Source organism: Tympanuchus pallidicinctus, unplaced genomic scaffold (genome assembly GCF_026119805.1).
Source record: "Tympanuchus pallidicinctus isolate F22 unplaced genomic scaffold, pur_lepc_1.0 scaffold24, whole genome shotgun sequence".
Taxonomy (NCBI): domain Eukaryota; kingdom Metazoa; phylum Chordata; class Aves; order Galliformes; family Phasianidae; genus Tympanuchus; species Tympanuchus pallidicinctus.
In genome coordinates, this window is record NW_026294741.1 from 5,593,731 (window position 1) to 5,709,012 (window position 115,282).

The 115,282-nt window shown below is 50.3% G+C and overlaps 8 protein-coding genes across 10 annotated transcripts; 5 read left to right on the top strand and 3 right to left on the bottom strand.

Annotated features, from left to right (window-relative positions):
• Positions 1 to 414: 414 nt before the first annotated feature.
• Positions 415 to 19,628, bottom strand: TAF15 (TATA-box binding protein associated factor 15). Its single transcript, XM_052688727.1, has 16 exons — positions 19,487 to 19,628; positions 15,427 to 15,463; positions 14,625 to 14,673; positions 14,351 to 14,441; positions 14,155 to 14,272; positions 11,574 to 11,857; positions 10,632 to 10,746; positions 5,441 to 5,475; positions 4,788 to 4,820; positions 4,181 to 4,290; positions 3,542 to 3,671; positions 2,801 to 2,890; positions 1,405 to 1,489; positions 1,226 to 1,314; positions 1,007 to 1,109; positions 415 to 784 (listed from the first exon to the last, which is right to left on the bottom strand). Exons 1-16 carry the CDS (start codon positions 19,494 to 19,496, stop codon positions 745 to 747), a joined length of 1,419 nt encoding a protein of 472 aa, XP_052544687.1. The 5' UTR covers positions 19,497 to 19,628; the 3' UTR covers positions 415 to 744.
• A 139-nt stretch (positions 19,629 to 19,767) lies between these two features.
• Positions 19,768 to 28,366, top strand: RHBDD2 (rhomboid domain containing 2). 2 transcript variants are annotated; one of them, XM_052688435.1, is made up of 6 exons: positions 19,768 to 20,946; positions 21,804 to 22,205; positions 22,556 to 22,706; positions 24,717 to 25,236; positions 26,619 to 26,686; positions 27,456 to 28,366. In XM_052688435.1, exons 1-4 carry the CDS (start codon positions 20,712 to 20,714, stop codon positions 25,144 to 25,146), a joined length of 1,218 nt encoding a protein of 405 aa, XP_052544395.1. In that variant the 5' UTR covers positions 19,768 to 20,711; the 3' UTR covers positions 25,147 to 25,236; positions 26,619 to 26,686; positions 27,456 to 28,366. The 2 variants fall into 2 exon arrangements, with proteins under 2 accessions (XP_052544395.1, XP_052544394.1); XM_052688434.1 differs by having other exon boundaries at positions 26,619 to 28,366.
• Positions 28,367 to 29,752: 1,386 nt separating this feature from the next.
• LOC128083334 (NADPH--cytochrome P450 reductase) lies at positions 29,753 to 55,949 on the top strand. Of its 2 annotated transcripts, XM_052688432.1 has the most exons (17): positions 29,753 to 29,856; positions 31,399 to 31,528; positions 39,887 to 40,076; positions 47,115 to 47,163; positions 47,976 to 48,104; positions 48,664 to 48,813; positions 49,426 to 49,550; positions 50,411 to 50,500; positions 50,849 to 50,947; positions 51,590 to 51,706; positions 51,967 to 52,085; positions 52,872 to 53,053; positions 53,202 to 53,351; positions 53,552 to 53,819; positions 54,193 to 54,338; positions 54,638 to 54,723; positions 54,944 to 55,949. In XM_052688432.1, exons 3-17 carry the CDS (start codon positions 39,901 to 39,903, stop codon positions 55,086 to 55,088), a joined length of 2,031 nt encoding a protein of 676 aa, XP_052544392.1. In that variant the 5' UTR covers positions 29,753 to 29,856; positions 31,399 to 31,528; positions 39,887 to 39,900; the 3' UTR covers positions 55,089 to 55,949. The 2 variants fall into 2 exon arrangements, with proteins under 2 accessions (XP_052544392.1, XP_052544393.1); XM_052688433.1 differs by lacking the exons at positions 29,753 to 29,856; positions 31,399 to 31,528; positions 39,887 to 40,076 and adding an exon at positions 41,029 to 44,149.
• A 405-nt stretch (positions 55,950 to 56,354) lies between these two features.
• Positions 56,355 to 63,257, bottom strand: TMEM120A (transmembrane protein 120A). The gene is made up of 12 exons (XM_052688437.1): positions 63,116 to 63,257; positions 61,440 to 61,558; positions 60,939 to 61,055; positions 60,515 to 60,574; positions 59,746 to 59,841; positions 59,409 to 59,498; positions 58,927 to 58,992; positions 58,382 to 58,443; positions 58,050 to 58,142; positions 57,535 to 57,599; positions 57,033 to 57,101; positions 56,355 to 56,956 (listed from the first exon to the last, which is right to left on the bottom strand). Exons 1-12 carry the CDS (start codon positions 63,179 to 63,181, stop codon positions 56,843 to 56,845), a joined length of 1,017 nt encoding a protein of 338 aa, XP_052544397.1. The 5' UTR covers positions 63,182 to 63,257; the 3' UTR covers positions 56,355 to 56,842.
• Positions 63,258 to 64,181: 924 nt separating this feature from the next.
• Positions 64,182 to 74,177, bottom strand: STYXL1 (serine/threonine/tyrosine interacting like 1). Its single transcript, XM_052688438.1, has 6 exons — positions 74,061 to 74,177; positions 73,290 to 73,351; positions 70,318 to 70,463; positions 69,543 to 69,637; positions 67,144 to 67,253; positions 64,182 to 64,943 (listed from the first exon to the last, which is right to left on the bottom strand). The coding sequence occupies exons 1-6, from the start codon at positions 74,161 to 74,163 to the stop codon at positions 64,812 to 64,814; spliced, it is 648 nt and encodes a 215-aa protein (XP_052544398.1). The 5' UTR covers positions 74,164 to 74,177; the 3' UTR covers positions 64,182 to 64,811.
• A 138-nt stretch (positions 74,178 to 74,315) lies between these two features.
• Positions 74,316 to 81,982, top strand: MDH2 (malate dehydrogenase 2). The gene is made up of 9 exons (XM_052688436.1): positions 74,316 to 74,457; positions 76,171 to 76,339; positions 77,110 to 77,193; positions 77,849 to 77,958; positions 78,406 to 78,531; positions 79,152 to 79,229; positions 80,357 to 80,456; positions 80,857 to 81,008; positions 81,680 to 81,982. The coding sequence occupies exons 1-9, from the start codon at positions 74,353 to 74,355 to the stop codon at positions 81,809 to 81,811; spliced, it is 1,056 nt and encodes a 351-aa protein (XP_052544396.1). The 5' UTR covers positions 74,316 to 74,352; the 3' UTR covers positions 81,812 to 81,982.
• A 4,472-nt stretch (positions 81,983 to 86,454) lies between these two features.
• On the top strand, positions 86,455 to 109,729 carry SRRM3 (serine/arginine repetitive matrix 3). Its single transcript, XM_052689097.1, has 15 exons — positions 86,455 to 86,593; positions 92,225 to 92,472; positions 94,594 to 94,695; positions 98,322 to 98,456; positions 98,674 to 98,754; positions 99,067 to 99,096; positions 99,404 to 99,472; positions 99,758 to 99,793; positions 100,008 to 100,058; positions 100,168 to 100,272; positions 100,552 to 100,723; positions 105,573 to 105,859; positions 106,475 to 106,705; positions 106,981 to 107,118; positions 109,380 to 109,729. The coding sequence occupies exons 2-15, from the start codon at positions 92,249 to 92,251 to the stop codon at positions 109,597 to 109,599; spliced, it is 1,881 nt and encodes a 626-aa protein (XP_052545057.1). The 5' UTR covers positions 86,455 to 86,593; positions 92,225 to 92,248; the 3' UTR covers positions 109,600 to 109,729.
• A 2,575-nt stretch (positions 109,730 to 112,304) lies between these two features.
• Positions 112,305 to 114,350, top strand: HSPB1 (heat shock protein family B (small) member 1). The gene is made up of 3 exons (XM_052689096.1): positions 112,305 to 112,792; positions 113,835 to 113,898; positions 114,028 to 114,350. Exons 1-3 carry the CDS (start codon positions 112,432 to 112,434, stop codon positions 114,185 to 114,187), a joined length of 585 nt encoding a protein of 194 aa, XP_052545056.1. The 5' UTR covers positions 112,305 to 112,431; the 3' UTR covers positions 114,188 to 114,350.
• Positions 114,351 to 115,282: the final 932 nt, after the last annotated feature.

Sequence of the window (115,282 nt, forward strand, 5' to 3'; positions counted from 1 at the left end):
GTAGAGTGATCCACAGCAAGTTACCTTTTCTGTTTGTTTTTTGAAGCTGTTCCACCTTGTTTTTGGAGCTGTTGCTTGGATGTGACGAGCTCCTGGAGGCACGAGAGCACACTGCCATCTGCCTGCTCCTCGGGAAAGCTGCAGGGCACACCACAGCAGGCATCACAGCTCAAGCAGAGCAGGACTTCAGTCTCAGGGCAAAATGGGAACAGAGCAGGGCACAGGTCTGTAAATCTGGGACAAAGGGTGTAAAGCAAACAAGCGTGCGACTGACTTAACTGCAGGTTTTCAAGCGAAAGCAGCACTTCGTTAATGACACTTCATTAAAAACAAGATCCTAATTAGGTCCCACCACTGGAAGACAGGGAGTGTGTGAAGGAGGACATACAACTGAAGGCACTGGGAAACGTAAGATCTCACAAATAAAACAATCAGCATTTATTGTTGTATTACAAAACACTTTGTATTTTGGCAATATTTTACAGTTTATCCTTTTCCTTCTTAGGGCCTGTTGAAGAGGTATGGAAGGGAAGAAAAGAGGAGAAAGTTGAAATTAGGATTAAATTTCCATGTCTCGCATAAAAAAAATCCTCCCAAACTGCCCCAGTCCCTCCCACCAAAATAAAAATCTAGTTTCACTCAGTTCAACTATCTGAAGAGGCCATGGGTGAAGCGGCAGGCAAAACTCTGGCAATTTCACTATCCAACGGGTCAAGAAGACAAACAAAACATTCACAGTGGTCTTCAGTATGGTCTGTTACGTTGATCGTTTCTGAAATCGTTCCTGAAAGGGAAAGAAAAAGTCACCAGGAATCTCTGAAGTGCATCAAAATAGTCCTCTCAGTCAGGCAGCTCTACAGCTACTTCTGTGTCTCTTCTGCTTATGGACACCTTTAACCAACAGTGCTCCCAAACACACCCAGTAGGCAAACTGACTTACTCACTTCTGAAGCTCTTATCTCTAGTCGGCATTGCACAACTAAGCAGGGGTGAAGAGACTGCTTACCTTCCTCCCATTTTACCCCCATAGCCTCCTCCTCGATCACCACCTCTGCCACCACGCCCTCGATACCCCCTTTCTCCTCCATATCCACCTCTGCCACGGAAATCTGGAGGAAGATGCACAGCGACACATCCGTCAGGTCCTTCAGAAAGCTGAGCACGTCATGAACAGCTCTTACACCTCAGAGGAGAGGCAGCAGCTCGCAGGGATCTTTTTACACACCTCCTCCTGATGGACGTGAATCCTCCGGTCTGGGCTCACCACATTGGTTGCAGGAGTTCCTGCGAGCGAAGTTCATGTTACCACAGGACCTGGGAAGGACAAGGATTTCCCAGACTTAGCTGCTAAGAAACTCAGAGGGCTCACGTGAAACACCACTGCCCGATCAGAATGACACTTACGGGTTAGGACAAACCCAATCACCATTTTTGGGTTCCCCACTTCTACCCTGGAAGCCCCCACCTCTTCCATATCCACCTCGTGAACCTGTAGACAAAATTATAATCAGAATAAAGGAGGAGAAGTGTCTAAGATTGATACATGAGAAGCATTTATTAAGGACTGCCACTGGCTTCAAAAATCAAGGGACAGACAGACCTTCCACGTGGAAGAAAGAGTAGGTAGGCAATCTCTGTATTGATATTAATCACTAGGAAAGGGACAGTAGGAACTGTGAAGGAAGAGCAGCAGGCAAACAACTGCACCCTCTAACATTCAGCCTTCAAGAATTACTTTTCTGATGCTGCATTTACTACCAAATACAAGATAACTGAAGATTTGAGCAAAATGGCAACAGAAACTTCAGTCACTACCAAATCTCAGCACAGGTTAATGTATGTGCAGAGCTGAAGTACACGTGCTCACATGGACAGATTTAGAACTTAGGGGAGATGGACAAAAAAGCAAGAATAGTGTGTTTTGGCTAGAAGAATTTGCCCCAACACATATTTATTATAAATTCTCTTTCAGCAATAAAAGGAAACCTGATTACCTTGAGTGGCCAATGGTGATTATATAAACCACTGTGTGCATTAATGAATTTCCATAAAAATGTAACAGTGTATGATTGTATCACCTATAGGGCCTGACTCAGTCACAGAACAAAGTCCCTGTGTGGATTAATGCCAGCATCTGACACAGCCACAGGGACAACACAGCCACAGGGACAACACAGCCACAGGGACAACACAGCCACAGGGACAACACAGCTCGTGCTGCATCAAAAAGACCAAGAACTTTTTTCCCAACTGAGCATTTTTCATCAGGTTCAAAATTTAAGAATGCAAATTTGTTGGCAGCCACTAAACAAAACATGCTCCTAGTCAAATGGCAATTTATGTCCAGTAGGCTACTGACAAAACTGTGTTATACAGAGAGCCAGGGAAATTAACATCTGTTTAATTAAAGCTTCTCTAAGTCAGCAGCAGATGAATAACTTCCCTTGCTTAATACTATCTGGAAACATCAGAGTATCTGAAGCCTTTGCAGTTAAAAGCCACATCTGTCTGTGTGGAACCTGCAGATCCTCAAAGTCATCATCATTTCTTTGTAAGGAATAGTGAGACACAATGGAGATTTTCCAGTTGAAAAGGAAAGCACAAGTTCTGTGCAGTGCATAAAAGCTTACAGGTCTCAGTTTTACTTAAGTTGGTTCAATACTTCTTACTTACTGCCAGAATTCCAAAGGCTCAAACGCTTTGAGAAATCACTGCTACAAAGTCAATTCTCTTCATAAATACTGGCAGTAAAAAGCACCTCACTACACACAACAAAGGATTTTACAGATTTGAGTCCCACCTCGACGTCCACCACCTCCACCTCCTCTCATGAATTCAGGTCTTCTAGTTGCAAAAGAAACTTTGATAACATTGCCATTGAATTCTTTTCCTGTGTTAAAACAGAGAGAAAAATTAATAGAGCTCCCAACAACACAGCAGCAAGTTCAAGAGAACAGAAGTGATGTGCAAATGCAGGCTGACTAAAAAGCCTTTAAGCAGCAGGCAGCATGGAGTGAATGCCTTAGTTCAGAATGCTCTGTTCAAAATGTGAGATGACAAACTCTTTCCTAATAATTTTTATGTAAACCAGAAGATAAGGCTTTTGTACAATGCAAGAGCCAGTGCAAAAATGAAACACTGCCAAGTAAGGGAAGACATGACATTTTAAATACAAGGTCTCTGTTCTTCATGGATGCAAGGTTTACCAGATAGCAAGCAGGGCTATATGGGCACCTAATATAGTTATATTTGCTTTACCCTCCGAAACAAAAGTAAAATCTGATTTTATCAGCAAAATAGTGTGCCATGAAAGACCTCCACATACTACAATTCAAGTCCAGAAACTGAACTTTAAATCAGTGCATTGCTGGGATCTGCTCTTTTCCACTGTTGAGCCCATGGTTTAAAAACAATATGCACTGTAATTCTCCACAACATACGTGCAAAGCAGTTGGCACAACGTTGCCATCGCCCTTGCCAAAACCTGAAAGTGCCACCCACAACACTAAGAACAAAAGAAGAGGTAATTAATCTCACGCACCATCAAACCAGTCAATGGCTGCTTTGGCAGAAGGAGGGTCATCAAAAGATACCGTTGCTTCTCCTTTTGGTTTGCCAGTATCCTTATCTGTGTACAGATTTATCATAGGCTTGCCAGTCTTTTTGTTGGTCTGGAAAGAGAGGTTGTGTACTTAGCAAAGGACAAATACTGGTAGAGTCAGAGCATAAGCTGTAGCAGAGAAGTGTCAGTAAAAAAACTGACAGCTCTTTGAGCTAGCTTGCAGAAAGGTGCTTGTGATGGAAAGACACTTAATGGCTGCTCTCCAGGAAGTGATGAGGGGCCTGGTTTTCACAAACACTGATGTTAAGAGCAGGAGGCCCTAATTCAGAACTGCAGAAGCAGAAGTAACAGCCATAGGAACACAGAAGCATACTTGCTGAAACATCAAGATGGTATAACAGATATGGAGTTAGTGACAAGAGTTTAAAAAACTGAAAGAGACACAGAGCAACTTGAATGTCACCACCAAGCTGGCTGATTTTCAAATAAGCTGTCACTACCCAGACAGAACTATTATCTCTAACTTCTGGGGAGCCACAGCAAGCAGCTGCCTCAGACAACATCCATCACAACTGCACGTCCTCTTCCTCCCTACTAGAGATTTCTCACTTCACATACCTTTATAATGCCTATTTGTTTGAAGTAGTCTGCCACTTGATCTGTTGAAACATCCTCTCCAAGTCCTTGCACAAAGATGGTGTTGTTGTCAGAGTTGTCAGACTCTGAATCTATTAAAAATAAGCTACAGTTACCATACATCTTCATGGTAGCAACAAAAGAAATAAGTGGAGCTGAAGTCCACTTTTCCCAGTAGCAGACACTCATAGCCCAAGGATAACTTGTGTGAGACAAAAGATGAGAGCACGATACTGAAGTCAATGCTGCCAACTGCAGCAGTGCAGGCCCAGCTGTTTGCCATGCAGCCAGACATCACACCCTCCCAAAAAATGCATGTTTTAAATGACACAAATTTACAGCAGCAAGATCAGTCGCTCGGCTCAACCTGATTCATGCCTCATCTGCAAGTTCTTATTTGGGGCAACAAAAATCCACCCCAAAATTCACATGCTCTAAAGGAGAAGACGTTTCCCTCAATGAAGACAAGCTGCAGCTAAGTCACCTTTGAGCCATGGGAACTGCAGCCACATCCATGTTTGCAGACATACTTTTTAAAAGCAATGACCTATGAGCAAAATCCACTCCCACCCACTGCTTGTTTTCTTACCAGCGTCTGATCTCTGCCCATAATCTCTCTGACCTATGAAAGAGGTTCAAAAAAAGAAGAAAAAAAAAATAAAAAAAGAGAAAGACTATATTTAGCAAAACATTTTCAAGTAACTTTTTTTAATTTATTTATTTTTATTTTTAGAGACAAGAAAATATTTAAAGCATGTGTGCAATGCATCTAAGATCTAAAGCATTAACCAGAGGTTTACAGGCCTTTACATTAAAACGTTCAACAGAAGGCGTCTGGATGTTACTGTGCTCTTTAACTTGCAGTGTGTGGCAGTTGCCACACTGATGCTATGCTGGTGTTAGCTTGCAAATGCTGGTTGTCAGATCACCAAGCACTTTACTGAGCTGTTTTTTCCCTTCTGGTACCTTTCTAGAAGTATTTGTAAGAAACAAAAATAATTTAAAAAAAAATAATATAGAAAAATAAAAATCTAGCGAACATCACTGTCTCCACAAATTCTTTCATGCAATTTGACAAAGCAGAAATCTAGCTTACTGCCAAATGGTTGGCTATTAAAACTGACCAACACACCAGCCTCACCAAAACACTACAATGCTTCTACGAGACAGTAACAAGAGATTGGTGGCTTTTAGATTTATAAAGAATTTCCACTGAAACATTTTTGGATACTCGGCACTTACCACCATAATTTTTGAAGCCACCACGGTCACCACCACTGCAGAGGAAAAATTGAAGAAATGATTTCTTCCTTAAGTCTCTACGTGCTGAGCCCAAGGCTCCATCTACAGTTCATGAGAGTTACTGTCTAGCAGCTACAGCACCATCTCTACGTTCTGCTCTCTGACCATTCACGTTCAAAGACTTTAACACATGAAAGTGAATCACCTTCCAGGGTGACGCACTGGAGAAGAGGAATCCTAAGCAGTCATTTAAAAGTAGCCCACAGACACAGCTTTGTTTCAATCCTTCCTCCCATCCCACAAGCCAAAATGACTGCTGTTACAAACCGGGTTTTAAAACAGAACCGTTATTTTCATGAAGGTTAATGGGGTTTAATTGCAGATGTAATTGCTGCTTTGGAATAATTGGTACTTCAGTACTTTCCTATGAATAAGAAGAGCTAAAGGCGATTAACCTGTTGTTATGCATTTATATTTTTATATATATTTAAGGTCCCCTCCAGCCTAAGCTGTTTGATGATTCTGCACTGGGGGCAAACAGCAGTAGCAGCCTGAGAAGGCTGAGCAGGGAGCTGCTGCACTGCTAGACCTTGGCACTACAGAGGGTGTGTGCATGTGAGCTTCAAAAGCAGAGCCTGGCAACTTTTCGTTCATCCATTCTGAAACCTGTGGCACAAAACGCAGACCACTTTAAAAGATGACACACAGCAATGTTCAAAGGTTAGAAGGGAGATCTGGAACAGAGTTTTTAAAATGTGTCCGTGCTTGTAGGAACTGGAGATGCAGGATCTTAATACTAATCCAACAATCTAAACCCATGCAGAAAATAAGTCCACGCCCAGTACAGCCAATATCAGACATGAGGACTTCACTTGAGATGTCAGGGGAAAAAGGTGTGCACTGTGATTCTGAGAAGTGATGGAGCTGGGTACACAAAAAGCACTGGAAGACACCTAGCTTTGTCATGCACTAACTCTGCACCTTGGGCTGAGCGTTAGGGCAATTCAGAACTCCCCAGTCACTGTTAACTGATGTCTGTGTGCTTTTGCCCACATATGCTTTATGTGCCCATTATCTTCTGCTTAGTCCCACCTGCCTGACCCAAACCACACCCCCATCTGTTCAGTGGCAGATACCTTTGATGACAGATGAATGCTTCCCCTCATTTTCCCCCATTTATAAGTCCCCAGTTTAAAAAGCTGCAGTGTGTTACACGCCTGGGACTGGCAGGCAGAGCTACCCAAGGTGTTCAGGAGTTAAACATGGGAGCTGGCTGTGAGGAGCTACTTCCAGTCTCACATTTACCCCTCACTGAGACCGGAAAGCAACTGAGCTAGCTCCCAAACTGACATCAGAGAACACGTGGAATATTTCATTTTAGCATTTCAGTCTATTGCTTCCTCAGCCTTGCACACAGACCAAAGAGATGCGTGGCCAGATGCAGTTTGAGGTGTGACCATCCTACATTAAGGTCACCAACAGGTTGCCAAGATTCAGCAATGCCACCAACATACATAACAAAATAAAAGAGACTGAGACTAAACTGCAAGCAGCCAGAAAGCACACATTACATCTGCACAGTGATCAAACTCACTGCTAGCAAAAACGCATTGTCCTCTCCTTCTGCACTGGGTCACATTTAGACATCGCCTGCTCGAGTGGGAATGAGGTTCCTCCGAGCACTGTTTGCTTCAGCTGGGAATCCCTTCACATTATAGGCTCAGTTACATGGAGAGCACAATGCCATGCAGACAAGAAATACACTCAAAACATGCTAAGATATTGGCAGAAGTGAAACTAAATTCAGGAACCCAATTTCAGCCCCCAGCACGCACCTGTGTCTCATCAACAGAGTGGGAGTTACACGTAAGAATGCGTTTTTCCACACACGAGGTAAATGCCTGCTGCACCCATGATGTCACTGATGGCTTTTCTGCTGCCCATATTTACTGACTCTGCTCATGTTTCTCCAAATTCCACATAAAGCTAAGCTCAGGCATATACATTACAAGGCAAATATTAATCTGAACACAAACCACTCTGTTCCAAGAACCATCCGCATCACGCTGTAGTTTCCTGATATCCCAACAAGCCAATTCCTACTCACACTAACTAGCACAGCAATTCAGTTGTGTAATTAACTTTTTGCTTATAGTGCAGCAACTTTCAATCTCCAAGAGAAAAAAAATCTATGCTGAACAGAGTTCTACCCTGCACCTGTTTAATTTCACCAACACAGTGCATGAGCACAGGCAGAGCTTCTCCCATTCAGTGCAGAGTCTAAAAAAGAGGGGCAGTGTGGGTATGGCCACTCAAGTGAGTGAAATTCTTCATTCTCAAGACCTGCTGTACCTGCTCTCTGGCCACAGGAGCTCGAAGATGAGCCTCTATTACTACTACAGGTTAAAAAAAAGGCTCTGCTATTAGCCAAAATATCATTTATTGATTATCAGTAATGTAGCACTGTACAACTCTGTGCTGTACAGCTCTGCACAAGCACAAAAGAAAAATGAACATTCTCTACAGTACATATTTGCATCATCCTAGTTTTCAGAATAATGATTCATACCTGAATGTCACCATTTATGTTTTAGAACACTTTATAAAGGACACTCGTGGAAATCAAAGCTCTCAGAATTTCCCAATGCTAATTTGGTTTTACCCCAAATACTCCAGAATTACCTTCTGCACTGCCAGACTGCTGCAGGATGCCCTGCATGCAGGTAACAGGTCATGGGGCCAGCAATAATCCTGCTAGAAAATAAGACTGCAGTCGAAAACACTATTATCACTGTACAGGACAGCACCGTGTCAGCAAGGACACTGAGCAGGAGCCTTCATCACCCACCACCACGGAACAGATGAGGCAAAGCAGCTGTAAGAACACCAAGCACTGGGCAGTGCTGACTGATGAACAACAAGCTGCAATGAGATCTCCCTGCTTTGCACTGCCAGGAAAGATGGAAGGGTTTTTTTTATTAACATCTAACCCAAAAGGGATTTATTTGCTACCATCCCAAATTAGTAACGATATGTTTTTCCTCACGGTGTCATGAAACAAGAACTAGATGCTGCTAAAACTCCTTTACACATCATTTTCTAATCATTATAGCCTGCATTATTACAGCAGTACAAATATGTCTGCAGACAAGATTGTTAGATTGGTATTTCCTGATGGCTCTGGAATTTAAGCATTAAAACGTGATCAGAGGAAAAACTTGAAGTATTACCCAGTTGTAGGAGATGGACACGATGCTCCTACACAAGCTGCTTTTAGGTAAAATATAGAAACCCAAGGAAACAAAACCAAAAACTACCCTGACACCCCACATTTCAACAGGATTAAACATGGCTTCTTACCTGAACTTCTTTCCCCCCACTGATCATATGGCTTGCTATTTCATTTGACCTTTTATGCTTTTCCAACAAGCACGTGGCTTTGCTAAAACGTGTCAGAAGGAGAATCCCCAGCTATAATTAGGCAGAAAGACTGAGGGAGTATTTATGGCACTGCAGTTTCAGAAGAATCTTCACTGCAAAAGGCATTTCAGTCTGCATCACTGAACGGAAGCAGGCAGACTTCACAACACACATCCTAACGCCTTCCCACCTCAACACAATTTCCCCCTCCCTTCATTCTTTCCCCTTTTTGGGCTCTGAAATGCAGTGATGTATCATTGTCCACATGGATGCGCACAGAAAATTTTTCTTACAGTTTGGAAAACCATGGCATGGGGCTTCATCTTCACTGACATCCATTGCTCTTATCTCACAAAGACAGGAGTTTGTTTCAAAGTGATGAAGTGTACCAAACGAGTGTTTTTTGAAGCTCACATTCATTTCCCACATTGGAAAGGGCTCAAGTAATTATTTGATTTGATTTTAAACAGATTATATCAAAGGAGTATGAAAAGCCCTCATTTACATATAAGAGTAGGTTTTTAAAAAGTTCACTTTCAGCTATGGATGAACTCAGACATTATTTAGCTGGTTATGTTCATGTTATATAAAAACCCAGCACATTTTAATATTAAGAAACAACTACGATGTTCCTAGCTGTGTTACCATGACTGATTAGGAGAGGTCCATCTATATCAAAACAGCCATAAAATATAACCTGGGACCACCTCGGAATCAGGAAAACTTTAAATATGGCTTAAAAAGAGATACTTCAAAAAATAACCAAGTCTTACCACGTTGTTGAATTTCTTTCTTTGAACTTTATCAGCTCAAATGAACAGCAGTGCATTACTGAAGTTCTTTATGTGGAGTTTATGCAATAACCCAGAATTCTGCAGACTATTTAAGGGTAAGTGATGTTGGCAAGCAATGCTTCCAAGCTCACTGGAAGCCTCTCTATTCTTACTCTGCAACAGCAAGCGTTCCAAATACCCCAACCATCAAGAAGGTACATAAAACACAGCCACTCGTGACTGTTCAGTAAGAAACAGCAATGCTATTTGGCCTAATTCAATGAGATCTAAAGCAAAGGTCCCAGTCTCTCAGACCCATGAATGAAATCATCCACAAGCACAAAATTAAGCATGTGCATATATTTTCTTGACAGAAACAAGGTCAAAGGCAATGGAAAGCTACCTTCTCTGTGGGTATTTAGAATTTACCTAAAGCAAATGGATTTAGACTGACAGCTAAACCAATAATAAAAACTATTTCAATGGAAGTTTAAAACTGCAAAAAAAAAAAAAAAAAGTTAAACTTTTGATTAAAACTATATTTAGGAAGCTGAAAGATAATTAGCCAACTCTAATATAATGATTTGTCATCAAAGTCACAATACTTCCTTGCCAAAGGCTTAGCTACCTTAGCTGTGAAATTTATAGAACCGTCTCAGACCTTGGCTGTTGGTTTTCTCATTCAGCAAGGATTTTCACAGGTTTTAAGTATCTTATTTCAAGTGATGGGTTCTGGCAGTTCTTTCAGTGCAGCTAATGTAAATAAGATGCAGCTATGTGTCATAACAATCAAACACTTCAGTCTCAATCTGTCTGAACGTGTAAACTTTACCCGAGCAAAATGCATCTCTTTGCAGTGCAGAAGGGATTTTAGAAACCAACTACCTTTCCCTTTTTGAAATCTGAAATCTATAGGGAAACGATAAAGAAATTTTAAAGCAGCTGAATAATAAGGCCAAAGGGGAAAGAACTGCAGGCACTGGAATGAGATCACTTACCTATATCCAGACATATGACCTCTTCCATCCATGTCATATCCCCCTCTACCTCCTCCCTGTGACCCGCCATATCCTCTATTATCTTCTCCATACCTGCTCTTTTCCCGACGATCATCTGAAGGAAACAAAACAGACAAAAGATGAGCAAACTGCAGTTCAAACTGGGGTGCCGTGAAAATTCCCGCTCCACATTTTCTTTCTCTTCAAGTCTGCTTTCCAGACATGAATGGCAACTCCTAAATATCCCGCTTCCATTATCTACTCCAGGAAATAGCAGAGCAAAGTTTGATTTTGCTCCTCTTATCTCCCTCAGCCTCCAGTGCTGTGTGGTATCTTGGAAAGTAAGCACTCTGTACTTCAATTTTAAAATCAACACTACATTTCTCTAACATTAATGGCATATCATCTAAGATACACTTTTCATTCTCCTTCCCACACAGCCTTCTCATTTTGCAAAAGAAATCACAGAAGACAGAGCAAGGATAACGAGTGTGGGCCCTGCTGCTTGAGCCAAGATTTTGCAGAAAATGGTCTGTCTCAAACTCCTCATTTCCATCTACCTCAAAATTTACAGACGCAGCATGAAGTTGGAATGCAAAGTACAAAAGTTCCTCATGACTCATCCAGACTTTCATACAGGAAAAAAGGTGCAAAACAGCTTGGAAGAAAATCCCATCCAGACCTCGTAGGACTCAGTGGTCCCAAACTCTGCAAGGCTGTCTCCCAACAGGTACAACCACAACAATTTGAGGGCCCCATTTTTTCATTCCTGCGTAATGCACTGGAAGTCTTAACATGTAAAACATTCCCCCTTAATATCAACATGGAAGAAGAGCTTTAAGCATTCATCAAATCAACCGTCCGTGGAAGGAAATCCATCTATTTCACACTGCTTCCGTTCAATGTTACTAACCAATGCTTAATTCAATCTGTTAATTTTACCTTGGCTGTTGTGGCTATAGCTTCCCTTCTGAGACTGGTAGGATTGCTGAGAATGGCCATATGAGCTTTGGTGCTGGTTATAGCCTGACTTTTGGTCATATGAGCTCTGGTGGCCATAGCCCGACTGCTGGTCATATGAGCCCTGGTGGCCATAGCCCGACTGCTGGTCATATGAGCTTGACTGCTGGTCATAAGAGTCTTGGTTTTGTCCATAGCTTGACTGCTGGTCATAAGAACTTTGGTGCTGACCATAGTTTGACTTTTGTTCATAAGAGCCTCTTCCACTTAAAATAAACAGAATTTGTATTAATAGCTACACGTTCACAGAATAGAGAGCAAATAATTGAGGAAAATACATGACATTGCTGAAATTCCCTGGTCACAGTCACCTCCCAGTCATTACTGTTATACTGATATGAAAACACTGTGTGTCCCATCTAGTCTCTGCTGGGATATATCTGTCTTTAAAGAAAACCGAGGCAGAAAAATGTACATTGCCATCACCTCCAAGACATCCTCAACTTCCTCCCAAAGAGTAATTATCAGCAGTGCTCCCCTTACATATCTCAGAATAAGGCTTGCTTTCTCCCCAGTAGCATGACAATAGCTGATACTTAACCCACGACCACTAAATGCCAAATCCATCTCTGTACAACACAGTGAGAAGATACTCCCTGCTCATGCTGAATTGTGCAGCTGATATTTCCAGCACACACAAAACCCCAAAGCTTTGCACTCACTGAACTGCACCCTGCGTATTTCTGGATGTTCTGCCATTTTGCCAAGCACTTTTCCAACTCTTGTGATGTCCTCAAACATTCCTGTAATCCTTCCCACTCAAATGTCGTCTACCTATAGTACCTCACTGACTTTGATCAGGATCATCATCTCTTTGATATTATAACTGTCCCTACATTCTGAGCAGGAATCATCCATTACTCTTCTCCAACTCCATCATTTAATCAGATCTATAACAACCACAATGAAACTTCACCTCTACCATATAACCCAAGGCTACTTACTAATTCACACAAGGTAGAAGCAAAAGCATTTCAAAAAAGTAGGTATGCAAGAGAACTATTGTTCCAGTGGGGTTACCTGTCATAGCAAGAAATTACGTACATTTATGAGAAATAAATTGCATCCAGGAAACACTGACTGTTACTCATCCTTTTGTCTTCCCCCTAGGTACTTAGTTGTGGCTTAAATGCATTGTCTTTTGAGTAATTAAGATTAATCACTTTGTCACCCTTTCTTCTCTTCCTCATACTTCTCACACCCTTTTTCAAAAGATGAGGCACTATATTTGCCACTCTCCAGTCCTTCTCAATCTTACTTACTCCCCAAAAAGCAAACAAACCAAATCCACAGGAAACAGAAACTTCTACAAGAAGTTTCCACTAGATTTTCAAAACATCTGCCCATCAATCTCAAACTATCCCATCCAACTAAGTACTTCATTATGTCATCATCCACCCCAGAATTATCATCATTTTTAATATCCCAGTTTCTCCTTATTTGTTACAACCGTACAGACAACGAAAACTGAACCATGTACCTGCCTTCCTTTCAGTGACACTCTGAGTGACAGCACCTGAAGTTCAGACAGCTTCAAACCTTACTTGTCTACATTAAGATGTTTTGCAATAATAACTACAAAAACAGAAACCAAGTACAGGTTTGCTGAAGCCTAAATAGTTTTACAAGCTTGCAAAACAAAGTCAGAATTCTTGGACTCTGAACACAAGAATGAGGCTTATTATGTACAGTGCATTTTTAACAGATAACATGACTCTCGTTAAAGACTGGCTGTAAGAAGTAACCTTGGAGTAAATGCACAGAGTTTGCAAATAAGACAATAAAGTATTTTAGCACCAAGCTGCTTTTCAAGTTCTTACGGGGTTGGGCTGAAAGAATACTTTCAAAGTTGTATTATTAACCCTCCTGCAACTGAGTACAACTACATCTAACAAATGACATACATTTATGACAGTGTGAAGCACTGAATCTATGACTGCAGAGTGCATATAGATATTTAAATTGATTGAAGAGAATATAAAAGCATGTTTTGAGAATCCAATTTGGTTGGAAAAATAGATATCTCTTAAATGGTATTTCTGAATCCTTTCCTCTTCTTTCCAGCAAGAAAAGACATTCCAAGCCATAGAAGACATCTGCAAATCTAAGAACTGTAAGGTTACTGTAACTTCATGTAAAAAACAAACAAACAAACATGAATAGACAGATAACTGACCCAACTTTTTCTTAATCAAAACACTCTCTACCAAATCCGTTATTTATTGAGGTCACTATCCAAAGACTTTCTACAATTTCTCTTCCCCTATACTGTGGCTTCAGGACAACTACACTCATCCTTCTTATCTAAAGAAATATGCTTTCCCTACTTGCTATTCTTTGAGGCATTGAAAAGGTCTTAAAGCTGTGAATTATTAGATGTTTGTCATTTGTTTTCTTGTTTTTTATTTTAACAACTATAGCACAAAACTTGTTATAGTTCTAGTTAAGAATACACGACTACCAGACAGACTTTAAACAGGCAATGTAATCTCAGCTTTCTTACCCTCTAGACGACCCTTTCTGCTGCCCCTGGTTGCTGTAGGACTGCTGGTTGTATGAGCTCTGATTCTGATTATCATAACTGGACTCGTCATCATAGCCATGGGAATCTTGTCCATAACCTTGAAATTGAGGAAGAAATCTTTTAGTAAACATTCACCTTTTAGTTACTGCCAATGAACGTGACAAGACACCCAAACCTGTTTGATTTTGTCCATAGCTCCCATGATAGTTTCCATAGCTCTGTCCGTAGGAGGAATTGTCTCCACTCTGCCCATAACCAGAATATCCCTGTAATTTGGAGCACACGTTTAAATGAAGCGTAAACCCCACAGCAGGGAAGCACAGCTTTCCTCTGCCAGACACAACTGCAAACACCAAGGACAGCTGAGAAGAGATTCCTGCCCAGCCCAGACAGCACAACCCAGGAAGAATCTTTTTACACCAACTTAGAAACGCGTTTTTTAAGCTTACCTGTGTTTGTCCATAACTCTGATTGCCCTGGTTGCCATAGGATGAATAGCTGTAAGAGAAAAAATGCAGTTAGAAAATATTTATAGCGCCGTCCATGTGGGCTGGAAAGCATTTTGGGTGCTGTTGTGAAAACCCTCCAGTTGTAGGCATGTTAGAAACACGTCAATAAACGAATGGTTACCATGGTCAGATGGCAGAGCCATAAGAGCTTATTTTAACGTCTGCTCTGTTTCAAGTGTGAATTTAAAGCACGTGGGCTCATTGCTGTTTGATAAACTACCAAGAAACTCAGATAAATGCAGTGCTATCCATGGATTTTACAACTTCATTTTGCTGATTAAAGTACACCACGTACCCCAAACATACAGTTTTTAAATCATAAAACTATTAACAGATTTCTGTGGTTTTTTTGCCTTTTTAAAAAATCCCTGTTCTGGGAAAACCAAACAGTTCTACGGCCATCACCTGCGTGTCTATGAACTTTGATTAACATTTCAGGGAACAGCTTAAGGCAGTCTTATGAAAAACGTATCTCTATATTTGTGACATTTCAGATTACATCCCCTTATTGTCTTCCCTGGGTGAATATCAGCTTTTTGTCCTAGTTTTAAAGACTTCTTAATGAAGGCCCATGGCTCCATGGCTTCCTGCAACTGTAGGGTGCAGAACGTATCAACACTATGCAGTGTTGAAGCAAAGATCGCAGAATCTTGCTGGGAATCCCAAATGGCCTTTTATTTTGCATATTTATTTGCTAACAGGAAAAAAAAAAAAGAAAAACAAGAAAGAAAAACATCCATACCTCTGCTGGCCTCCAGACTGACCGTAACTTCCAGAATCTAGAAAAGAAGGAAGTCATATTGAGAATTGCTAATGGGTGTCTTGTTCCTCTCGACCTGATATCAAAGGCAGAAGTGTGGGGAGAGGGAGGAAGGTGCAGTGAACAGGGGGACCACTCTCCCAGTAGAACCAGGCAGCTCCTTCCTCATCCTCAGACAAGAGGCCAGGCGCACACAAGCACGGCGTGTGGAGGACACCTGGCTTCACTTTTGGAAGTGCCTGGTTCCATCTTCACGTTTCCACATTCCTCCTCAACAGCCAGGACTGTACAACCCTTGCTAATGGCTATCGAGTGCAGTGCCATCATCAATGAACAGAAAGCAGCTGCTTAATTAATCCAGCAAAGCTAAGGAGGTCGGAGCTACTGAACCCCACTTTAAGGTACCACACAAAGCAAGGAAGTGGAACTTGGAGATGTAAATCAGGGATGAAGAAGCACAATATTTCCCTTATTGATGGCTCCAACCACGCGAGAACAAATCCATTATACAAGCTGCCCAGATAAATTTAATGAAGATTATTTCCCAGTAATGGGAAACATCAGTTATCGTGGAAATTGACTCCTGAAGGACAATTACATTGGATGGGTATTTCAGAATACAACTTCAAGGAAAACAAACAAAACAAAAAAGGAAAATTACACCATCAACAGCATCACTGAAATTGTTTGACTTGTATTAAAGCAGAGCATCTAGTTTATAAAAGCTATGAGTGCTACAACAAGGCTTACTAACTCTAAGAAACCCTACTAAGCTGGAATTCAGTGCTTAAACAGGATGTTCTGTCTTGACATTAATTTAGCTCACCACGTTATATGTCTCGTTAATTGCAGAAAGATGGCTCTCCCTGGCTAAGAGGGAGGGGAAAGCCCTGTTCCTACAGGCACAAACACAGCACAGCATACCTTGCTCCATCAGCTTCAAACCTTTCCAACGCCACCCCAACTCCTGCCACTGCCACTTGACATTTCTATCTTCCACCTTGCTCCAAACCCCAAACCCTGGTCTCCCTACAGCCTCAGCAGTGCCGTCCCTCTGCGGAATGCCTTGCAGTTCTTCTAAGTTACCCCAAGAACTTGTACAAACATCGCAGCACCGTGGCCTGAAACCAGCTATCAGAATTTCTGCTTTCATCCCCGATTTCTGTTTTCTCCATCTGTTTCTATGTACATAACCTCTACTCCAAGAACTGACTAAAAAAAGCTGAAACTGAGAGTGGGTTACAGCGCAGAGCAAATGCCATAAACTATAAACGAACAGCAAACACACAGCAAATCGCTCCAAATCTGCTCGTCACACCTCCCTCATCTGGCTATAAATCTGTTCCTGCCAGTACTTACACTTAAACTCAGGCACTCAGCCAAGACCAGGATGTCACCTCAGCTATTCAGACCCAAAGCATCTCCACAAGGCACCAGAAAGCATCACACTGCAAGAGCAATGCTCAGCAGAACCTAACAAGAGCTGCAACATCTGATCTCACATCTCACAGTGTTTTCACCCAGATGTGACACATTCTCATCATTTTCCACCCCTACACAAATATTTTGTTGCTTTTTCTTTATAAAAAGCAAATGTTTACCGTTTTTAACAAGGCAAAGGTCACATCTTTTACATTATTTCCATTTGAATGATAACAAAGCTTATTGTTTAATAGGCTACAGCGCTTTAAAATGATTGCTTCGCTACAAGTTTGGCATATGGTTTGTCTTAGTTTCAGCTGGGATGGAACTGTTTTCTTCAGAGTTCCTACTATGATGCTATGTTTTGGTTTTAGGAGAAAAATGATGCTGATAACACACCAATGTTCATAGCTGCTGCTAAGCAGGGCTGTACAGAGCAACGGCCATTGGAAGCAAAGGGCCCAAAGAGCTGGGAGAAGGGGAAAAAATTGGGAGAGCTGACTGAAACTGGCCAAAGGTGTATTCCATCCCATGACATCAAGGAGAAGGAGTTCTGAAAGGGGTGGGAGTTCATCTCACTTTCTTCTGCTGATGGGGGACCAGCTGGGCACAACTGCTTGCATATCACTTGTTATATACATTTAAATCTATTTGTCATAATTATCATCCTTTTCTTTATCTTAGTAAATAGCTTTATCTCAATCCACAAATTCTATTTTGCTGTTCTCCATTCTCTCCCCATCCCATGGGGAAAAGGGGGGAGTGAGCAAATGATCACACGGCGCTCAGTCACCTGTCAGGTGACACCACAACAACGTGAATTCTGTCAATTAAATAAAAGAATATCAATGGTTGTTACAGAAAGAATTCTTGGGCGAGGATGTAATTACCTATAAGCACAAGAACTACAATTGACCTCCATTTCTCCCTCCCTCAGAAACTTCCGCCAAGCCACAACAATTTGGGAAGAGACTAAAAGCAACCAGATAAGGAGCCTGTAAAATACGAACATCTCAAATCAGAGGAATTTCCTTTATTTATACATTTTTTCTCTGTGCTGCTTATCCCTTCTTGGGCTGCTTAGTCTACAGCCTTCTGATTGATTTCCTTTGGTGGGCTCAGCAGGGATGTGAGTTTTTGGAAACAACAGAGTTAACTCTGGAAAGTCCTGGATGTGCAGTGACTTCTGAATGTAGAAACAGCTAATGGAAAAATTCCCTGTGAGTGAAGTGGGATGCAGCTTACAGTAGTGCTCTGGAGCCATATTCCTCTTAAAAAAGAATATGCAATGCATGCCTCAGAACTGAAGTTGTTCTATGAGGTGATTTCATATAAAGAAGTGGCAGCTTGCACAGCATCCTCAAGAGAAAAAGAATCTCACCACAGAGTAACGAGGAGACAGGTCTGGTGCTTGGTTGGTTCCTACCTGAGGTCTGGAAGAAAGTGTGTTTAGTTCACTTCCAAACTTCATTCATTTGGCAGAAGAATCTGTGGTCTGATTTCACACTGCAGTACCTTTGAATGTGTTTTCTTCTCATTGCAAAGCACTGCTCCTTGCACTAGGAGCCCTCTGGCACACCTTGCTTGGTTTTCTCTTACATTCACATATTCACATTCCAGCAGACCACACTACAACAGGTCAACCCTGATAACTGAGGGCTAGGGGCATTCCACACCTGTGCAGGAGAGACAGAAAGGAATGCTCCCTCGCCAGGGCTTCTGCTGCTGGAATCAAAATGGGACCTCACATCCAACAAGGTGAAGAAGTGGCACCACAGCCTGATGGCAGAAGCCCCAGGGAAAGCTAGGGGGCATGGGCAGCAATTATGGGGCACAAACTGGGAGAGGGCAGGAAGGCACAGCCCATGCAGGTGGGGACACAGCCCCAGGGGAGGGTTGCACCCCATGCTGCACGATGCTCAGAAGAGGTGGAGCAAATCCCATTCTGTGGAGTGCACAATCCAAAGGGGAGAGGGGGAGGAGAGGATATCCCACGGGTGGAAGGGCCAAGACCCAAAGGGAGAGGAAGTCACATCCTATGCTGGAGGTGCATGATTCAAGGGGGGGTTCACATTCCATGTTCAGAAGGGGCAAGATCCAAAACAAGAGCAATCACATCCCATGCCGGGGGTTCACAATCTGGAGTTATGGGGATCACATCCCATGCAGGGGGTGCACAATTTAGGGTTGGGGGATCACATCCCATGCTGGGGGTAACGATACAAGGGGGATAGCTCACATCCCAGCGTGGAGGTGGGCTGTACAAACCAGAGCGGGGCCCCACACCGAGCGCAGACCCCTGCCCAGGAGGCGTGGTCGCACAGACCCCGCCTCCAAAGGAAAAAGGGGCGTGGCCCAACCTGCCCGCAACTGGGGTCTCTCGGGAGGGGGCGTGGCCTCCGCGGAGAGGGCGTGGCCTCGGCCGCCATTAGGGGGGCGTGGTCCCCTCCCCCTCCTCGCCGGCGGAGGCGCGCGCGGCGGGCGGTGCGTGCGGAGAGGGGGGGGCGGCGCCCCGTTCCCTGCCCCCGACGCGGCCTCCTCCCCCAGCGCCCGCCCGCGCCGCCTCAACGCGGGAAAAGCCGCCGTCCCCTCCCCGCGCCGCGCCCTCGGGAGCACCTACCCGACGCCATGGCCGCTGCCGGGCGTTGCGCTGCTGGACGGGAGCGAGCGGCGGGAGCGAGCAACGAAGTTAGCCGGGACCGAGCGCAGCGCCGGCCGCGCGCACAGTGAGGCACCCGCAGCTCGCGCAGACTGCGGGGCCTGGCAGCCAATCAGCGAGCGCGGCGCGTTCCATTCGCGCGGCGGTGCGGGGGGGGAGCGGGGAGCGGGGCGGGGGCGGTACCAACGTCTGGGGGGTGCAGGGGGAGCCGCGCTGGGATCCGTGAGCGGCGGGGGGAGCAGGGCGCGCTTGGACGGCACCACTTCGTGGCGGCGGGGGGAGACCGAGGGACTTTGGGAGCGGCCGGATCCCAGCCGAAGAGGCAGGGCTGTCGGTGTGTTTCAGGTAATAGGGTTTCCTAAAGGAAAGCCATATGGGCGGAGCGCACAGTGTTCTAGAAAGCCACGTGTTGATTCGGGGAGCAGCTTTCTGAGAGAAGAGATTGTGATCTGGGGGCTTATCAGGCAGGAGAGAAAATGAGGCTTCAGAAATGAGGTTTCATCAGGGATGAACAGAAATTAAAGCAATTTGATTGCAGCAGAATGGGTTGATGGCTGAGTTGGGCTGTTTCTAAATCCCACTGTCGTGGCCTGAAGTTTCTGCAAAGCGAATTGTGACTGGAATTATTAATTGAAAAAAAAGAGTTGCTCTATGTAGAGCCTTTGAATCTCCAGTTCCAAAGCAATTGAAGTATTTGTATTGTTGGATGCCTGAAGGCGTTCAAGAGCAGCTTGGATGGAGCCCTGGGCACCCTGGGCTAATAGCAGATCTGGCTCCGTGATGGTGGCTCTGCCTGTGGCAGGGGGTTAGAATTGATGATCCTTGGTGTCCCTTCCAACCCAAGCCATCCTATCATTCTATGATCAGTGGAAAATGGCACTGAGACAATAAGTTACTGTTTTTATTGCCTAGTGGGAGGTCGGGGGTTCCTGATAGCTCACAGCAGGCTCAGAGGGAAAGCTCCTGCACTGTGCTCTTTCTTTGCTCCCCCCAAAATGCTGGAGTTGGGAAAAGAAATTGGCCCTTGGTCCCTGAGCATTCCCCTCATCCGACAGCTCCCAACAGTATGAAACTTTATGAGATGGCAATGTCCCCTGCAGACCAAAATAGAAAAGGAAAAAAAAAAAAAAAGAAAAAAAAGAAAAAAAAAAAAAGTATGAAAGGTTAAAAAAAAAAGACAGTCGCCATGGTAACGGGGTACCGCAGCGGCTCGCGTCGCCATGGCAACGGAGAAGGCCTTCCGGCGGCGACCGGAGGTAGGGCGGCACGCGGCAGCATGGCGGCGAGGTGCGGCCGCCCTTTGGCTGGCTGCGCTCTCACGCTGCTGCTGTCGCTTGGCGCCTCCGGGCCCAGCCTGCTGCGGGGTTCCCTCGCCTCCCACCCCGGTGCCTTGCGGCCCGCCGCCCTGCGAGCCGGGGAAGGTGAGCGGTGCCTACGCCCAGCCCGTGTGCCCTTCCTCCGCGGTGCCTTTTGCCGTGCCCTGCCGCCGGGCCCTCACAGCACCCCAGGGCTCCTCTCCCAGTTCCCTGTGCTTCCCTATGTCTGTGTTCGTAGTGCATAGTGGGGGCACGCTGCTAAGAGCTTGGCTGGTTGCTCTCTTCTCACCCTGTGCTATTTCCTGAAGGAGCTGATCATTAATTCCTCATCTTGCTGCAGTGTTCAAGCGGTGTGGTGTGCTGAATTGATGGTGAAATCACTGCCTGTCTGGGGCTGTCAGGTTATGCTAAATGATTCTCTCTCCTGTATTTATCCTGTAGTTGGAAGGAGGGCTTTGGGAGCTTCTTGGCATGCCCAGAACTGCTAACCAGAGGGCCTCAGGGTGTTGCTACTAGCTGATAATCTCCAAATGTTTTCACTTATGAGAGAAATCTCTCTGCTGGCTGTTTAATTAGTATTTTTTTTTTATTTTTACTGCAGTAGCTAAAGCAAGAGAGCAAAGTCAGAGTTAAACTGTAGCAGTCATTTTTATGCCTTCTGCCTTCTAACGAGGCTGATATTTACTATAGAAGCTATTGCTTTTTTCCAGGCACCATCCCAGCAAGCAGCAAGTCAGTCCATCTGCCTACAGTACCCAAGATAGCTCTTGTTTTAGCCGTCTTTGATTCCTTACTCGTAGTTTTAAAGGCCTCAAGTTCCCTCTCTTCTGCAACAGGATAGATTAAAAAAAAAAAGGTTGATTAATCTTGTAATCTGTCTCCCTCTGCTTAAACTTGTAATTGTAGCGGGTTAGGACAAATTCATTGCTGTCTCTGCCTTTCTGACACACTGGCATGCTCAGTTCACAGGCTGGTTACCTACATCTTTGTCTATGAAGACCTGATATCCTTGACCTGTGGTGCCATTGTCATCTGGTATTTTGCTGGCAGCTTTGAGAAGAACGTTGGCACTGTGAAGCACTGCTTCCTCACCATTGTGTTTGCCATCCTGACCGGCCTCCTGTACCTCTTACTTGAAACTGTCATCTCGAGCGTGTCAGAAGTGGAAGATGCCAAAGGATTCATGCCTTTAGCTTTTGCTACACTGAGTGTCTCCACCACCCGCTCGCGAATGAAGCGGACTCTCTTCTTTGGATTTAGAGTTCCAGTGATGCTGGTGCCGTGGTTTCTGCTCTTTGTGGTGTGGTTTATCCCCCACTCTTCTCTCCTGAGCAACCTGTGTGGGCTCCTGGTTGGGAAAGCCTGTATCCTTTCTGAACATGTAGCCCTAAATCAGTGTAAGATTGTTGCTTCATGAGGAGAGAGGGTGGTGCAGTTCTTGTGGTCAAGATGCATCACTTTATGATATTTCCTGGGCTCTTTTTCTCATCACACCCAGTTCTGCATTTCTTTCTCATCCCATGCTTCTGCTGTGGCTTTAAGGTATGCAGAGAAGATGGAGATGAGAAGGCTGATGGTCTGAAAGGGCGACACTAACTAGAACCGAAGAATTCTCCAGGGAAACTAGTTTGTGGAGTGGAAGAGATGGTGTGTTGCAGTGCAAGAAATGAGAGCATTTTGTCAGTGATCCTCCTTAACGTGCTGCTGACTTCAGATGGTCTTGGTTACTGTTTCTGCTTGGATATTCCAGAGTCGGTGGCCTCTAAGCTGGATCAGAGATTCCCTTTCAGTGTGCTAAAGAGAATACCAGGGCTAAAATACATCCCGGGGTCCTCAGCTGAGAGAAGAGCCACTGAGAACAGCAAGTAAGTACTGGAGCTCCTATGAAATATCTTGTGGGAGATTTTTGAGGCATTAAATCACCTTTAAAATCTTTATTGTGCTGGTCATGTTCCCATATGGGATGTTAAGAACAGGAATGTGGGACATCGGTGTTGCCGTGGTATTGCTGTGATACATCATCACACATGAACTCAGTTTGCTCTTTCACTGGAAACTGAGTTGAGGTGAAACTCATTTGCTGCAAGGCTGCTGTGTACACATGTTAAATGTATTGCAGCTCCACTGACATGAAAGTAACAGGAATTCTGGTGCTTGTTTCTGGCTGAATTGCTCTCTGGGATGTGATCTTTGTCAGTCTTTGCACAGCTTCACCTCCCAGGAATGTTGGGATGTTTGTCATATCCAAACCTGTGTAGGAGCAGCACATTATAAATTGAAGATATCACACAGGAGACCTTTCAATGCATGTTTTCTGTATTGGGGCAAAGTTGATTTAATGAAAAGGAACCGTGGCACTGGAGTTGACATTCAGGAATGATTATGCCACAAGCAATGAGAACTCATGCAAACTCTAAAACAACTCAGAAGTTGAGGTCAAATTTTTCCCTACCCTGAGATGTCATTTCAGATGGTTTTCTGCTACAGGTTAAGTTGCACGTTTTGTTGAAGCCATCAGCTTATTGTAAAGCATTCTTTGAACTGGAAGCATTTCCAGGTGTTTACATTTCCCCTCACCTGAGGGGAAGCCATGAAACAAAACCTTGCTGGTAGGAAGAATGTGCCCAGATGCAACCAAACTCTGCAGGAGTGCTTGCAGGGGAAGCCAGGCAAATCTGGGAACATGGTGACTCTCCCTGTTTTAGTACTGCTTTAGGGAGGAGGGAATTTCTCACCATATGCTGAGCCTGTGTCTACCTCAGCCTAAAGCTTCTGCTGTTGTGCACAGCACTGCCTTAACTTGCTTTCTTTAGGTGAGATGACACAGACTGTTCTGGCTCAAAGGTATTTGCATAAACGTTTGATTATCAAGCAGGGTGTGGGAAGGTGTTTCTAGGATGTTTCCATTTCTGCAGCTAAATGTGTATGTCTTTGTGTCTGAAGCACAAGTTCTATACTTGTTTCTGGGGCTTAATTAGTTACTATTTTGATTCTTATACCTAAATATGAGTTCTATATGTGTGTAGGTTTGGTTTTCTTCTTTTTTTGTTTGTTTGTTTGTTTTTGTTTTTTTAATTAATAAGACTTCAGACACCAACTTCCCATCAGACAGGAGGCATTTCTGGGACGTTTGCTCTTTTCCATCAGGCTTATGGCCACAAATGAGGTACAGGGGAAATAAACTCAAGTCCCCAAACCCCAGCATGAGCCAGTTTCTCATTTTTCCTGGTACTCCCGTGATGTTTGTGAATATTGTCTTGATTCTCTGCACTCATTTAGTGATGTACATGGGCTGAGCAGTGCTCTGGAAGTTACCAAGACTTTGGCTTCTGGGTGAGGTTTTCACTTGGTGTGTTTTGGTGGGATGACACATGCCTTCTGCTGGCAAGGGCTGTTTATGGACCTTGCTTCTGAATGATTCATTTTATTTGCAACTCTCTCTCCTCCTTCTCTTTTGCTCTCTACCCTGAGCTGCTACTTCTACTAAAGGCCTTCTTGATAACTAACACTTGGCAGCTGTGACTTCTCCTGATTAATAACTTAGGTTCAATGGAAGGCAGAGAGGATGTCTATGGAAATTGTAAAAGCATTCTGTGGTTTGGCTGGCAAGTTTCTCACATGAAGAGACTCCAGGCTAAAACCCTCCTCGTTCTGTGGATGTAGAATTAGGGTGGGTCTGGTGTAAGCATATCTGTCCTGGGTAATTAGTAAACCTATTTTTACTCAAATGCTACTTGTAATAGAGAATCTCTGATGAATTGCTGTGACCTTTCTGAGCACCGGTCAGGAGGAAATCAACACCCAGGGCACTTCCAGCACTAATTAGGCAGTGACAGTTTTGAACACAGTATAGCCTTCTGTTTTCTTCTGTCCAGGATTACCCCGCTGCCTGGCACCTATCCCACTCAAAGCTACTACTGCTCTTCACCTTCGACTCTTCCAGCCTCCCAGATGCAGCACCCTGGTGTTCAGAGCCAGGGCTTTCAGGACAGCTGCACACCAGGATTTGGCCATGCTTTGGGACACGTGGGACCTCAGCACAGCTATGCAAGATGCAGCCTTGTTTCTTCCCCCTACCAAGCCAGAGGTGCCTCTGCTGAGGGCTACATTCAGTCCCACACTGGATCCTCGCCTGGACAGTGCTGCCAGACAAGCAAGTTCTCTGTGCCACAGCGCGTGTGTCTGACTGGTCCACAGTCACCTGTTGGCCTGGACCTCCTGGCTGGGGTTCAGCAAGCATCAGGGGATCCAGCAGCCTCAGCAGCTCCTGTTCCAGCTGAATTTTCCAAAGTTCAGGTGTACTGATCCTCCAGAAAGCAGCAGGACTTGCAGCAGCAGGGAAGACGGTGTGATGCTCACGGAGCAGCAATTGCTGGCACTGTTGCTGTCTCTGAGGTGACTACCTAAATGGATTACTTTAATTCTATTTCCTTTTAATTTTGATACTACTTTTAGCATTGTGGAGGGAAGGAGACTGGATTGCCTCTCCACATTTCTAATTCTATTGAATACTTTTCTCATTGTAGTGTTTAGCAGCCTTCTTCCTCCACACAATACCTACAGTTTCAGAGCCTCTGTCCTCCAGTTCAAGGTAAGATGGAAGCTAATAGTCAAAACACTGGACTAATCTGGGATTGAGCCATGCTGCAGAGATAAGGATACATCCCATCTACATCAAGGCTCTTAGCTTCCTATCTTGTTTACATGTGTGATGTAGTTAGGGCACAGAAGAAGGTGGAAGCATGGAAGCCTTCGTTTATAAGTTAGCATCTGAGTGAAGAAGTCTTTCAGTAGTGATTTCTCCACTGAGGGTACGCATTGAAGGGGGCTTATTAAGGCAGGGCTGGGACAAGGAGAACAGAATAAAGAGCACCTTTTTCTGTCCCCCAAAACCCTCAAAAAACATCTCTTAAATACTGAGGTGCAGTCTGTGCACTCAACAACACGCTGTTATTTCTGATAGCTCCGCACTAGCTCAGCCTTCATAGCACTAATAATCATTTGAGTTGGAAGGGATCCTAAAAGGTCATGCAGTGCAACTCCCCTGCAATGAACAGGGTCATATACAGGTAGGTCACCCCTGCACTTGTCAGCAAGGCAGCCTTGAATGCATAAGAAGCAGTGGAAGAGTCTTTAGTAAGGGATTGTGGCCATTTGTGCAGCAAATATGCATAAAGCTGAGAGGGACATTAAAACTGGGTTATAAGAATTACCTGGAACGTAGCTTTCCCATTGGGGATGTTCACATTTTTATCTTTCAGTGTGTCACCCACCAATATTGGCACAATCACTCTGTGTTTTCTTTAGAGATGGTAGAAAGGTATATGGGAAAGAGGAGTTTTCAGCATGGGATTCAGAGCAGAGTGTACCTTTTGGTGGCTGTGGTAGTAGCACAAGTGTTTATTTTAGGTGGTAGCACTTGGAGAGCCAGAGCTTTATTTCCCACTTTGTGGTGGCTTTACTGTGCCATGCCTAGGAGGAATCTCTTGTTTCTGTGATTGTGAATCAAGCAGGATCTCAGCTACTGCAGTTGATTCATTACTTAAAGTTTTCTTCCCTTCCTCCCCCCTTTCCCCCCCCCCCCAAAAAAAAAAAAAGTTATATGTAACACAGAGAGACATTTCTGCCCTTGGAAATGTTTTGAACATGCCTAGCCTGTCCCCTACAATAGCCACAGGGCTCTTCCTGTGTATCAGGGAGCCAGGGTTGGAAACAGCATTGCTGATGCATGAGCCAAAGCATGTGCATGCCTCTCTATCACCTTTCCCCCTCTTCAGTGTCTGAAGAAGCCACGTGTTGCTGTACAGCCACTTCTCCAGCAGCTCTTCTGGGAAAACTGCCACAGGTATGTGTGGCTTCACAGGGACTTGCTTTGGGGGAAGGCCAAGGTGAAGGGAGAGGGCTTGAACCTCAGATTCACGACAGTAAGAAGCTCCTTGAAAAGACAGAGGTGGGGCAGAGGCTTTCGGAAGGAAGATGCAATAATTTGGGAACAGGCTTGTGGTGGGATGCCTGGAGTTGGTGGCCAGCTCCATCCCACTCCTGATTGTTTCACCCCTCCCTGGGTCTACAAATGGTTTCACAGTCTCATTTTTCCTGAGCTGCTAACAAGAATTTCATTGTTAAGTTTTGTGTGCAGCACAAACAGGATGAGGCTCTTGTTTGGAAGTTAAAAGGATGTCTTCAATACCAGGAAAGGACTGCTAGAGATAATCATTGAAATGTTGATGTTCCACTCTGGTGCCTTGATTTTCCTCCTCGTGAGATCTACATAAGATGAGATCTTGTGAATTTTATCACTGTGCAGAAAATACACTAGAGTGATGAGGACTGTTTGCAATGGTAAATGTTGTGTATGATCAAACTGAAAGCTTGAAATACAGTCTAGAAGACAAACTGCCACATGTCCTGGTTTGCTGTCAAGTGGGGAGAGCCTCTGGATGGTGGTCTCAGTCCCATGGGGACAGCTGGGTGCAGTCTGCATGATAGGCTGGTGGCAGAGGACACACGTTGGAGAAGAGTAGCACTGCACATTGGAAAATGCTTGCGGGCATGGAAGCTGGTTATTTTTATTTGCTGACTTTTAACAGTTGATCTGTTTCAACTCTTACCAGTTGCAGAACCATCAAAAGGATGGCATGGTTTCCAGTGAGTAGTTTCATGGCATGCATTAAGTGGTAAGAAGTAAATGTTGGCTTCCGAGAGTCGCTGCTTTGTCACTGCAAGCAGCAGGAACAGCCCTGACTGATAGGTGAGGGGAGAAGGCAGAGGGTCTCCTTACAGGAATGAAGGTGGGCTCCTGCCCATGCAGGAGGCAGCAGGGACCAGCCCTTAACCCCTCTGTGCTGGGTGCAGGTGCCCACTGCAGCTCTGTGGGAGGGACATCCTAGAAGAATGGGGGCAAAACCACAATTTGAGTTTTTTTTTCTTCTGGCTCCAGCTCTGCTGTCAGCTTCCTGAAGATCTTGGCATGTCACTTGGTCTCTGATCACTGCAACTACCACTGTGACCCTGGGGCTGCTCTGAGTCCAACTGTGCAACTGCCCTGTGCCCACATGGCACTTGAAATGTTCAGTGGCCTTCAGACAGACATTTTGAACGACACAGATGATTTCTAACAGTCTGTTACCTGCCTTTCCTGAGGGCAGTTGTGACAGTTAAACATTGTTGTATAAATCAGAGGAGGACCTGCTGCTTTTCCAGCAGTGGAGTTCAACCAAGTCCCATTTCCTTAGGGCTGGCAGTGGGTTCAAAGGGGAATGGAGAGAGGGACAGGATGGGATGTGCAATTGTGGCTGAAGGCTGAAAGAAGGAATTGAAACTCGGGAGAGGGACGCAGAAATCATCTGTTCATCCGGCCTTGGCATGTGTCTGAGCTCACAGCAATGCTATGGATCACAAATTGCAGTACCAGCTCCCTTCCTTGGAGGGGAGATAAAGAATTGAAGTTATTCTTAAAAAAGAAAGGGGAGAAAAAATAGTGACAAAAAAAAATCAATACAACTCCAGGCTGTCCTAGAGAACATACTGTCTCCAAAGGTTTGTTCTTCTGGACCTCCAGTGCATTCCCAGTACAGCTGGCACTTCTTCAAAGATCAGGATTGATTCTCTCCTGGAAGCAGGGCACAAAGTGACTCCGGGCTGAAAGGGCACAAGCCAGCTAAGCTGGTGATATCACAGTCACCGTGCTAATGGGTCAATATTCCTCTTATTTCTGTGCTTCCCAGTTGCTTATTTCTCTCTGGCAAAGCCAACGTGCGCAGTTATCCAGGCCTGGGTGACCACGCTCGCTGTGCCCACGTACGCTCTCTGCTCAGCTGGAAACAGGCTTGTCAGGTCAGTGCCTCTCCCTGCACCTCTTCTGACCCCTCGGGTGCCCCCTGCTCACCCACATGGACTTTGTGCCTTCTCTGTGGGTGTTATTGACTCTGGTGTGAGTGTCAACGTGGTGATAGCAGCGGGACCATGGACTCGATGTGCCTGCACTGTGCTGCCCGCACCTCTTGCAACCAGGAGGAGGTGGGCAGTGCCAGCTGGGCTTTGCAGAGGAGAGAGGCTGAACGTCATGCCCTAACCTTTGGCTGGTTCATGGGTGCTATGGGGTGTGAAAGGCACCACCGTGACCGCTGTTGTCATGCTCCAGTGGGGGTTCTTTGTGCATTGCAGAAGCAAAGTCCCCCCCAGGACTCCTCTGTGCCTCTCATGCATCCTTGCATTGGGGCCTTCAGCCCAGCAGTGTTTGTGGCTGTGGTGCAGCTTTACAAAAAGAGCAGAGCTGCAGAGCCAGGTCTTGGGAGTCAGGTTGTGAAATCTCTCCTGCCAGGGACGTTTCTTGTGCAATGCTGCTGCCAGCAGCATGGGCTTTAACAGAGGGCTAAAAGCATGGTTTGAGGTTAAATTGCACGTTAAATCTGTGCACCCATATCTGCTTGTCTATGCATCTGTGTGTCTGCCTGTACGCCTGCTTATATGCCTGTGTATGTCTGCGTATCTCTGTATGTCTATATATCTGCCCGTGCGTCCGTGTATCTATATGCCTGTTTATGTGCCTGTATGCATCTCTGTATCCCCATCCCTTTGTATGTCTATCTGTGTCTCTATAACCGTGTGTCAGCGTCCCTATATCCATGGCTTTATGGCAGTATACCTGCATGTCCATCTGTCTGTATGTCTGTACCTCTGTCGCTGAGCAGCGTAGCGTGGCTGCCGCGCCCATCGTCATCCTTCCTGCGACCTCGGACCACCCCGTGACCTTTGCGCCGCGCACCCTCCCCGCTGCTCTGTCCCTTTAAGGCTTCCCCAGCAAGAGGCGCGCTGGGGCCGTACCAACCTCGGGGGGAGGCGGGGGGAGGCGGTGAGGGGTGTCCGCGCAGCCCGCTCGCAGCCCATTGGCGGGAGGCGGGGGCGGCTCACGGCTCTCCCCGCTCTGTGCGCACAGTGGTGCGCGCCGCCCTACGTGCCGGCCGCGCCGGGCTGCGGGCACCGCCAGCGTCAGACGGCACGGGAACTGGGCGGGTGAGGGCACGGTGGAGCGGGTGGCGTGCCGAGATTGGGGAGAGAGAAGGGGGCTGTTTGGGCGTGAGGGGTCGGAGGTGAGCGGGGCCCGGTTACGGGATGGCTGAGGTGAACGGGGCCATGGTGCGGGGGGGCCGGGGGAAGTGAGGCCCTGCGATGGGGGGCTGCGTTGTGATCCTGGGTCCCGCCGAGAGCGCTGCTGCTTTTCTGTCTATGGCTGCCGTAGGGCCATATGGGATGGCTGTAAACTAAACGAGGGGGGTTAGGTTGGGCGCTGAGGGGCGTTCTTTGCTCAGATGGCGGTGAGGCAGCACAGAGAGCTGCGCCCAGCCCGGTCCGATGGGGACACCCAGAACACAGCAGGGCTGCGAGGGCCGTGACAATCCAACCGGTGCCAGGCTGCTGAACTGTGCTGGGGGTGAAGTTATCCCCTAGGGAACGTGCTGACAGAAGGAAATAATGGGAAGTCTCGTGTCTGGGGTTGTTAAAGCAGGAGGGGGTGAAGACGCCTGGTTCTGGTGTTCGTTGGGCATCAACCATCAAGCTGGAGGTGGTTCTTAGCAGGTCTCCTTGCTTGTTGGAGTGTGCTTTGGTCCCTGGGTTTGGTGTGGGTTAACCTTCAGGACATAAAGGCAAATGATAACACTTGGTGGAATGCATGAAGAAGGGTTACTTAGTTCTGCTTAGTCTGAATGAATCTGGGAAACTGAAATGGGTTTTGGCTTTTACAGCTGTTTCTAAGAAGCAGTAGCATCCTGTTGAGAAATCAGAAGAGCACAAAGGTGGATCAGGTCTCTGCTTCTAAATTTGGAAAGTAAAACGGTGCTCATATCGATGAAGGCATCTCCCCTTTGCAGTGCTTTAGGCTTTGTGTGGCCTACAGTGAGGAGCAGCGCGTGCATCTTTTGCTAATTAGAAAGGAGGGTGCTGTCATTTACTTTTCCTGTAGATCTTTCATCTACTCATCAACTTTAATGAGCTGTGCACACACAAACACGCTTGTGGGTGAGTCTGCTGCAAGTGAGGAAACTGGTGTTTGCTGGGCAAGGGCTGGTGAGTTGGGCTGCTCCTGGAGAACCTAGTGTTGTCTCAGTGCCTGTTCTGTTGGGTTGATTGCTCTGAATCCAGGTGTGCACAGCGTAGAGCCCCCAGGTTTGGGGCTGTGCTGAAGGAGTCCTGTGTGTTGCACGTGGATGTGAAAGTGCAGAAAGAGGTGTTTGCAAAACGCTTTCCCGTGATGGTGGGGAAGACAGGGAGGAAACCAACACTGCAGGAAAAATGGTGGCAACTGAACACTTTCACTTACTCTCCAAGACTTTTACATTGAACGAGTAAGGAGAAGAGTGGGCAGAAAGGAGGAGCTAGTGCCACACATCTGGCTTAACACTGTTAATTAGAGTCCTGCCCTAACTGACAGGAAAATCTCTTGTTATGTCATCACTTTGCAGTTGCCTCCTTTTCAATCAATAATTGCTGGGGTGGTGCCTAGTCTGAGTTGAGCAAGGAGGTGGTTTCTACAACTTTTATTTTTCTTTCTTGCAGGCAGCTCGACAGGATTGTGTGACCACACTCCTCATCTTGTCTTGAGGGAAGTGTTCAGGGCTTCTTGCTGCCCTTCGTGTTGGAGCTTGTGGGTCCCATCAGTATTTGCTTGCAGAACAGCAGGTGCAAGGTAATCTGTTCCTTTTGAGCGTCACAGGTGGAGTATCTGTGGATGCACTGGGTTTGGAACGGATGGCTGGCAGCAGGAGCTGACAGGCTGGGAGCTGGGGAGTGATGATTTCTTTACGCAGTTCACCTGCAATAAAAGCAACACGTGGAGCCGCACGTGGACTGAAATCCCCTTTGATCTTTACTCTCATGTTTAGCTGTTGAGACACAGCAAAGATAATGTTTGCTCTGTCCTGAAGGACTGGGCAAGATTTCCCTGCTCAGATCTGTGCTCTGACCATCTCCTCCCCATCTCTTCTCTCTTACATAAAAGAAAACCATTTGGCAGTTACCTCTGCTAACACTGAACTTTGTTCTGTTGCCCGACATGAGCTCTCCTACCTTTAAAAATGCAATTCTTAGAACTTACATAAGTTGCTTTCCCAGTGTGATCATTTGATCCGAGTGTCTGTATACATGCTATTGTTGAGTGAGTCATGAGCACCATAGAGGCTGGTGCACGCCTGCCAAGATTGTTTTTTGTGGAGTTTGAAATTTCATATAACAGGACAAATAATTACAGGCTGCTCATAATCTCTTGCTGCTTCTCTCCAATTACAAGCTGTTTGTTATCTCTTTCTGCAGTTCAAGTCAATTACGTGCTACTTGTCATTTACAGAGTCCATAAAGTGTGGAAGAGGAGTGCTCCTATCTCTGGCTTTTGTAAGGCCACAAGTCCAAAGGGTAGCTGAATGTGATACACTGTGGCAGACTATTGTAGCATTCCTGCTTGCTATTGGCTGCTTCTGTGCCTCTAGTTATTGCTTTGCAAAGAGTAAAGTAGAATTACTGATTAATTTTCCTTTCCATTCTTCCTGAACTAGGAGTTGAGTAGGTTCAGAGTTCAAGCTCGGGTTGGATTTTTCTCCTTGGAAAATCTGGCTCTGTCAATACATGTGCAGATCTTCTGTGGAAGTTACCTGCTTGGGGTGTTTTTAGATCAATCTTGTGGCACTGGCAAGTACACTGGATGTTGCTGCACAGTTATTTGTGGAATGTATCTACTGACTTGCTTTCGCAGGTCATTGCTAGCATCTCTTGATTCTAACTAACTTGAAGCTTTGGAGGAGCAAGCTGATAAAATGCCTGCAAGGATTGTGCAAGCTGTGGTTGTGTAACAGGGCTGTGTGCATACATACTTGAGGTAAGAGGAGCAGCTATTCTGACAAAGGGAAAGAAAAACTGCGTGTCAAGTATCTTCTGTTTATGTTGACCATACTAGAATGGGAGTGTGGAGTTGGAATGTTGTGAGTTTTATAACTTGAGTTCAGTCATTCAGCCAGTGGCCCTACTTACTCCCGGCCTGTCTTGTCTGCTGTTCTGTGGTCTGATGTCCCTTTCTGGCATGAGGATGTCAGCTTTGGGTTACAGAGCTGATGTTCTGGGGTCTGCTGGCACTGCCTGCCTGCACGTGGTCGTGTGTGTCTGCAGGGAACAGAGCTCAGGAGTTGCCTGTGTTTCTCAGGTGTTCAATTGGAGTGCCTCACCCACAGAGACAAAGATGTTCACTGGGGGACTGTGCACCCTCCTGGATCAGCCAGATGTGCAGTCTGCTTCTGGGGCCTGGGGGACAGCTTTCACAGAGAGTTTCCACGTGGTTGACAGCAACGTGGCCACGTGCAAGGATCGTGTGGTAACACCTCCTGCCCTTACATCAATACAGAACGCAGGTGCAAAATATTTGAAATGCTTCCACATCCTCTGGGGAAAGCTACCTTACAAGTACAAGATGTTCTGGTTCTGCACAAATACCACAGGGTTTTCTTTAAGTAAATGAGTAACTCCCCCCAAAATGTATTGTTCCAAACAGAGGTTGTTCACAGCTCTTAAGCTTGTGCTGGATCTCTGACTCTCTTCCAGCTGCTAGCTTCAAAGGAAGACTTTTGAATGAGAAAAGTGTTAGAGACTTTTGCCATCTAAACTCTTCTTGGTGGAAGAGATGAAAGTCTGCAGCTACCAGCCCTGTGATGCTCTGCTCCCTGTAAGTGCCTGCAGGTAAAATCACAGATGCCCTTATCGAATGCAGGCACAGGGTCAGCAAGTGGCCAGTTCTGAGGAGGAGTTTTCACTGCAGCTTTAGCAGCTCTGGGTGCAGCAGCTGCAGAAGGGAATATGGTGTTTATTAGCAACCTCCTGAGTATGAAAATATCTTCAGCAGTCAGGACCTGAACAGTGCAAGATAGGTGCGTGAAAGGCTCACTCCTGAGATTTCGCAGCACAACCCTCTGAGCAGCTGTTCTGAGTGAGAAGAGCCTATGGCAATTGGCAGAAGGGTGATCTGCAGCTCCTGTGGTCTTTCCCCAACTTCTAAATGTTGGTGGCGTTGAGACCTTTGTTCTCCTTCCATGGTACGCATGCGTGGCATGGTGCTCTGAATTTGTCCCTCTGTAGGAAGGAAAGCTGGGGAACAGCACTAATTAGCAGAGGGGTTCAGTTTACACACACTTCTCAGATTCTGTTTGTCCTGCAATCCTGAATGCTTGTTTTTCTCTGCTGGCTCATGTTAATCTGTGCAAAAGTGGATGTTTGAGTGTTTGAGCCAGTGAAATGCCTGGTGTTTAAAGGCTGAGAGACAGGCTATTTCCTGGTGAAGGGAAGTGTGCAAACTCAGTAATACTAGGTTGTATTGTTAAGACAAGTTTGATTTCATTCTTGTGCTGGATAATGCCTTAAATCCTCTGGTTCAGTGTCCTGGACTCATTGCATAGCCACACCTTGGCATACCCCTAGGGTAGAGTTGCTTTCTGCCTCAGTAAACCCTCTCCTGTTGTTCTCCATGCTTTTACAGCTGCTCTGCTGTCCTTGAATAAGAGCTATTGGCCAGAAAAATCCCAGTGTAACAGTGAAAGCTCAAATATGCAGTGTTTCAAGCTCCAGTTTGACTGATGCACATTCTGCATCTGTCCCATTCCGAAAATAGAAATTCTGATGCCTGAGCTGGTATGTCAAGGCCTGGTTGGATGCGACCTTGCACAGCGAAAGTAATTTGTTCTGTTTCACACACACAAGCTTTGATCTGTGTACGTTTCTTACTCTCCTCAAGGTCCTCTCTAGCTTGGGGCTAATGCCTTGCACCCTTGAACTGATGGTGGGTAATGGCATGTTGCAGGATGTGATGGGGTTTGGAAGCGATATGGAAGTGATAGACATAATGAGCCTTGGTGCATAGGGAGCCTTGGTTTCTCAGGCAGCGGTGAGAATCAGCCCCGCATAGCTGACCAAACTGTTGCAGTGAGGGAAGCAGTTTGCCCCAACGGTCTCCTGGCCTAATACTATGCACCAGCACACAGGGAAGTTGTCTCTGCAGCTGGACTCAGTCATGGGCAGCAGAACCATCTCCACCACAAACCTGCTCTGTTCCTGTTGCTGCTGGCATTCCTTTCTTGTGGGCTTAAGTCTGGGATTTCTTCCTGGCACTTCAGTAACCTGCTAATCTTGTTATCTTTAGTGGGTGAAAACAGACAACCCTTTCCCTACCACAGGACTTCATTCCTGCTTATAAGCAAGTTCCTTCCTTCTCCATCCAACTGTGTGCAGAGGCTCATGGCTTCCTTATCTCGTGATGACACTGACACCCCCCCTTCCCCCCATTCAGACCTTCCAATGCTAGTAATCGTGACAGCTGTATTTCTGCTTTTTCTAATAATGCAAAGTATGTGCTGAGTCAATGGCACGAGGGTCGTCATGTGGCTGCAGGAAGCAGGAGTGCTCTGCCAGGCTGTTTCCACCAGCACACTCCTTTGTTCTCTTCCCTGGCACAGCTGCACAGGGCTTTTGCTGGGAGCCTGACATGGAGAAAGACAGTTTGAAAGAACTGGGAGATCTTTGAGTGTGTGTTGCAGTTCGTTTTGGTGCTGACTTGGAGAGATTTCCAGTGATAAGAAACAGAAAAAGAGTCCAGTAAGCGTCCTTGCTTGATGGGAGTATTTCAGTGAACAGAGAAGGACATAGTGCTCTGGTTCATGCTGGCCACATGGCTGTACAGCTGCAAGGCATACAGCTTGCTCCTGCAGGCCATGGTTTGGCTTTAGACCAGTTCTTTGGTCCCCTGGCCAGCAGCTGAGATGTCCTGGACCCGGAAGGCTGAGCTGTCTGGTCTGCCTCTGCATGGTGCCTGGCACCAGGAGCACCATTGTGAGCCTTAGGTGTTTATTGCCCAGTGACACCGCATGCATTTGTTGCTTGGTGACTCCTCTGGTTCAGTCATTGCAGATTTAGAGTGCACATATTATGAGATAGAGCTTCTGCCTGCAGCTCCTATGTTTGTTTTATCTCCAAGTGTCCAGAGTGCACTGCTGCTGCTCTGTTTGGTTTGAAAAGCTCTTTAAGAAGTTCAGCTGGCTGCCTCAATAGGCTCAACGATGTGGGAGATGTGCTTATCGTTGCATGAGTGTACGGATCAGGAAGAGCCTTTCTCTGTGTCAGGCTGAACTTTTGGGCTTGCTGATGCTACAGGCTGTAATCAGCTGTCTGGTGGAATCTTGGCCTTGGGCAGGGGGGTGGCTGTGGGAGCTGAGGTGGAGAGCAGCCTGGGGCTGTGCCTTGTCAGCAGTCTGCTTCTTCCCATCTCAGGCCAGTGGAGCTGATGTGAGTTTGTCATATCCTGCTTCTGACAGCACAGGTCAGAGGAGGGTTGAGCTCAGAGCTTGGATGCACAGGCTGCAGCAGTGGGCCAAGAAAGCAAATCATCCTGGGATGCTTGAAAAAACACCAACATCTTATAGATAAAAGGTTACTTTTGTGAAGAGCCAACTTCCTGCACAAGTCATGAACTTAACTTCAGAGCCAAGGGTTATTGGTCACTATATTGTACTACAAGCAATCTGTAACTCTCAGAAACTTCCTTGTATTTTGGGAAAGGGAGACCTTCTAGCCACCTGCTATATGAACGTGATGTTCTGCCTGCCAGTTGGAGCTGAGGGCTGCAGCATGCTTTTGGGTGCATCTGTAGCACCACTTAATACTGCCACCAGCTGTGAACAATAGAGGGAGAGCAACAGATCTGCTTGGGTTGCTGACCACATAGAATTAGAAATAAAACTCTTTAACATGAAAAAGAGATGCATCACTTTGCCAGCAGGGGGATGTGCAGAGATGCCCCCAGTGATTGGAATGACTGCGAGCTGCTGTACTGTGCGCAGTCCCAGGTTTAGAAGCTGCACCGAGAGGCTGAAAAGCTGTGCTGAAATAGTGCTGCTTGACTGTAGTCTTTCAAAATGCTGTGGCTTTTCTATGTAGATACCTTATATGTGGCTGAGACTGATTGCTTTTCACCAGATACTGCATGCATAGATGAGGAGCAAGAAATGTAGGCATGACTGATATTAAAAAGCAGGGGGAGATGGGGAGTTGGATGTCTGCCTTATCTTGATTGTTATCTTGACTGAAGGTACAGTAAACACTGAGGATAAAATAGCTACCCTTGAAGCTGATATAAGGGGGACTTTTACTTCTGCATCATAAATTTTGTTCTCCCTTGTAGAGAATTGATTTGATTCTAGTAGGATCTTCCGAGAGATTGGGATTTCCAGGACAGCTAAAATCCCAAGTGAGAGTCAGTTTTCCCTTCACTGGAGGTTTGAGAAGGATGTGTATTAGCTGGTGAATTGCTGTCACCTTCTGGAAGGTAATTGCAACCTAGCCAGCTAGGTTGAGTCTGAGATAAATTGAGAATAATCTTCCTGTGTCAGGTGAACGAGTTAAATCAGTAATTCTGAGTTATGACAGGCTTTCTAAAAAAGAAATGTAAAGTTTAATCCCACATCCTTTGTGTTTCTTTTGTTACGTCTGGTTCCTAGGGATAGGAATGGGAAAGGGAGAGAAAAAAGAAAAATCTGCAGCTGACTTGAATCAATGGTAATATCCAGGGCCAAATGGAACCAAGCATCAGAATTAGTGTTTCTTGTGTCTTTGGTTCCATCACTAGAGGACAGCGCTGTTTCTTTCCAGGGTCAGAGCTCAGTACAGAGCCTTTTTGCCATGGGGGCTTGTGAATGGTGAGATGAGAGCAGACCAGACTCTAGCTCCTGTGCCCTGAGCTTCTAGAACTGATGCTGTTCCCTTGGGCTGTGAGTGAGCAGGGGGTGGCCCAGCTGTTGCTGCAGCTGTGGGGTTCACCTTTGAAGTGCTGGAGAGCTGCAGCACGGTGAAGGCCAGAAGATGGTCTGGCTTCCTCCCCCTCCTGTCCACACTGCATTCCTGAAAGCTTCACTCCTGAGGATGCCTTCCAAGGCACTGCGCTTCTAGCTGTTGAAAGCAAAGCCCAGGGAAGCTGGTGGATATCTGTGCTGAGTTATCTGAGCTGGAGGGTGGGGTTGCTGGGGGCCAGGCATGCACAGGGTCTGTATGCTTCCCACCCCGTGCTTGCTGGAGGTGTCTGGCTAGAAGCTTTCCTCCATGTGCAGCTGGTTGGTGGGCAGTTACATGGCTGCTGTGCTTGCTGCAAGAAAATTTGCAAGGACTTTGCTGCTGCAAGTGCTGGATTTGGTGCTTAGGAGGAAAGGGTTGCCTGCCCCAAGCCAGCATAGCGTGGTCTCCATCAGGCCTCATTTTTTCCAATAGCTTCCTCTGAGGTTTCATCAGGAGTGGAAGCAATAAGCTAGCAGTGCTTTTCCTCACATCAGTGCCTTCTCTCAGACCATCTCCTACAGTAAATCCTCATCAGGGATTTACTGGAGCCAACAGAGACGAGAGGAAGGACTCTGCTGGGAGCTGTGTATTGTTGGCAGCAGAGATCTGGTTGCGGAGGCTTTCCTCACAGTTTAGTCTACAGTTACACAGAAATAACACCCATCTCCTGCTTGGCTCTGAGATTTGGAGATGGAAGGCCTCTCTATGAGGGAGGGAGGACAGGGTGACCTGATGAGAGGAGCAAGCACTTTGCTTGTCTGCACTGCATTGCTAATGTTTTTCTTCCTACTCCCTGCTTAGTGTCATCTCTGAGAGCCAGCAGCAAATGTGGGTTCTGCGGTGGTTTTGGTGCCTTTTGTTGCAGTCACTTGCCAAGCTCTTCACTAAATGAAGCCTCCTGTGGAGCTGAGAGCGTGCTGATCTGCAGAAATGCCCAGCAGCCCACCTGTGATGGCTGCTGGGTGGCTGTGACTTCTCCCTGTGCTGTACTCCGTGATCTCTGGAGCTGCATGCTCCTTCAGTAGGCTCGTGACAAGCAGCAGTGTGGATAGGAGAATGAAGCGAACCCTAGCTGTTACATGAGTGCTGTCAGGTGAAAAGGATGAGCTGTTGTGAAAACCTGGACTTAGGTTTGAATAAACCGTGAACAGAGTTTAAACTTAAGTCAACTTCTCATCCCAGGCACAGCTTGCTGTTTCTCTTCCAGCTTTGCCACAGGACATGGCCTCAACATGTCCTCATTCCAGTGACAACCCTGCAGCTCCGAGTCACTCTTCTGTGTGCAGGTTCAAATGTCCATGGCCTCCTGGACTGGCATGGTGCCTAAGTGCAAGAAGAGTCACTTTGCCCTTATGAATCAGGTTCTGAGTTAATTATCTGTTTGCCTGGACAGAGAGTGCCCTTGTGCATTGGGCAGGTAATCTTTCAATCTGAATTGCGGCCAGGAGAGTTCAGAGTTTGGCAGAGTTTGGGAGGGAGGGAGCAATGGGTGGCTCCTGCAAAATGGACAGAGGCCATTGGGCAGTCAGGGACTTGAAGGCTGGGTACATGTCCTTGTTCTACCTCAGACCTTGAGTATGGCCATGGCCAAATCACTTAAACTTTGCTCAATTTCCTACTGGTGAACTTGTAATTCAAGGAAACAGAAGTTAAACAAAGGAAGGGAGTGGAGTTGATGAAGATGAACGAGGTACGAAAGGATGGGGTCTATGTGGGGATAGTAAAGAAGAAGTACTCACCATTTTGCTGCTGTAATGGCATGGTGTGGGGATGCTTGCAGAAGTCCTGCTTTGCGGTGTGTGAGTGCTGCAGTAAATCAGGAGCATTGCATCTCCTTGGAGGGAGAGACAGATTTGGATGTGTGTGTGAAAGAGTGGTGTCTTCCCCCACCAGCAAGCACCCTTGGGCTGTGTGATGGGTAAAGGTCTGCTGAAGGCTGGCCATGCATCCCTGCTGAGCCTTGCTGGGCTGTTAGCAGCCTGTCTGGGCTCCCTGGCTGGAACATGGGGCTGCTCCAATGTTGCTGGCTGAGGATGAGCAGAAGTTACTGCCAGTAGATCATTGGGCTACCATGTGTTCCTAGGATTAAGTGTATAATGGAAAACCATGTTCTGAGTGGTCCTTAATGCTCTTCTGTTTTTCTGTGGTTGCGTGTGATTGCTGATGTTCATCTGTTTTTCTTTCCTTCCAGTATCTCTGACCGTCATGGGGGATGCAGGCGTGGAGTCAACAGTCTCCCCCCCTGAAAGCACTGCACAGGACTCTTTCTTCAGCATGACTGATGTGTTTCTCATCTCACTCATCACTGGGCTTTTTACTTACTGGTTCTTCTTCCGCAAGAAAAAGGAGGAAGTTCCTGATCTCCCCAAAATCCAAACAGTGTAAGTACCAGCTCAGGTGGTGTGGGGTGAGGGTGACTTTCATTCTTCCTTATGATTTTCTGACCACAAAGACACTCTTGCTTTTCCTTCCCTGTTTGGTTTTCCTTGAGCATTTGCAACCGGCTGGGTCTTCCCTGGAGGTTACAGTCACAGACTTCTAGAGCAGGAAGACTGATTTCTATGTATGAGAACATTTAGATTGGGGTTTCCACCACCAGCCTTTCACTCAATGCAAGTTGCTGCATTTCTCATTGTGCCCTGACCTCATAGAGTTGCCACCAAGGCTTGCAACCTACTGTAGGAACTGGTGGAGAAGGCAGAAGGGAAAAACCTCCTGTTAGCAGTTCTCTTGCATTGCCATCCAACAAATTGCTTTGACCCTTGCCAGAGGACAGGTGATTTTTCCCAAGTGATGGCATGGGATTCCTCCTGTCAGAAGGGTGGGAAGATTTTGTGCTGCCAGTGGGTCCTTGAAAGCTCCCTGAAGGGGTTCCTTTGAGGTCCCCAGATGCAGAGCCTTGGTCCTGACGTGCCCTTCTGTCCCCTCATGTTTCTTTAAGATATGTTTGCCTCACCATGCAGAAATCCCTGTGGAAGAGCCAGGCTGCAGTTCTCTTATGCTGTGCTGTGGCCTGTATCAATAACTTGTCTTGCCAAGCAAGGCAAGAAAAGACTTTAAAAGCCCTTGGCTGTACTTCAAAATGCTTAGGGATTGCTTTGGCTATTCTCTACATTTTAAGATAAGTCATAGATAAGTCTGGAGAAAGAGAAAATGAAAAGAGGAAATCTTTTCATAGTTATAAAGTGAAGAAACAGGGCCTTGGGAGCTGGAAGGTAGTTCCTAGACATGAGCTGCTTGGCAGCTCTCGTGAAATGTGTTGGCTTTGATACCTGGTCTCTGCAGCAGGAGACTGGATTTCGAGAGGGGTCTTTGTTCCTCCCTTTCTTCTAGGACCAGGAGTGAGCTGCTCTGGTGGAGGTGTTTAGTTCCTTGTCTGTCCCATCAGCTTTCTTCTGGGCTTTTGATCCTGATCCTGCTATTTCTTCCTGGTGCAGTGGGCCTTGTGTGATGAGAGCAGTAAGTACAGGTGTGAAACTCTGCAGCAGAGACCTAGGAGCTGGAGCTGTGCAATACCTTTCTTACCTGGGATCTGTTCTCTGCGTGGATGCATTTGCAGATAGAAAGCCAACTCTATGCTTTTACAGTAGTAGGCCATCACAGAAGGTAACCTCGTGACCAAGGTGAATCTTCTGTGTTTGTAATGCTGGGTACACTGCAGGTTGTGCTACAGGGCTGGCGAGAGGGACGAAGTGGATCATGCTTGGATGTTCACACCAGGCTCAAGACTTTTGCATGTAGTTGCAGTGGTGAGATGCCCTTCATGAAGTGTTTTTCTCCATGAGGCACTTAAAGGGTGCTGCTCTGGTATGAAATTCTTCTTAGTCCTTCATTTGAAAGTACTCACTTGGAGCAACAGAGTAGCACTTGCAGTCAGTTGTGGAAAGAGGCAGCAGCTCTCCACAGGCTGGTCAGGAGAGGGCATTTGGTGATAGGCCAAGGCATTTCAGCATGGGGTACATGCTTCTAGTACCCTGTGTGTAAATGTAAGCTAAGTCAAGCACAGCAAGTGATTGTGGGCCTTGTATCTTTTCTATACCTCCGTATTTACCTTACTGAGTTGTGCTGCTTCCAGTTCTCAAGGCTTGTCTTTCAGTGTTTGTGTTGGAATTCAGTTTGTAGTTGAAAAGGAACAGGTTTGGTCTCCCCTCTGGCCAGATCATAAGCTTTCTAGCTGCAAGGCAGAGCTCTTTGAACGGTCTGGGACACCTGATTTTGTTGAATCAGTCAAATAGTTCCCTCTTGTGCCTGAGAGCTACTTGTTTGTGTGTGTGGATATCCTCTGGAGATTGTAGTGAGCGTGGCTGTGTTGTGATAAGCTGTGGTCATTGTGGTAAGCTGAGGGGAGCTTGGACCCTTAAGCCCAGGCTGTGGCTCATGGCACATTTATTCTCTGGTCGGAGACGGTGACTTCCTGCTGCTGTTGCAGTGTTATTTTATGGGATGCCTGGAAATATGAGGGAAACAAGTGGGGAAAAATAACCTTGCTCAGCCTTGGATTTCCTTCCCTCTGTCATCTTAGAGCCTGGGGTGGAGTTTCCTTGCTGTTGAACAAGCAAATCAGCAATATAGAAGATCATGCTGTCCACTATTGCCCTGGGCTGGCTGTATACAAGCATGAGGGAAACTGGCCCTGGAGGCAGAGCCCTTTGCAGCTGCAGTGGAGATCCTTGGCCTTAAGAGATGTTGCTTTTCTTCAGCACTTTCCTTGCAGCTGTACCTTGACTTGCCAGGCTGTCCTGAACTGCTTTATCTGGCAGTATTTGCTGGTGTTTTTTGTTGTGCTCCTTTAGCTCCTAGCTTCAACTGTGAAAGACTGGAGAGCAGAAGGTTTGAAAAGCATTTCATGTGGCTGTGAAGGCTGATGCTGGGTTTCCTTCCAAAGTATGAGAGTTCAAACATAGTTTCCAACCTGAGATCAGCTCTGAGACCTCGGTGCCCTCCTGGAGTTGCTGCTGAGCAGCACACCTCTGTCAAGTAAAGTCAGCACAGCTGTGTCTCCAAGAAAGATGCTGGAATTGCTGCTAATTGTTGAAGCTGATGTCCGCAGTCAAAGTACTCTCTTCTGGATGTCATCTCGTCTGGCCTCGCTTTTTGTGGCCCTGCCTGCCCCCTTGTGCTGGGAGCAGTCCTGCTCTCACCCTGTCAGTGTGTCTGTGGGTTGAGCTGCAGCATTCACTGGTCACTTCTATGCATGGTGGAGCAGAGCTCTTCTCCTGCCTGAAGCCCCCAGAGAAGGGATTCAGCGTATGTAGATGCTTCTGCATGTAAGACTTCATCTGCTTGTGCTGTGAAATACCCACAGGGCAGCCCGGGATGCTGCCATCTGAGCATTTTTTGCATTTTGACTGTTTTCAGTTTTAATTAAAACCACTGGAGTGTTCCTGGCCGCCTGCTCTGCAGATGTCATTAAAGAGAGCAGCCCTCGATCTCCACGCAGCCATGGCGAGGGCAACTGTACTCAGTGACATTACTGAGGAGTGCCCTCGTTTACTTTTTCTCACCCAGGCCATCTCTGTGTGTTTCTCAATCACAGATTTCTGCCCTCCCTTGTGTCCCTGCTCCAGAGTTGCACAGGGAGACACAGGGTGAGACACTGATAGCTATGCTTGGTGTCAGCTCACCCTTCTCCTCCCCCTCCTCGTCTTTAACATTGTTTGGGGCACAAATAGGCTTATCTCTATTCCGCAGCTAGAGAGAGACTCATTCTCTGGTGCTTGTAGGGCTTCCTGTCACAGGAATTGCTCCAACTTCTCAGCCTGATTAGCTCTCAGCTGCCTGCGTGTGTGTTAGAGAGACCATCTCTAATTTAATTTAATAGGATCCTGATGAGAACTCCTTTGAGCTGCCTCCATAATGGCACTGCCATAATTACCCGTGATGTTACTCACACAGTGTCTGGAACCGTTTCATTCAGCTACAGCACTGACTTTTTTTTTTTTTCTTTTAAAGAATATATATAAAAACAACTGTGATATAAACAGTTTCCAGGGTAACAAGGCTGGGGGAGGGCTTTGCATCCAGCTCCACGCGGATGGGAGAGGGACGTGTGCTGCGGAGAATCCTGGGAGGTTTCATTCTTGACTCCTAATTCCTTTCTGCCACTGCTGCCAGATGTTGCAGTGTCTCAGCACTGTGTGGATTTGCTGTGTAACTTCCAAAGCCTCGCGACCGGGAGCTGAGCGCGCTGCACCACTTCTGCTATGACCCTGACTGGGACCTTTTGTGCCGGCTCTCTTCTATTTAACAAAAGGCTGACGCTTGGCTTCAATGCCCAGAAGGAGCAGAATGGAAAGGCCTGTGTGCATGTTTCTCCAGAGCTAAGTTAGATCCTTCCCCCACACCTCCCCTTGCAGACAGAGAGAGCTGCCCTGGGACTCTTTGTTTGCCTTCTCCCTGCCCTGACCATGGGCTGTGTGTACTCGGTGCCAGGAGAAGAGGCGGCTGTGTCCAGGTGAGTGAACTGCCCAGCGGGCAAAGGGAAGGACTTGGAGCAGGAGGAGAAGGCAGGGAGAGACTGGAGGCAGGCTGCTGCGAAGGAGGTCCTCAGCGTGGGTGCTTGGGTGAGAGCAGTTTCTGTGCAGCAACCAAGCTGCGTTCTTGCTTCTGGATGTGCATTTGTTTTCGGTAGGCGAGGCAGGTGTGGGAGCTTTCTGTTTCACCTTTTCTTCAGACTTTGATAACTTTGAGCTGCCTGTGATTTCCTCTACTCCTCCCTTTTTCCTTCTGAAATCAAAGTGAGAGCGCCTTGGGACTTGTTTGTGCTCTGGGCTCTCAGCAAGGGAGGGTGATCTGTACACTTGCTTCAACAAAGGAGTTAATCTCCTTTCTTCCACCCATCACTTTTTCTATTATAAACACAACCATGAGCTACGTTGAACTGTAGGAGTGGTCTGCCGAAAATGTGCTTTCTCTCCTAACTTTTCCTGGCTGAACAATGAAAATCAATGCCATTTCTGTCTTCAGTATTTCTGCATTTTACAGCTCAGATTTCCAAGCCATCCTGATGAAACAGTTTCAGGGAATTCTGTGGCTTTGTTTTTTTTTGTTTTTCTTTTTTTAACGGAAGCCAGACTCATTTCTTCTATGTCTGAGCCACAGTCTGCTCTCCACCACAGCTCTTCAATGTGAGGTTGCCTCCTTTGAAAGTGGACTAGCTCCATGTGTGCCCTTTTCTCCTTTAAAGGGAGCTTACTGAAAGGATTTAAAACTTATTTTTTCTTCCTTCAAAAGCATTCTGGTTAGCAGTTGACCCAACAGCTATTTTAATTGGATCTCATTTCCAGAGGGCAGTAAACGAAAGAGATTCACAGGGGAGCCAAAAGTGAAGTGAGAGTCCTGTGGGCTTTGGGACACGCGGGGGCAGCTCTGCAGAACTTGGGTTCTGGCAGAGGCAGGGTTGGGATTGCTTTGTGAAAGGTGCTTGCAGTGCCCCTGCTCCCAGCAGGGTACAAATGAAGACACAGAGAGGCTGTTAGCCACGGAGGGGGCAAACAGGGGCACAAGGCAGCACTCTCTTGTGAGCACAGCCTCTGTCAGTACCTTTTTTGGATAGGGTTTGCTCCGTCTTTCATACATGGTGCTTGGGAATATCACTGCTCAGAGCTACCAGGCCTGGTTGTGGAGCTCCTTATGAAGTTTGGGTAGAAAGGGGTGCTTGGATTGGGTGCCCCCACCCTGCTGCTCTGTGTTGCGCTCTGCAAATGTCTCCGCACGTCCGCACAGATCCCTCCCTCTGGGCTGCAGGGTTTAGGAAACTGTTAGTGAGCTCTGCACATTCTCACATGGGCTGGAGCCAAAACCATTTGTTTTTTGCCTGGAGGCTTCTCTCTTCCCACAGGAGACCCAGCCTTGCATTCTTCCATTGTGAAAGAGGAATGGGAACTGGTCCCACGTTCCTCTCTTCCCTGCTACCAAAGCTTCAGCAGGGAAGACAGCAAGTGAGCTCCTGGCACTTGTTTGCCTTGCCTTGAAGAGACCCCAGTGTCTAATCTGACCATTGCTGGAACTATGTCTGCTTGTGGGGTTCCCAGAGGTCCCACTTGTCAGCAGGGTTACATTGCTTTCACGGTGTGACACTAAAAGCCCACGAGTGCATTTAGAATAGTTAAGCTCTCTTGGCTTCCTAAATAATAGGGTATCCATAGTGCTGTGAATCTCTGCCTGCATGTTTCTGACTGCCATGGTTTTTCCCACTTTCAAGCATGAGAAAGCCGCTTACTTGCAACAGAGCAAATACCTCTGTGCTGGAGACAGAAACCCCAGTGTGGAAATTAACACTGTGGGACCTAAAGGGCAGCATTCATGTTGCCAGAGACTGATCCACCACTGAGCCTCTGTGTGCCCATCTGCTCTGCGGGGTCTGTTTTGAGGTCAGAACAGTTGGTTTTTAGCCTTGTCTTACTTCACGCTTGGGGAATCCTCCCTGGGGCATGGCTCAGAACCAAAGCCTGCCTGCCACAGAGAATCATCATAGAATCATAGAATCACCAAGGTTGGAAAAGACCTAAAAGATCACCCAGTCCAACCATTCACCTATTCCCAATAGCTCCCACTAAACCATGTCCCTCAACACAACATCCAGCCTTTCCTTGAACACCCCCAGGGTCGGTGACTCCACCACCTCCCTGGGCATCCATTGCAGTGCCTGACCACCCTTTCTGAAAAGTAATTCTTCCTCATGTCCAGCCTGAATCTCCCCTGCCGTAGCTTGAAGCCATTCCCCCTGGTCCTATCACTAATGACACGAGAGAAGAGGCCGACCCCCAGCTCACTACAACCTCCCTTCAGGAAGTTATAGAGTGCAGTGAGGTCTCCCCTGAGCCTCCTCTTCTCCAGGCTGAACATTCCCAGCTCCTTCAGCCTCTCCTCATCAGCCCTGTGTTCCAGACCCCTCACCAGCTTTGTTGCTCTCCTTTGAACACGTTCCAGGGCCTCAATGTCTTTCTTGCAGTGAGGGGCCCAAAACTGGACACAGTACTCGAGAGGAGCAGAGGCAGGGTGTTCTCCACATCTCACACCATGGCCTGGCTTCTGAGATTTATCTGAAAGCATGCTCTTGCATCCTAGTTCTGCGAGGTCCTCATAACCAGCAGTTTTTCAGTTTTCAGAGTGAAAGTTTCCTGCTGCCCAGGGCTGAGTTCCTGGTCTTTGCCTGCAGCATGCCTTCCTGAAGGAGGTAAGGCTGGCGGCTGGCTTTTCCCCTGCTCTGTAGCTGTCCTTGGAGAAGTCACCCTGCAGCTGAGCACTGGATATCCCTAGGATGGGCTAAATATCAGTGGCTGATGGGGAATCTCACCACTTTGGTAGCCCTGCTGAGATGTGACACAGCCCAGGGGCTGGTTTTACCTCCATTTGTTTATCTCTGACCTTAAAGAACCATTGTACTCATCTGAAAGGAGGTTTCTTCTATCTTTCAGATCAACCCCAGCAAGAGATAGCAGCTTCATTGAGAAGATGAAGAAGACGGTAAGCTGCCTGCTCTAGGTGCTGAGAAGGTGACAGAGCTCATGTCATTCCCTTTATCCTCTGGAGACTGTTAGCTGTCAGTAGTGGGACTGACTTGGATCCAGAGGCATTCTGCTGCAGTGTCCAAAGGCAGTCTGTGTGGGAGGCAGGAGTAGCTCACAGCAGTCTCTGCCTGAACATTGTTCTTAGAGAGAAGAAACTAAACTGACAGTTTGATGCAAGAATGTAAGAGGGGATCAGAGTCAGGATGAAAAGGGCAGAGACTTTGAAATCATTGGCTGGCAGTTGTTCATCTTTGTGGTTGATTCCCAAACCAGGCTCACTCTGGAATGGGAATTGCACACAGATCTGGCAGATTGGACTCTGCTGGACTGGGTGCAAGAGGAAGCAGGAGAAAATGTAAGGGCTGGATATATTTTCCATTTTACTTCAAAGGAACTGACTTGCTGTGGAGCAGGAGCTCCTGCACTCGGACGCTCTCCCAAAGCTTTGGCAAGTCTTTCTTGTCCAGGGAGTTTCCTGCCTTCTGGAGTCACTTTGTAGCTTTGTGGCTGAGAATAAACCTTGGAAGTTTATTCTTTGCTGTAATTTTAGATTGACCTGAGTCGCCTCCCTGAGACTGGCATGGATCATATTCCTGGTAACAGCTTAGCCTGGTGTGAAGTCCTGTACAAATTCATGCTCCTAGGTGCCTTTAAGCTTCGGTCCAGGACTCCTGATCCCAGGCTTTTCCATTTTGATGAGATGTGCTTGCTGTGTGCATTTGCCAAATGAGTAATTGCCATTTAGCAGTTTATTTTTCTTCTCTCCAGGGGCGAAACATCGTGGTTTTCTATGGTTCCCAAACGGGTACAGCAGAGGAATTTGCCAATCGCCTCTCCAAAGACGCTCACCGCTATGGTCTCCGTGGCATGGCTGCAGACCCAGAGGAGTATGACTTGGTAATTTAGCCATGAACACAGCCTCAGGGTATGGCCAAGGGACTGTTGCTCTTTTAGTAGTCTCACCTTAGAGAAGGAAATGAAATTAGCTCATGTTCAGAGGTGCAGAGGTGGGTCCTTGTCAGTCTGTGGGTTTAGGGGGTGCCACTCTGCAACGTGGCTGAAAAAGGAATGTAGCCTGGAGTGCTTGGGGCTTACAAGTCAGCTGCTGGCAGCATGAAACTTTCTCTATGTTGCTTCTGCAGTTAGCATTGGTACCGTGCTGCTGCAGTCTTGCACAGAGGAGTTGACATTGTATTATTCTTCAGCCTGGATGGAAAATCCCATCACTTTTCTGGTGGAGCAGAAGTACTGACTTGCAATCCAGTGGTACAGTTAGCTTTATTTTCCTTACCATTTCAGATGGGCTTGGCCTTTCCCCAACCCCTTTTGTAAGCAGTTGTTTGACATGATGTGGTGCTGTTCTGTGCAGCAGGGGTGTAGCTGCAGTGCAGGTGTAGGCTTGCTCAATGATCACATTGCACGATCGTGGAGGATTTATTCTTTGCTTTGGTTGTAGTCGGACCTGAGTCGCCTCTCTGAGATTGACAAGTCCTTGGCTGTGTTCTGTATGGCCACGTATGGTGAGGGTGATCCTACAGACAATGCCCAAGACTTCTACGACTGGCTGCAGGAGGCTGATGCTGACCTGTCAGGTCTCCGCTTTGCAGTAAGTGGTTTGGTTCCAGTTTATGCTGTGTTTGGGCAGGAAAGTCAAAAACCATCCACTGTGCTTGCACATGGCTTGGGTAAAAACACAACATGATGTCTGTGCCTTCTATTGTCTTCCTCTCCAAGCTGCACAGATATTTGCAAACATATATCTAAGAGTTTTAAATGTAGCTGTCAGGGAGCTCTCTCCACTGCCTAAATCACAAGGGTTTGCTGGCGATGTCTTGCCCAAACAGCCCAGCAGACATTGAGTATAAGGTCTGTAAATGAGTTACGGGCTGCTGCTGTTGTTCAGGAGCTGATTGAACAGCCCTTGGCTAGATTCTCTCACAAATTAAATCACTTGGAGGAGTGTGTGGCTCTTTTTCTGTGCTGAGCTGAATAATTGGCTGAGATACAGCCACCTCACCTAAACGCCAGCCAGATTCTTTAAGCAGCATCACGATTGCAAATGAAAGGAAAATGCACTGCTGGAGATGTTAAGCTGCTCTGTAAGAAGCAGTTTGTAAGCACTTGCTGGGCATTTTGTGGGAGGGGAAGGACAGAGGATGCTGTCTGATGGAGGAAATCCAGTCCCTGCTTCTCCATGATTATCAGTGTTCTCTTCCAGGTCTTTGGGCTGGGGAACAAGACTTACGAGCACTTCAATGCCATGGGGAAATATGTGGACAAGAGATTGGAGGAGCTGGGAGCCCAGCGCATCTTCGAGCTTGGACTGGGAGATGATGATGGCAAGTGAGTAGCTCGACTTGCAGGGTTGCTGTGAGCTGGCTGTAGCAACGTGGAAGGGTCCCTGGCAAGGTGTTGGCTCTACTGCTAAGACAGAGGTAAACTCCTTATGGCCATTTATGGTGGTTGCCATGTCCCTGAGTGCATCTGCAATCTCTCACATAAATCAGTCATGTATACCCTGTGTACCTTGCTGAAATCCGACATCAGCTGTAAATGACCATAACTGTATATTTATTGAGGCTTCACAGCCTCTTCTGCAGCTCTACTGATATCCCTGCCTGGATGGAGAAGCCCTCTCATCCCTGCAGATGAGATAAGATCCATCTCCTTGTGAGCTGTTTATTTTATGGTAGAATGCAGCAGTGTTCCAAAATCACAGTCCAAGAGCCATTGTTTGTACTTAGCTGAACAACATCTTGGCAGAAGCTGAACTTCAGGAATTACATTAACCTGTGGTTTTGCCTCCAAGGATGGCAAGATCTAATTAGAGGGATCTGCCTTCTGTGTGAGGCTCTGAATTTAGGAAAGTAAACTTTTCAAAATTGGAATCTGGAAGGTGACCTAATGCCAGGAATGGGCAAAGGGTGGCTGAGATGGGCAAAGACAGCAGGCCTGAGTTACAGCCTTGTGTGGCTGTGAAAGGAGGTGTGTGAGGAAGGGAATTCCTGCTACTCAATGCTCTGAAGATGCTCTTCTGGTGACGTGTGAGCATGAAGAGGTAACAAAACTTAGTAGGTCCATGGGCAGATGCCTTTTCCCATGGTGAAGGAGGAAGTCTATAGGGATCTCAGTTGGCTCTTCTGGCAACATCCCTCTGCTTCCTCTTGAGCAGGAATATTGAAACTCCCTTTCTCCTCATCTAGCCTGGAAGAAGACTTCATCACTTGGAGAGAGCAGTTCTGGCCAGCAGTGTGTGAGCATTTTGGGGTGGAGGCTACAGGAGAGGAATCCAGGTGAGTATGGGAGCATTTTCTTCTGGGTGCCAGAAAGATTGGCCACGTGTGAGCGTCAGCTGTGCCATCAGGCCTGAGCTGCTGTCCTCTTTCCTGCAAGCTGTTGCCTCTTCCAAGCTTGAGTGCACACGCAGATTTGCAGTGCTCCCAGCAGTTGATAATTCTTCTTGCTTTGGGCACTGAGCATTACTGCCCTGCTTCCTGCTGTGTTGAGAGGGGTGAAGGGCAGAAGTGTCTTTTGTCCTAACTGCAGCAAACCCAGTAAAGCAGATGATGGTTCCAACTGTACATTTGTTATTTCTAATCTGACTTTTTTTTCCCTCTCTTCTGTCCCCTTTCCTCTTCCAGCATCCGCCAGTACGAGCTGGTGGTGCACACGGATGTGAACATGAGCAAGGTGTACACTGGGGAGATGGGCCGTCTCAAGAGCTACGAGAACCAGAAGCCGTAAGTGCCAGGCTGTCCCTGAGCCAGGCTTTGGCCGATGGCATTCTTAATGTTTCTAACTACACAAGCCATGCAGGCAGTGTCATCTTGGTGACGCAGCCACGTGGCAGACATCAGCCCAAGAGAAATGGGTTCAGATGTGCTCTGAAGCTCTCAGGGGTTCCGCAGTTAATGAGTCATTAGTGTTTGAGGGGTTGGCTGTGTTCACCTACACTGTTTGGCTGGTAGGTGTGCAGCATTTGTCCTGAGGTCAGTCAGAACCTTTCCTCCCCTGGAGTGGTTAACGTGTGATGGTTGCTTGCGGTTTTGCTGCGGGGAGATTAATTGTGTAAATGAATTGCAACCTGAAATACCATTTTGAGAGGTGACGCTCCCTCTAATCCGCTGTTGCATCACTTGTTCTTAATGGGGCAGGAGCTGTTGGCTGCTGGGCTGTACTGAGAAGGAAAATGATTGTTTTCTCTGTCAAGTGTGGGCAGCAGCAGCGTAAGTTGTGTGCTGTGGTGTTTTGAAACATCAGCCAGGGTGGCCCTGTGCTCTAATAGTGGGACCCTGCTCTGGAGACAGAGGGAACGTACCTAGATGAAAGCAGTACTGTGAGCCTGCAGGAGAGTAACCCAGGGGGGCCTTCTTTCCTTCCAGGCCATTTGATGCCAAGAATCCCTTCCTGGCTGTGGTTAGAGAGAACCGTAAGCTGAACGAGGGTGGGGAACGACACCTTATGCACCTGGAGCTGGATATCTCCAATTCCAAAATCAGGTAGGCTCTGGGAAAAACTGCTGCTATTTTGGGGGCTCCCATGTAGAAAAGGGAGGGGGGGGGGGGAAAAAGCATCTGATGGTTCCTTATTACCATGACTGCTGTCTCTTTGGGGTCCCTGATCCTGCAGGTGCAGCTCAGGTTTCAGTGTTGTCTTACAAACCAGCAGCCTGCTGGTCCTCCAGCTGGGCAGCTCAGGCGTGGCATGGACAAGAAGTAGTGCCTGTATTTCATCTCTTCTGCTCCTGTTCTTGTACCAGGTATGAGTCTGGGGACCACGTGGCTGTTTATCCGGCCAATGACGCATCTCTGGTGAATCAGTTTGGTGAGATTCTGGGCACGGATCTGGATACAGTCATGTCACTAAACAATTTGGATGGTGAGTATGGATCACCCATGCACATCAGCAGCTCTCCTGCTATGGTCTCTGTCCTTCCCACTGCAGCAAGAGTCAGATCACCCTCAGGTCCTGTAGCACCCATCCAGGCAGACACATCCCATGGCCACTCTAGATGTGTTTTGCAGTAGTGGCATAGAGCCTGTTTGCTGCAAGCCAGCTGAAGTGGATCAGTTGTGAAATGTTTGGTGTGCCCATTCAATACCAAATTATGTAACAGCATTCTCCTAATTACAGAGCACCAGCCCACCAGAGCATCCCTCTGCTACAGCAGCCCCAGAGCTCAATAGGAGCTTTTGAGTCTGAAACACTGTTTTTCAGTCCCTGGAGAATGCACAGACTTGGGGGCTGAGATGCCAGAAGAGAGCACTTTTCAATGCTGATACAAAGAGCTCTTCTTGGGCAGTGTTCCCAGCAGAGCTGGCCTGTGGCAGGAGGGAGGCTGCAGCTGCTGCTTGTGTTACTCCTGAGACAGCAACGCCTGACCTGAGGCATCATAGCTGCTGGCCCAGAAGTCCAAGAGCTGGCTTCTCATTTCCAAACAGTAAATGACTGTAATTCTCTGCTAGAGGCTGTAGACTCCTGTGTGGTGTCCTGGGCTGCCTGGCCTCACGCAATCATTCCTGCCCCTTACTTGCTCTTAGTTTGTAAACTGAATGTATCCAGCTTTGACTGACGGTACTTTGCTTTCCCAAATGTCCATGGCTGCAATCTACCATAATAGCAAGCGGTTGCTGACATCCTTCTTTCTTTTCTCTTCTCCTCCAGAGGAATCCAACAAGAAACACCCATTCCCCTGCCCCACCTCCTACCGTACAGCCCTGACCTACTACCTGGACATCACCAACCCGCCCCGCACCAACGTGCTCTATGAGCTGGCCCAGTATGCCACGGACGCTGGGGAGCAGGAGCAGCTCCGAAAGATGGCATCATCCACTGCTGAGGGGAAGGTGTGAGCTGCAGCCTTCCCAGCTAAGCTGCGGGTTGAGCTGGGTCTGGGGGATGCTTTCAGGGGAGGCGTTGTGCCGTGGTCAGAGAGCTGTGGGCTGTGTTTGTGGCTTTGTGGAGAAGTCATGGCTGTGCCTTCCTTGTCCGCAGGCTCTCTACCTCAGCTGGGTGGTGGAGGCCCGGAGGAACATCCTGGCCATCCTGCAGGACATGCCCTCGCTGCATCCCCCCATCGACCACTTGTGTGAGCTCCTGCCCCGTCTGCAGGCCCGCTACTACTCCATTGCCTCCTCCTCCAAGGTGAGCAGGCAGCACGAGGGATGCTAAGAAAGCCATTTAGCTCCACAGTGCCATGGTCCCCTTGCTCTGACACGGACAAGACTTTGGGAATTTGCTCTGGGTTATCCCAACTTCTGGAGAGGGGATTTTTTTGTCCTGCGTAGCAGCCAGGCTGAGGAGCTGGGCTCCCTCTGCCTCGCACCGACGTCCCCTTCCTGCAGGTCCACCCCAACTCCATCCACATCTGCGCTGTGACGGTGGAGTACGAGACCAAGACGGGAAGGGTGAACAAAGGGGTGGCCACCAACTGGCTGAAGAACAAGGTGCCCAACGAGAATGGGAGGAACTCCCTGGTGCCCATGTATGTCCGGAAGTCGCAGTTCCGCCTGCCCTTCAAACCCAGCACACCTGTCATCATGATTGGACCGGGCACAGGCATAGCCCCCTTCATGGGCTTCATCCAGGAGCGGGCCTGGCTGAAGGAGCAAGGTGAGAACCCCAAAACTCCCCTGGGCGCTGAGGGGTGCCCTGCTGGGCTGGTCGGTGCCTCCATTGCCACATCCAGTGGGTTGGGGAGATGACTGCAGGTGAAGGGCAGCGTATCTTGACCCAGCACAAGGAGACTTTGTTCTTGGTTGCTGGCCACAGGGGGGCACTTTGAGGGCGGGTAGATCGAAGCTATTTCTCTGACTTCTGCCACCTCTCCAGAAAAGCGCAGGCAGGTCACCTTGACTCATTTCGAAAGCACGTAGCTATCTTGGGATCAGCCTCGAGATAAACAGAAGCAACAGCTCTGCCAGCCCTGGGCTGAGTGAGCAGGACAGGGGGCTGCAAGGGGCTGATGGGTGCTTTGTGACCGCAGGCAAAGAGGTGGGTGAGACGGTGCTGTACTACGGCTGTCGCCATGAGCAGGAGGACTACCTGTACCGCCAGGAGCTGGCCCGCTTCAAGCAGGAGGGCGTCCTCACCCAGCTCAACGTCGCCTTCTCCAGGGACCAGGCTGAGAAGGTACCTCTCTTGTCCATCACACAGTTGTTCCCATTGCCCAGCATCGCTCCCCTAAAATCACAGAGTATCCTGAGTTGGAAAGGAAACACAAGGATCAAGCTGTGATGGTGGGGGGTCAATGAGGCTTTGAGGACTGGGGAAGGGCCAGCCCTGCTGTTTGAGGAGGCCCAGGGCAGCCCAAGGAGCACCCAGCTCCTCTGCTGCTGTGTGGTTCTGCGTGAGATGGGAGGGGGGAGGTCTATGGGCATGGGCTTGGCATCCCCCCCCGGCCTGTGACACAGCCCATTGTTTCTTGCCAGGTTTATGTCCAGCACTTAATAAAGAAGAACAAGGAACACATCTGGAAGCTGGTGAATGATGGAAACGCTCACATCTATGTGTGTGGGTAAGTCTTGGGACGAGGAAGGGACTTTGGGACGAATGTTCCTATATTTTGGAAAATGAGTGTGGCCCCCATTTACACGCTTGCTCACTTTTTTTCAGTAGGAAAGGGAGCAGCCAGGTAAATGGGCTGGGCAGGGCAAACTGCCCCCATCCACACGTTTAGGGACAGCCAGCTTTTATTTGCTGTGTTGTCACCTCACTCACGGTCCTCTTCTTTCCAGGGATGCCCGCAACATGGCCCGGGACGTGCAGAACACTTTCTATGAGATTGTGGCTGAGTATGGGAACATGAATCAGTCTCAGGCTGTGGACTATGTAAAGAAACTGATGACTAAGGGCCGGTACTCTTTGGATGTATGGAGCTAAGAGAGAGGATGGTGGGGCCAGGGAGAGAAGGCAGGAGGTGCCCTCCCACCCGCTGTTCCTATGGGTGACCGTGTTATCCCCAGCCTCCAGCTGCCCCACTGTCACCCCAACCCCTCTTCTGCACCCAGGGTGGGCTGTGGCTGTGCACCCTGGGTGGTTGAAGGGGGCAGGTGGAGGGACAGGGGGTGGCCGAGGCTTTGTCCACGGTGTTTGCCCTGGGGATGTGGGGCAGGAGGGATGGATGGCCCTGGGGGAGCTCTCGGGTCTTTTCTGAACACGGGGTGTTGCCTTATTTCCTGGCACCTCGTTCTGGAACTGCAGACCACCCTTGTGCCCTGCAGGCTGGGGATGGCAGCGGGGGTGGAGGAACCTGGCAGGTTTGGTGCGAGGGCAGCGTGGGGCAGCGATCTGCTCTCATCCCTCTCCTACTGTTCGACCCTCCCTAGGGCTAGCTCCTACCATGCTGTCCTTAAATGACCACAAGCTGCTTTGTGAGGAAAAGGCACAGCCTGCACCCAGCCTGGACCTGCAGGCACCCCCCCTCTTCCCCTACAGCCCTCCTGGGTTCCAGCACTCAGCAGGGCAGGGGGCAGCTCCTCTCCCCTCCCCACAGCCCGGTCTGGGGTCACAGCTGCAGGATCCTGCTGGCTCCCTTGGGCCCTTCAGCTGGCAGCTCCCCTGTTCCCAGTCCCTCTGTCATGCTGTGTACGCTCATTTTTTTTTTTTTAAATACTGTTTTTGTTTCAATATCTTTGTGATTTTAATCATGGAAGAAAAAAAGAAAAACAACCTTTCAGGCTGTTCAATGACTGTAAATTATTTAAATATTCTTGCCCTTGGAATAAAAACACTGTTTCTGTAGTTTGCTGCTTGCTCTTCTGTTTTCCCCCTGGCCCACTGAAGGAAAGGAGAAGCAATAGCTGCCCCCTCCAACCTTCCCCCCGCCAAGGAGATGGGGGGAGCACACAGGGACTGCTGAGTGAGGTGACACAACGCTGCTTGTTTCAGGAGTTCCCTGCAGTAGCAGAGGGCTTCAGGGACGCTGCACTGGGCTGTGTGCTGCTGTTTGTTCTGCAGCATCAGCCAGCAGCGTGGCTTTGCTCAGCCCTCCCGTTTCTGTCATACTGCAATCAACTGTGCTTCACCCCAGGCAGGTGTGGAGCAGCTGGAAACGACTTTCATCCCTCCCCCCTGCAATGACAGCCCACTGCCACACTGCCTGAGTGCAAAACGATGCCTGTGCTCGGTTCCAAGACCCCAGCAAAGCAAGGAAGTACCTTCCCTTTATTATTTTTGCATATGCATCCTCCAGAGATGCAAGGCCAGGGAGCTGTGAAGCCTGGTTCTCAGGTTCGCAGTGCTCCCCCTCTTCCTGTACCCACAGCTCTGCCTGCTCAGCCCCTCTTCACATTGAAGGGTGAGGAAGAACTCGGGGTGCTCCATCCCAAAGAGCAGCACGTGTGTGCAGCCTTCGGCCTCCCTGCTATGGGGGGGCTGCAGGGGCAGCATTCCTGCACGTGGCTTCAGGACCCGGTGTTGCAGGGTGCTCCTGCTGCCCGCTGAGTGACACAGGCACAGATTCAGCACCACAGAGAACACGTTCTCTATTCACAAGCAAGCCCCCAGCTCTGTCCTGCATCCAGGCTTGCACAGAATGGGTGAGACACCAGAGTCTGGACGGCATCAAGGCAAGGAGATGGGAATGGGATGGAGCCAGCGGGGAGAAACAGTCCTGGCCCCCGTGCTGCTCCTCTTCAGTTCCGCTTTGTGTCTTTGCTCTGGTTCTGAAACTTCTGGTGCACAACACGAAGGGTGGTGAAGAAGTTCCCCAGGAAGAGGACGAAGAAGGGGAGGCCGCACATGAGAACCTGGGGGAGCCACGGAGCTGTGAGGCAGCAGGGATGGACACCCCTCCCCGCGCAGCCGCCCATGAGCCACCCCTACCTGCCACTCCTTGCACTCTGGGTGCTGCAGCATCCGGAAAAGGGTGACAGCATTGTAGAGCTGCCAGAACTGCAGGAGAAAGGAGATTGAGGGATTGTCCAAGGCTCGCCCTTACGCTGATGCTCAGCTGGCTGCTCCCTCACATGAGGCCAGGCTGCCTCTGCGCAGCCATGAAACCCCACACGGGCTTGAAGTGAGCATCAGCCTAAATGGTGGAAATGGACCTTCCATAGCAGCTCAAGAGCTGAACTTCAGAAGGGCTTGAGAAGGGTTGTCAGAGCCCCTCTGCTGTATTTACACAGCGCTCAAGCACTTGGCAGCACTACCAGCTCCACAACTCAGTGGCCAAGTCACAGAGGTGGGTGCTCTGGGGGAAGAAGAGGAGGCTCAGCCTCTGGCACCTGTACTGTGTGCCTGCAGCAGCCCAGGCACAGTGAGGAATGGTGTGGCTCAGTCCCATCCCAGGCCTCCCATGTGTCCCTGGGAGGGTTGGTGCACTCACCTGTCCAAAGAAGAGGAAAGGAAGCAGGAAGGTGAGGCCTCTCCACATCCAGGACTGGAAGCCCTCTGCAAAGGATGAAGGTTTGCTGAGAACGTGCTCACAGGGCCAGGATGGAGCAGAGCTCCAAAGGCCAGGGCAGGGCGGTTCAGTGGCCATCCCGTGCCTGGCTGAGGCCCTGCAGGGCACTACAGGGGCAGGTTTCCTATCCCTGGGGTCCAGAGTGGGTAGGAGGGAAGGAGGAAGGTGCTCCCGTGGGGCTGCCCTCAGCCAGAGCTGGGCTGTAGAGGCTGCACAGGGGGGATGCTGGTTATGTTTGTGGCATCTTTTCTGATGCCAGCACTCATAAACCACGGTCTGATCTTGGAACAAAAATAACTACCACCATTGCTTCTAACAGGAACACAGCACCCGCTGAGCCTAACACCGGCCTGGCCCTGGGAGGGGGGTTGCTGTCAGGAGCAGAGGTGACAGCATGTCCAGCTGTCCAGGACAACCTCAGGGAAGATCTGGCTTACCCACAGTGAGGTCCATGTTGTGCCTCTCACCCAGCGCTCGGAGCCGGTACAAGCACCCGCTCTGGTAGTAGTATTGGAGGAACTGCACGAAGCCTGCAAAGAGAGTGGATGAGGGCAGGAGGCACCAGCCTGCGGGCTCAGCACCAACTCAGCTTCGAGTTGCCTGTGCACAGAGCTCTTCCTGGCTCCTGGGAGGCAGAAGGCAGGAGAAGAGCTAAGGGAAAACCCCAGTGGGCCGAGTATCCAGTCAGTTCTCCGCTGCAGAGCTGGGCAGCACAGCACACCTGGCCACTGCAGGCAGGTCCTGGCCCAGCAGGCATGGCAGCACTTACTTTGGTACATGGAGAAGGAGAGGAACTGGTTCCTGAACATCTGGTACATGAGCCCATCTGGCCTGCGGAGAGAGGACACTGATAGGGGTGTGTGGGAGTGAGGAGATGCTGCCAACCCTGCCTGCCCCACAGCTGAGGTCACAGCGCTGCTGCCAGCTCCCAGCAGAACAGGGGGACCACAGCACAGACCCTCGGTGTCAGCGTCTCACAGAACACTATCTGCCCAGCTTGGGAAGCCAGGAAGTAGGAGGCTGGCAGGACAGAGGTCAGGAAAACACTGCACAGCCCTTGGACAGGAATTGCAACACTGCAAACAGTGTTACCCAACAGAGATCTGGGCTGTGCTGCCTGCCTCGCTGAGGTGCTGGTGGCTGCTTTGGTTTGGGGTGCCGAGGAATGCATGGAGCTGATGATTATAGCATAATGCTCATGGGGAGGAATACAGCTGTGGGTTAGGGCACAGAGAGCAAAGGCCCCGTCAGCCAGGCTGGCACGGCACAGGCAGGCCAGGTCTCTACACACAGGAGCTGAGGATGCAGACTTACCAAGTCAGCATGACGCCTGAGAGGAACGTGGAGATGTGGTGATGGAAAACCCACCAGCCCTTGATTCTGGAAGACAGACGCAGGCAAGGGGTCAGGAATTGGGATCCAAATTCACCCTAGGAAAGCAGAGCCAGCCAAGTGCCAGCCACCTGGTAGCTCCCAGGGCAAGGCAAGAGCAGAGATGGTTACGAAAGGGACGTGCATGGAGCAGGACCCAGCGCCTCCGGCCCAGGTGGTACCCAGGGCACCGCACCTTTCACACCACCTCCACACACTGAGTTCACCCAGCCCTCCCTCCCCAGCAGCTGCCTCAAAACCACAGCTAATTACTGTATGGGGGCTAATTACCAAGGTTTGTTACACGCCCTGAGTAGGAGGTGTCAGCTGCATCCCCGGGAAGCACAGAGCTGTGTGATGGGTGCACAATCTCTCAGCCCACAGAGCGAGAACTCACTGCCCACACCGAAACATGAGAGACTCACTTGGATCCGTTGTTGATCAGGATGCTCTCCCGGATGGTCAGCGTGCAGTAGTACCACACCAGGAGGAAGTTAAAGGCAGAATCCGTCACCCTGGCAAACAAAGCAGGGTGAAAAGACAGCAGGGAGACCACATCCCTGCAGCATGCTCATCCCTGGGAGGCCACCGTGTCCCCAGGGCAGGGGAGAGCTACAAGGTTGGGGCAGTCAATCCCTCTGGTGGACCTCCTGTTCAACTCCATTTTTTTGAGCTTTAGTGTTGCTCTGGGCTCTTCAGGACCAGAGGTGGATACAGGGGCTCTGGGAGGACAACTCTGCCCAGCACCCCAGGCAGACTCACCTGGAGTTTAGAAGGAACCGACAGGAGAAAGACACAATGAGCAAAATGATGGTGAGGTAGAGCTTGAACTTCTCATACTCGTCTTTGTAAGCAAACCTGCAGGGGTGTACAAGAACAGGCTTGGAGCAAGGTGGCTGCAGGCAGGCTGCATCCTGCCCTCCCACCTGGCTGGACAAAAGGGATGCCCTTCTGGGAGCCTCTTGAAAGAGCTAATGAAATCCTTGTCCCCCAAACACTCCTGAGAGGAGAGCAAACCACAGGGCAGCATTGCATCATTCCACAGCCACGCCAGCTGGGGAGGTGGCCCAGGGCACTCAGGAAGCTGAGCAGATCAGCACTGGTGCATTTCATGGAGAGCCCATGGAACAAGACAGCAGGGTCTGGGGCTCACTGCTCAGCACTTCTCACTGAGTGTCCCAGCATGGGGGCTGTCAGCACTGGCTGCCATAGCCAAGGCTTCCCCACAGCTGGGTCCCTCCTGAAGTCCCTAACACAGGGGAAACTCAGGCACAGCTTTGGTGGTGGGTCCCATTTAACTCATTACAGCCAGTGGTTCGTCCCAGCCTGGTCACAGGAGCTAAGCAGGGACTGAGGGCTGCTTCCAGGAAAGGGAGAAATGGACAGACCTGGCAAGGAATCTGCACCAGCTGGGTCAAGCCAGCCACATGCCTGAAAGTACCACACTCACAGGCTGCAGATCTATAACCCCCGGTGACAAGGGAACCCCAAGCCTCCCCACGCACACGACGGCGGCGCTGCAGGGCCGTACTTAGCCTGCTTGCTGAGCAGTGTGACGTTCACGTTCCCAAGCACCAGACTCAGGTACAACCTGGGGAGAGAGCAGAGGTGTTCAGGTGGGAGCCTGCACAAAGCTGCCCGTGTTGCGGGCCAGGCACAGCTATCACCTTTCCCACCACGTCCCGTGCTGCTGATGGGCACCACATCCCCTGCCCAGCCATTTTCCACCCAGAGCTGCTCAAGGGCAGCAGGAGGACGCAGAGAGTTGGGCTGGCTGCTGCCCAGGCACCTGCAGGTGACCACGGGGCTGTGCCTAGTGGTGGTGCAGCTGCTGGGACCCGGTGCAGCACGTCATAAGGTTTCACCCAGGAGGAGCCCGGCGCCTACAGACCCCAGCTGTGCTGCCTGCTCCTGGCAGAGAGACCGTCCTCACGCAAACATGGGGCACCTCTCACCCGTTCTTCTTTGGCAGGTAGGCCTCCATCTCGAAGAAAACATTCTGTCTCTCTTTGATCAGGCTCTGGATCTCTTGCATGGACTCTCGCTGTTCGGGACTCACGTGGGTCTTGCATCTGGGGAGGAAGAGCGGGCACTGGCATCAGGATCGGCTCCGTCACAGCATGAGCACGTGCTGGCACTTGATACGGTGCTGTGCTGGGACAAGGGCACCCCAAGGACAGCAACAGCAAACTGGAGGCGAGTTCCATCTGCGGGGCAGGCAGAGGAGCTGCCGGAGGGAAGGGAGTGGGAGGGAAAGCACAGGGAGGACGGGCAGCTCGTCCCATCGCCAGGAAACACAGGCAAGACTTCGAAAGCACAATTTGGAAAGCAAAGCTGAGGAAGATGTGCCAGGGTACACCCAGACCTCAGCAGCTTTTTGCTAACATCTGTGCTGCCCTGAGCAGGGTCCGACAGCCCTGCCCTGGCAGCTCTTCCCTCCCAGCACCCCAACTTACTTCTTGAGGGACAGGGACAGTTCCTTCAGCCGCTTCTTCTGCCGTGTGATGCAGCTGGAGATCCCATCCTGCAGCTTGGTCAGCTCCTCCAGCTTCTGCTTGTACAGCCTGTGGTTATCCTGCAAATGGGAGCAGTGTGTGCTGCAGGTACACACTCCAGCAGTGCACAGAGCCCTCAGTGCACGCCTGTCCCACAAGAACACCCCCAGAACCACAGTGCTCTGAGCCCAGTGAGGAACTGCAGCAAAACAGAACGGCAACAGCCTCCGTGCTGCTGCTTGGAAATATCTTTAAGCAGAAAACCAGGAGTGCAGTGTGTGGAAACGATGCAGCTGCATCTGTAACTTCAATGCACATCAGGGTGGGGAACAGAGCAGCAGTCAGACAACGCAGCGGGCAGCCAGGTGTGTTTGGGGAGCCCATCCCCAGCTCTGAGTGCATTACCCACTGTAAAGGATGAGTTCCGCACGGCACATCCAGCAGCAGGCTGGGCGCTCGGCTGCCTCGTCTCAGGGCTGTGGAACCCACAGCTTTGCTCTCCAGTTGTGACACCATGAAAGAGCCACACAGTGCTGGACCGGGGTACAGTCAGGGGCTGGACCCAGAGGTGGTTTTGCTGCCGGCCCCGCATGGGACCGGAGAGCAGAGCTCTGTGCCTGCTGCCCACAGCTCACCCTGGGGGATGCCGCTGGCCCCGCTTGCCGCCGTAACCCAACCGCACCTGGGTGACACCAGATGCCATTCTTCTGCTATATTTAGAAGGGAAAGAAGAGACCGTGCTATGTCAATATTCCTTCTGGTCCTGTCAGCTGAAAAACAACCTCACCTCGACCACAGGCAGCCCCAGAGCCACCAAGGAACAAAGCGCTGCTTGCAACAACCCTTGGACTAGACCTTGGTGCGCGCTCCTTTCAGCCTCCGCAGTTCTTATCGGGGACTTTATCAGCAGATGTCAAAGCCTTTCCCAAAGGAGAAAGGTGAAAGCAGATACAGAGGAGGGAGAAAACAGTCTCCCTCAGGTGTCCAGCAGTGAGGTGGGGACGAACCCAGATCACCCGGCAGTGACTAACGCCCGAGGTGGGATGCCCCCACTCAGCAAACCCTTCCCTGCTCCCAGAGGAGCTCCTGTCGCTCAGGGGTCGGCCACGAGAGAGCCGGCTTTGGGCCAAGCGCTCCGTCGGAGCTCCTTGCGTCCCAGCCCGGGGATTTCGGGATGCACAGACCGGCCCCTATGGAGCAAGAGCGCGTTTCTCAGAGCCGCCCTTGCCCCAGATCTGGGCACAGCTGTGCTGAGTCCGCAACAGCATCCGCTTCTCCCCATCCCGCGGGGGTGGAGACGTAGAGGGAAGAGCTGTGAGCGGAGCCGGTCAGCCGAGCTTTCCCTCGGGTGACCTCGGCCGCGCCGATGCCTGCCCACTCACTCGCGGGGATTACACGGCGCACCCCGGCCCGCTCCTGCGGGGACGGACGGACGGACGGAGGGCGGCCGGCTGGTCCGGCTCAGTGTGCCCCCCCCCTCCCCGTGACCGGCAGCATCCTCCCGCCCCGCTCGGGCTGCTCTCCGCGCCAACAGACCCGCAGCTTCCCCACGCCACGGCCGCCCAACAGCCCCGCGATTTGCGGCCGGGCACCGAGCCCTGAGCAGCTCCCTCTCGCGCAGCCCCCGGCCCCGGTACCTGGATGCGCTGGAAGCCGTCCTGCAGCTCCTCCCACTCCCGCAGGCATTCGGCGACCGAAGCCATGGCGGTGGCGGCGGGAGGGAAGGAAGGAGGGACGGACGGAGGAGGCGGCGAACGGCCCCGGCACCGCGCTGCTGCTTCCGGGCACGCCCCCCGCGAGGCGGACCGGGGGGGCGGCTCCTGCCGTGCCGAGCCGTGCCGTGACACCCCGTGCTGTGCTGTGACACCCTATGCTGTGCCGTGACACCCCATGCTGTGCATTGATTCCCCATGCTGTGCATTGACTCCCCATGCTGTGCCATGACTCCCCATGCTGTGCATTGACTCCCCATGCTGTGCCATGACTCCCCATGCTGTGCCATCACTCCCCATGCTGTGCATTGACTCCCCATGCTGTGCCATGACTCCCCATGCTGTGCATTGATTCCCCATGCTGTGCATTGACTCCCCATGCTGTGCCATGACTCCCCATGCTGTGCCATGACTCCCCATGCTGTGCATTGACTCCCCATGCTGTGCATTGACTCCCCATGCTGTGCATTGACTCCCCATGCTGTGCCATGACTCCCCATGCTGTGCATTGACTCCCCATGCTGTGCATTGACTCCCCATGCTCTGCATTGACTCCCCATGTTGTGCCATGACTCCCCATGCTGTGCATTGACTCCCCATGCTCTGCATTGACTCCCCATGCTGTGCCATGACTCCCCATGCTGTGCCATGACTCCCCATGCTGTGCCATGACTCCCCATGCTGTGCATTGACTCCCCATGCTGTGCCATCACTCCCCATGCTGTGCCATGCCGGCCCTGCGCCTCTCAAGGATGGGATGGAGGGATGGTGGGCATCCTGGGCTTGAGGGGTTTTGGTGCTGCCAACCTAAACACGCAGTGATAGATTTTGCTCAAGGGCGTTTTTTTGTTTTGTTTTGTGCTATCAGCACAAGGAATTTGTAGTGCTGCAGGGCTGAGGGTGGTACCGACTTGAGTTTGGGGTTTCAAATTCATCTGCTGGTCAAAGTCAGGTTACTGGGTGAGCAAAAGCACACCTGAAAATGGGGAAATGCGGTGTGTCCCTGGGCTGCAAGTCCACACTCCACATCTGCCATCCAAGGCCATGGGTCAGTGAACTTTCTCAGTAGGACGAGAGGTGATGGCCTCAGGTTGCACCAGGGGACGTTCAGGTTGGATATGAGGAACAATTTCCTCTCCAAAGAGCGGTGCTGCAGTGGCACAGCTGCATGGGGAGGGGGTTCACCATCCCTGGAGATGCTCCAGAGCTGTGGGGATGTGGCACCGAGGGACGCGGGCAGTGGGCAGTGCTGCTGGGAGGTGGACGTTGGACTGATATCCTAGAGGTCTATTTCCAATCTTAATGATTCTACAAATCTCTTCAGAGAGAACCCCAACAACCTCCCTAGCTGGGGCAGAGAGAATGCCCAGTAATGTGGCCACAAGCCCCCTAACTTACAGGAGAGGCAAGCTGTGCAGTGGGCCATAGCCTGCAGGTCTTGCTCTCCCCAAGCCCACATCCTTACCAGCATCCCTAACAGCTCCAAATATGGACTCCATTTATTAAAGCTGAAGATAAAAACTTATAAAAAATTATATAACAGCAATGTCAACAGAGTTGAGTTCACTTTCTACCTACAGAGGAGGCAGTGGGGCAGACAAAGAACCATCCTTTCCCCTGCTCAGTAATTGGGTTCAGAGACATCAGTGATGGTGGTCCCATAGATTTGAGCCTCCCAGTCTGAAAGCTGTTTCACAAAACCCCGGTGTGGTCTCACGTTTGTTTTGCATTTCAGAACGTGGTTCCAAGCTTTCTGAAAAGAGAAAGCAAAGAAGTGTTAGAAATAGGAGCTGAAAATGAATTTCTTGTATTTATACCAAGCAGCTCTGCTTGTGAACAAAACAGCTTTGTGTTTGCTCCCTGGGATGGACTTTGGCAGGCAAGTCTCTGGCTGCCAAACTATGGACAGATGGGATCCAGATGTGAACTTGTGAGAAGCCTTTCATCTTTTCATCCTGCTTTCCTGAGCACAAGGACAGCTCAGCCTTCTCTCGTTAGCTGGCACGTATCTTGCATCGTTTGACACCAATGGAGAAATGCAGTCCTGGATTTTCTCCTCCAAACAGCTAATTCCTTCACAGATGATAAGCAGAACAGCAATGTACAGCAGAACAGCAATGTACAGCAGAACAGCAATGTACAGCAGAACAGCAATGTACCAGCTCTTTGCACACAAGGGACAAAGGTTATCATCTTTCTGAACTACTGCGGTGTTCGTGTGGCAGATGTCGATGTGGCAGAGCAGCTGTTAAACTCCAGTTATCCATGTTAATTACAGCCATCTTAATGATCTGCTAGGCCCATGGAATCAGGTAGGGATTCTGCTACACGCAGGGCAGCTCCACCAGCGTTACACTGCTTTGCTCTTGCTACACCCCTGGATTTCCCCAGTAGGGCTCATCTTCCTGCTTCTGAAAGTCCCCCAGCAATCAGAGCATTGCATAAGCACAATGAGACCAAAGGTTACAAGATAGCATTCCATGGATTTGTTTTTCTCATCTCAGCAATTCTGCAGGCTCTGATCTTCCAGTATTTACTCCTCTGTGCCCGTGTTCTGCGTGTCTGAGCTTCCCCTGAACTCCACAGATGTATCAATTGCTAACAATAAGGGGGCACACACCCCAAATCTGTGTTTCTCATGAGATATCTCTGCCTTGGGACACTGTTGGACGTGTTAGCCTAGATTGGGAAGAATCATACAGGAATCTGTTATACTGCCTTTACCTGTAAGAAACAAACCAGTCTGACAGGGCAATCCTGCAGGAAAGCTTGGCCCAGGCCAGCTGCAGGAGACCACTGCACCTTGCAAAGTGCTGGGACCAACCTGCTAGTACTGAGAGAGCCTGCAAGGATCAGCCTTTGACTTTCACACTGCTGCTGCAAATGCCTCTGGTAACTCAGCGTGCAGGAGAAAACAGCGAGGGAACAGTTATCAGTGAGCTGGAGCAATCACACCCAGCATTACTGGCAAAGCCCAAGCAGTGTCTGCTGCCCGGCTGGCACACTCAGCCTGCAATGACACTTTGGCACACACTGGTGGTAAGAGATTTCCTCTTCTGTTGCAAATGTTTGCACAGAATCAATTAAATGATGAGATACAGGCCCACCTTCAGTGAGGTGTGAGTCAGTCCTTTCCAGCTTCCAAAGGAGGTCACACAAAGGAGGATGAGATTTTTAAGGAGAAACCTTTTGGTTTTCATAGGGAAGAAGTCTGGTCTGTGCCAAGCAGGCACCACAGGCCACTGCCTACAGCAGCACTGTGCCCACGTGTTGTATGCAAAGGGAAGAATGGGCTGGCTTTTGGGGAGAGGCCAGTAGTCTTTCCACACCTCTGGGTCATTTTCAGCCTTCCTTTGTTATTTTTCTTATGTTATTCAGAGCACTGGAACAAGATGTACTGTTCTTTTAACCTGTACGTCCCTTGTGGGCTAGTATTATCCTGCTCCAGATTTCTTTATGGTAATGTCTGTGGGAGGGATTGCTTCTTAGGAAATAAAATGGTTTCAGACAAAGTGGGTGCTGGTGAGCACAGTGGTAAATCAGAGCTCTGCAAACACTGGGGTATGAATTGCCCTGTAACCCCTGGTATCAGGAGATGGGATTAACTTCATAGCTTCCAGATACTCTTTACCTCAGAGCGGGAGAGCCATGATCTGTAACCACTGCTTTGTTTTCACAGCCCTGTGGGGCTGGATTTCCCTATTAAGCAGGGAAATACAGGAACATCACAGGTGCCAGCTAAGGACTCGCAGATCCAAAATCACACCTATGCCACCTCCGTAATGATATCAGGAAGATCCAACAGATGTAAGAGAATCTCTCACACTACCAGGTGGGCAGTCTGCACGAACACACGGATGAGTTCTTTCTCATCACTGCAGTAATGAGGCTTCAGGAGCAGAAATAAACTGCAGGTTCAGCCAGTATCTGTGGGAAGGATGACAGTGATGTACCTTCAGGGAAAACTGGAAGGAATGCATAAGATAGGCCATGGTTACTGTGCTGCTCCGGCTTATCCCCAGGCTAGAGAACACCAGCACTGCTCCGAGATCCAGCTGGGTGTCTGCATAAAGGAACACCAATCACAAATTAGTGATCTGGGAAATCAAATTGCCAATCATACAGCAGAGCTCTAGTTCAGTGAAAACTGGCAGGCTGCTAGCCTGAGAGACAGGAACCATCATTAACCCTGATAGGAACAGATGTGCACTGCCAGCTCTTGTTTCTTTAAGCATCTGCCTTTCTTAAAACCCCACTGAGTTAAGAAGGAGCTTTGAGGACCAGAACCAAATGACAACGACCAGTCGGTGCTTCATGACAGATCAGTGTCAACTTCATGTCAGATAACTGCGACGAAAAGTGGCCTGCCATCACCCATCAGCTGTGGTCGGCATCACATCAGCGACTCAAACTCTTCCAGATAGGTTTAAAGATGACAAAATTTCTGTTGAATGCAAACCTAACTGTTCTGCACTCAAGCTGGAGGAATCAGCTCTCAAACTGATGGACTCAGGCTGCCCTTATCCCTTGCTCTCTACACCTGCCTGAAAGGAGGTTGTGGTGAGGTGGGAATCAGCCTCTTCTCCCAGGTAACAGCAATAGGACCAGAGGGAATGGCCTCGAGTTGCAGCTGGAGAGGTTTAAGTCAGATATTAGGGAGAATTTCCTCTCAGAAAGAGTGGGCAGGCATTGGAATGGGCTGCCAGGGATGGGGGAGTCACTGCCCCAGAGGAGTTTAAGGGCAGATGCAGTGTTTGGGGCCATGGTCAGTGGGCAGCAGTGGTGGTAGGTGGATGGTTGGACTGGATCATCTTTTCCAACCTCAGCAATTCTATGGTTCTGTGGGGATCAGCGTGTGCACACCAGGCAGGGCGCTGGTTTCATGATGGTGTGGATGATTTGCAGTGAAAATTATGAAGATCAGCAAACTCTTTTTCAACCAAAGCAAAGCCCACTTGGCTGAGAATGCTGTCACTCACTGTTCACCACATCAACTCTGCCACCTATGCATGAACAGCTCTGTAATTTATTAATAACTCTTTTAATGCTTTCCTTCCCTCTCCAGAACAGATAGCACGATGTGTTTTTGGAATATCAGCAAGTGCACTGTAGAATTTGTAGGGCAAAGCTGCTTCTACTGTTGTCAAGAAGCTGTTGGGGTTTTTTTCAAGCACTAAAACACAGTTTCCTCTCATGAGGTAGGGCCCAGGAGCAGAAATGCCTCAGTCCAACAGACTCCAAGCATGAGAATACCCACAGCCCTCTCTCAGGGTTTGTGGAGAGCTTTAGTGTTCACCCATAACCGTTCCACTTAAAGTAACCTACTCAAAACTTATCAGATGAACAGTATGCACAGTATCCACAGCTAACAAACTCTAAGAGTCTGTGCTGGAAGCTTCCACATACTGATGTAAGAAAGAGACTTCTGAAATACTGCTGCAAAAAGAAAAGTTGAGGCATAATGAAGGATCTGCAAGTGGAGATCAACATTCTGGTTTCAATGTCGTGCAAGTCATGAAATTCAGATTAGGACAAGAGATTATATCCAAATTATATCCACACCTATCATTTCCTTGTCTCTTCGTGTCCAGTTGTTACTACTTATTTTGTATTTGGATTATACTGTCTGAAGGAACAGACCGATCTGCTTCTGGGTCTGCATGACTTGTGGAGCAGGGCTTTGGTCTGTGGCAGATGCTATTTTGTAAGTGTGATAGAAGATGAAGGTGCTGTTGAACACCATCATAGGATAAGGCTGCAGGAACTGTGTCTGCTGTGCTGTTGCAGGTGCCGAGCTGGTAAATTTTTCTTGCCCTCTCTGATACAATGACCTGAAGGCAGGTTCATGCTGTCCAAACTTCAAATTGCCCTAGGCTTTATGGTGAGTCAATCCCACCAGTCCCAAGGATTCAGAGCATTTTGCAGTAAGTTCTCCCATGTGTGTCACACTCCTGTTTGGTGGTTGAAGATTTGGTGGTTGGAGATTTGGGCTGGTAAGAATCAGAGGGCTGTATTTAAAAATAGAGGAACAGGGGGACTCTTATGCAGCTCTGGCAGACATCCTACAGCAAAGCCTTCTCACACCTACTGCAAAACTCTCTACTGTTGCTGAGTGACTATTCTTTAAAATAAGTAGGAACATTAGCATCAGATGCCCTCTAAAATCTTGTCTCTGTCCATCAGTCTGGTTACTGAGGCAGCTCTGGTATCCATTAGGATGTGGGTAGTTTGGGAGTACACTGATCTTCGAAGGTAATGACCTGAGCTTCCTGTTGGAGTGAATTGCAGTCGCTCCATTTTAATCTCCTAGAGTGACTGAGAGCTCAGGAATTCCAAATCAGAAACAACTCACCAATGAAATGACAAATTGTCGAAAAGGAAGAAAAAAGATCTGCTTCAAGTGAATCTGGAACAGATATATGGAGGTATTTGCCTTCTTCTGCCCACCTGTAAAAAGAGCACGTAGCATTACGTGGACCAGCGAAGCAACTATGGGACAAAAATTGTTTGTTGGAGGCAAGCTGATAATTTTGTTTGCTGTTACATGTGTGATTTTTCATCATTTCATTACTAACATTATGATAAGGAATCGTTATGGTAAAACACTAAGGCAGAACCAGTTTAATTACTGATTTTCCATTTACCTGGTACTAGTACTCATGCCTTAACTTTATGCTACAGCTTCCTTTATCTGAGAGCTACATGCAAACAGATAAACTGAAAGCAAGCATGCCTTTGCAGCATGCATGTTGGCAGTCCTGTCAGCAGAGATCCCTGCTTCACTTCAGCTGTTTTCTTCCACAGCATCCTCCTCCTTCCAGAAGCTCAGAGAATTCAACACAGAGAACTAATGGGACAAACTGAAACGTGGAAGCGTGACAGAGTGGAAAGTGCCAAGGGCTCCCAGTCCTTCTCTCACCCAGTCCATCCATGTCATGGCAATTGGCTGAAGGAAAGCACTGGTGCCATGCAGGTAGAGATCACAGAACTCAGTGTGAAATAGCACCCAAATCTGCTGTGAAAAAAAAAAACAGTTCTCCTTCAAAGTTTACAGGCACTCACTCCTATGCTACCTCACTTTTTTCACAGGCACAGATATTGGGAAAAATATACCCTGAACAACTTACAGCGTTGCAGGCTGTTCAGAAATGTTGACTCGTGCTTTGATCTTCAAATCTTTCTGAATTTGTTGGTCGCAGGCCTGCTTGAAATTGCCCATGTATAACTTTCCAGGCAGTATTTCTACAGGGTACGGCTGGAAGTTGTTGAGTTCCTGCAAGGAGAGAAGCTGTGGGCTCACTTTAGAGTATAGTTGCTCCTTTCAACTTGGTGAGCTCTTAAACAGAAGTCATGTGCAAAAATGAAGACACATTCAGTCAACAACATTCAAGTGCAATGATTCGTTCAATCTCCTGGATTTTCTGAAGCGTTGAAGCATTCGCTAGGTTTACTGAGCATAATTAACAAAAATGTTTTCATTGTGGCATTACTTGAAACCAATCCTAACTAAACAAGTGGAAGAATACATTTGTTGCAGTGTCTCAAGCAGCGTAGAAGATTCATTTGAAATCTGGTTGCTGTTCACCAAGCTAAATGAAGCCATTCGCCACCTGCAGAGCTGCAGGTGCAATGTAGTGGCACAGCACAGGTCTGCAGCTATTTCTGCTCTGTGCAGCATAAGGGCTGATGACAAAAACACACAAGTAGCTGACGGTGCTTCTACATCCATAATTGATACTCAGTAACGCTACACCAGAACCAAACAGCTCAATAATTCGAAGCAATGGAGAACAGCTTCAACAGAGTGCTTGCTTTGTGATCCTTCCAAAGGGCTTTACAGACATGAAACAGTGTTTGATAGATGTCAGACCTCTGCCTGAAAACACTCACTGGGTAACAGCTCAGATAACTGCATATAAAGGAGAGTAAACTGGAACCTGCCTTCTTTGTCATCGTTTGCTACTGTTTGTTCTGTTATCTGGACTCTCCAGTAGGCCAGCTTCAGGGTTATCAGAGAAAGCTTCCCTGGTTGCTTCATGAGCTGTATTTTCATGCAATAGAAGAAGAAAAAAAAAGGCAAAGTGTGGCTGCAGAAGAACTTGTGGCGACACCTGGGGCAAGCACGGTAACTCAGATTACATTTAGTTCCTTTGTTTGAAATTACCCTGATATCGGGTTTACAGCACCACCCACCTTGAATTCATTAATCATCATCAGTTGAACATGAAGGTTCAAGTCTTCTATTCGCAAGTCAGTCTCACCTGAGGCATCCACAGTATCTTCTGAGTCCTCAGGAAGTGGTAGCAAGCTGAGAAACGTTTGTATCCTCCCCTGAGGACAAGCACCGGATGGCGGCTGAACTGCTGCAAGCTGCTGGCGTGTCGGGCAGCAGTTCCTTCCTCGGCATCTAGCGAGAGCAAGAAGCAATTTGCTGGGGCGGGTTTGGTGTGCCTCCAGCGGCACTGCAGGCTGAACCCGGCCCACTGGCACTCACAGTGAGCTCCTTTTCATTTCATCTGATGGGCTGTTAAAGCCCCGTTAAAAGCTGGGCTGATTCAACTGTTGCTTGAGGACAGTCACAAGGAATGCTGCTGTTCACCTCTAGCGCTGATCTTTTATTCCTCTCCTGGTTTCTTTTGTAGGACCAGATCACGCTTTTGTTTTCTCCCCACTATTCTTTGGGAAATGCTTGCAATAACTTCCCATATTAGGAAGTACTTAAGTATAAATCTAATTTTAGTTGTATGGATCCCCTTTTCTTTATTCTGCTTTAGCCAAGGTGAACAAAGCAGGAATCCTGAACAACTTCTGAAGAAGTTTCAAACGCTCCCCTCAGTAATTACACAAGATGGTTGCTCCTCCTCCTCCTGTGTGAGATCCAAGTTGCCTGCAACTGTGCCTGCTTTAGGAACAGACCAGCAAAACAGAAGCCTGCTTTGGTTTCTTCACACCTTCCCTTGTGGAACACCTTCCTACAGGATGTGTTACAATTACACATTTCCACATGGGTCAAGGAAGGCTGAACAACTGCATGAAAGTTTCCAGCTCTTTGCATTTCGCAGTCAACTTCTTCCCATCAGCACCACTAAAGCTAGGTCCTCTTAGATAGGATAAAGGTGCTTTGTAATCCTCAAAGAAGGAAGTACTTGCTCTGTGAACATGAGGAACCTGACTCAGTGTTCAGTTTCTGAAGAACCATTGCTTCCTGAAAGGCAATTGTTGGACAAGCCCAATTTCAGTGTGATGTAGAAGAAAAAAAATTAGAATTTGTTCCTTACATGCAACAAAGAACTTCAATTGGATCACATAGGAAACCAGGCCTGCCAGAAATCTTTGAAATAAAATCATGCTTTATGTTTAAGAACATGTGCAACACAGTTAAATAACAAAGTTACAGCATGGATGTTCATTTTGTTCTGAATAGAATTGGGTAAATTTGCACTTTGTCCAGTAAGCTCACAGAAGTAAATGAGGAGGAGGAAGAACATCCATCCTGCTGAGAGGTTTTGACTGACGTGAGCCACGTGTACCTTTCTCTTTTTCCTCTTCCTCAGAGTCATAGAAGTCCAAAGAGCTGCTCATACAGTCATACACCACGCAGTATCTGACACATGCCAGTTCCTCAGGATCTGGCACCAGATACTCCCCTGTAGGGCTCTGAAAAAAAAATCACAGAAGACTTCCATGGGGAGTACAACATCACACTTTTCTTGCAGCACAATCGACACAGTGAACAGATCTGGGGCTGCAGCTGCACTTCATTCTGAAAGACCCGGGTAGAACTCAGAAATCACACAAACCACTTCAGATTGCTTCATCAGCTGCAGTGGTAGAGATGCCTGTGCTGCCCTTTATGAGACAAGCCAACACTGCGTCAGTTCTTGTGCAATATTTTTCCTGCTATACAACTTCAGCATGCCAATTCTTTGGGCTACTGAGGCCAGTTTTTCTGTCTTTGTGAACACCCCAGTGGCAGGAACATGGCTGGGACAGGCTGGGGAGAGGTGAGGACAACTCCCTTGGTTCCTAAACCAGTTCTGTGTTACTGCTTAATTGCTAAATCCAGAGATGGTTTACACAAAGTATAGTCCCTCCTCACCTGTTCAATCCTGCGTGCTGTAATGATGTGGCTTTCATTGTACTCATGAAGAGTGCGGGCATCTGAAAAAAACAAAACAAAACAAAACCCACCACTCAATCAAGACAAAGCAATTGGCTTATCTGATATTCATGTGGCAGTATCCTGTTCTTCATTTGTTTGGTGGGAATCCAAGCACCAGCATAACAAGAGAAAGAGATTCTGCTTCTTTGCAAGTGAGGCTTTCCAAATGGATATAACAAACCCTGACACTGATGTGAGTCTGAACACGTGTAGCACCAGGGGATGCCCACAGCCACAGCTGCCATGCTCACAGACCTGGGGAGGCTGTAAGGGGAACAGTGGGAACCTCCTCCCCTGCTCCCAACTGCTTGATCGCCAGCCTAAACACACTGCAACACACGGCTCCACCTGGGGGTGCTGGCACTGTGAAGGATACAGATGCTTAGTGATGGCCAAGGGCTGCCTGTCAGCACTGCCACCTCTGGGTGGCAGAGAGGGGAAGATGCAACTTAAGCCAGAATTTACATAGGCAGAAAGCTCACTGCTCCCCACTGTGGCAATAAGTGCCACACACCGCTGCTTTCTGCTCTGTGTGAAGGGCAAAGGAACAACAAGCAGTGCTGCTCCATGGAAAAAGGGCGGCAGAAATGCCCCAACAGCAAGGACTCGTGGGTGGTGAGAAATCCCTCCACCAACGCTCACAGGCCACATTCCTGAGGAAAGCAGCCCCGCTCCTGCCAGCCACCCCGCTGTGCTCCACGGGCTCACCCAGCAGGATAAGGTAGTTGGGCTCGGACAGCCTGGGGAAGCGGCGGTGCTGGTTGAGGATGTTGTAGAGCTCGGTGGGCTCGCAGAGCATCACCCCCGCCATGCCTCGCACCAGGCCCGGACCTCTTCGCCCTTGTTGCTATGGCAACGCAACCGCCTCGTTGCTATAGAGCGACACCGCTCTGCAAATCTCGCGAGACTTCCTCGGCAGCTCAGCGGAGAGAAAAGAGAAGGTGGTGTGAGACGAATTCACGCGAAACTTGATATCGCGAGATCTGTAGCCGGCCGGCGCATGCGCGGCGCCGTGGAGGTCGTTGGAGTCACAGCCGTCGCCATGCTGTCCCGCCTCGCCCGTCCCGCCGCCGTCCTGTGCCGCGGCCTGGCCACCAGCGCCCAGGTACGAGCCTCGGAGATGAGAGGGGATCCGAGGCGTTGGGTGCCTGCTGGGAGCCGGCAGGGAGAGGAGGCCTAGGGGCGAGGGGCGGCCCGTGGGGTGCTGAGGTGAAGCTGAGGAGGGCTGCGTGGGTCTGTGTGCGGGGGGGTGGGGGCTGAGGGCTGAGCTGCGTGGGGCTGCGTGGGGCTGTGAGGGGCTGTGAGGGGCTGTGAGGGGGTGCGGGTGGGGGCTGTAGGTGGGGGGGTGAAGCTGTGTGGGGCTGGGGGGGCGGGGGGGGCTGGGCTTGGCGGGGTGCTGCCTGCATCTTTCTGGAGCAGAGCTGAGCAGTGATCCGTGGTGTGCAGGCATCCTGGGTCCTAGAAATGCTTGGATAGCTCTGTCAGATGTGTGGTTTGGTTTTTTGGGGTGAGCTTGTGTGGAGGCACGGCTTCACACACGTCGTTCCATGATGCTTGGGGGCCTTTCCCGTTGGGGTTATTCTCTGGTTACTTGTGGGTACTGGCCTCCAGGAGGTACTGCTTTGGGCTGGGTAGGGAGGGATAGAGATGGAGCTCTGCATTTTAAGTGAAGCAGTTTTCCTGTGGTGTGCACAGGATGGCTACCAGAGGTCTAAAGACAGGCTTTGTGGGAGAGGATTATGTAATTTAATAGGAATTATATTCAATAACAGTGAGGTTTTGATCTTAGGGTATCAGTTCGGTCATAAACACGGGGTGCAGCAGTGACTAATACTAGACTTTGCTTTCCTTTGAAGAGTTTTGTGCTAAATTGTATTTCTTGCAGTAGCAAGGATGCTGAGCTGAGTGCAAATTGATCTAGCTTGTGGGTGGATTATTTATTATGCTGTGAATTATTATTAAGCTAATAATTAAGCTGTTCCTGCAGTGAGCTTGGAGCAGTTATACTTTATCTGGGAGGACGGTGATACAGAGTGGCAGTAGCACCTTCCATCTCTGCAGTAGCCTCTGGTCCTCCATCAGTTTGGCAGAACATTACAGTTCACAGTTTTTCTGATCTTTTCAGATAGCTTTCCTTACACTGCGGGCACAGGGGGGTCATCAAAAGAAACAGCTTTCTTCCAGAGAGCACAGCTGGGTACAATTGGTTCACAGGGCAACAAAGCAGGGTTGATTTTTTTTTGCTTGCTTGCTTGTCAGCTGCATTTAATCAGTAATTTAATGTTCTCAGGGCTCAATTTTGAGGCAGTTGCAGGTATGATTTTATTTCAGGCATAGACATTTTCTTCACGTACGTACAATAGCTGTTACATTTACTGTAGTCCATTAAATGTATTGATTGTTTTCAAATGGAAAGGCTTTTTGTTTTTTTTTTTTTATAATAGCTTTGAAAACTGGAAAAAAAATTGCAACACTCATTTTGCTCTGAATGAGCTGGATGTCCACAGGAGCAGGTATTAGTCAATAGTCTGCAGCTGAGGAAGGCTGATCCTGTCAGTGCTCTGCCTGATGCTGTGTGAGCTTCAGAGCACAAAGAACGCTTTTGTCCTTCTTGTCCAACCAGCAAATCTCAAGGATCTTTGGGAAGCTGTTGTGGTGATGGCTTTCTGTGGGCTCAGGCAAGCAAATTTGCGTGGTGCTTAGTAAAGAAATTGAGAAACAGAACTAAAAGTAAAGAAAGCGTGGTGAAATCCCCAAGGTCACTTCTGCATTAAGTAGCCAAACAACTCATCAGCATGGTTTCTTATTTCTCCTTCAGAACAATGCCAAGGTGGCAGTGCTGGGAGCATCAGGAGGGATTGGGCAGCCTCTGTCCCTTCTCCTGAAGAACAGCCCTGCGGTGAGCAGGCTCAGCCTCTATGATATCGCACACACCCCTGGCGTTGCAGCTGACCTCAGTCACATCGAGACAAGAGCGAATGTGAAAGGTATGGTGAGTGGCTGGGGGTGGACTTGGTGCATGCAGAGCTTGCAGGATCCCCTCAGGTGTGTGTGGTGTTTGGCAGGGCCTGCTCTTGTACTTCATGTGGAGGGAGGCTTCGCATCAGCCCAGCGTCAGCTGAAGCAGCTTTTTTTCCTCAAGTGATGCATGACTAATTAAGGCTTACTTGATTAGATTGGCATGTATGGAGATGAGAAATAGTCTGTGGTTGTTGCACAGTTGGAAGAGAATTCATAATAGCTGGCAGGAAACATTTAATAAAGTCATATCAGGGAAAAGCCTGAGTATTGAATTTAAAATCTTGGCTTTAAATATCCCTAATGCTCCTGGGGCATCTGTGTGCATTGTATGTGCTTGTTTTCTTCAGAGGCAGCAATCAATTTTTGATGAAATCGAAGAATACTTCATTTGCTGATCTTCATTTTAGTTGAAGATCACTAAAAGGTTGTGCTTAGCTTGAATGTGCCCATCTGCAGTTCTGGGGGCACTGAGTCAGCTAGGACCTTTGGTTATGGGTACAGAATGGAGTGACTGGCTACGTGTGAAACGTACAGCATGCTTCTTATCCCACTTATTCTGTGGGCTTTGAAAGCCAGAGCATCAGATCCATCCATCCATAATCTCATTGCTTTGCTTCTGAGTGTGGATTGAAAGCTAAATTCAGAATTGGTTGTCTTGAGGCTTAATTTCGTTCTTCAAACTGGCAGTTATTTAAAAACTGGTGAAAGCACAACGTCTAAAAATCTTCCATTCCAGGTTTCCTGGGACCTGAGCAATTGCCAGAATGTTTGAAGGGCTGTGATGTTGTAGTGATCCCTGCAGGAGTCCCTAGGAAACCAGGTATGTTCTCCACGATAAAAAGCCCCAGGGCTTCACTGAGTGCATCTCTGCAGAGCTGCAGTACGTTCCAGGAGGCTGTGGTGCTGCTTTCTGGAAACGTTCTGGTTGCCTTGGGATGGAAGTGGTCTGTGAATGACCCTGACCTGGTTGTGCTTGTTGTGGTGTCAGGTACCTCAGGTAGTCACTGCTTAGATCATAAGGTGGGGAGAAACACTGATTTCTGGGCTTCTTTTGTAAGGGGGAGGTGCAAAGGCTTTTCACTGCAGTTAACCCTGAGCCTCCCCTGATATTTTTTGCCCACAGCAATACCATGTTCAAAACCTGCTTCATTGTTTCTTTTCTTAGCAGAATAGAATAGTCTGTTCTGCATTAATTGTACAGTGTCTCTGAGCATCTCTGAATCAATGCCTTTTTAGTTTCTGATCTGTTCTATTTCCACTGTTTGGGGTTTTTTTTCAGTGTACTATTGGGAATGTAACAAAAGTCTAGGCTTTAATTCATTTCTCATCCTAATTCTGCATTTCCATGGTGGCAGCCCTGCAGCTAGCAATATTCTGCACAGATCAATTAACATTCCAGCTGCTGTTGTGGAGGTGACTTCAGAGAGGGATGAATAGGCTACAGGTACTGGAAGCATTTACTGGCTGTGTTTTAGGTATGACCCGTGATGACCTGTTCAACACCAATGCCAGCATCGTTGCTTCTTTAACAACTGCCTGTGCAAAGCATTGTCCAGAAGCCATGATCTGCATTATTTCCAACCCGGTAAGCATTTTCTGGGGACCTTCAAAATGTGGAAAAGAAAATCCACTCAGAGAATACTGAAATAATCTGCAAGTTCTTGCTAGTTTTGACCAGTATCTTTGAGGTTTATGGAGTATTTGCAAGAAAACAAGAAGAAAAACTAAAAGCCTGGCTCTTGATTGTTCTTGAGATATAAGGAAATCAGATTAAACTTGTATGTAGAAGGAATTGATATCTCAGCTTCTCTCTGACTGGTTATTATACATACTGCTATAGTTACTGTCTCACTGGTTGCTTAAAATAAAAAAACTTGTTCCAGCTTGCCTGTAAGTTGTTCTTACTGTGAAGAATTGGCTGATTACAGGTGACTTAAAGCTGGAGATGTGATGTTTATTGTCCTGTTCATTTCATGCATTGGTTTTGTTCTGCTCCTGTTCTCGGTGAACGCTTGCATGTTTTTGCCTGCAGGTAAATTCAACCATCCCCATAACTTCAGAGATTTTCAAGAAGCACGGCGTGTATAATCCTAACAGAATCTTTGGGGTAACAACTCTGGACATTGTCAGAGCGAATACTTTTGTGGCTGAGCTGAAGGTAGGCTGTAGTGATGGGTGCTGGGGAAAGGATGTCGTGTGCTGCTGTCATCAGTTGTACCAAAACGCTTCTAAACGTCACAGTATAGAGCTAAAGTAGCTCAGATTGATGCAGAGCTGGAGCTGAAAGCAATGATTCCCTGCAGAGGAGCCTGGGGATTGGGTTTCTTACAAAACCTACTTGCAGAGACTTTGACCTTTCCTTTCGTCAGCCTCCCCTGTGAGTGAGCTGCATGTTGGCCCTCATTCTCTTGGCACTTTCAGCCCTGCTGGTGCAACTGGAGGAGAGGGGTTTGCAGTATATCTTTGCAAGTCATGCTGTCTGTGCTGCTTGTAGGATATTCTGTGTGGTATCAAACAGGGTGTGAAGGCTTCACTGCTCTTAATAGCCCTGGTGGAGTTTGTACCTTTGCTGCTGTTTATCTGAACTTGCATTGATATTATTCTGTGACTGAAGTTATCAGGATGAATAACTTGGAGTTGGACTGTATTGATGGCACTGCCCTCGTCGCTGCCCCTGAAATTTCTGGATGTCAGGATACTGAGAGCAGGAAAAATGTGGTTTTAAATGTCTTTTCTTACCTGTACATCTCAAACTGGAAAGTTTTGTGTTTCCTTTAGGGTTTGGATCCTGCTCGAGTAAGCGTTCCAGTTATTGGTGGCCATGCAGGGAAGACCATCATCCCTCTGATCTCCCAGGTGAGTCATTAACTGCTGTGTGTGGCAGCGCCTCTGCGTGTTGTTCCTCCCCACTGTGGCAGAGTTGACTTCAGGTGCCTTTGTGCTGACACACAGCAGGACAGGCCTTCCTGCCCGCGTGGCTCATCTTCAGCTGAGATGAGATGCAAGATACTCAAAGGCACAGAGCTGCTTCTGAGCTCCTCTCAGTGGCTGGGCTAGCATCAGGTTTTTTTTTCCCTGCAGTAGCTCTGGAATAAGAACTGAGGTGTAACATGTTGTCTTGGCAGTGCTTTATTTTGTCACTCGTTCTTGTGATGGCTGTTGCATGGAGTGAATGCTTTTCTTCAGCAGGATAATGAAAGCGCTTTTGATGTAATGGACTGGAATCACTTTCTCAGCATCCAGTATTGAAATGAGCAGCAGAGCTCAGGTTGTGTGGAGAGGCCTTCAGAAATGATTGGTAGAGAGGGGCTCCCTAATCCAAAACGACTTACAGTTCTAAAGCAGGCTGCAGCTGACTGAGGCGGGTGGGACGTGGCTAAGGAGGGTCAGTGGAGAAGGGACAAAAAGCTTTGCTGTAAGTGAGGAATAAAGTACCCTTCACAGAAGGACAGTCTTAGGGAGTAAGAGCAAGGGCTTTAGTGCAGCTGAATGCTGAGGGTGCTCAATCAGGGCAGCACAGCTGTGCTTAACAGACTTGTGCAGCTGTGTTTGAAGGTTCACCAGCTTCCTAAATACTGCTTGCAGACTGGATCCTCTGTAAGGCTCTTGACTTCCATAATGCCATGGTGACCCAAATATTTATCATGTGGCTTTTTGAAATTGCTTAGTGCTCGGAAGGCATCTGTCTATGCAAAGGACTACGTGGTAGCAAGTAACCAAGCCTTGGCTTTGCTGTCAGGCTGCAGTTTGTCCTTGAGTAAACTAGGCATGACTAGCTTACAGTTCATGCAACAGCCAGAAGCCTTAGTGAATGCCTGCAGCTGCTGGCCAGTCTGTCACACAATCTGTGAGCTGGGGTAGCTGATTTTCCTGCTCAAGATCTGCTCATAACAACTGTAATGGTGCAAAAAGTATCACTGGAGTGGCCTATTGAATCTGGAGAGGTCCTGGTATTTGAAAGCAACTTTTTTTTTCCAATCTAGTGCACACCAAAAGTGGACTTCCCTCAGGATCAACTGGAAAAGCTTACAGGGAGAATTCAAGAAGCTGGCACTGAAGTTGTCAAAGCTAAAGCAGGAGCAGGTTGGTTCTTGGCTACGGTTTCCAAGTAATTCTTCTTGTCCAGCTGAATGGATGCAATTTTCTTCAGCTTAATCGTATCTGCAACGGTGATGCAGAGTTGGGAATAGCTGCTTACAGCGCTGGCATCTTAACTGTGTGCTAGAAATAGCTCAGTATGTAGGTAAGCATAAAAATCAATGGGGCCCCAAACATGCATGGTATTTAAAAGTCATCTTCTCCCTCTCACTGAGCTGTTTCTTATACAATCTGCTCAGCTGTGTAGCACGTGGCTCCTGCTCTATCAAACTATCTGTGAGCTTGAAGCCACGCTCTGCAAACTCAGCAGTGTGGAAGCTTTTGACACTGAACCAAGTCTTGAATCTCAATGGAACCTGTTCTAAAAGAGATTCATCTCTTACAGGATCGGCCACCTTGTCCATGGCCTATGCTGGCGCTCGGTTTGTGTTCTCCCTGGTGGATGCCATGAATGGAAAGGAAGGGGTTATTGAATGTTCCTTTGTTCGCTCGGAAGAGACGGAGAGCCCGTACTTCTCTACACCTCTGCTGCTGGGAGTACGTGCTTCAAATGATGGGGCTTGGAAACAGCAGTTACTGAGCTATCCTTAGACTTAGTGGCTTTTATTTGGCGATTTCAATTCGGTCTAGCTGAGTGTCTCTGTAGATAACAGCCAAACATACATGTAAGAGTCTGTACCAGTTTATGAGGAGCTTTTGTGCAGTTAACTAGAGCCAGCAGCCTGGTCTCCTCACCTTGCTCTGCTGCAAACAGATCGCTCAAATTGTGGTGCATGCAGGACCGTGGCATGGATTAGGATTAATGGATTGATTTCAGGGCCTGTACTGAGCTCTGAAGGAACAATTCTTACCCTGAACAGAACGATAACCAAGGATGCTGCAGCCCTGACACTGCTGAGATGTGAATGTATTTTGTCCTGGCTGATAACTGGGGAAGGGATGGACTTAGAAGAATATAAAGGGGAAGAGTTTGGATGTATGTGTTGATATTTATACCTAAATGAAAAGTGAGTGAGAAGTTTGTGAAGGCTGTACAAACTGCTACAAATAACAAGGAGCTTTGCAGGGAATCACAGGCTTGGCAGGCAGAAGAGGTGGCAGAGGTCCTAGGGTGGGTCCCCACCTCAGCTGAACTTTAAATAATCAGAACTGTGAAATTGTTCTCCCAGTCATTCAATGGTTAATCCTTAAATCCTCTTTTCCCTCAGAAAAATGGAATTGAGAAGAACCTGGGCATTGGCAAGATCACCCCCTTTGAAGAGAAGATGGTTGCTGAGGCCTTGGCTGAGTTGAAGGCTTCTATTAAGAAGGGAGAGGATTTTGCAAAGAGCTTCAAGTGAAGAGCTGATGGAGAGGAATTCCAGCTTCCTTAATTTATTAAGGCATCATGTCACTTTACGACTTCTGATTCAGAGCTCGTGCTCTGATTGAAGTCTGTCTGTATTAGCGTAACGATTGTCGTCAAAACAAAGCCTGATCATCAATAAAATGGCCTCGTTTTTTTCAGTGTACCAGATGGAATCATCTGAATGCGTTTGTCTTTTGAAGGTAGAAGCTGCAGGTGTCTGAGAGGTTATCAGTGATAATAACTTCTTAAAATGGGTGAGCCAATTGCTAGGCCTTGTAAACGAGTGATCGCAGTGAAGAGGGCCAGTGGTTCCTTTGCAGGAGGGAAGGTGGTGGCACAGACTGACTGTGATAGGCACTTCAGGGCTAAGGAAGCCTGAAATTGCATTTAGTGCTGAAAATAGTCATGCATTTCCTCCCCAGGTCATGAGATCTTACTGGATGGCACTCTGCTGTCTGGACAGAGATGATAAACAAGAGGAGGTGCTCCAGCTTGCAAAGCTTGCTCAGCTCATCCTCAGACTGCTTTGCACCTCCCTGTGTGCTGTCACTGGTTTCTGAGCGTTGCAAAGCAAGCAGCCTTTTGAATTAAAGTTGGCATTTCAGTCCTCTGAAGCAAGCTTTTGTCTGAAGAGCTAAGTGGGGAAATTGAGCAACACCAGCACTGTGCTGCAACAGGAACTGCCTTTGAGCATCTGGGTAGGGACATTTTCTACATGGCCACCTTGTCCTGGTGCCATGCAGCTCCCAGCTCTTAGCTGTGCTGCTGCTTTAGCTTTATCCTGGGCTGCTGCTTCATCACGACAGTTGGGAGAACAGGAGTGATCAAATAAGATCAAGACAGGCTGCAGAGGCCTGCAAGAGGAGTCTGATCGGTGATCCAAACAGTTGGGTTTTCAGGAGGTTGGCACATTACTTGTGTTACCTTGTGCTGGAATCTTATGTAATTTGACTTCTAAAGGGTTGGTGAAAGCACAGTGATTTAAATGTCAGTCCTGCTGTAAGGAAATAATTAAAACGCTGAGAGTGACTTTTCTCTAGTTAGAACTAAAGCCTTGATTTAGCATCTACATAGATTTCTTTTACGTTCATCCTCTTGTGAATATAAAAATAAATGTCTGCAAGAAAATGGTGATGACAAGCTCTGTTGCCAAGTTCTTTGAAGGTAAGCTTTAATGAAGGAAGCTATTAATTCAATCTTCCTCCGTGCTCTGGGGGCTGCTTACCCTATTGCTTCAGATTGCTCTAATCCACGTAGGTTGAATTCCAGGCTCTGTTTTGATGAGCTGAAGGAAGCAGCGAAGCCCAGCGCCTCTGGGTGAGCTGGGGGTGCGAAGGCAGTAGGACAGAGGCAGTAGGTGCTGTGTGGTCGCTGGCTTTGTTTCCTCCTGCTTTCTGTGTTCCAAGTCTTCTGACACTTGTGGAATGAAGCACTTGGCTCTGTGGAACGTGTGGGCAGAGTGAGGACAGCAAACGCAGTCCTTGTCCCTCCTACCTGCAGAGCTGTGATGTGTGAAGTCCTGGTATCTTTGCATAAATAGTAATGAACTGGAAGCGTCGGCACTCGTTACTCAGCAGGCTTGGAACAAAGTAGTTATTAGATGGTATTAATAGAATAAAAGAGCTAAAGATCATTGGGGGGGAGGGGGGCAGGGAAGGATGCAGAGGAGCGACAGAGCTGGGCGTTGTGCTCACAGTGAGAAGTGGGAAGTGGTGCTGGGTTCAGAGCTGTGGTTTCTGCAGTGAGATACGAGGAGCAGGACATTGGCTGGAGCTGAACTAACTTCTGTAGCTGCCCCTCATGCCGACCTCTGGCCTGGCACTGGGTAACAGTGGCCAGGGTGCAGGGAGATGCACATTGGGAGGAATGGCTGCAGCAGTTCCAGGTGGCCAGGTGTCAGCTCACCCCATCCTGCCTGCTGCTTCCACACCGCTGCTGTAACAGGGTGGAGTGCAGCAAGAGAATAAAACGGGGAGGAAAGGTGGTGGTGAAGTGTCTCGCTCTGCTATTTCCTTGCCTTGGTCCTGGGAGGCTTTGGGTTGAAAGAACCCAAGGAGGAGACTGCAGGCTGACAGCCTTCACCCACGTTTATTGCTTCCCTGCATCACGGTGGGGTGCTGGCACCTGTCCCCGTGTGAACCCAGCCTGCGATCTCACACGGAGGGTGGATTTTAAGGGCAGATGGATGGGAATAAGTGCTGCTGCCATATCCGTGTCCATAAGGAGCTTTAATCCTTTCGGAACATCCGTCCCTAAGCTGGTGCCTGGTGACCCTAAGCCTCGCCTGTCCCCAGGGATGCTCCGGGAGATGGCAGCAGCCTCTTGTCTTCGGGCAGGCCTGGAATGCAGTGATATTTAGGAAAAGCAGGGCAATAGTGGGAAAAACTTGGGAGGAAGCTGCCTGGGCTGGGCTCTGTGCTTTATGTGCACCATCTTCAGCTCATGGGAAAGTGAACAGGGAGAGGAAAGGGGTTGGAAGGGTGATGCCAATGGGTTAAGAGTGCGTGCTGGATGGCTGTGGTTCCAGCCTTGCAGAGGCCTCTTGTACTCCCCCTGTTCTCCTGCATGGCCGTGGGCACCGCTGAATCACTGCCTCCAAGCAGACTGGGAGCACAGCACTGAGACAGGGTGGGTTTGTTTGCATTTGTGGGGAAACCCGTTAATAAAGGGCACAGAAGGAACTGCTCTTTTCCTGGAACAGATGGCGGATAAGGCAGCAAGATCAGCATGCAGGGCTCCTGCTGGGGGCTGAGTGCTAGCTAGGAGGGTTGGTGTGCTTGTGGTGCCCCGTCCCCTGCTACACCCATCCCTGCATGCCCTACCCCTGGCTTTTTTGCACGTTTGGCTTTTCCTCTCCTGCTGCTGTTGGAGGATGCTGAGCCCCTCCTCATGTGTGGGGATGGGGCTGAGCCGCAGTGTGAGCTCCACAATTAGGCCCATTCCTCTGTCGCCTCATTTGATCTCCCTTAATTATTTATCGTCTTTTTCCTCCCCGATCCCTCAGTTCCTTTCAAGTGCTGAATTCCTTCTGTCCCCCCCCTTCCTCCCCCCCAGCTGCAGCAAGCTCTGCCTTCTGCTCTGCAGCAATTACAGTCCCTTCTCCCCACTCCTCACACATCTCTCTCCTTTTGTTCTCCCCATCCTGCAAAACCAAATCCACCCCCAGTCCCCAGGATGCTGCAGAAGCTCTCTTGCCCTATGTAGGGTCTCCCCACATTGCTTTTGCTGCCATCCTCTTTGTTTCCCAGCCCCGATGTGTTATTCAGCACTGCAGGTGTTGGAAGAAGAGCAGTGATGCGTGCTCACCCTGGGGGTTGTGGGGTGTTCCCTGCATGGGCTGCTTCCCTCTTTGCTACTGAAAAAGGAGAGACACCAACTGTGGGGGGGGGGGGTTCTCACCATGCAGCCACTCCTCATGCCCCATGTGGTGCAGAAAGGGGGAAGCATAGAGTACAGCCCCATAAGAGCAGGCTGGGGATCCAGTGTGGACTTGTTTTCCTCCCCCAAATTGCCCTCTGTGGCTCCAACAGTGGTTGTAGGGCTGGGATAGGCTGCCCTGGTGCTGTGGTGTGCGGGGCATCTGCAATCTGTTGTGTATGTGTGTGTGTCCATACGTGTTCATGTTTGCATGTGGGCTTATGCATGTGCATGCAAGTCTGCATGTATGCATATGTGTGCATGCATGTGCATGTCTGCATGCATATCTGCATGTATATTCATGTGCATGTCTGTGTACCCGCATTCACATGGAATTCTGTACGTCCATGTGTATGTGTGCATGCATCTGCCTGTGTGTGCATGTGTCTGCATGTCTTCATGCATATGGATGTCTCTCTGCATGTGTGTATGTGGCCAAGAGCCATTCCACATCTGTGCAGTTGGGGTGGAATGGGGCCATCTGGGGGCAGGCTGACCTTTCTGTGCCCGTGCCACGTGCTCTGGGGCCAAAGCCATGCATGGGGATTTGGAGTGGCAGTGGGGGAGTTTTGGGGGGATGCCATGACCATAGTGGGTGGTTTTGGGTTGTTCCCAGTTAGGAAGATTCCTTCCATGGTGGGCTGGGATATGAGGTAAGGCATGGGATGGGATGGGAAGTGAATAGGATACAGGTTGGGATTGAGAATAGCATATGGTATGGTATATGTGGGATAGGGGATATGGGATGTGGAAAGAAATATGGGATGAGAAGAGATATGGAATTGGGTATTTGATGAAATGGGATGTCGGATAGAACATGATATGAGGATATAGGATAAAGGGTGAGGTGGGATGAGAAGGGATGTATCATGGGACAGAACAGGATGGACTTTGAGGTGGGATAAAGGTTGGGATGAAACAGAATATGTGAGAAGAAAGGGTATCGGAGGTGAGTTACAGGATAGGATGTAGGACAGTGAGTGGGGTGGGATATGAGAGGACATGGGGTGGTGGGGAAGCGGGGTTTAAAGACCATGGGGGAGGGATGTGGGGCTTTGGGGTGCCGGCGCTGGGGCGACTGGAGGCTCCGTTGGGGGGAGGCTGGGGGTGGGGCTGTGCGCAGTCCGCCGAGGCGCCCTCCGGCCAGCAGGGGACGCTGTGATCCGGTGCCGGCGGCGCGCTGGCCCAGCGGGCGGCTCTGTGGCGTGGAGCTGTCCAGCACTTCAGGAGGGGACTCGCCGGGAGGGGCCGCGCCGCGCCGGGCCGACCGGGGCCGAGCCGAGCCGGACCCAGAGAGCGGCAGCAGGGCACCGGGCCGGGCTGAGCGGGGCGGCGGGGACGGGAACAGCGGGGAGAGGTGAGCGCGGCATGGTCGGGCTCGGGCCTGGCTCCTGGGGCGGCACCGAGCTGTGTGTGGCGGAGGGGGGGGGTGGGCAGGGAGAGGGGCTGGGGCTGGGGTTGGGATGTAGGGGACAATGGGGAGTGGGGAAGGGCTGGGGGGCAGCGGGGCACGGGGAATGTGGAGCACGGGGATACCCCAAGGGGACGGGGGAGCGGTGGGGGGTCTGTGAGCATCAGTGGGGTGTCGGGGGATTTGAGACCTCAAATGACTGTAGGGGGTGTTGGGGGCTGTGGGTTCCTATGGAGCAGAGGGACCCTGCAAGGAGCAGGCATTGGGGCTGGGCAGGCGTTTGTTTGGGAGCACCCTGCTTCTCTGTGCCGTGGACTGAGGAGATGGGGTCCCAACAGTAGCCAGAGCCCAGAGCGTGGTGGGATATGGGTGACTACAGTAGGGAGAATGCACAAATGGCTCCAAAATCTCAGCCCTAGAGCTCAACTGAGGAAGGTCAGCAGCACTGGGTAAACTGAGTGAAAGCACTGGCTGTTGGGTGGAGGAAAAAGGTGCAAAACTTGACAGTGGGTGAACACAAGGTTTTGGTGAAGTGATTTGTACTGCTTCAGCCCAGGTTCTTTGAAAGAATGCAATTGAATCTCTCCTCCTCCTCCAGAAAGGAGGTTCCAGCTGTAGGAATTTTGGGTTGTGATTTAGGTGGGGGCTGTTCCTTTGCTTGGCCATGCCTGCACAGAGAGCCCATATTGGCATGTGCAGAGTGCTGTGGCTTTGGAGAGCCTTGGGTTGGAGGGCAGTGTGCAGGATGCAACTGCTGCTGATCCACGTGGCCATAGTTGGGTGCACAGAGTGGGGAGCAAGCATGTTGCTAGCTCCTTGGTAACTCCTTGCTAGCCCCTTACTAGTGCTTTGGTGACTTCTTGGTAACTCCTTGCTAGCCTCTGGTGTCTCCTTGGTAGCTGCTTTCCAGCCCCTTGCCATCCACGTGTCCTCTCTACCAGGGCTTTATACAAATCTGACTATCCCTCCTGTTCCTGGGCTTTTCCTGGGCCACCACCCATAGTTTTCTTCATCCCCTGCTGTGGCGGGGGCTCTGTAGGGATGGCAGCAGCCTTATTTCCTAAACAGCAGAGGAGGACGGTAGTGGTGTGGGCTCTGGAGCCAATACTGGGCAGTTTTTAGGGCAACATTTGTCCTTCGTTCTCTTTTGGATGAGCATATGGGGCACCCAGCTGCCTGCCTCAGGCAGGATTTGTGCCTGCTTGGATTTGTCCCCATCCCCAAGGAGGTGCTGCCTTACCGTGGATATAGGGCTGCCCCCCAGCATGGCATTCTCGAGGTGCTTTGATTCCTGGGAAGGGCATCGGGCACCTCAGAACTTCCTCTGTGGGGTGTGCAGTGCCCCCAAGCCCTGTGTGGAGTGGGAAGCAGCAGCTGGGCTGCAGCATGGGCTTTTCCCACTCCTGTCTCGAGGAAATCCCCAAACGTCCCCAGCTGCCCCTTCCCTGCCCCACTTTTGATGCGTGGGAGCTGAATCCTGCTGTAGGAGCTGAACGCTGCCGTGGGGCCCTACCATCCCCAAAGCCCTTCCCCTTCCCTCCCATCCCAAAGCCCTTCCCTTCCATCCCCAGCTCGCATCTTCTCCTGGCCAGGTGGCCCACGGCTTATATAATGCGCTCAGCCCCGGAATAGCTCCTCCCGTTACACAACGGGCACTGCGTCCGGGGGGGGGGGGAAACATGGGGGGGAGGAGACACGGCTGCTTGTTTGCCCCACACCGTGACCCCTGCATCTGGAGCCGCCCCATCACCATTGGGAAGGTATCTCCAGAGCATGTCCTGCCCATGCCCTAACCCCGACCCCACACGTGCCCTCCCGCAGGGTCCTGCCCCACTCTGTGCCCCCTGGCACGCCACAAAGGAGCCCAGTTGCTTGGTAACTGTTTAGCTTCTCTGCCAGCCTCATCTATTTAAAACATATAGATTTATGCTCATGCCTATGGATGCACAAGCAGCAGCAAGCCCTCGCCCAGCCCGTGAGCCCTGGTGCACCGCGTTGCGTCGTTAGCTGTGATGAAGCTCTCCTGGATCACCCAGGGATGACCCTGGATGGTGTGAGGCATTGGGCGTTCAATGGGGCTTCCCCATGCACTGGGGCATCATGTGTGTATTTTATCATAGAGTCATTCAGGTCGGAAAAGACCACCAAGATCATCTAGTCCAACCACCATGCATTAGATATTCTTTATTTCTTTAAAATCTGAAAATTGGCAGATTTTAGCTTGCAGAAGGCAGTGTCCAGGCAGTATTCCATGGCTGCTTGTCCCACCAGGCTACGGGAATGGCATCACGATGTCTGAGCCACATGGATGCAGCCAACTGATAGCCGTGGTGCCATGCTGGTGGCTACACAACCCCAGCCTTGTAGTGGCTCTGCAGGGTCCTGGTGGCTCAGCGCTATCAAGTCCCACCTGGTGAGGCTTTTCAAGCTGATTTTCTTCTTTTATTCCTTTCTTTTTCCCCTTTTTTGGAGGTCTGACTCATGGTTTTTGGCACTCGGGCTGCTGGGAGGCAGCGTCTGGGAAGGTCGTCCCAATTAAAGGCAGGAACCCAAAACTCTTCCTCCTTGTAATGCTGGCCAGGTATTTAGGAAAGGCTGCTGTGTTATGGCTTTTGGTGCTGTGATGTGTGCTCGTGCGTGGCCTGGAGGAGGCCTTCCACTGGTCATCTTCAAATACTGGACAATAGCAGCCCACAACAAGGCAGAAAGCTATTTGGGGATGGGATTATTATTTCTGCTGTGTGCTGATTGCACACCCTGATGAGACCCAGAGGGCAGTGCTGGAGCCAGAATACTGAGATGGGGTGGTTGGCATTGTGGATAAGGAAACTGAGGCATGGAGCGAGACTGGTGGCCCGAGTGGGGCAGGGTTTGTGAGTGAGAGGTCCTCTGCTTGGCTGCGTCGTGATCTCTTGTGGGACTGAGCACTGGGGAGCTCGGTGTGTGAGCAGCACAGAGCAGGGGATGGTGGAAGGGGATGGAGATGGGGACAGAGGATGGTGGATGGGGCTGGAGGTTGGAGCATGAGAGTGGAGATGAAGGTGGGCGGGTGGGGGTAGATGATAAGGATGAAGGCTGGAGCGTGAGGATGTAGCATGGAGATGGAGGATGGGATGGGGACGGAGGGTGGAAATGAAGATGGAGGATGAGGATGAAGATGGAGGTGGAAAATACAGGATGGAAGGCACAGCATGGGGGTGGTAATGGGCATCTCTCGACGTTTCCAAAAGCAGGTGGGATTTTCTCCTTCCAATTCTTGTTTGCTTGGCACAAGCTGCCAGCAACAGACGAAGGCTTCATCCCCCCCCCTTCCAGGACTGCCTTCCTCTTGTAAACAAGGTGGAAATTTTAAAGGGGAAAATCGCTCGTTGCTCTTTAGAAGAGGAGCAGTGATGCCAGTCACAGTGTCATGCCACCCCCTGGGAGACCCTGGGCCAGCCAAAGCCACATCAAAGGGATCTTTGCTTTTTCAGTGCTCAGCGTTGGCCTCTCACTGCCTGCAGAGATGTCAGTGTGTCCTCGGGTGTCCCCATCCCTGCTGCATCCCATGCCCCCTTCCCCGGCACGCAGGCACTCGCCATTGCCCTGTCTGGTGCAGCTGGATGTGGTGAGAATTAATTGAGCACCGACCGGAGGCGGCTTTAATTAGCGGCCAGGCAGGGGGCTCCGCTGCTGTGCTTCCCCTCCCTGGGGGAAAAGAGAAGAGACAAATTTTCTCGGGAGTTTCCCCCTGCACCAAAGCACTGGGGAATGGCTCTGGTGGTGGGGCTGGATGCCAGCACTGTGTCCTGCAACGCGTTCCTACGAGCCCATGGGAACAGTGCCTGCTCTCTCTGTGAGGCAGCCGGCTCTCTGGCTGCCAGCACATGATGATTTGTGGGTAATTACTGCAGATAATGAAATATTTAACCATCCTGTTTATTATTGTGGATAGCAGTGAGCCAGGCAGGAAACTGCTGGCTTTTGGGTCGGGCCAGTGGGAATCACCATTGGAATGGTGTTGAGGGTGAGGATGGAGGCTGTGGATGAGGATGTGGGTGGGTTTGAGGATGAAGGATGCTAAAGAGCGTGGGGATGAAGATTGGGGTGGAGGATGTTGTTGAGGATGGAGATGGAGGCTGCAGATGAAGCTGGGATTTAGGATGGGGATAGTGTTGAGGATGGGGGTGGATGCTTGGGAGTGACGTGGGGATGTGGGTGATGTTGGGGATGGAGGCTTGGAATGAGGCTGAGGTGCTGTCTCCACTCCAAGCCTTGGTCCAGCACGGTCAGGCCATCCCTGCTCTGTCAGTGGCTGATGACTGGAGGTTGTGGAGGTGATGGCTGCCCTCCTGCAGCATGTCCCCAAGCTGTCCCTTGCACAGGGTGTTGCTGGAGGTCTCTTTTTGGGACAAAGGAGTGCAGACCTAGCCCATCCTCCTGGGGACTCCATTTGCCCCAGTGCATTGTCCCTATTGTCCCCATAGGCACAGGACTTTCTCCATTTCCCATCCAGGGCTTTTGCTGGTGGCTCTGCTTTGCTATTTATAGCAGGATGGTGTTTGCGAGTAGTTTTTTATCTTCCTTTGTTTTCCTGCCTGTGCCGTCACTGAGGCAGGATTGCTGTTATTAGGTGTTATGAGGAATATTACTCACTTCTGAGCACTTCCCTCCCTGCCACCCCCAGCCCCTTGTCCTCAGCTGCCTGGCAAGGGCTTCCAGCAATCCAGAAAGGGGGCACCGACACCAACTGAGCATCCCCCATTCCCCTGCCCCCATCCCACCATGTTCCAGTAACGTCTGGGGACAAAGGAGTCCCAGCCCCTCTCCCACCACCTCAGAGGGGCCCTGCAGTCAGCCTTTGCAAACCAGCACTCAACATCGGCATTAAGGGCTCTGCAAAGACACTGAGCTCCATCCCCACTCAGGGTTATCTCCCGTTAGGTATATTCCCCAATAGGACCAGCCTCCGCCACCCCATAGTCCTTATCTGTAGCTCTGGCAGCCCATTTATCTCCTCTCTCTGTGCACGCATTCCTTCCTCTATCAGCCCAGCGACACATTCAGTGCATTCTCAAGGTTTTGCAGCAATGAATTTCCCCACTGCTGGGTTAAGGATAAAATGAATTCCCACTGGAGGAAGCGAGCAGAGGCTGCTGCTGCAGAAAGCATCCGCCTCTTCCCCCTCTCTCTGCCATGGAAGGAGCCCTTTGGTGGAGAAACCGTTCCCGGTGGGAAGCTTCCATCATTCCCGAGTTCTTGTCCCTAATGAGAGAAAGGCAGAGCTGTTGAGGAAGAGGAGCCCAAGCTGGCATGGGTGGCTGAACATGTATTGGCCCATAGGTGACATTTCCATAGAGATCCTGCTGTAATCACGCTGGTTTCCTTGTGTTTCAGACATAGGAATCAATAGGCTTTAATAATGCAGAGAGGTGCTCGGAGAGCACAAGGATGTTCGTCCCTGCTGCTGCTTCCAGCGCTGTGCCTGGGCACCTCGGGGCAATCAGAGCGCTCCGCTGGCTCCTGTGCTCAGTCCCACACCACGGGTGTGTGATTGCACAGCACTGGTGGTGACCCATTGCTCTTTGTTCCCACCAGGTGCTGCGTGCCACCCGCACCACCATGGCTCTCTACAACAACGGGGCCAACGTGCCCTCGCCCCAAGAGGCCTCCAACGGCTTCTCGCAGCCCGGTGCCTCGGGCACGTGGCACAAGGCAGAGGAGGAGGTGAGGCTGGTGGAGCCCAGCCTGGTGAAGAAGGCTCACCGTGAGATCCTGGACCACGAACGCAAGCGGCGGGTGGAGCTGAAGTGCATGGAGCTGCAGGAGATGATGGAAGAGCAAGGGTGAGTGGCGGGCATCCGGGGCTGAGGTGTGGGGTAAGCCGTGACATGGGGCCCCTGTTGACTTCTCCTTCTGAAGTACCTTGAAGTGGCAGAGGTCCACAGTTGGAAGGGAATTTGTGTTTGGACAGGTTAGCCAATTCTCTTAGAATCGTAGAGCCATTAAGGTTGGAAAAGAGCACTAAATCACTAAGCCCAACTGTTTAGCCATCATCCCCATCACCAGGCCATGTCCCTAAATAGAAAATAAGCATGGGGTGGGGAAAAGAAGCAGAGCGGTTGTGTTTAGCCCCAGGTGAGGCAATTACAGTGCTTCAGTTTGTCCCTGCTCTCTTCTCACTCTCCAGTTTTGGGACTGAAGTCTGACTGATGGAGCAAATGCTTCAGCACACGCAGGGAGACGGGGACTGGGATCAGCTGGGGAGAGGGAAAATGGATTGAGAGGAGGCTTCGCCAAAGCTTTCATTAAGAGCACAACTGTGACCTAGAATTAAATTGTCTCACACAGGCTGGAATAATGATTACGCCTAATTTGTCGTTATGGAAATAAATAAGGCTGACCTGGCGCCTTGGGGAGCCCGGGTCCTCCTTTTGGGTTCCCGTGCCCTGCTAAGATTCTCACTATTAGTAGTGGCATTACTGCAGCGGGTAGTATTGTGATGGGTACTGTTGTTATTGCTCTAATTGCCTTTGCTGTTATTAAGGCTATTAATAACGGTGATACACCGAAATGATAACGTAATTACAGCCGTCATCTTGGCCAACCTGGTTAATCCCCCTCTGCGTGGGAGCTCTCCCGGGGGCTGCAGGGGAAGTGCTCTGGGGGGGTTTCTTCCTCGGGGGATTGATCTCCAAGGGCAGGGCCCAGTGGGACCAGGTGCTGTGATAGCAGAGAAGGGTTTTGGGGCATTGGAGCATTCCTTCCGTGCGGATGGCTCCTCCTGATCCGGCTCTGACTGCTGCCCATTCCAGACTGCCCGCAGGGTTCCTTCTGGCTGGTGGTTGGATTTCTTCTGTGGATAAGAACTGTCAGCAATTTCTCCTCCCTTCTCCACCCTGTTCTCTGCATTCAAGGCAAAAAAAAACAAACCCACCTTCTGCTAGGGTTAAAAGCAGCTGCTCTGCAGCCAATCTTCAGGTTCCCCATGCTGCAGGGTGAGTATCCATGCTGCAGCTGGTGAGGTGCAGAGCAGCGTTCTGGGGGTGCTGCCCTGTTTAGGGGTCTCCCAGTGCTGGTGGGATGCAAGGTGCAGGAAACAACCACAGCTGCCTGGTTCACCACCCTCCTGCTGGGCAGCCCTGTCTGGCTGGAGTATTAATGAGTCCATTTCAGTGCAAATGAGCTCATTAATATTAATTCCTCTTTCATTATGGTTGAGCTGTGCACCCGACTGCAGGACGTGGTCCAGGTGCTGCCCCATGCCTCGCTCTCTGGGGGAGATTGCCGGAAGCACGGTGATTTTCTCCATTTCAGTACAGAACCTTCAGGTTCGGGTCCAGGGGATGCTCTGGTGCCTTTGTGCCAATGCAGGATGCAGTATAGAAGTGTCTGCTGTCACTGATCCTCCTGTGTCTCTGGCACGGTTGGAGTGCTGTGCTTTGCCGCGGCTGTTTGCAGATGCCAGGGACAAAGTGATTAGTGTCTCTCGTTAATAACCCTGCAGTGGCCTGAGTCAGCGTTCGGCGTTAGCGCAGTGCTGGCTTGGCTGCTGGGACGCAGCACAGTGTGGGGACAAGCAAGGGAGGCTCATGTAGGGATGGAGGAGGGAGCTGGCCTCACCAGCTATGAGGACGCAAGGTGTCCTCATAGTTGTCCTCCTCTTTTACTCTTCCTCTGCTGAGTGCTGCTTGGGAAGGGAACGCAGGATTGAGGGAGTGCAGAGCACCAGGAGGAGAGTCCTGCTGTCCTCCAGGCCCTGCTGACCATCACAATGCCACCTCTCCTTCCCAGCCCCTCTGGCCACGTGCCACTCCTAAGGGTATGGGAGCTCATCAGCATGTCCCTGCCCTGCGTGCCCCTTCGGCCATTCCCCCTCCTCCTGTCTCGGCCTTGGGGGGGCACACTGTCCCTGGGGAGCCAATGCCGTAATTGTGCCAACTCTGACTGCATCTCTGCCCACCCAGGTACTCAGAGGAGGAGATCCGGCAGAAAGTGGGGACCTTTCGGCAGATGCTGATGGAGAAGGAGGGCGTGCTCACCAGGGAAGACCAGCACGGGCGCCAAATGTAAGCGAGGCAGCTCTGAATCTGCCCATCTCTGTCCTACATGTTTCTGTCCCGGGGATACATATCCCAGATTGTCACTGAAGATGGGTGGATATATGGAGATAGTTGGATAGATGATGGATATAGAGGGTGAGTGGGGGTAGATTGTTGGATGGATGGATGGATGGATGGATGGATGGATGGATGGATGGATGGTTAGACAACTGGTTGGTTGGTTCATTTGCTAATTGATTAGTTGGTTGACTGGAGGCAGACTTTGCCTCTCTGAGGCAGGGTACTACCTCTAGAGAGGTTCTCTCTCCCCAGTTGTTTATCACCCATTGGGTGCTCTATAGAGGTGCCATTATTGCAATGCTCCTATTTCAGATGATGAAACCAAAGCATAGAAAGGCTGGCCACTCACTCACCCTTCCAGTCAGTGGTGGAGAGCAAGCTGCAAGTTTGGTGTTCACCAGGCTGTGTGTGTGAGTCCAGCCACTCATGCCCTGACTCTGCCTGCCCACGAACATCACTGAGGTCACTGGAGCAGAGCAAAGCACTAGTTTGATCCTATATGATGTTCAGCCCATGCTTCACCATTGCCCACTCCTGCTGTGTCGGTTGCTTCTCCTGCCCTCTCCAGGGCTGAAAACACAGCTTCTCTGTCTGGGTAAAAACTCCTCACAAGGATCTGCCCCGTTTTCATGCTGATTTATTGGTGTGATGCTTAATGGCCCAGACAGCATGGCTGGTCTGGCGCACACCATCTATCAGCCTGGAAACCAGGTCACTTGGGACAGGAATAGATGCTGCAGGTCCACTGAATATTAATGCTTCATTAGGGTCAGGAAATCAGGGCGAGGGGGAGGCGGGGAAGCCACTGTGTTGGGGACAGCCTTCCTCTGCCAGCAGCCACCAAGCAGGACCAGGGCTCAGCTGTGCCCACCCCCACTTGGGGTGCCCGTCCCCATCTCCACTCCACAGACCATCTGGGTCTTTCTCCAGGCAGGTGGGAAAACCAAGGCATGGGGTAAACCAACCTGCCAGGGTCGCTCAGGCAGCTGAGAGTCCTATTGGCATGTTAACAAGTGGCCTTTGCCTGCGGGGCACAATTTGTCTCCAGGGCATCTTCCCAGGAGAGGCTGCCCATCTCATTAGGGCTGGTGTTTTAATGAGCACATGGCAAAGCCAGAGGTGTGTCCAAGGGTACCCCAGAGTGGCTGTCACCTTTCCCTGATTGCAGGCTTGCTTTGGAAGGGTAAGCATTAGATTAGCCCATGGGCTATAAATAATAGTGCTGAGTTGGAAGGTCTATAGCAAGAGACTGCAAGGAGTGCACAGCCAGGAGGTGCAGGGAAGAGGGAAGCACAGATAGGTCCCAAGGAGCTGGTGCTCCGTGTGATGGGGATATGACCTGTGGAAGTCCCTGCTGAAGGATGGCTTGGGTGCCAAAACTCTGCACTGCTTGAAGGTATACCAGTGCTTTAATAAACACCCACCACTTTTGCAATGACCTGGGAGAGCTCTCAGCACTTACCTTGTCTGCTGGTCTTGTTCCAACACCTCCCAGGCCCATGTTTCTGAACCAGCTGCTCTCTTTTCAAAATACATGCAAAAGCTCAGCATTGTCTGCAGAAATCCCCAGGGGAAACTGAGGCACCAAGCAGAGCCATGACCACCTGAGCCCTAGCTCGCTGTCTGCGCCCTCCTAGCTCCTGTCTGTGCATGCACAGCCTGCTCCTGGCAGGGGGACTGCTTGATGGACAGACTGGTAGGCTTAAAAAGAAATGCAGGCGTGTATCAGGAGAGGAGGTGTAACTGGAGCAGCACGAGCTGGTCCCGAGCTGCTGAGCACAGCTGATGGGCAATGTGCTGGCAGCAGGCTGTGGTGTGCAGCACGTGGTCCAGCACTGCCTGTGTTGCTACACTTCTTGTCAAACACAAAATCCAGCAAGAGTTAATTCACTTTGTGCAGCTCCTTTTTTTTTCTTCGTCCTTTCCATGCTTTGGTTGTTGTTTCAAAGGCATTGTTGTGGAATAGCTGGGTCAAAAGACAAAGGACTTCACTCCTCCACTGGCTTCTTTGCTGCCAGCCTCCAGACTGGGACATGGGGAGGAACCTAGGTTGGGACATCAGCTAAAAAGTCTTGAAGATTCCTATTGCTAAATATCCTCTGGGAGGCAAGAGTGCAGGTTCATTTGATGATGGCACCAACCAGTGTCGTTTCCTCCAGAGCACCTGGAGTTTCCTTGATTGCCCTGTTCCCTCTCAAGATGCAGTCATAGACTCACAGAATCATTTGAGATGGAAGGAACCCTTTAAGGTCATCTGGTCTCATTCCCCTTCAATGAACAGGGACATCTACAGCTCAGTCAGGCACTCATGGCCTGGTCCAGCTTGTCTGTGGGTGCCTCCAAGGATGTCCCTGATCTGAGCCATGTTCCCCAACAGACAGAGGGGTGCTGGTGTGGATGTGGTGATGAACCATGGGCTGCTTGCTGTTGCTAAGGAAATGTTCCTTCAGGGCTCTTGGGCATGATTTTCCTGCTCTGCCTTCCTTTCCCAGTGACTGTCACCAAGCCTCTAGGCATCTTGGCAGCATTTTGGGTTCAAGAGCTCATCCCCTGCCCCACATCCTCACTGTTCCCAGCACCACTCCTTAGGGGAGTGGGTGCTTTTCCCTTGAGGTCCCCAGGGGCTTTGGGGCTGACGGCAGATCAAGAGCAGCATGAGGTGTGGGCAGCCAGGAGAGATGGGCATGGCCCCCCCTGCTTGCTGAGTCCAGCCCACAGCCCCGGTAGTCAATGGCAACCTCCTGTCCGTTTCCATGGCAGCAGAAAAATTAATGCTGATGAAGCTGCTGAAGAGGAAGAGGAGACCTCAGTGGCTTTGGGCCTGATGTCCCCTCCTCCCTCACCCTGGCTGACCTGGGGGACATCACCCATCACCTCCTGTGCCAAGCCTATGACAGGTCGGGCTCTGGCCCCCAAGTCCGGATCATCCCAGGCAGCTCCTGCCGATGGCAGATAATCCCCAGTCTTCCACCAGCTCTACTCACCCTAATCCAGCCCCCGCCACCGACCTGAGCTGACCCCACCAGCAGCACCCGCTCAGCCCCACTCCGCCTCGTGAGGCAGCAAAGGGATTCTGAGTGATGACGAAGACAGGGGGGTGGTGTCCTGGCCCCGGGGATGTCCTGGTGCTGACATACTGTAGAGACAGGCACTGTAGGAGGACCCCACAAAGACCTCTGCCACGTGATGGTGATACCCATGGAAGTGCCAGGCGCTGAGTGATCACAGAACCATAGAATCGTTAAGGTTAGAGAAGACCTCTCACCCCCCCCATGCCCACTGACCACATCCCCCACTGCCACATCTCCACGGCCCTGAAACACTTTCAGGGATGGTGACACCCCCATCTTTCTGGGCGGCCCATGCCACTGCATCACAGCCCTTTCTGAGAATAAATCTTTCCTAATATCCAAAGTCATTCAAGAGGTGGTGACAGATCCAGGTCTCCTTGACCCCATGTGCCAACAGCAGTGCCACCACACTGCTGTACTCTCCCCCAGCCCCAATTCAGCCCCACCACACTCCTCTTGGATGCCAGTCTCCCAAATTTCCCGTGTTTTCTCCTTTGCCAGAGTGATAGAAAACCACCACGGGCTGGATGGGGAGGAGTACACAGCGCAGTACCCTGAGTGTGACGAGGGCTGCCTGCTGCAGTGTGACTGCTCAGCCGAGTGCTACCACGACGACAGCAGCCACCGCGAGTACAGGTCTGGGCAGGGGGCTTTGGGGGCGTCCCCAGTGGGAGGTGGCAGCGGTTGGTGTGGGAGCAGCTCCATGTCCCCATCTTAAGTGCATGTATGATCTTCTGACACTCTCATTGGCACAGCCACAGCAAGCTCAGGGACACTGGGTGTGATGGACGCGGTGATGTTGGCCATGGAATGGTGGATGGTTTTCTTTTCTCACCTCAACCCTTTCCTGCAGGCTGAAAAGACGGTCGAGCAGCTCCACCTCCCCACCACCCAAGAAGAAAAAGAAGAAGAAATCGGGTCACCGCCGGAGCCGGTGAGTCCTCACTTGTCCCTGCACTGTCCCCTAGACAGGGAGGCTTCAATCCTGTGTACTCTCCCTGCTCAACTCTTCTCAGCCTCCGTGGAGCCAGGGGGCACCTAAGAACCTTTGGTCCCTGTGCTGATGCATCCTAAATCCTGGTTGCTCACCCCAGTGTTGGTTAGCAGTGTTGGGCTCAATGAAAGTGGGAATAATATGAGCGTGGCACCGGGAAGAACTTGTTTCCCTTCCTGTTTTATATTTCCTGGCACAGTGGGAGGATGCTGTCCTTAAATAACCCTTTCTTTTCTGCCTTCCCTGCGGCAGCAAAAAGAGGAAACCCGGTTCAGAGCGCAGGTGAGTGTCCCTTTCCCAAATCCCCATGGCAATCAGCTGCTCTTGTCTCCTGCTGGAGGCAGTGAAGCCCACGAGGTGGCAATGGGACACAGCTGGATCTGCCTGCTCTGGCTGCAGGGTGAACCAGAGCCCTTCTGCCAAATGCTCTTTTCTGTCCCCTGAAGAAATAATTTCCTTGCAGTATTTGTGCATCTCAGGGGCTGTGCAGGGAAGTGACATGCTGATGGGTGGTGGGGATGGGGCTCCCCTGGGTCACAGGGATGGGGTTTGGGGTCCCACCCCATGGACACCACTTTCCTCCCTGCAGCTGTGACAGCTCTTCCCCGATCCGCAAGGAGAAGAAAAAGAAGACCGGAAAGAAGCACAGACGTGACAGGTGAGATGGACACATCTCCAGGGCTGGGGTCACCAGACTGGTTGGTGGCTTCAGGGAGGGCTGGTGACACTCGTAGACTGGATAAGGTGGCAAAGTGCGTGGAACTGGGTGTCCCTTCATGGGGCAGAATTCCAAACCATGGGCTGTCACCTCCCCATGGCCGGGAGAGCCATCCCAGTGGTTCCTGCATCCTCATCTACATCACCCCCAGGGGTTGCCTGTCCCTCGCCCCCTGTCAACTAGCTCCACATGTCTCCTTCATCCCTGCTTCCTCTTTATCCTCAGGTCTGAGTCAGGCTCTCGGAAGAAGAGAAGACACAGGTGAGGGTGAAGGCTGCCGGAGCCACACCACTACCACTCATTCTGTCCCCCTACCCCAACACTGTCGCTCTGGAAGTGACAAGGGGCCACCCTATGATCTGGATGTGCACTGGCCAGGGCTCAGCACAGTGACCCATTGCAACCAGGTGCTGCTGGGCTTGGGGAAGTCCCTGCATCCCATCTCTGCCCTTTTACCTTTCTGCCCTCCCCACAGGTCCCGCAGCCCCAAAAACAAGAGGAAAGAGAAAAACAAAGAGCGCAAGAGGTGAGATGCTGTGAGCGGGTGGCTGGCAGGATGCATGCCCCTCAACACTGCATGAGTGCCCAGTGCAGAGGCTCATCCTGCCCATCAGCCCTGGCTGTCATCCTCACAGGTCCCGCAGTGCATCGCCAGCCTGGCACTCACACCGGCGCAGCAGCTGCAGCTCGCACAGCGCTTCGCTCTCCTCCTACTACAGCAACTCCAAATCCCCCAGCAGGTAGGAGCACCCTTGGGCACAGTGTTCCCATGGTAGGCACCTCTGTGGGGACAGCAGAGGAGCAGGTGCTGAAGCACCTTACAGGATGCTTAAGGGGTTGGAAGGGCAGCACTGGGGAGTCAAAGCAAAATCTCAATTAGGAAAGAGCGCAAAACCCGATTTCTTGCCCCATTTTTTGTTCTTGCGCCATGATCCCAACCCAGTGTTGAGTGCCGCTGTTATGCTGGCACGTGGGTGAGGATGTGCTATCCGCCTTGCTGAGCACGCCGTGCCCCACAGGCTAAGCCCCAAGCATCGTGAGGATGGCCCCAAGGGCAACAGCGCCCGCTCCAGCCGCAGCCCGTCCTCCTCCTCACCGCGCCGCTCGGCCTCACCGCACCAGAACGGGCACAAGGGCAGCGCCCAGAATGGCCGCCACAGCCATGGCCCTGCACTCGAGGAGCCAACGGATGTACGTAGGCTTTTCTTGCACCATGGTTTGCTGCCCTCTCCTCCTCTTCCTTCTCCCTTTGCAGGAATCCCTCACCCTGGCTCTCCTCTTCCCTCCTTCCCCATCTCAGTGACGGACAGACTGATGGGGACGCAGTGCTGGCTGTCCCCGTCCCTGTGTAGACATGTTCCCCCAACCCTGGGGTGCTGGTCCATCTCCTGTGGGCAGGATCCCCAGCACCAGGTCCCCCTTTATGGCCACTCGGTGGATGTCACACCCTGAGGTGTCCCCCTGTGGCTCAGCAGGGCCACTGTTGGGAGTGGAGTGCTCACAGGTGGCCAAAAAGTGGGTAAAAACGGAAGTGTTATTTCCATGCCACCTGCAGCCCATCCAAGCGCAGGATCCCAGCACCACTCTATGTGCCCAGACTGAGGACTGCTGTAAGGCCAGGAGAGATCATGGAGTGGGGCTTGGGGCTGAGCGCTAGGATTCTGGGCATCCAGGGTCCCCATGATGGGTGATAGTGGGTCCAATTGTCCCCAGCAACACCAAGAGTCCCAGCAAAACCCAGCTGTGCTGGGGGCTTGTCCCCACAACGGGATGAGGGGACCAGTGCCAATTTAACCAGTAATGGAGCACCTCTCTACACTCTTCTTTGCTGTTTGGGGTCTGGGTGCCAAGGAGCCCCCACCCCGGGCATCTCGCATTGCCCATGAGCTCCCTTGGCTCCCCAGCTCTAGAGGAGACTTTTCTCCGACAACTTTTCTCTCTTTCTCTCTCTCTTTCTCTCTCTGTTTTTGTTTTCTTTGTTGTTTTGTTTTGGTTTTTTTTTCCTTTTCTTTTTAATCCCATCTGTGTTTTTCTTTAGCCTCCCATTTGAAAAAAACCCGAACGGTAATATACAATTCCATTTCTTGCTCAGCAGAAGCAGGGAAGAGGGGGAGGGAAGGGCAATGAAACCACGCTTTTTTTCCCCACTTGTTTTAGTTTCCTTTATCATGATTTATTTTCTTTTCCTTCATAATGTACAGAAATGCAAACAATATATATCTCTCTTATTTTATTTCCCCCTGTCGTCGTCGTGTTGTTCTAGAATTTTTTGCTTTCGTGTGTATTAATGTGGAGAAGAAAAAAAAAAAAAAAAAAAAAGAAACAGAAAAACCAACAGATGTGTTTCTAAAATACTGACAGCCGTTGAACATTGTACCTCCATCCTCTATATTTTGAACCAGGGCTTTAAAAGGGAAGCTAAGCGAGCGGCCGTGCGCCGTGCCAGCCCTCGGCTCCGAGAGTCGGCCGCGGCCCGGCAGCTGTCCGTGGTGCTGACGGGGGTCTCCTCCCCACGCTGTACCCCAGCAGTGGGGGCCGCGGTGCCCACCTACCGTTGACTCCCTCCCGGCCACGCCATGCCGTGATGCTGCCGTACTGCATCCCGAGCACCCCGAGCACCGGAGCATCCCGAGCATTCTTCCCAGCAGCGGCAGGGCTGAGCCCCCAGCCTCCCCCAGTCTCTCCAAAACTACTCGATTCAGCCCATTTTTCCTCATCTCCCTGCCCAGCACCGCAGGCTCCCCGATCGAGGCAGGGTGCTGTGTGATGTTGACTTCCCTTTTAAACTCCCCGTCCCGTCTCCATCCATCCTCGCCTCCAACTGCCTCCCCATCCTCTTTGCATTTGTCCTTCCTCCCCATCTCTCCCTCCTCCTCCTCCTCACCTTGCTCTCTCACTTGCACACACTCTCTGTAACTGATTTCTCTCTGGTTTTCTTTGGGCCGGTGCTGAGACAGCCCTCCCGGCCTCCACACGTCCTGCTCCATCCGCTCCCCTTGCATGTTGTTTGGGATTTGGTCATGTCCAGCAGCCACTTTTTGGACCGAATCGCAGTGTTGCTGTCTAGGGGCTGGGTTACACACAAAGCTGGCAAACCCGCTGCGGCCGCGAAAGCCACTGGCTTTCCAATTAAGCACAATGAAAAAAAAAAAGATGCAAACGAGACCAATTATATATTAAAAACTCTAAGCAAAGCAAACTTGATTAGCAAAGGGGTCTAAATCACATTACTAAAGAGTCATTGTCTTTTTCCCATTCTGCACTCCAAATGTGGAGATTATTGTTTTCTTTTTTATTATTGCATTCCTGTCACTGCCAATTCAGAAGGTAGGTATTTCGTCCACCTCTGCACGTTCACTTCTGCAGATGAGCCTGTTGAAAAGCACCGTAGCTTGATTTAATGTTATTTTCTCTTTCTTTCTTACTTTCTTTCTCTTTCTTCCTTTCTTTCTCTCTTTTTCTCTTTTTCATTTTGTCTCTTTTTGGTGGCTATATATGATTTTTTTTTTCAATTTGTATGGTTTTCCCCAGTTAGCTGCAAAGCCATGCTCTTCTCTTACGTTCTTTTTTTATTATTTTTTTGCCCTGTTCATGTAAATTTTTTTCTTTCTTTCTGCCTTTTCTCTTTTCCTCGTTCTGTTGGTAGAATGCATTTCTGTGTGTTTTAGCCCTCCGAGTTTGTGTTTGTTCCCACAGATGGTACAGTCACATTGGGTCGGGCTGAGTTCCCCCATGCTTCCTTAGGGGCTGGATAACAAGATGGATTTAATGAAACATAGAGGCAAAGAGAAATAGGCACATCCCAGTGTGTGAGAAGGATTTATGGAGCTATGGGTGTTTGGGGCTGCAGGATGGGGAGGGAGGAAGGGCCAGCAAGAGAGAAATTGAGGGAGATTGGATATTTTTTGCCCCTGCTGGGGCTGTTGTGGCAGTGAGCTGAAGGGACCTGGGGAGAGCACTGGGGGCTGCAGAGATCTTCTGAGATCTTCCATGCCCACAACAAGTACCCGGAGGTGTTTTTCCTCTGGACTGGACCTTTGCAAGGGTTTATTTGGATCATCCTTATTTTTGTCTTCCAATAGAAGCCCCTTCTGCCCTCCCCATCCCTTTTTCTGTGTTTTGGATGTGGACCCCATAACCCCACAGCATGGATGGCAAATGTGGGAATGCCTCACTTGGCAGGAGGTCCCTTCACTCTGTCTTTCTCTCTCTTCTTCTTCACTTGGATTTTTCCTTGGATGTAGGGCTGGGGTGCAGCCACAGCCCGATCCCTATGTGGGTGCTGATGGTGGGGCATCCATCCCCACTGCCACTTTTCCCCCTTGCTGGAGCAATGACAGCAGCAGCCAATTATTGAAGCAATTGCTAAAACTGCACCAAACCACCCTCCTCAACCCTTTCCCTCAGGGCTCTGCGGCTGTAGAGTCTACAGGTGCTGGCTTGGACCACTTGTCCATAGGAACGAGGGTGTGATGGGGACGTGCTGACAGCAGCATGTCCTTTTGGCAGCATCTTCCTTGCAGACCCACAGTACATCATCCACTTCTCTTTAGGGGGAGAAAAGCAGCATTTAGGATTAACTACATTTGAGGCAAAGGGGATGGTGGAGAAATGAGGTCAACGGCCACCCCGAGGACAGCGGCACCTCCCAAATCTCCTTAAGCCCCATCAGATCACACAGGATTTACCCTTCATGGGCATCAGGAGCTGATGGAATGGGGGAGACTTCCCCAAAGCCTTCCCATAGCCTAAGACCTTCAGCCTCGTTCGGTTGGGGTGGTCACCACGCCGGTGGCCCCGTGTCACTGCTGGGTAGTCAGGATGGGTCCCCGATGCCCGATTTTGGAGTGTAGTGAAGGGAGTTTTGTTTTATTTCTCTCCTCTCTTTGTCTCTGTCTCTCCTCCTCTCTCTCTTTCTTTCTCTCTTGCATTTTTGTGAATCTAATGATGCACTTATATTGCCCCGCTTTTCCCTTCTCTTCATACCTTACCTACTAAAGGAGGAAATGCCACTTTTTTGGTAAGTGGATGTTAACCAAGAGGGACTTAAAAAAAAAAAAAAAAAAAAAAAAAAAAGCATATAATGGAAAAAAAAAAAAAAAAGGAAGCAGAAATCAAAGTCTGTGTTGAGTGCTGATGAGGACTTAGCAGTTCCCTGCAGAGTCACAGCTAACAGATCAATGCGTATCCCAGGAAGAGTTCAGAGACATTCATTTATCTCAGTAACGATGACATTTGTGAAGTTTTGGTTTGGTTTTCCTTTGATTTCGATGTTTTCTTCTTTCTTTTGGTTTCTTTTTCCCTTCTCTTCCCTCACCCCCCAACTCCCTGCCTTGCCCTCCATTGTTGCTCTGTGCCGTCTTCTTCGTTTCTTGATTTGTTTTAAGCCAAAAACCTTACTATCTATAAACCTATGCATATATAAACATTATAGACTTCTATATATGTGCATGCCTCTGTGTGAGCAGCCCCCCCACCCCGCACCCGCCCAGCCCCTCACCTCTTTGTTCCCCCCTCTGTCCTTCAACTCACTCCAACTTACTCTCCCCCTTTCTCCCTCCTCTCATCTTTTCTTTTTTTCTCATTTTCCTCAGTTATTTTGGGTTTTCCTCCCCCTTTCCTTCCACCTCTCTTGGTTGGGGTGGGCGGGCGCTGGGGTTGCTTTCTCTCCAGGTGTCCGGGGGGTCGTTTCTTTCCCTTTGAGCTCTCCCTCCCCGATGACTTTGGGTTTCTTGGATTTTTTTCGTCTCCCCTACCCAACCCCTCTTTGTTTCTTTGTCTTTTCGTTGATTTTTTTTTATTTTTTATTTTTATTTTTTTGCGTTTTGCATGCGGAGGTTTGCATGACCCACGTTGTTGAGGGCGAGAGGCTGAGGAAGGTGCAGGGTAGCATCTGTGTAGCCTGCCTTAATGCGATGTGCGTTGACGTTGTGCACCAAGCCCCGGCCCGGCGCGCTCCACTAAAGACCGCTTTCTCCTTCTTTCTTCCCCTCTCCCCTCCGCCTGTCCCCATTCTCTCTGTCTCTCTTCCCCCTGCCAGAGGCCGGCCTCGCCGTCCCCTTCTCCACGGCCTCGCGGCAGGACGGACCCGCCGTCCCCTCGCACCCGGGGCGGCCGTCATGGTGCCCACTCGCCCTCGCCGGAGCGAGCCAAGCACGGCCACCGGCACCGCTCCCGCTCCGCATCGCCGCCCCGACACCGCGGTCAGGCCCCCCGCCTGCCGGCCCCAACGGGGCTCAGCCCCACTGGCTACAGCAGTGACTCGGAGGGCTCGGTGTGCTCGCACCCGCTCAGCCCCGACAGGACCCACGGTGCCCACGCTAAGAAGTAAGAGCAATCTGGGTGCCACTACATCGGAAGGATGGGTATCCGGGGTGTCCCGTCGCTATCCAGGTGTGGGATGTGCTCCAAGACTAGGGTGGGTGGCCATTGGGTTGGCGTGCTGTTGGAGAGCGATTCCAGTGGGGATGGGTGAGCCCCATAGTGCCCAGATGGCTCTGTGGGATCTTGGGGCATCAGGTTGGATGTCAAGAAAAGGTTCTTCACTAAGAGGGTGGTCAGGCATTGGGACAGGCTCCCCGGGGCAGGGGTCATGGCCGTGAGCTGCTGGAGCTTGGGGAGCATTTGGACAATGCTCTCAGACATATGGTTTGATTTTGGGTGGTCCTGTGTGGAGCCAAGAGTTGAACTCAATGATCTTTACAGGCCCCTTCCAACTCAGGATATCCTGTAATTCTACCCAGCAGGGAATGGGACCAGATGGCCCTTAAGGGCCCTTCCAACTCAAACAATGCAATGATTGCATGATAATCAGGGTCGTTTGGGATCCACATGAATGCTTCTGCTCCTCTATGGGCTCACAGGGGACAGTCCACAGGTTGCAGAAGGAAAGGAACCATGGTGAAAACGTTCCTGTGACATTATCCCCTCTGCCCCTCGCAGGGTGAAGGACAGGCACCACCGGGGCCGTCCCAACAGCAGCTCAGAGTCATCAGCGAAGCACTCTCGGCACGGAGCCTCGGAGCGGAGGAAGAGCCCCTCACACAGCACAGGGCACCGCAGCACCTCCTGGAGCTCCAGCGCTTCCCTCTCCAAGTCTCGCTCCCGCTCACGGGACAAGCGGGCAGCACGCAGCCGCAGCCGCTCTCCCTCGCAGAAGAAAACTGCCAGCAGGTCAGCTGGGGGACACGGCCGGCTTGGGGTCTGAAGGATGGGCAGTGGCAATTCCACCCAGGCCCCTGTGCTGCTGGGTATGTGCATGGCTTCCGTGTCCCATCTCTTAGGACAGCCTCAAAAGTACCTTCAGAGAGCATCCACACCTGAGAACGGGTTCCAGCCCTCCAGGTTTGGGGAGGCGCTTTACCTGCCATGCATGAGCTGTCCCAGTGTCCCACACAGATGCCGTGTTGCCCCACATGCCTCTAATGCTTCTCCTTGTGTTGGTGTAGAGAGAAAGACAATGAGCCTCGAACACGTCACAGTGACCCAGACCCTGCTCGGGCCCGGCGTCGCTCCCGAAGCTACTCCCCAATCAGGAAGAGGAGACGTGACTCCCCCAGCTTCATGGAGCCCAGAAGGATCACCAGGTAGGTCCCAGCATGAAGTCTGTGCATGGTCTGTGTCCAGACTGTGTTCCCAGACAGCCCCAAAGGGTGGGTGAGTGGTTAAATGGACAGATGGATGGATGGTTGGATGCGTGGATGGTTAAGTGATTATATGGATGTATAGGTGGAAGGAAGAAAGGAAAGATCACAGAACGGTTTGGGTTGGAAGGGACCTTTATGATCATCTGGTTCCAACCCCCCTGATAGAGGCAGGGACACCTCCCTCTAGAACCAGTTGCTCAAAGCCCCATCCTGCCTGGCGTTGAATACTTCCAAGATGGATGGATGGTTAAATGGAAGGAAGCGAGGAAGGAAGGGAGGAAGGAAGGGAGGAAGGAAGGAAGGAAGGAAGGAAGGAAGGAAGGAAAGAAGGAAGGAAGGAAGGAAGGAAGGAAGGAAGGAAGGAAGGAAGGAAGGAAGGAAGGAAGGAAGGAAGGAAGGAAGGAAGGAAGGAAGGAAGGAAGGAAGGAAGGAAGGAAGGAAGGAAGGAAGGAAGGAAGGAGGGAGGGAGGGAGGGAGGGAGGGAGGGAGGGAGGGAGGGAGGGAGGGAGGGAGGGAGGGAGGGAGGGAGGGAGGGAGGAAGGAAGGAAGGAAGGGAGGGAGGGAGGGAGGGAGGAAGGAAGGGAGGGAGGAAGGAAGGAAGGAAGGAAGGAAGGAAGGAAGGAAGGAAGGAAGGAAGGAAGGAAGGAAGGAAGGAAGGAAGGAAGGAAGGAAGGAAGGAAGGAAGGAAGGAAGGAAGGAAGGAAGGAAGGAAGGAAGGAAGGAAGGAAGGAAGGAAGGAAGGAAGGAAGGAAGGAAGGAAGGAAGGAAGGAAGGAAGGAAGGAAGGAAGGAAGGAAGGAAGGAAGGAAGGAAGGAAGGGAGGAAGGAAGGAAGGGAGGAAGGAAGGAAGGAAGAGTGGATGGGTAGATGGATGGATGAATGCTTGGATTGGCTTGGTGAAAGGCTGCATGAATGGATGGATACATGTACAGAAGAACGGATGGGTGAAAGGATGGATGGACCAGTTGCTGGACAAACATCTGTAAGGACAGCTACATAACCCTAAGGATGAATGAAGAGCCAATCAGGCTGGTCCAGATGGATAACCAGACTGCCTCCAGTACTACAATCCTCTGGTCTCTTCCCATTTACAGACAGAAAATAAGAATAATTTTACTCTATGTGTGTATATTCCAGCAAGAAGTCCATTTGTCTCCTGCCCTCTAAATGCAGTTTTCTCCTTCCTGAGATCCTATTGACTCAGGATGCCAGGCTCTAAGACAGGCAATATTTAGTGCCAGACAAAACACTGCGTGCATATATAGCACCTCGTTAGCATGCAGCGCTGGCGGCATTAGTGGTGCTGAGCTGAGATTACCTCGTTTCTGACCTATTTGTCTCCCTTGCTATCAGGCTCTGAGCATGGCGCTGGCTGGATTTTCAGTCACAGGCTCTTGCTCACTATGGGAGGATTTTGATTTCTCCTGGACTGGGCTGAAGTCGTAAGATAGAACAAGAGAAATATTGCCCATATCAGCCAGCTCTGCTGTCCTGACCGTGTCACCCCCCCACAGCCAAAATTCCCCAGAGCTGCAGGGTTGCCGGCGTGTGGCCCAGCAGATGACATCTTCATGGCACCATGTGCCACCTCCTGTGCCCCTCCTTCTCCCTCAATGATGCCAATGTCTCCTTTTCCATTTCATCCCAAGGTTCCTCTCGGAGAGCATCGCCGCCTGCCTGGCTCGCAGGGTAACCTCTCCCCCTCCTTCTTCTCTTCCTCCCAGACTGCTCCAATCTGTGCGTCTCTCTCCGGTCCCACTAACGCTGCTCACTGCTGTGTAGGGATGGGACGAGGGGGCAAGGAACAAACTGCTGCATCCCTTGCAATTGTGGGGACCTGCAGGGCTCTGGGCTCAGCACCATGCACTGCTCCGGATGTCACTGCCCCATAGGAGCCGGTGCGGGTCGAAGCTCGGGCAGCCTGACGCTGGCTAATCCCTAACAACTCTTTTTCAGCAGCTTTCACTCTTTGATGGCTGGGAAAACACAAAAGCCACATTAACCCGCTCACTTTCTGTCCTCGGCGCTGCCTAATCCAGGACTAACACCCGGGGCGAACAGGGGAGAGGAAGGGGATGTGGGATGGGTACTGTCACCCTGCAGCCACCCCAAGCGCACTGAGGTGGAGGTTGGGCCGTTGCTCCCCATCCCTCCCCTAACCCACGCCAGGACTGTGACTCGGTTTCCCTTTTCCCTCCGCAGCGCTCGCAAGCGTCCCATCCCCTACTACCGCCCCAGCCCCTCGTCCTCCAGCTCGCTGAGCACCTACTCATACAGCCGCAGCCGCAGCCGCAGCTACGACACCTACAGCACCAGCCGCAGCCGCAGCCGGACTCGCAGCCCCCCCAGCCGCTCGCGCAGCCCCCCCAGCCGCAGCCCCAGCTACAACAGCCGCAGCAGCTCCGAGAGCGCTGGCTTCTGAGCCCCCCCGCCCCAACCAGGAGCCTCCGTCCCACCCCAGGAACAGGGGATTGCCAAGGATGGGCCAAGCGGGCGGGGGTGACCCTGAGCCTGGAGGGTATTTGGGGGTTGGGAGATGGGGTGGGGGGTGGCTTATTTTGGGGGGACAGGGTGGGCGAGCACAGAGCGAGGGAACAAATCACATCGACGTAGCTGGGGGGGTGCTCCATCCAGCGGTGCTTTTTGGGGTATTTGGGACTTTTTGAGCACCTTTCCCCAATCCATGCCTAGCTGGAGTGTGCGATGTGGCCCTAAAGGAACTGCAGCATCTCACTGACTTGTATCCCTGTGACACCCCTGGGGACAGAGGTGACACGAACTATCCTGGGGACCCAACAGCCCTGGGCACCACAGAGCCACCGATGAACAAAGCATCGCCACATCCCCAGTGCTCATCCCGCACTGGGTTACGGGCCCAAGGAGTGGGCTGGGATCCCCCCCCCCCCACTCCAGGGCTTTGCATCTCCTGCCCCTGAAGAACAAATGCTGTCAGGTCTGGATTTGGGGTGAAAAAGGTGTGTTTTGGGATGCGTCTCACCGTGCTTGTGGGGTGGTCCTCACCAAGGTGCCCCCTGCACCCCCACTGCTTTGGGCGCCCCTGGACACGTGGTGCTCCCTCTGAGCACTGCGACCCCAGCTGGGTGCCCTGGCCACCTCCTGCTTCAGTTCCTGACCCAGATGGCTTTACGGTGACACTTTCCCCAAGAACTGCAGCCCTGGGGGATGGCTGTGGCTCCTCTCCTGGAGGATGCTGCACTGGCACCATGGTGTGGCAGTGGGTTTGCTGTGCCCTGGGGCTGGAGCATCCCTGCAGCCCTCCCTGGAGCTTTAATGAGAGATAAAGGATGCGGCCCGCACGCTTTGCTGACAGCCCCAATTCCACAGCATTGTGCTGATTTTCCAAAAAAAAAAAAAAAAAAAAAAAAAAGGCCCTTCCTGGGGGCATCCCCCCTGGCCCCACTGTTGGTGTTTAATCCACATGGACCGTGTGTTTTCCGCCTGGTTGGAGGAGGATGAAGCACTGAGCCGGGTGGGATGGGAGCACAGCTGCTGGGATTAACCCACAGCGCCGCAATGGGATCAGGGCTTTGTCCCTACCCCGAGGGCACCGCAGAGCTGGGGCGTCCCTTTGAGTCCGGTAATGCCCCTTTAGTGCTGGTGGGCTGGGGGGCTCTGACCACAGCCACGCACTTCAGGCACCCTGCATTGCCCTCCCCCTGCACAGGGATGCTCGGAGGCATCCTCTGGTGTGGTCCCTATCCCAATCCTAATTCCCATCCCCTTCCAATCCCAATCCCCATCCTAATCCTCAGTTCCCATCCCCGACCCCATTCCAATTCCAGTCCCCATCTCAATCTCCAATCCCAATTCCCATCCCTGACTCCACTCCAATCTCCGTCCCCGTTCCAATCCCCCCCATCCCCATCCCACACCTGCCCCCATCCCTGCCCCATGGCCACAGCTCCCACAGTGACAGAGCCCCGGACAGGACAGCACATCAGGGAAAATTTCCAGTCTTCCTCTTTTACAGTCTCTGTCTCCTGCCGCGGAGGGAGCCAACTGGAACAAAATACTCTGTAGAAATACTTCAGTATTTTCCTCTCTCTCGCGCGCTCTCTTTTTCTGGATTGTGAGTACAGCTGTAGATTCAGTGAGCTGGTTCAATTATAATAAAATATACAGTATATATTGTAAATGATGCTGCGGGGCATGGAGAGGTTTCTTTGCATCCCTCCCTCCCACCCCAGCCCCCGGCAGGATGTGGCCCCACGCCTCCAGCTCTGCAGCTCAGCTGCTTTGATCCCTTTCCAGTCCCATTTCCCAGACAACACAGGGCTCTCCCCCACCCCAGCCCCCGACAAAGGGCTCAGCAGGTTGTGCTGCGACCGAAGGGACACCCCGAGCCCCCCCTGCTGAAGGATCCCTCTCCCATCCTTCCTGTATCCCCATCTGTGCCAATTACCCCACACGGAGGGCTCTCACATCCCTGTGCCGAGCACATCAGGGCTCAGCTACAGCCATCTCCTGGCTGTGCTGGCTCTTAAAAGCAAAGCCTGCACACTGCAGGAGCCGGGAAAGGTTGGACAGACAGCTCAAGGCCAAAGCTCAGCCCCAAATAGTCCCAATGTTCCCAACAACCGGCAACAGCTTCATCAGTCCCCGCTGCCCCCATCAGCCACCAACAGCACCATTCATCCCTACTGGTCCCACTGGTCCCCAGCAAACCCCAGCAGTCCGCGTCGATTTGTACGATTCCCTGCTGACCCCCACCAAGCCCTACAGCCTCCATCAGCCCTCCTGACCTCCATCTGCCACACTTGGCCCCGCTGACCCCCACCAAGCCCTGTAACCCCCACTGGCTCCTCTGTCCTCCATCAGCCCCACAAACCCCACTCCCAGGTTCCGGGACCCCCAACCCCGACCCATACGGGCCCCGGGGTTCCACATTTCTGATGGGCTCCAGAAGTTTCCAGCGCGGCGGTGACGCAGCGGGTCAGGGCCGGGCTCGGGCTCCTGCTCTGACTCATCCCCCCAGCACTGCGCATCCCAAGGACTGTTGACGGGAAGGGGAGGGCAGGCTGGGAGCCATCCAGCTCCCATCCATCAGCGCCAAGGAGCCGTGCGGGGCGGGCAGCCGGGGCTTGCGGCTGCGCAGGGCCAGAGAAAGCTTCTGGTTCCTTCCCGGCCCCGCTGCGATTTCCATTAATAGCCAGCTGCTCCTGCCGGCTAAAAATAACCATCGGGAAGCGTTCATAAGGCCCTACAGCCGCTCCACAGCACCGCCCTGCACACCATGGCCGAGCGCCGCGTGCCCTTCACCTTCCTCAGCAGCCCCAGCTGGGAGCCTTTCCGCGACTGGTACCATGGCAGCCGCCTCTTCGACCAGTCCTTCGGGATGCCGCACATCCCTGAGGATTGGTACAAGTGGCCCAGCGGCAGCGCCTGGCCCGGGTACTTCCGTCTGCTGCCCAGCGAGAGCGCCTTGCTGCCCGCCCCTGGGTCGCCCTACAGCCGCGCGCTGAGCCGGCAGCTGAGCAGCGGCATCTCCGAGATCCGGCAGAGCGCCGACAGCTGGAAGGTCACCCTGGATGTCAACCACTTTGCTCCCGAAGAGCTGGTGGTGAAGACCAAGGATAACATCGTGGAGATCACCGGTGGGTCTGAGGGGTGGGGTGGCGGGGGGACGTGGAGGGCACGGGGGATGTGGGGTGGTCGGGTGGATGTATTCGTGGTTGGGGTGTGCAGTGAAAATGGAGCGAGGTGGGAAAGGGGAAAGGGAAGGGGAAAGAAAGAGTGTGGGAAAGGTGGAAGGGAAAAGGAAAAAGGAAAAGGCAAAAAGGAAAAGGAAAGAGAAAAGGGAAATGGGAGAAGAGGAAACGAAAAAAGGGAAAAGGGAGAAGGGAAAGGTAAAAGGGAAATAAGAAAGGGAAAGGGAAATAGGGATGGAAAGGGAAAGGGAAAGAAAAGAAAGGGGGAGGGAAGGAGAAAGGGGAAAGGGAAAGGAAAAAGGGCAAAGGAAAGGAAATAGGGAAGGAAAGGAAAAGGAAAGTGAAAGGGGAAGGGGAGAGGAAAGAAAAAGTGAAAGAGGGAGGAGCAGAGAGGAGAGGGAAAAGGGAAAAAGGAAAAGGAAAGTGGAAAAGGAAGAAAGAGAAAAGAAAGGGGGAAAAAAAAAGGGAAAATGATAAACTAACAGAGAAGGCATAGGGTTACAAGTGCATTCCAGGCATGACTCACGGTGTACACAGTGTGCTGGGTGCACAGCCCCCAGCCCCACACTGCTGCTGTGCGCAGCCCATGGTAGGGATGCGATCTGTGCCCCATCGGGACAGAGCTGGCAGTGCCATGGGGCAGAGCCAGGCCCACAGCACCCTGAGCATCCCTGCATGTCCGGGAGGGGACTCAGCAAGGGGTGCTGTGACAAAACACAGACCCATGGCATGAGGCCAGCAGTGTGCCCAGCACAATGGGAAGCTGAAACAAAGGCAATGGAGGTCGGTTGGGTCCACCATCACCGTCTGTTTTCTGCCCTTAAGTGTAGGGGCTTCTCCTGTAGGGACACAGGTGTCTCCCATCACTCAGGGCTGCATGTAGGGCAAGCAGGAGTGCTTCCATCCCGCAGTTGATGGAGCAGGGAAAGGCAAACCACAACTGTGGAGACCCAATGGGCACCAACCCTTTGCTGTTTATTCCTTCCAGGCAAGCATGAGGAGAAACAGGATGAGCACGGCTTCATCTCCAGGTGCTTCACCCGCAAATACACGTAAGTACCAGGCTGGGGAGAGAGGGGGCACACAACCTGCCCATCCCCAGCTCACACACACTGGGGTTGTCATTGGCCCCAATGGGAAACACGCTGGGGGATTTTCTGACCTCTCCCCTCTCCCCACAGCCTCCCCCCCGGTGTGGAAGCCACAGCCGTGCGCTCCTCTCTGTCCCCCGATGGGATGCTGACAGTGGAAGCCCCGCTGCCCAAACCGGCCATCCAGTCATCTGAGATCACCATCCCTGTCACCGTTGAGGCCAAGAAGGAAGAACCAGCCAAGAAGTAGGAAGAGGCCCGGCTGCTGTCCCTGCCACGCACCCCACACGCCTGCCCCCAGCTCCTGCCCCCCTTTGTATTTTTTATTTGTACTCACCCATCACCCCAGTGCCTTGAATAAACATGGAGGAAAAGGAAAAAATGATGGGAATAAAAGTGATGGAAGAATCCTGCCCTGTGTCTGCCGGCCACATCCTAGAGCCTACATGCCATTTCTCACACCCCATACCCCACAGCTGGACATCCCAGGTCTCCAGAGTTGTAGAATCATAGAATAATGGGTTATCCTGTGTTGGAAGGGATCCATAAGGATCACTGAGTCCAACTGCTGGCTCCATGCAGGGCCGTGTCCCTGCTTCCCACACCCTGGGTTTCAGCAGTGTGGGTCTCCAACATCCCAAGGTTAATGTCCTGGTCTCCATGTCCTGGGGATCTGACACCTTGGGTCTCCAGAGTCCTGGGTCTCAACACTACATATCTACCACACTTGAGGTCATGACATCCTGACTCTCCAACAGCACTGCGACCAGTATCCAGGGTCCCCAAAATTCCAGGTCTCCCATCTCCCAGATCTCAGCATCCCATTTCTCCTCCATCCCAGGTCCCTAAAACCTCAGATCTCAGAACTTTGGGTCTCAACACCTCAGCATTCCTCTTCTCCAAAGCTCTGAGCATCACCACCCCAGATCTCAACATCTCATATGTCCAACCTGCTGCATATCCCCATCCTGGTCTCTACATCCCATAAAGAGACCAACACCCCGGGTCTCTACATCCCATAAAACAGACACCCTCTGCAGCTTGCAGGGAAGCTTGGGCAGAAGCTCAGGAGGTCAGAACAGGACTCCCAACCCAGCAGCATGCTGCCATTCACAATTCCTTCTGGGATGCACAGCCTCCACTCCGTTATGCTCCTTCCTTTCAGCCCACTGGGATGAGTTGGGCAGATGGGGCTTCGCACACCTCCAGCCCCAGCTCAAGGGGCCGGGCACGGTGTCAGGATCCTCACACCCTTCCTGTGCCCACACCTCCATGCAAGGGTCAGGGCTGGCCCTACATGGCCAGGCTGCCGGCAGCCGTGTTCCTGCTCCTACAAATCCCTCTA

What these genes read in the sequence shown, in the direction of transcription:
- HSPB1 (XM_052689096.1), top strand. Translation starts at nt 112,432, where the DNA reads ATGGCCGAGCGCCGCGTGCCCTTCACCTTCCTCAGCAGCCCCAGCTGG. An exon ending in TAACATCGTGGAGATCACCG is followed by an intron (nt 112,793 to 113,834) that starts GTGGGTCTGAGG and finishes TATTCCTTCCAG; the next exon opens with GCAAGCATGAGGAGAAACAG. An exon ending in TGCTTCACCCGCAAATACAC is followed by an intron (nt 113,899 to 114,027) that starts GTAAGTACCAGG and finishes CTCTCCCCACAG; the next exon opens with CCTCCCCCCCGGTGTGGAAG.
- TMEM120A (XM_052688437.1), bottom strand. Translation starts at nt 63,181, where the DNA reads ATGGCTTCGGTCGCCGAATGCCTGCGGGAGTGGGAGGAGCTGCAGGAC. An exon ending in ACGGCTTCCAGCGCATCCAG is followed by an intron (nt 61,559 to 63,115) that starts GTACCGGGGCCG and finishes TCCCATTTGCAG; the next exon opens with GATAACCACAGGCTGTACAA. An exon ending in CTGATCAACAACGGATCCAA is followed by an intron (nt 58,993 to 59,408) that starts GTGAGTCTCTCA and finishes TCTGTCTTCCAG; the next exon opens with AATCAAGGGCTGGTGGGTTT.
- LOC128083334 (XM_052688432.1), top strand. Translation starts at nt 39,901, where the DNA reads ATGGGGGATGCAGGCGTGGAGTCAACAGTCTCCCCCCCTGAAAGCACT. An exon ending in GCTACAGGAGAGGAATCCAG is followed by an intron (nt 50,501 to 50,848) that starts GTGAGTATGGGA and finishes TTCCTCTTCCAG; the next exon opens with CATCCGCCAGTACGAGCTGG. An exon ending in GCTCACATCTATGTGTGTGG is followed by an intron (nt 54,724 to 54,943) that starts GTAAGTCTTGGG and finishes TCTTCTTTCCAG; the next exon opens with GGATGCCCGCAACATGGCCC.
- SRRM3 (XM_052689097.1), top strand. Translation starts at nt 92,249, where the DNA reads ATGGCTCTCTACAACAACGGGGCCAACGTGCCCTCGCCCCAAGAGGCC. An exon ending in AGCAGCCACCGCGAGTACAG is followed by an intron (nt 98,457 to 98,673) that starts GTCTGGGCAGGG and finishes CCTTTCCTGCAG; the next exon opens with GCTGAAAAGACGGTCGAGCA. An exon ending in CACGGTGCCCACGCTAAGAA is followed by an intron (nt 105,860 to 106,474) that starts GTAAGAGCAATC and finishes TGCCCCTCGCAG; the next exon opens with GGTGAAGGACAGGCACCACC.
- TAF15 (XM_052688727.1), bottom strand. An exon ending in AGAGTTATGGACAAACACAG is followed by an intron (nt 14,442 to 14,624) that starts GTAAGCTTAAAA and finishes TCCAAATTACAG; the next exon opens with GGATATTCTGGTTATGGGCA. An exon ending in TTCACGTCCATCAGGAGGAG is followed by an intron (nt 1,110 to 1,225) that starts GTGTGTAAAAAG and finishes ATCTTCCTCCAG; the next exon opens with ATTTCCGTGGCAGAGGTGGA.
- MDH2 (XM_052688436.1), top strand. Translation starts at nt 74,353, where the DNA reads ATGCGCGGCGCCGTGGAGGTCGTTGGAGTCACAGCCGTCGCCATGCTG. An exon ending in CTTTTGTGGCTGAGCTGAAG is followed by an intron (nt 78,532 to 79,151) that starts GTAGGCTGTAGT and finishes TGTTTCCTTTAG; the next exon opens with GGTTTGGATCCTGCTCGAGT. An exon ending in TCATCCCTCTGATCTCCCAG is followed by an intron (nt 79,230 to 80,356) that starts GTGAGTCATTAA and finishes TTTCCAATCTAG; the next exon opens with TGCACACCAAAAGTGGACTT.
- STYXL1 (XM_052688438.1), bottom strand. Translation starts at nt 74,163, where the DNA reads ATGGCGGGGGTGATGCTCTGCGAGCCCACCGAGCTCTACAACATCCTC. An exon ending in GACAATTTGTCATTTCATTG is followed by an intron (nt 67,254 to 69,542) that starts GTGAGTTGTTTC and finishes TCCTTTATGCAG; the next exon opens with ACACCCAGCTGGATCTCGGA. An exon ending in CCTTCCAGTTTTCCCTGAAG is followed by an intron (nt 64,944 to 67,143) that starts GTACATCACTGT and finishes TTCTCTTTTCAG; the next exon opens with AAAGCTTGGAACCACGTTCT.
- RHBDD2 (XM_052688434.1), top strand. Translation starts at nt 20,712, where the DNA reads ATGGTAACGGGGTACCGCAGCGGCTCGCGTCGCCATGGCAACGGAGAA. An exon ending in CGCCCTGCGAGCCGGGGAAG is followed by an intron (nt 20,947 to 21,803) that starts GTGAGCGGTGCC and finishes TGGCATGCTCAG; the next exon opens with TTCACAGGCTGGTTACCTAC. An exon ending in AGAGCCACTGAGAACAGCAA is followed by an intron (nt 22,707 to 24,716) that starts GTAAGTACTGGA and finishes TCTTCTGTCCAG; the next exon opens with GATTACCCCGCTGCCTGGCA.